Source organism: Rattus rattus, chromosome 1 (genome assembly GCF_011064425.1).
Source record: "Rattus rattus isolate New Zealand chromosome 1, Rrattus_CSIRO_v1, whole genome shotgun sequence".
Lineage (NCBI taxonomy): Eukaryota > Metazoa > Chordata > Mammalia > Rodentia > Muridae > Rattus > Rattus rattus.
In genome coordinates this window covers 165,100,540-165,244,718 of record NC_046154.1, presented here as the reverse complement: position 1 = coordinate 165,244,718, position 144,179 = coordinate 165,100,540, and the positions used below count along the sequence as shown (strand labels likewise).

General features: G+C 47.1%; 2 protein-coding genes across 4 annotated transcripts in view; one reads left to right on the top strand and one right to left on the bottom strand.

Moving 5' to 3' along the window:
* Chst11 (carbohydrate sulfotransferase 11) overlaps positions 1-196 on the top strand; it is a 213,968-nt gene extending 213,772 nt beyond the window's left edge. Inside the window, exon 3 of the mRNA XM_032910597.1 lies at positions 1-196. This exon is cut by the window's left edge and continues 2,360 nt beyond it. The gene's annotated coding sequence lies outside the window, so the exon portion shown is untranslated.
* Positions 197-38,972: 38,776 nt separating this feature from the next.
* Slc41a2 (solute carrier family 41 member 2) lies at positions 38,973-143,749 on the bottom strand. 3 transcript variants are annotated; one of them, XM_032910571.1, is made up of 11 exons: positions 143,580-143,749; positions 119,992-120,705; positions 116,378-116,485; positions 107,969-108,040; positions 106,140-106,284; positions 101,856-102,002; positions 86,917-87,064; positions 84,823-84,902; positions 65,102-65,233; positions 63,827-63,975; positions 38,973-39,380 (listed from the first exon to the last, which is right to left on the bottom strand). In XM_032910571.1, the coding sequence occupies exons 2-11, from the start codon at positions 120,541-120,543 to the stop codon at positions 39,195-39,197; spliced, it is 1,719 nt and encodes a 572-aa protein (XP_032766462.1). In that variant the 5' UTR covers positions 120,544-120,705; positions 143,580-143,749; the 3' UTR covers positions 38,973-39,194. The 3 variants fall into 3 exon arrangements, with proteins under 3 accessions (XP_032766462.1, XP_032766468.1, XP_032766476.1); XM_032910577.1 differs by lacking the exon at positions 143,580-143,749 and adding an exon at positions 143,035-143,216; XM_032910585.1 differs by lacking the exon at positions 143,580-143,749 and adding an exon at positions 120,789-120,936.
* Between the last annotated feature and the right edge of the window lie 430 nt (positions 143,750-144,179).

Here is a 144,179-nt window from a genome sequence, read left to right as displayed (position 1 = left end):
GCATTCCCATTACAGCCAGTGTCTGGGTACGTAGCAGGTGCTGTACATAATAGTTCTAATGATGGGGAGGGAGTAGGGTGTAAATTTTGCTTTTTTGTGTTTTTTGTGGGTTTTTGTTTGTTTTGATGCAGTACAGAGTGAAGGGGTAAGAATATGCTGAAAAACATAAAACTGAATAATTTATTCACAGAAACTATTAAAATGGTATTGTTGGGCTCACAGCAAGCCTGACAGCAGCTGTAGCTGCTACTTGTTCTCACTGAGGAAATTATTTTATTTAATGTGAGGGAGATGTGAGGCAGGGTGGCTGGCTGCGGCTTCTTATAAAACGCAGGTACCTTCCCCAATGTCTCTCCCCTCGCCTTTGATAGATGGGTTTATGTCATGTGCTTGGCTGTCCCTGAAATAGAGGGGGGGCTATTGTCCTCAGAACCCGGGCTTCCGCCCATGCGACAGTCTGTGATGTTGCTGATGCATGTCCCACAGAGTCCAACCTCTCCAGGAAGTCAGTTTGGAGGAGTTTGTGGTCACATATCCTTAGAAAACAAAACTGAGTCAGGTTCCTCTCTGCAGGAATTTTTCAGAGCCTTGAATACGTACGTGGTCTGCCTTGTGAATCTGGGAGAACGTAGCATTTCCGGGCTGCGTGACCTGGGTGTCCTGCATGGCAGACCATGTCTTACCTGGTTTTTCACACAGTAGCCTTTGGTGAGGGTGATCTAGCCTGTCAGAGGTCTGCAAAGATTGACAACTGCTTCCTAGATCCTTCCACAAATAAGCAGAAACAGCATCTGCATGGGAACTTTATCAGAATTGCGCTTTACCTAACTGGGGTGGCTCCATCCAGACACTGCCCCCAGACAGTGTTCCGGCCCCTCCAAGCACAGCGGAGGGAAGTCTAGGGTGTCGTGGAGTGGGGCAGGTGGCGTAAGGATGCAAAACTATCTCCCACTCTGTGGCCTTAAAGGCCGCTTGGTGGTGACGATGGCCTCATGGAAAATACTTCTCGCTTCCACCCACAGTTTGGAACTGTTCCCCGTGTGCTTCTGGAGTTTTTAAATGGAAATTCGTGTTGACTTCCATGTTTCTCATTTCTGTTTGTCTGTCGTCTGTGGTACAGTGCTGTGTGCAGATGGTACTCACTCCATTCCTCTCTAATGTGAGAAAGATTGCCCTTCTGGGGACAGCGTGTCAGTACGCTTCCAGAGTGAGGGGCTCTTCCTCCTGTCTTGTGTTCACACTTCCTAGTGACAATTTTTTAAAAAATGTGTACCAGCTCGACTGTTTATTGTAGAATGTAGAAAGGATTCTGTGTCCCTCGCTAAAGACATCCATTGGTGAAGTGTGTTTGGAAACCCAAGTGTTTTTCTACTGGAAAAAAAGATGTTGAAAAAGCTTCCTCTCGCATGCCTCTCATGCTTAGCTAGAAAGGGGGAACTGTCCCAGCTCTGAGCCACTGTTCAAAGGTGCAGCTGTGTTTTTAGGACCAGATACAGGCAGAATGGTAAGCACATGCCTGCTTAGCTTACCCATTTATCAGAAAAGTTTAGAATACGAGCCACAGGGGTCCCTGCCTACAGTCCCTACAGCCTCCCCCTGCCCCAGTACCTTTCTCAGCTGGTCTGGGAATAATCAGGGCAGCCCATTTGATGGGGTTTCTCTCGGTCAGGCCTTTCCTCCTGGTCCTGAGAGCAAGCCTTTCTCTGCTGCGTGTTCAGCCACAAGGAGAATTATGGGAACCAGAAACTTCTCTCCGGCCAGCCCTTCTGAGGACACAGGTCCTGCCCATGCTCCAAGAGTGCTCCTGGACATTGTGTAAGGCCCTAGGACTCTTAGCTCAAATGATAATGATTGCATTGCTATCCTGCTTTAACTGACAAAACCACAAAGATTTTGCTTGCTTCCCTACTCTCTTCCTCTGCCCAGACCTCCATACATATACAGGCACACATGGGTATGCATACACACATTGCACAGTAGACATACACACACACACATGCACATATGGGTATGCACACACATGTACATGTGGGTGTGCACACACACATGCACAGTAGACATGCCCACACACATGCATACATGAATGTGCGCACACACATGCACAGTAGACATGCTCACACACACATGCACACATGAATGTGCACACACACATGCACACATGGGTATGCACACACACACATGCACACATGAATGTGCACACACACATACACAGATTGCCCGAGCCTGTGCACTCCTGGTGCCCAACTCCCATCCTGGTCCACCTCTCTGTCAGCAGGACTGACTCCATCACTCCCTCAGGTTTTGCCCACCAGCATCCACCAGCTTTTCCCCCAGCACAGCCCCTTTGAATAGACAACAGGACCTTCTAGAGCCAGCTGAGCCCTTGGACAGCAGCAGGCAAGTTTTGATCTGCTCTCATCGGGTACAAAGGGTGGTATCCGTATTCTCTTCTGAGCATGCTCAGTAAGGCATATGGACATAGAATCTAACATCCCTGAGGAGTGTGTGTTTTTTACATATTTGTATGCAGTTGAGGAGGGCCTGTTGTAGAATTCTCTCCCTGTATCTTACTATACTGTTAAAGAAGCTGAATTCCATGTTGCCAACAGATGCGTGAAATGTTCCCGAAACTTCCTCCAGGAAAAGCCATTCAAGCCTGATTATTTTTCTAAGTAACTTCAATTAAATTGAAGAAAAAAAAAACAACCAGAAGCTGTTTTCTGTGTGTGGACTATTTTGGGCTCATTAATGAAAGACTTGCAGTGGGGTGGGGTGCGCGTGCTCTGCCATGTGTGTGTGAGTGTGGAGATGAGACCTCTGCTCGTCACTCAGCCAGGGTGAGGCTCTCCTCCCCCTCCCAGGGACCAGGTCCTCTGATAAATGGATGGATGGAAGCTTCACTTCATTCTGCTTTTCTCAAGAAGTCTCTATGCACACTGGAAGATCCTCTGGTTAGTGTGGTCCTGCCACCCAGTCGAGAGCAAGGCAGTAAAGCCCCCCATGGGTGGTGGCAGAGCCAGTCCTCACACCCTACGCCCTGGCACTGAGCAAATGTCTCCCTCTGAGCAAATGTCCATTCCTACAGCTAGGACTGTACAGACTCAACCTCTGTTCCCTCCTGATGCGCCACATCACTTCCTGTGACTTCAGGGATAGTGTCTAATTAGTGTGACTGAAACAGCTTAAGGAAAGAAGGGCCTGTTTTGGCGCTCAGTATGAAGGATGCACAGTCGTGGTAAGGAGGGTGTGGTCACATCGCATCCACAGCCAGGAGGCTTTCAAATATGAATGCTGGTCAGGCTCAGCTCACTTTCTCCTTTTTATTCAATTCAGAATCCCAGCCTAGGGCACGATGCCACCCGCAGTGGCCTTATCATCTTAATTAACTGAGTCTGAAAACACCTCTCACATGCCTAGAGGTTGGTTCCCATGGTGATTCTAAGTCTCCATCGAGTTGATAACCAAGATTAGCACCACAGTTGGGCATTGTCTTGGTCTGCTTTCTGTTGTAACAAAATACTTGAGGTGGTTAAGTGGTAAGCACGCTTATTTGGTTCGTGATTTGGGTGATAGAATTGTGTAGGTGTCCTAGAAAGAAAAGAAAGCCTTTGTGTCCATCATGATATAACAGAAACGGGAAGAGAATGGCCACCTGCAGGGGGATCCAGCAGGAAAGAGGGACTCGGGAGCCACCTTGGGATTCTCCAAGTAATAGATCTTGAAGTACACACTCATTTGCTATCCAAATCCCGGAATCTTTTAGCTTTGTCTTTTAGCCCAAATCACTTTCCTATGTTTTACACACACACACACACACACACACACACACACACACACAAATCCCACTTGAAAGCTGTTTCTAAAACCCAAATCTCAGAAAAGCCACGAAGAACAACTGTCAGTAAAACCAAAGGAAGAGACACTTGGTGGACTGGCTAGCTTGGAATCCCAGCATTCACTGGGGCAGGAGGATTGCCCTGAACTGGACATAAGCCCGAACAAAATGGCATTATAGTCTTTCAAAAAACAATGTGTGAGTGTATGTGAATGTGTATGTGTGTGAGAGTGTGTGTGAGTGTGTATGTATGAGTGTATGTGAGTGTGTATGTGTGTGGTGTGTGTGTTTGTGTGAATGTGTGAGAGTGTGTGAATGTGTGAGAATGTGTGAGAATGTGACTGTGTGTGTGTGTGTGTGTGAATGTGTGTGTGTGTGTGTGTGGAGTGTGTGTGGAGTGTGTGTGTTTGTGAGGTGTGTGGCGTGTGTGTGTGGTGTGTGTGTGTGTGTGTGTGTGAGTGTGTGTGTGTGTGTGTGTGACTGTGTGTGTATGTGTGACTGTGTGAGTGTGAGCATGTTTGTGTGTGAGCATGTATGTGTATATGTGTGTGTGAGTATGTGTGTTTGTGTGAGTGTGTGTGAATGTGTATGTGTGTGAGAGTGTATGAGTGTGAGTGTGTGTGTGTATGTTTGTATGAGTGTATGTGAGCGTGTATGTGTGTGGTGAGTGTGTGTGAATGTGTATGTGTGTGAGTGTGTGTGTGTGAATGTGTGTGTGTATGTGTGACTGTGTGAGTGTGAGCATGTTTGTGTGTGAGCATGTATGTGTATATGTGTGTGTGAGTATGTGTGTTTGTGTGTGTGTGTGTGTGTGAGTGTGTGCGTGTGAGTGTGTGTGCGGGTGTGTGTGCATGTATTTGTTTTTGTGTGTGTGTGTGTGTGTGTGTGTATGTGTGTGTAATGTGTATGTGTGTGTGTGTGTGTAGTATGTGCGCGTGTGACTGTGTGAGTGTGAGCATGTTTGTGTGTGAGCATGTATGTGTATATGTGTGTGTGAGTATGTGTGCTTGTGTGAGTGTGTCTATGTGTATGAATGTGTATATGTATGTGTAAGTGTGTGTGTGTGTGTGTCAGAGTGTCATTCCTCAGATTCTATCCACCGTGTATTTTGTGACAGAGTCACTGGGGCTCACTGGTTTCAGCTAGGCTGGCAGGAGAGCCAGCCCCAGTGTTGGGATTACACGTGTACATTTCTGCGCCCAGCCCTTTTCTCACATGAGTGTTAAGCTATCCAACTCACAGCCTCTTGCCTGTGTAGCAAGTACTTGACTGAGTCCTCCTACTCGGCCCTTGATTGTTTTCAGCCACACCGTGTACGGCTCCTGCTGCGTCCACTCGCCTGCTGTCTTCCTCACCAGCAGAGGAGCTCGCAGCCATTTCTCCTGTCACTGTTACTCTTGGGGTTGAGAAAGGCCCAGACCTCAGGGCTTAGTCACCTCCAAGGAGTAGGAAGCCAGTCAATCAGACCGAATGTGATTTTGCCAGCTAACCCAGCCCTGACCCTTCAAGGCCACTGCGCAGGAGCATGGAAAGCAGAGCAATGAAGCCTGGCTGCATCTACTTCCTTGAGCGATGACTGAATGGCTTGTCTGCTGCCAGCCTTTCAGTAGGAAATTCCTATGGTGTCACGGGCGCCCTCTGTTGGACACTGCAGGAAATGAGACTGCGGCTTGCGTGGACGAAGCCCTTTCCTGGCCACGCCCCCAAGAGACAGCGCCAGGTCTTTAGGGGAAGGGACAAAGTGCCCCGTTTTGAGAACAGGTAGATTTTCCCCAACGTATGACTTTTCAACAGTCTTTTAATAAGAACATTTCAAATAGACGCACACATAAATAAGACAAAAGGGTTTTTGAAAGAGAGAGAGAATTAGTTATACCCAAATTCCAGTCAGAAATCAAAGTACGTACTCCTTGTATGGTCTGCCAGGGAGACAAGGAGGCTCTTCATTCAAAATATGGAAATAAAAAATACCTTCTTCATTAATGAGCTGCTGCTGTTTCTCCTCCTCTTCCTTCTCCTCTCCCTCCTCTTCCTCCTTCTCATCTTCCTCCTCCTTTTCCTCCTCTCCCCCCTCCTTCTCCCCCTCCCCCCCCCCCCTCCCCCTCCCCTCCCCCCCTCCTCCTCCTCCTCCTCCTCCTCCTTTCGTTTGTTTGTCCCTGGAGCCCAGGGCTTGAACCTGATGTGTAACAAAAGATAATCCTTATATTCCTGGTCCTTCTGCCTCTGCTTGCCAGTTCCTGGAACCACCAGGCATACAGTTCACACCCAGTTTTAGAATCGAACCCAGGGACTAGGCGCGTGCTAGGCAAGCGCCATGCCGCTGAGACACCTCCTCGGTTATTTTCAAGATGATAGAACAGCTTGGTGTAGAAACCGCAAAGGCTTTGGGATCTTCCCCACTGGTATGAAGGAGCCTGGCCTAGTCAGACCCTTTACCTATTGGGTCAAGTCAGAACCAGCCGCTGCCTGAAACCAAGCTGAGGACAGGAAGAAGAACGAACTGCCCGGTGCCAGAGTGAGCTCTGGGTTTGCTTTCAACGTGGCCTTTTCCAAATTCTGTCTTTCTGTCTGCCTGTCTGCCTGTCTGCCTGTCTCTCTCCCTCTCTCCCTCTCCCCCTGTGTGTGTGTGTGTGTGTGTGCTTGAATATGATGTGTGTGTGTGTGCGTGTGCGTGTGTGTGTGTGTGTGTACACTTTTATCACAGAGCACATGTGGAGGTCAGAGGACTGCCTTGAGTCACCCTCGCCATCCTTGTCTTAGAGTCTCTCATTGTTTACCGGGCACACACTCTGCTCGCTGCCACATTTGCATCCGTAGTCTCCTGTCTCTGCCTGCCATCTTACCATGGCTACACGGGAATTCCAGACTCATGAGCGACTTTGTGAGCCTCTTCCAGCATTTTAGTGGATTCTGGCGACACAAGCATAGGAGAGAGTTTAGCTTAGAATCCCATTCGACTTGGGGTCACGTGTGCGCGTGCGCACACACACACACACACACACACACACACACACACGCACACACACCTTCTTGTAACAATACACTCTGCAACCTAGTTCACTTGCATATGCTATGTATATAAACCCCTCCAAAAAGCAACCTCAAAGCCTTCCCCCACCCCGGCATCAGGCTGCAGGTCCTCACAACCTTGAACAGTAGCACCCATTTTTGCCACTCCAGGTAACAGTCAAATTTAGTCACCTTCTATTCAAGTGTATTCCCAATGTATCTATACATGAAGAACAGAAGGGACAATCTGGTCTGAACTGGTTTGGGCTACATGCACAGTAAAGCAGAAATGTATCCTCCAGTAAGCTTTTAGGGAGAAGGCCCTACTTAGCATCTTGTGCTTGTGCATAATTGGGTGTGCATAGCATTAAAATCAGGTGCATTGTGGGAAGGGACTTGTGTAACAGGGAATATGAATTATGACCTAACCTGTCAATCAAAATAGAGAACCACCCTTAGTAACCGGCCCCTCCTCCTTAGCCCCAAAGAGTAACAGGGTTTGAGTACTGTCACTCAGGTGGCCTTCTGTCAACCTTAACAGGACATCCCTCTGTATGCTACACTCTCGCTTCACTCTGAACAAAGCTACCTTGCTTCTCTGCAAGTCCATGTGAATCCATTCCTTATTTTCAATTCTTTGCCTCAGAGACCAAGAATCTGGAAACCCTTAGACAAGACCCCAGCCACCAGAGCCATGGGGATCCAGACTCAGGCTGTTAGACTCGTCGCCTGGCTAGTACTTTCCTCACTGAGATCCCACCCCCCCCCAAATTATGAATTCTCTCCTCTGTTATTACATGTCCTGTATTTACGTGTGTGGCGGTTTGTGTGTGGATGTCAGAGTACAGTTGGAAGACGCGGAGCTCGAACTCACTAGGATTGGCCGCAAGTCCCTTGGCCCACTGAACCATCCTGCCAGGCAGTAAGCTACAGGTTTTCATAAGAAAAGCTGGCCGTGAGGGAAGCAACCTTTATGCCTTAATGCATAATTTAGTATAAACCATGCAGGGCAATCCGTGCTTTTCATAGAAATGAGCAAGGCAGAGGCATGGGTGCTCTCCAGATGAGAATTCAGATTAGGATAATTAACAACTGCTACAACCCACTCATCCCAACAGCAACAGAGGGGGGACTGACCCAGGCCTGGTGACCCCACAGTTCAAGTGTCTTTAGTGAGCCAAGCTTAAGAAGAAGAAGGGGGGAAGAAGAGAAAGAGGAGGGGAGGAGGAAGAGAAAGAGGAGGGGATGAGGAGGAGGAAGAGGAGAAGGAAGAGGAGAAAGAAAAGGAAGAGAAGAAAAGGCGGAGGAAGAGGAGAAAGGAGGAAAAGGAAGAGGAGGAGGAGGAGGAAGAGGAGAAGGAGGAGGAAGAGGAGGAGAAAAAAAGCTGGTGTCGGGGAGGAAACAGAGATAGAGTCGAACCTGAACCAGGGGGACAGAAGCTAGCCAGCAAGTGGACAGATGTCATTTAACATGGGATAAAATAAGAGAATCTGCAGAGGGTTGGGATTTAGCTCAGTGGTAGAGCGCTTGCCTAGCAAGCGCAAGGCCCTGGGTTCGGTCCCCAGTTCCAGAAAAAAAAAAAAAAAAAGAGAGAGAGAATCTGCAGAAAAGAGGACAATATTCAGGCTCAAACAGACACAGAAAACTGGGTCATCTTCCAAACAAAGGCCCTGCCTTCATGACCTATTACACAGCCTTCAAAAACTACTGGACTGGTAATTACCAAACGTGGACCAACTCTTCAGAAGGGCTGTTCTTATAGAAAAGCCAATGGCAAAGTGGAAGTCCTGGGGACAGGGAAGGGAGAGTTTCTCAAAGATGGCTGAATGGCAGGGTGAGCTGTAAGTACCTGGGGCTGTTGACCAGCAGCGTCAGCCAAATCTTCAGGGCAGCAGCCCAGCAGGGAGGCACCATGTTCAAGTCACCGGTCCCACAGCCATCACTGTGGGGATGAAGGCATTTAGCTAGGACGAGTAACCTTCCAGACAAAACCAAGGTGAGAAAAAGGCCACTTAGCCTTAGTTGCCCGTGGTCTCCATGTACAGAGCTCACCCTGAGTGGAGCTCCCTGTGCAGGGCCCAAGCCATTACACACCCCAGTACTGAGGCAGATCTGTGAGCAGCAGAGAGCCTGGGACGTCTCTAGCTTCCCTTCACGCCATTTCCAGGGGCCAGCATCTGGGCAGAGAGAATTGTTCATTCATTCACCCAAAGGCAGGGCATCCACCAAGGTCAGAACCATTGCCAGGGGCAGAGAACATGAAATACTTAAGACTCTTCCTCAAGGGAGAATGTAGACATCTTCCCAGGTACTAATACACACCCCCAACCCAACCTTTTGACATTCAGAAATAATGTTCTCATCTACAGAGTTCACAGTGAGCCACACTATCAAGTCACATGCACACACACGCACGCACGCGCGCATACACACACACACACACAGAAAGAGAGAGAGAGAGAGAGAGAGAGAGAGAGAGAGAGAGAGAGAGAGAGAGAGAAAGTTTCTGATTCTGCCTTAAGTTGCATCCAGAGCAGTCCTGGCCCATGTGGGCCTATATTAAAGAAAAACTCCAAATTCTGCTTGGGAAAGTGGGAAAGACTGGCCCAAGGGGTGGAAGGAAGGTGAGGTGATTGGAGGAATGCTCCCCAACCAAAGGGGATCTGGGACCCCTGCAGACCAATCCACACAGCAAGTAATTGCCTGGTACTCAGGGTCAGGAACATCCAGGCTGGGAAGTCTGAGTTCGTGCATATCAAGAACACAAGTGGATGGAACTCACGACCCTCGGGAACTGTGAGGAATGGAGGAGGGGCAGGGAGCGCTGCCGCGTGACCACTTGGGAAGGCAGTAGGTGTGGGTGGGAATCAGGCGGAAACCAGTTGAGGGATATGGGCTATGGAACTTGATGAGTGAAGACCAGCACTAGGAGGCATAAAGGAGAGGCTCTCGGACCTCACAAAGGGTGTTCTGTGGGCCATGGGTGCTAGTCGCTAACATTTACTGTTTCAGACACAATCCAGCCCCGCTGTGCTTTAAGAAGTTCCATGGGATGATATGGGCGTGTCCCCATTTGCTGGCTGAGAGCATGGGTCAGAGGAAAAGCAATGGCTTTAAGGGAGGACACCTCACACCGTTGCCTAGGCTTCAGAAGCCTGGAGATGTGCAGGGTCGGGAGCAATGGGTCTGACTGCACTGCATAAAACCCCAGCTGAGGGTAGGGCTGACGTTTACCCTGAAAAGCAGGGTCCCCTTTTCTTACTCTGCTTGCCAAGCAATGGGCCCAAATTGCGGAGCTTCTAAAGAATGCACTGATTCGGTTTGCACAGAGCCCCAGGCGTCACCCGAGCTCCTCAACAGAGTAACTCCTTACTCCTCATCTGCAGCTTTGAAACTCATAAAACCCTTGACTATTAAGGGGGGAAAATCCTTAAAAGATTTTTTTTTAAAGACAGATTTGAGGTAAGCTCGCTTGGCAGCAAATCCTGACCTTAGCTAACATGAGGCTAATTATAGTCTGTGCTTGTCCCACTTTCTGTGAAAATTTGAGCATTTCTTGCTGAAATATTCACATGTTTAACCAGGGGAGAGCACCCTCGCTCTCTGCCAGGAAGCAGGAGGTGGGGGGTGGACGCACGTGCAGTTTACACTGTGTTTGAAAATGCGTTCCTTCTAGATCGCATCTGTGCCTAACGTATCACCCTGACTGTATAGATGGAGAGACTGCGACCCGCAAAGGCCCGGTCACAGCTCATTCCTTCATCTGCCCCTTACCACAGGAGATCCAAGAAGCTCATGAAGCATGACACAGCTCTAGGAAGAGCCCCAGCCTTGGGTCACAGCAAGGAGGAAGTTTTCAGCCCAATGCACACAGGCGAGGGGCAGAGAAGTACAGGGCCCTGTCACTTCCGGTAAGGAGGATGGGCACCGGAAGGTCAGCCCTGTACCATAGCCTCACAGGGGTCTGGGGTATCCAGTCCAAAACCACAGGGGTCCTCAGCCTCTGCCCGATGACCAGGCACGGTAGATGCCAGCGATAAGGCGAAGGAATGAAAGCCAGGAGATTTGGGGAAGATCTGTGGGTGAGCCCTGGATGACTGAAACAAGCCAGAGAATCATATGCCAACAATGAACGCGTTGCCAGGTCCTGCTCCTCAGGCCCTGCTGCGTCCAGAACAAGCCAGGCTCCCACCTCTGTACCAGCCAGGACAGAGAGTTCCTCTGCTCAATGAAACACAGCCAGTCCCCCAAAGGCATCAGCAGAGACGGCCCCCAGCACCCTCCGCCTAGAGACAATGTAAATCCAAAAAGGAGGCTCCCGGGATACAGTGTGTCTGCCCTCTCTTCTTGCCAGGAGAGGATTGAAAATCCAGGATCGTGTCACCAAAGTTATCCATCACCCACCCAAAAACCCAAATCAATTTAAGATCCCTAAAAATATGTCTCCTTAACTCCATTTTAAAGTATTCCAGTGAATATGGAACTCAGAATCGTTTTGTGATTCATCTCTGAACCTCGCTATGTATATCCGAATCACACATTTAGACAGTTTGCATTGCCCTATGCTAAATACATACATAGTTCTACATCTCCTTCAAAGAAGGAGCTATTAGCTATTACCAGTTTTTGCCCGTTTCCGTGTTTAAGGGCTCACCCCTTTGCTGTCGTGGTTGGTTGGTTTGGTTGTGTGGTTTTCGTTTTCAGACAGGGTCTCTCTATGTGGTCCAGATTAGCCTTAAACTCAGTATGTAGCTGTTAAATTGACACAAACCTGTCACCCGGGAAGAAAGGACCTCAACTGAAGAACTGCCTGGATCAGCCTGGTCTGTGTCCACGTTTGTCAGGCATTTTGTTAATTGGTAACTGATGCAGGAGGGTCCTGCCCACTATGGGCGGTGTCGTCCCTAGGCAATGGGCCTGGGATGTATAAGAAAGGTAGCCTAGCAACACAGAGGAGACAAGCCAATAAACCAGGATCTCAGCTTCAGTTCCTGCTTCTAGGTTCTTGCTTGAGTTCTTGCTGCAGCATCTTCCCCAATGATGGAGCACATAAGCTCTTTCCTTTCCCACAATGCAGTGGGCCATGGTGTTTATTGCAGCAAAAGAAAGCAAACGTCTTTCATTTGAATGAAACTGAATTACTCCACTTCTGTTTTAGTTGGGGTTGTGTCCCCCAGAAGCCACTGTGCCAAAGGTGTGGTCCCCAGGCCATTATGCTACTGGACAGTGTTGGAACCTTCGAGAGGCTCAGCTCTTAAATACATTCTTAGCCGGACTTTGGGATTTTACTCTGCATGCACATTCATTCTTCCATGACTCTCTGTACCAGATCTGCTCTAGCCTGCTTGGCCTTCCAGAACTTGGTCCTTAATTATTAACGGGACTGCAGGATCCCCCTCTGTGATCACAGGCTGAGTATTAATTCCCTCCAGACAGAAAGTCTTCACAACGGGGCTGGGAATGTTGGTAGAGTATGCATCAAGTCTTGGATTCCACCCCCAGCAACTCATAAAGCAGGTGTGGTAGCACATACCTATTTATCCTGGTACTCAGGAGGTAATGGCAGGAGAATCAGAAGTTCAAGGGCATCCTCAGCTAGGGTAAGTTCAAGGCCAGCCTGGATGCAAGAGATTCCATCTATGGAAAAATGAAGTCTCAGCAATATTGGACCCGACACCTGCTTTGCTCCCTTTCCTTGGGGATCCAGTGGATCTTGGGGTCCAAGTGCCTGAAAATAGCTGTCTGTTGCATTTTTTCTCTTTTCCTAGGTTTTGTATGTGTACCCATATTTACATGTAAGTGCATATGTGCATGCACATATGTGAGTATATACATTATGTGCATGTGTGTGCATGTGTGCATACATATTCATATGTGCATGCATGTATGTGAATATGTATGTATGCATATGTGCATGCATGCACATACAAGCATACATGTGCATGTGTGCACGCATGTATGTGAACATGTGTGTATGCATATGTGCATGAATGTACATGCATGCATCTATGTGCACATGTGCACACATGTGCATATGTGCGTGCATGTATGTGCATGTGCACATGCATGTATATGCATATGAACATGCATACATATGCAGAGGCCAGAGGCCCACCATGAATCTTTCTCAACTGCTCTTTGCCTTACTTTTTGTGCATGTACTTGGAGCTCACTGACTGGCTGGACTGGCTGGAAAATGAGCCCCAGGATTCTCCTTTTTGCCTCCATAGCACGGAAATGACAAGTGTGCAGCTTTTTATGTGGCGCTGAGGATCCAAACTCGAGTCTTCACACTTGCCCAGCAAGTGCTTTGCTGAGCCATCTCCTCAGCCCCTGCTTTGACTCTAATTGTGTCGGGTTGATTCTGGCCCTGATTCACTGTCATTGTCAGTCACAGAAATCTGACTGTTGTGGTGGAGTCCGCATCACATGTGGGATGATGTCATCAGTCCCGCGTGCAATGGATGTGTAACTCATTGTGACACTGCAAAATGTAGTGACACTTCTCTAACTTAAAAGAAAATGGAGAGGGAGATTCTGCAAGATGGCTCAGAGAGTAAGGTGCCAGCCACCAAGCCTCAGGACCTAAGTTTGATCCCCAGGACCCACATGGTGGAAGGCAATGTCTTCTCACCTCCTGCACATGCGCTGTAGTGTGTGTGTGTGTGTGTGTGTGTGTGTGTGTGTGTGTGTGTATGTGTGTGTGTGTGTATACACTAAAACAACATTTTTAAATGTACACAAAAATTTTAAACTTATAACCAATTTTCTATTGTTTTTGTCTAGTGATTTCCCTCATTTAGGAAATATATGCCAATGTGAACGTTACTATTAAAAACAAAAAACAACCTCCTTTTATTTTCATTTGAGGTCAATCTCCTTAAGACCCAGTTGCCAGGACAAAGGAGGAGAGGGAGCCATTTCATGTTCCTGTTACCATGTTTCCTTATTGTCTCAGAAAGCTACACGTGTTCCTGTTGCCCTGGGAACAGGAATATAGATCTCTGGCGATGGCTGGCTCTGGGCTCATCTGCTCTAATTTCTTCAGCTGGAACTGTGGGTAATGGCACCTAGAAAATGGTTCAGTTTATGTTTCCTTCTATTAGTAGGAAAATTGTGCGTCTTCACATTGGATAATTGGATGTCTGAATCTCCTTGTGTATAAAGTATTCCCGAGTTTTGATGACAGATCAAGTGGAATTACCCTGTTATACTGTGTAACCTTGTGGCATTTTGGAGGACTGTTAAGATACTCCCTCTGGTAGGTCTTTTTTTTAACCCCTTAATTCTCTTCTAGTTTTTGGATAACTTTCATTTATGATTGTGTTTCTTTGAGCCGTAATGACTAGATTTTGTTCTTGGGTAGGTGTTGTATGCAGGGAGCTGACCAATTCGGAAGGCTAACTGGAGCTGAGAGTGAGCCTCCTGGCTCTGTCTCCCCAGCTGGGAGATGATAGGCACCCCATTGCCACAACATCTAGCCCTTTCCTTAAGTGCTGGGACTGGAGCTCAGATCTTCCTGCTTGCGGCAAGCACTTCGTCCACCAGACCACGACGCCAGCTCCAGATTTTGTTCCCGATGTCTTTCTCCAGAGGATTCCGTCCTGCCCTCCCACCTGGTCTGGCACTGATGAATCTGTTTATCACTCTCTCAACTCAGTTTTTATCACTGCTGTGGCTTCCTCTCTGTAGCATGTGTGCTATAGGAAATAACCAGGTCTCAGTTTCTCCCTTTCAACACAGGTAGACCATGACTACTCGTTACCAAGTAGTCCTAGTCCTAGTATTGTCCCCGGGGTACTGATGTATGAAATTGTCAGAGGCTGGAATGTAGCTCAGCTGGTGAAGTGTTTACTTAGCATGCTGGAAGCTCTAGGCTTTATCCCAGCAACGCATCAACTAGACCCGCTGACGCACGCCTGCGATCCCAGCATCGCAGAGTTGGGAGCAAGAAGAAGATCAGAAGCTCAAGGCCCTCTTCAGCCACCTAGTGACGTTGAGGCATCCTGGGTTACATGAGACATCATGTTTCCAGAAAAAGTGATTATCGAACGCCTGCTAGGAGCTCTACAGAGGACAGGCGTGTGGAGTGACCCAGGAATTCCAACTCTAGAGAATTTACATTGTGGCCTTTCGTGTGTCGTAGTCTGATTTGTAAACGTTTACAGTCCCTTGCTGACCACGCCTCTGGGAATGTTCTAGAAAGCTTCCATTTCAGAAGAACGTCCATCCAAATGAAGCTGGTTCTCCTGCCCTTCCCCAAAAGGCCCTGCAGCTGTGGAACCTAGGGCCAGTGAATTATTGCAGTACCTTTTTATTCCAAAAGAAAGGTCAGCCTGGTCTGGGTTAAAGGTCAAGAGGAAGGTCAACCCCAGCCTTCATAGGTCAACCTGGCCAGCCCTAGGGAATACTAGATGGCCTCTCTTACTCCACTTCGTTCTCCGTAATTGAAATCCGTTTCATTCTTATATCTCAATGCTTCTTTTCCTCTCAGATTCTTCCAGCTTTGACTAGAGTCGTCTTTCGATTGCTGCTCCTGTGTGTACACGTATCATTCTCTGCACTGTCTGGATACAGCTTACCATGCAGGTCAGAACGCCGATCTTCTGTGACTTCGGATAGCCCTGGGCTTCCCATGAGAAGGGCCGAAGCAGTTTATTCTACTCAGTCCATCGAGTTCCTAACAGGACTAGCAAGGCCAGTCCGTTTTTCTTGCTTGAGGGCGGCTGCTGCTGTAGCTTGCGCTAAGCACAGGCCGGTGTTCCACCCCGTGGAGTGGCTCCTTGTGTGGACGTGGTAACCTTCCTGTGAGCTTCGCAGAGACTAAAAACACGGGCTCACGCAGCGTCCTTTGTAGACGTGATGTTTGCCAAAGGAGACATGCCAGGGTCTGCTCTGGTGTTGTGGTGGAAGGGAACTGAGGAGTGTGCTACCCTCTCATCCCTGCCGCCTAGCGCAACACAAGACCCAAAGAGCATGCTGGGAGTCCCAGAGCTCGCGGATCGCTTTGGCTCCAGCTCCTCAGGTGGAAGCTGCCTTCTCACTTCAGGGACCTGCCTCCCCCAGACCCCCATATTTGTGCACCCGAGTTGAGCTCCATCTTTTCTAGGCACTCTTCTTGTTTTGAAAAGAGCTCTCACCTCTTAATCTTTTGTGCGATTCCAAACCTTATCCTGACCCTTTCTTTCTTTCTTTTTTTTTCTTTTTCTTTTTTTCAGAGCTGGGGACCGAACCCAGGGCCTTGCGCTTGCTAGGCAAGCGCTCTACCACTGAGTTAAATCCCCAACCCCATCCTGACCCTTTCTTAAGGATTGTTGTAAATCTAGGCTGAACTGGTTGACTTTTAAAAAAAAAAAATCTATTTACACTAAAGGAGTGGGAAGAAGCCAGAAATGAAGAACTTTGGGTTTCAAGACTACACATATGGGCTTCTTTTTTATTTATTAACAGCTTTTTTGTATTTTCAATATTATCCCTGAAAGCAGCTGTCTCTCCGAGTCCCATTTCACACCTGCCTGTCACTTCGGATTTCCATGTGTTAATTTACAGATCTGAGCTGCAAATGATAAGAACGGAGCCCAAGGTGATTTTCCCTGGGTTTAGAAGTTTGCTTCCATGCCCAGGGACTGCTTAGAGCCTCCGCACATGCAGCGAGGCTCCCAGACAGCCACCGGCTTACTCCTCACCCCTGAGTACTATTTTTGTGGTGTTAATACGAACACAGCATTCGCCGAACTGATAGTAGTTATGTTTATGTGGTTTTTCTCTACGACATTGTAAGGCTGAAGAGAACGCTTCGTAAAATCCATTAGTATATAGCTTTGCATTATGCAAATAAATAAGGCATAGATAATTGGGGAAAGCTTGATTATTTCTATTCCCCTCAAAGTCTTTTTTTTTTTTTTTTTTTTGGTTTTTTTTTTCGGAGCTGGGGGCCGAACCCCGGGCCTTGCGCTTCCTAGGTAAGCGCTCTACCGCTGAGCTAAATCCCCAGCCCCAGTCTTTTTTTTTTTTTTTAAGATTTCTTTATTTATTATATATATAACTACACTGTAGCTGTCTTCAGACACACCAGAAGAGGGCATCAGATCTCATTACAGATGGTTGTGAGCCACCATGTGGTTGCTGGGAATTGAACTCAGGACCTCTGGAAGAGCAGTCAGTGCTCTTAACCACTGAGCCATCTCTCCAGTTCCCCTTAAAGTCTTAAGGAACTATGAAAAGGTCTTACTGGGCTAGGTGTGGAGCGTTTGCCTAGCACACAGGAAGCCCTAGGTTGACTCCCCATCAGGACACAAACCATGTGACACGCACCGGTATTCTCAGCCCTCGGAAGGTGGAGGCAGGAGGCTGACAGCAGAGGTTATACTCCAATATATTGAGTTTGACACCAATCTGGACCTTGACAAATTAAATAAGCAAAGAAAAGAAGGTTTTATCATCCCGGCACTGGAGACAAAGCCGTGGGCTCTGATTTACGGGGGGAACGAGAGAAGCAGCAGTAACGGGAGAGTGTGACATTCTCTGCAGGGTCTCAGAAGACAGGGGGCTCTTCAAGCTATCGAGGGGGAAAATGAGTCATTAATACACAAGCGCTAGTACCTGAATAGGGAAGTTTCCAGAACAGTAAATAGTCTCAAGTGGTTCGTGCTCACCGCGCTGCAAGCCGTTACTGTCCCTGTTGTGGAGTTAGGATACACCAGTGGTGACAGTCTGGCTGTAGGGAGGAGCAAAGCATAACCCAGCAGGGTGGCTTCCTAATGGCTGGCCTTCGTGGGGCCTTCTGTTTGGTGATTGGCTGGCACTGTTAGATTATGGATCTAGTAGATGTGAACGCCCTAGATGGGGGTGTTCTAAGCAAATGGTTGCTAGGCAGGCTTATCCACAGCGCTTGGGAGGCAGAGGCAGGAGGATCCCTGAGTTCGAGGCTAGCCTGGTCTACAGTCAGAGCTACATAGAGAAATCATGTCTTAATAAACCAAAAACAAAAACAAAAACAAAAAACCCAAAAAACAAAAAAACGAAACAAAACAAAACAAACAAACAAACAAAAAACCCACTGGGGACCAACAAGAGGAACCAGTAACAACACTCTGGTCCAGTCAGCCCTGAAGGCTGTAAGGGCAAGATGTGGTACCTTAGTCCGTCTTCTGTTGCTACAACAGAATGCCAGAGAGTGGGTAAATTACAAACAATAGATGTCATTTGGTTCCTGGTTTTGGAGGCTGGGAAGCCAACAGCATGGTACCGCCTCCTGGGAATGGTTTTGCTGTGTCCTAACGTGGGGGAGGGGAAGCAGACGCATGTGAGAGACAAGCCCATATTCACCCTCTTACCGGAAACCCACACGGTCGTGAATGTACTTCCGTGACAAAGACATCAACCCACCGGTGAGAGCGGAGGACCTAAGTGTCTCCCCCAGGCCCTGCCCACCACCCTGTCTCAATGGCAATCAAATTTCGACAAGAGCTTGGCAGGGTGGAGGGCACATTCACACCACGCACGGCCCTCTGGAAGGACATAGTGAAGGGTCACGTTTAGACAGGACCATCTCTCTGCTGACACTGTCAGCCCGGGTGGGAGCAGGCCTCGTAATAAATACACCTGCCAGGCAGGCCCAGAGAAGGTTCCCTCTAGGAACACCCAACTGTCATAATAATTTAATTCTTCACTACTGACGAGCGAAGGCCATACGTGACTCTTGAACATAAGCACACAGCCGGGAGCACCCAGATATTCAGGAAGCCATCTGCAGCAGAAGAAAACACGTGGAGCTAAGAGGGAAAAAAAAAAAAACCTAGAGGAAATAGCAGGAAAACAAAGCAGCCAAGAGGCGAGAGAGGAAACGGTTTATATAGAGGTGCCAGGAACGAGAGAATGGAATAGGCTCTAGAAAATTAAAAATAACTTAGCCAAAACAAATGTAGCTGGAGGATGGGGAGGTAAAATTGAAGAAAACGCACAGAAAGAACATTTAAAATTACAGAGAGAGGAAAGCGAGAGAGAGGGCGGTGGTTAATCTCCCCGGGAGGTGCAGTTCCCAGCTAATTGGGGCCCTGAGAACAGAAAATAGCGAGCAGGAAATGATCAGAAAGAACCAGATGCTTTCCCAGAAGTAAAGGGCAGAGCCTATGTTCAACACGATGAACTAAACCCACCCACAGGAGGTTCATCATCGTAAAGCTCCGCAGCGGTAGGAAGATGCTCCCTGCAGAAGGACGCAAAGTGAGGAAAGCTATCGATCACTGCGGTGAGCTGAAAACTGCAACCGTAATGAGGGGTGTTGGGGCCTCTGTGCCCACCACGGAGCTTAACCTCTCCTCTGCCTGGAAACACAGCAGCAGCAAAGGGGGATGAGGAAGATGCCGATATCGGGGAGAGGCTGGAAAGGGAGCCTGTCTCTGTGGGTTTAGGGCTTGACTACCAGAGGGTGGAGAAAGGCCGGGGTGACCCCAGTGAGCAGGGAGGTTCCCGTCTCTGGGTACACGGTACTGGTTCTCTCTCAAAGGACCCTCCTGGCCTCAGTAAAGGTTGGGTGTGGGCCACAGAGCTTTTGTCAGTGGGTGTCAGGGAAAGTCTCAGACACTAGCTTCCCTCACATCTAACCTGGATGGAGCACTTCTCTCCAAGCAGGAACAATCCCTACAATCCAACTGGGCCTGACAAATAGCGCGATCAGTAAAGTATTTGCTCAGTCTGCATCAGGCCCTGGGTCCAGTTCCCAGCCGAGCATAAAAGCAGGTGAGGAGGTCCATGCCTGTAGTCTCAGATCCCAAGAAGGGAGCCAAGAGGATCAGGAGTTCGAGACCATCCGTGCCTGCATAGCAAGTTCTGAGCCAGCCTAAGGTACTAGGGTCCGTGAGACCCTGAAAAAAAAAATAAAGCAAATAGCAAAGTCAAAAGGAATAAAAGTAAGATTTAGGGTAACTCTGGGGGTGACATAAAGTCAGTCTACTGCCTGTTTCCAGCCCAGACAGGCTTTAGTGAGAGCTCTCAGCGATGCCTCTCTTCAATGCTCCAGCCGCTGCCACCCCACACAAGAGAGGAGAGCAAAGAGAAAAAAGGACGTACCGTAGGCTGCCATTCAAGGGAAAGACCAATAAAAACAGAAAACACACCGATCACCTAAGTGAATGGGCCCAGCACTTCAGCAATGAATAGGAACAGGTCACGTGACGGTGTCACCCAAGGAAACACGCATGCCCAAAGGAGAGAGAGCTAGGGCTAAGGAAACAGTGAATACTATGTATCAGTCCTGCTTCCAGATGCAGAGCTCAGCGTCTCACCTAACTGCAATTAGACAGTTTTCCAATTACTTCTGAAATACCTGTGGGAGCTGAGGTGCTCCCGTGGGAGCTGAGGTGCTGTAGACAGGGTAACGAGCCAAACAGACAAGGCTCCTCCCACCAGGAAAGCACGCAGGGAGAGCAGCAGGTCCAAAGGCCCTGGGGTTGGAGTCGGTTCCGGACACAATAGATGTTGCAGGGCCCAGTGCCATTGGGAAAGAGAGTGGAAAGCTGTAGTGGACACGTTCACGTTTCCTATAACCTTTCATTTCCTCATGAAGGTCTGTCACTTCTGGAAGGGAGAGGGACAGCTACAGGAGGACTTTGGGCTAAAATGACCTGTCACTAAACAGGTCTTTTGGGTGCTGATTTGAAAAGACAAGGCAGCCACGAGACTGAGAGTGAGGAGAGCTTTGCAGTGGTCCATGGACAAGAGGGCAGTGTTTGCCCCGTGGTGGTGTGGGAAGACAAGGGCGGACTTCAGGAATACCTTGCAGCTACGTCTGATGGGCCTCGTAGATGACCTCAGAATCTGCCCCGAGGAAAGAAGCCAGGGATGTCCCCAGCACCTGGAAAAGCAGGGTTGTCATCTATGGAGATAAGTTAATAGGACTTTCAGAGAGGACGGGCTTGCAGGAAGCAGAATGGAAAGGTGGGGGGTTGGTTCGAGACAAGTTTTTTTTTGTTTTGTTGTTGTTTCTTTTTTTTTTCTTTTTTTTTTCGGAGCTGGGGACCAAACCCAGGGCCTTGCGCTTGCTAGGCAAGTGCTCTACCACTGAGCTAAATCCCCAACCCGGTTGAGACAAGTTAAATGGATGGTGCGATGCCTGTATATTATCAGCTGTCAGAGAAGGAGATTCTCTGTAGCCGAGAAGCATCCTTGAGTCCCCTGGGTTCTGTCAGAATCAAGTGCCATCTAGCCAGGCAGATCATCCTCAGTGTCCGTCATCAAATAGCCTAGCGCTGGGCTGCGATCTCATCTGAAAGGCTGGCTGACAGAGAGCAAGGGGTTCCCAGCTCGCTCACAGAGCTGTGACACCTCTGCCCTCGTGCCAGCCACGGAGGCAGTCCAGAGGGCCATCTGATGGTGTGGGAATCAGCTTTCTCCAGGGGGAGGGAGGGCCAAGAGACAGCTAGAGAATGTCTAAAAATGAAGGTACAGCAGTGTACCTGTGTGTGTGTGTGTGTGTGTGTGTGTGTGTGTGTGTGTGTGTGTGTGGCTGGCTGGCTGGCTGGCTGGCTGTGTGTGTTAATAGAGAGCCTTGGGTGTGAGTCCTTCCATCTTGGTTTGAGATGGGGCCTCACATGGTCCATGGGCTTCCAGGGACCCACGGGCCTCGGTCTCCCGTATTACCAGAGCTTGTAACCACACCCCCCATATCCATCTTTCTACCTGGCTTCGGAGGATCAAAGCTCAGGTCCTCATCTCATACTTGTGAGGCAAGGTCTTCATGGCGGAGCCATCTCCCTAGCCCCCAGGCAGTCTTCTATCCCCTAACTGAAGTAACAATGTTTAACATTTCTTCCCTCAGTTAGAAGTGAGTCAATATGCCCAGCCTACCCACACTCTGTGAGGGAGGACTCCACGTGAGCTGGAATACGCCGTGTTGTGTCTCCTTGAACATCCTGTGGTAAGGTTATAGGGGCACTTGGGAAAATAGCTGTAATTTGGGGGAACTTCACTGCCAGGAGTATATACTTAGTCAATCTTCTTATTTTAGCACTTTATGCATACGTGTGCTTTGTCTTCACATGTGTCTGGATCCCCTGGAACTGGAGTAACCACAGGTTATGGGTACCACTTGAGTGATGGAGAGTGAATCTGGGCCTTCTGAGAGCAACTGCTTTTAGCCTCTGAGCCAATCTTTAAAGGAACAGGAGGAATCACCTCTAGGCTGAGTCTCCAGTGATGGTCAGGAAGGAAAACCAAAGTGGTCCTTGCAGCAACTAACACCAGAGGTGCTATGCCTCTGTCTCCCTGACCTCCTGTATCAGCCAAACAGTACCAGGTGGTCCTAGTGGTTTCCTCTTGAAACTATGGAATCAAAGTTTTCTAAGGAATGTATGTTGATTGTGACTGTTAGCTTTAACTGTCAACTTGGCGCAACTTTGTATAACCTAGGAACACAGTATGAGGGATTGTCTACACCAGTCTAGTCTATGGGCTTATCTATGGAGACTGAGGCAACTGTTTTCATTGACCTGGGAAGAACCCACTGTGGGCGGCACCATTCCCTATGCAGGGGTCCTGCACTGTATAAGTGTGGAGAAGGTGGGCTGAGTGCAGATGTGGTTAGCTGCTTCAAGTAGCTGCTATCTGACTGCCCTGAGGTGACAGGCTGCTCCTGGAAGTGTGAGTTAAATGAACACTTTCTTTTTACGGTTGCCTTTATCAGGGAGTCTTAGCACAGCAGCAGAAATAAAAGATGTTGATGGGAAAACCGACATCTACATCCTAGTTACAGGGAGCTCGGAATGCAATTTTAAAAACGTTGGTTATAAGAAGGGGGAATTGATATTGTGAAGAACAGTCTGATGGAGACAACATTCAAGGCGGGTGCTGAGGATTTGTAAATGACAGCTGTTAGTCATGGTGTGGACGCAAGAGAAGTTACAGAGCAGAAGCAGAGGCCATGAAATAAATTCCATTGAAAAATCACAAAGACATATGGGTAGACATTGTGGTCATTAAAAACTTCAAAGCACCATCATCAACAGCAAAGGAGAGCAGAGATCTGGCAAGATTTGAAAAGTAAAGATACTGGGGTTGGGGATTTAGCTCAGTGGTAGAGCGCTTGCCTAGGGAAGCGCAAGGCCCTGGGTTCGGTCCCCAGCTCCAAAAAAAAAAAAAAAAAAAAAAAAAAAAAAAAAGAAAAAGTAAAGATACAAAGGCATAAATTAATAATTTCTAGGTAAGAAAAATGGATGAAAAAAATCTCTCAAAACATAAAACGAGGAGCTGGAGAGATGGCTCAGTGGTTAAGAGCACTGACCGCTCCTCCAAAGGACTCAGGTTCGATTCCCAGCACCACATGGCAGCTTACAACTGTTTGTGACTCCAATGCCAAGGGACCCGACGATCTCACACCAGTGCACATAAGATAAATAAATTATTTAAAAGAATATAAAGTGAAAAGGCAAAGGGTGAAGAATCTGAAGGGGAAAAGAAAGACAAGAAGTATATAGGAACGAGTCTCATGAAGGCCAGCTATTGTTTTTTTAGTCAGCTCCTCAGCCTCTATCCTGAGGGTTCTGAAATGTCATAATTTGAAAGCTCTCTGAGCCATTTCATGGTCATCAGACTTGGGACTTAGGAGGCCATTAAAACATCATTCTTTAGATCTGAAAAGGATTTTTTTTTTTTTTAATATTAAAGGCCGGTCTATTGGGAAGCTGGTCTCAGGTGAGTTCACTGGCCCCAAGGATTGAGGCCGGGGGGGGGGGGGTTTGCCATGGGGAGGAGTTGGGGAGAGGAGAAAGAGAGAAAGGAGAGGGAGCAATGGGAAAATTTTAAATTAAAAATAATTCCATACCACCCTTCATTCTTATTCTAGGATAGCTCAGTTAAAGTTCATTTTTATCACCCTGGCCTTAGGTGGCATTTGCAGGCCACTCAGGTAATTATTGGTGCAGTAAAGCCTACGCTGATGTCCTTGGCTTGTGCTACCACCAAAGGTCACATGGATGTCTATGGTGTATGCTCCTGCCTGAAGTCATGTTGATGTCCATGACCCCAGCTGCACCGGAGGGCCTTGTCTGGGTCCTGGCCCTACTGCAACTGGGAACTCTGTTCGTAGTCTGTGCTGACCCCGGAATCCATGGGAAGCCCATGATTCACACTCTCAGTCCGTAAAAAGCAAATAAACTACTTTGACAGTGACTTCAATGACAGTTGAGAGAAAGGGCCATGGGAGACTTCTGTGATAACCCCTTCCTCTGCCCTCCCCACCCCCAAATGGTAACAGCCTAGTTACTCTTAAACACTGTGATGGGATGCTGAAGTGTTACTCTCCACAGTAGATGTCATCCAGCAGGAGTGGGGGAGGGCAGGGACTCAACTCTACTTAAGGGGTGGCCCTTGAGCTTGACCACACTCCAGTGAGTATGCAGATAACACAGATTACAACTGGGGGTGTGTTTATGGGGGAGTTACAAGGAAGGACTGGGAAGCAAATGATACAGTGTATGATGTGAAATCCTCAAGCAATCGGTAAGAATATTATGTTGGAAAAAAACAGAAAAATAAAACAAAGCCTTAGCCTAGGCATCTGCACCTACATGGCACACACACACACACACACACACACACACACACACACACACACACACACACACGTACACACATGCATGCACGCATACACACACACCACACACATACCAAAACACACACACACACCCCATACCACACACATTACATACCACACACCATACACACCACACACATCACACACACCATACACCACAATACACACACACGCCACACACACGCCACACACACGCCACACACACACACTACAAACCACACACCACACACATCACACACATACATATCACACACACACCACATACTACACACCACACCACACATATACATCACACATACACACACATACCACACACCACACGCATAGCACATATATACCACACCACACATACACACACATCACACACACCACACACACCATATAACCACACAGATCATATGCATACACACATACCATACACACCACACAGATCACACGCATACACACACATTCCACACACCACACATACACACACATATACACCATACACACCATACACACCACACACACATACACACCATACACACCATACACACCACACACACACACACACACACACACACCAAATACGAATTTAAAAAATAAGTCTTTAAACCTTAAAACACTCCTAAGAAGGGCTACTTACTATTTGCTGTGGGTTTTTTCCAATTGAAAATGAGGAACTTACCCATGGACACACAGCTGACTAATGGAAGAATGGGGTTCATACCTGAAATCTAACCAATCACTTTAATTCCTTAATCACCACTTCCTTTCAGAAATTGGAAAAGAGCTTCTTCCAAGCTTCTGACCGAATAGAAAGATGTTTAATGCAGAATTGACTTAAATATGAATCAAGTGTTAGGAATCATAACACATTTTCACATGTGCAAAGACTTATTGCGAAAGCTCAGATATGCGAAAACACACTTCCAGATGTGCAAAGCATAATGTATCGGCACATTGAACACGCTCCGGGAATCTGAAGTCATGTAGTTGATGTGTCCAATTGATACCATGGTTAATCTTGATCGTCAATTTGATAGGATCTGGAATCAACTAAGAGAACTGACTGGGGTGGATCGGTGAGGGCATTTCTAGAAAGGACGCACTAAGGTGAGAAAGCCCGCCCTCGGAGTGGGCAGCACCAACTGGCAGGCATGGCCCAGAGATAGAGTTCTGAGGAAGAGGCAGTTAAGAGTAGCCACCTCGGGCTGCTGGCACTGTCCTTCACGGACGTCAGAATCCCACTTCTTTAGCCCTTCAGCTTGGACTGATGACCAGTGACTCTCCAGAAATCTCCCAGGTCTTCAGCACCAGAGTGGGACTGCGCAGGCGTCCAGCTGTTTAGACTGCGCAGGCGCCAGCTTCTCAGCCTCCCCAGTGCGCCGACTGCTGCTGTTGGACTTTCCAGACCATTCTATTACGTAAGCCATTCTAGTAAACCCCTTCGGAATATATAGTCCTTCTATGAGCTCTGTTCCGGTAAAACCATGCGCATCCCAAAAGGACAGATAAGATGTGTTTCTTTGCCAGCTGTGGATTTGGCCCAGGGAGGGCTACATCTGGAACCTGATACAACTTCCAAAGAGACCAAAACTTGACACAGCAGGGACCAAGCCAAGCTGCTTAGAAGACACTGAGGGTGTTGGGCAAGCGGGGTGCGGGGGAGGGAGAGATAGGAGGACTTTGGCTCAGGAACAAAGACTGGCTCAGGCGTCGCAGTGACTCACAACTTTGGGCCCCATGAACATGTGCCTTCAGCCTGGAGATCTGAGCCTTCAGGGTGAGTCTCCGTTCCCGCACACATAACCTCCCTCTCCAAATGGGGCTCCGAGCTCTGCATGGATCCTAGGGGACCCTAGGATCAGAGGGGATCCTAAACAACAGAGCCTAGAGGACCATAGCTGAAGGGAGATGTGATCCCCCAAGTCTTAGAAATAACAGAGAGCCGGTGTCTGTGCTGAGCACATCGGGCATTGAGCATGGCTGTGAAGAGAACTGTCAGCAGGACCTCATTTGTACCCATGCCCGATGAGCTCGGGGAGACCCGATTTTCATTTGTCTGGGTAGAGAGTTCTCATCAGTAAAGCAGCTGCTTTTTGGATGCAACGTCATTCCAGTCTACACGTCCCATGCCACTTCACCGTCCTCACCATTGGCTGATTTCATCTTGGAGGGATGCGCAGACAGCTTTGTCATCATCATCATCGTCGTCGTCGTCATCATCATCATCATCATCACCAGCACCAGCAGCAGCAGCAGATCTGAGAGCTTCTAGGAAGTAGAGACTCCCAGGTCTTGCTCCAGACCTGCAAAACTAGCATCTTCCCTGAGCAAAGGCTCCAAGTGATAGACCTGCACATTAGTTTGAGGCTCATGTGCATGTGTGTGTGCGTGTGTGTCTGTCTGTCTGCCTGTCTGTCTGTCTAGTGTGCCCTTGCAGGGGACTATGGGCCTTCTTCTCGATCTTTTGGAACCCAGCCGTGAGGTAACCAGATTCATTCTGCCACACACACGCTCCAGCCTGACTTGCTGCTTTGCCTTAGGACCAATGGGGCATGGACTGGACCCTTTGAAAACACCAGCCAAAACAAACTGTTTCTCTAGGTACGCGGACTGATTTAGATCCTTGTCGCAGTAATGGAAACCGGTTTGTGCACCGCGACAACCCTCCTGAGAGGTTCAAACCGTTACTTCTTTTCTTTCTCCCTACTGTAGCTTATCGACTTAGGCTACCCCCCCAACCCCCTCAGTAAATAGCACTTTGCCCAGCGTTGACAGGAGCCAGCCACGCAGGAGCTGAGAGATAATACACCAGCTGACTCAAAAGTGAAATGGATAACCGAGCGCTGAGAAGGATCCTGTTGGCTGGGGATCCTGATGTGGTGGGGGAGGACCCTTCAGAGACTGAAGAGAAGTGGGGATCTGAGGGGGGAGCTGGAAGCTTAATTTATTCTGGTAAACTTCATCTCAAAAGCACACCCCAAAATGGCCATCATTGGGTCATTCTTAGAAAGTATTTTCCACGCGAGGCTACCCCGGGAGCCCATGATAAAATCCGATAAGGTCTTGCTAATTACACTCTCTAATGAATTGTGAGGCTGCCTGATCCACACACCAGGGGTGGCAGAGTCAATAGCTGGGTTCAATAGCCTCAATTACTCACGCGGTCTGTCTAATTTTGGTGTTAATTGTGCCCATTAACCCATGCAGAATGGTTTTAAATTCCTGCCTGATGCTTCATATGTTGATTCCTCCGAGGCCAGATCAGCCGGTGTCCAGATTCATAGCCGAGGCTCCACAAAAGAGTCCCCATCTGTAACGAGTCTCTGGAGAAAAGATCACGAAATCTCAAATTCTTCCTCACGTGGGATTAGTCACAACAGCATCGAACTCACGCTCAGCGCCAACCCTCTCCAGCAGAATTTCACGGAGGGGCTGGGCACACGGTTCAGTGGGTAGTGTGTTTACTGTATACACACAAGGACCTGAGTTTGAGTTCCCAGGACCCACAAAATGTGGATGTGCTGTCATTTGTCTGTAACTCTAGTGTTGGGGAGACTGACGAATCCCAGGGGCTTACTGGGCAGCCCCTGTAGCTGAATCGTTAACTCTAGGCTCAGAGACTATGCCACAAGAAGGCTGGTGCGATTACTCAGTGGCTAAGGGTCCTGCTTCTAAGGCTGGAGAACAGAGTTCAGCCCCAGAATCCACATGTAGAAGGAGAGAACCGACTCCAGCTGGTTCTCCAACTCCACACGCATGCGGTGATGAGCACAGTACCCCCACCCCATCCTCCTTATAATGTAACAAAATAAATAAAACGGAGCACAGTAAAGGAAGACATCTGATGTCAGCCTCTGGCCCCCACACCCTCCCAAGACAGGTGGATCTCGCCCGACCTTCCCTCCTCATTGTGGCCTCCCGGTGAGACCCTTTCTTCGTCCTCATCTCCGGGACACCAGCTCTCCTTGCAGTTCCTCTTTCCTCCAGTAGGGGCAGTCGTGAACAGCTGGACCACGGAGGGTGGAGTCATTATTATGCCTTGTCCCAGGCTTCCTTGAGCTCCTGCAGCTGCTCCTGCCTGGGTTGCATGAGTTCCTTTACATTGCACTGGCTTTTTGGTTTCTCCCTGACCCTTGGGTGGTGGGGGGTGGTGAAGGACAAGGTTGGGGCAGGGCGTCAAGGTGCACGCACATAACTTGCTTTTCCCCTTACGCATTATCTGGAGAGAGAGAATTGCACACGACAGCGCGTACTTTACAAATGAAGCGTTGAATGTTTGGTGTGTTTACAATCATCAACCCGTATGGACACATGTACCCTCTCACGTCTAGATCACTGGCCCTCTACATTTATTTGCTAGGAACGCTGAACTCCTCTATGTCGAGAGGAGGAATGGTTTTAGATACGGCGTGTAATAAAGACTTATTAACTTCCATTATGGTCCACAGTGGCTTGCATGGAAGCCCTGTCTCCTTAATACTAAGCCATACGAGTGCATATGAGTGCGCCAGATCCAATTAGCCACCACAAGCCACAAACAGGCATTTCCCATTTGGTTCTATTTGAGTTTTGAATTGCTATTAGCAGAAACCCTTATGTGCCCAGAGAAGCTAAACGCCACTTTCAGATGCTTTGTAATACTTGTCTATAGCCACAGGAGCAGACTCCATATTCAAAGGGTGTCATTACAAAGGGAACTGTGTCTCTAGAGAGATGGCTCAGTAGTTAAGAGCACTGGTTGCTTTCCCAGAGGACCAGGGTTCAATTCCTGCACCTGCATGGAGGTTCCAACCATCTGTAACTCCAGTCCTGGGGAATTCAAGGTCTTCTGGCCTCTGCAGGCACCAGGCACACACAGACAGACGAGCAGACAAGACAAATAAATGAAATTAAGTAAGAGTTTCTCCCTGACACGCCATAGACAGTTCTTAGTTCAAAATCACCTTCTGGAGTTTTCTGTGCTGTACAGGCAGGCATGTCTGACTCGAGGCCCATGGACTCCATGTGGCCAAAGATATCAGTAGATGCTATTTTACACAAAGTTCTAAGGCTTCCCTAGAACACAAGGAGATTTTTTTTTCTCTTTTGTAGCTCGATTGCATGGCTTGCAGATGATGTCATGTTGCAGTAGCAAAAGGTGAATGTGCTTGCATGTATGCAGATCATTTCACAAAGTCTGGATTGGATGACCCCACGTGTGTGTGCACATACATGTGTACAGATCATTCATTTCATCAAGTCTGGATTGGATGATCCCAGATATGTGTGTATATACATATATTCAGATCATTTCACAAAGTCTGGATTGGATGACCCTCACATGTGTGTGCACATACATGACTACATGCGAGGTGTCGATGTCCTGATCGTGGATCCAGGAATCATCTGTCAGTCCACTGGGTGAGAATGCTGGGTGAGTGGAGACCTTTGCCCCAAAGCAGAAGAGGAAGCTTCCAGAAGCTTTTAAAGACCAGTTTCAAATTTCCCCTCATGCAGGCTGAACTAAATGGGGCTCTCCTGAACCCCTGGTTTCTGGTAGATTACAGGTTAACTGCAGTGAAGTTCAGGTGGACCGGACACTTTCCACCCCCCTGGGAAGGGTTGGGCCAGGCTCCAGATTTCTCTGTAGACATTGTCATTTTTATTTGAATAGAAAGGATCTGGAAGGATATCTTATTTGTTAAATAAATGAAAAGAGATTTAACATTTGAAAAGCAGTTTTTGTTTGAGGAAATACTTTCTACATATTTGCTGTGTATAATGTCTTTCCCTCTCTCCCTCCCTCCCTCCCCCCTCTTTCCTTCCCTCTCTCGGGTCATGTGTTCACAGCTACTTTTAGGCTTTAGTGTCTTTCTGTGGTGTATTAGTCAGGGTTCTCTAGAGTCACAGAACTTTTGGAATGTCTCTATACATTAAGGGAATTTATTGTAATGACTTACAGTCTATAGTCCAATTAACTCAACAATGGGTGGTTGGGAACAGGAAGTTCAAGAATCTAGTAGTTGCTCAGTCCCACCAGGCTAGTTGTTTCAGCTGGTCTTCTGTGGAAGTAGGTTCCAACAGATGTGCTGGCACGTAAGAGCAAGCAGGTGACGAAGAGTGAGCCTTCCTTCTTCCAACGTCCTTATGGAGGCCATCAGTAGATGTGGCCCAGATTAAAGGTGTGCACCACCACACCTGGATTTGGAACTTGCTTTGTCCCAGGCTGACCTTGAATTCAGGAATCCGTTTGCTTCAATTTCCTGGAATTAAAGGTGTGTACTACCTTGCTTGAGCCTAAGCTTGTCATAGTCACTATGCCTCAAGATCCGGGTCAGAAGCCTCAAGATCTAGATCAAAGGTGAGTCCTCCATTTCTGGATTATAGTTCATTCCAGATGTAGTCAAGTTGACAACCAGGAATAGTCATCCCATATGTCATGTGACTTAATTTTGCTGCTTTTCCTACTGAAGAAGACACTTAGATGAGAAAAGCGGGAAGTATAAGGCAAAAGCGGTTGCTGGTTTGCTCTGAGCAAGTCATACAATGACAGTCACCTTCTGTTGGCCTGATGGATTGAACAAGAATCGTGTGGTCTTCCCTTTCCCTTCACACGCTCTTATATTTAGGTGTTTTGTCCCTACTTGGTGGAACTGTTTTTAGAAGGACCAGGAGGTGTGGCCTTGTTAGAGGTATGTCATTAGGGGGTGAGTTTTTAGGTTTTAAAAGCCCACACCAAGTTCTCTCTCTCTCTCTCTCTCTCTCTCTCTCTCTCTCTCTCTCTCTCTCTCTCTCCTCTCTCTCTCTCTCCAACTTGTGCATAAGGCACAAGCTCTTAGCTACTGCTCCAGCACCATGCCTGTCTGTCTATCTGCCACCATGATGGTCATGGTCTCACCCTCTGAAATTGTAAGGAAGTCCTCGATTAAATGCTCTCTTTTATACCGTGTCTTGGTCTCTGTGTCACCTCACAGCAATAGAACACTAGCCCATGGCATGCATGCTGGCCTCGTGTGTGGCCCTTTCTTTACATTTTGGCTTGGTGCTGGAAGAGGCAACCAGTTACATATGATCACTGCTATCATGGCCAGGGCTCCAGTGACTCACTCAGATTTTCTACTATGAGGAACTGGGAACAGCGACTCTCGTGTCTATTAGTCATATGGCTTTGAGTTTCCTGACGCCTCAAGTCCTTCTGCCTTCTGGACCACAGTGTCCTTGAACATCAAATGTCTTGAGTGAGGAAAAGTGATTCATGTTAAGTGTAGCCTCCTTTCCTTCTTCTGGGGCAGACAGAAAGACCATACTTCCCAGCATCCCTTGCAGTTAGACTAGACCTTGGATGAAAGTGGCAAGCCACCCCCATGCCTTGTTCCTAGACATCGCAGTTCCTTTCCCTACTCCATTAGGTCACTCCAGCCTCTCCCCTGTCTTCCTGTAACCTCCCACCTCCTCAGTGAGAAACCTGGCCTCCCCCACCAGCCAAACACACAGTTACCTGTTCGACTTCAGTGTGTCAGGAGCCACACTGTCCACCTGTACCTCATGGGACACTTGGCTAATGGTCAATGGTACGCCGCCTCCTGCTGCATAAAAGACTATAGCTTATTTGAAGAGCTTCCTGGGGGAGACAGGTGCTTTCCCTCTGTACTGAGGTGGGAGGTTGAGACAATGTGGCTGTGTAAGAAGGGGAGCCTCCTGACCCACACATGGCTTTCAAGCCTTCTGTGTGGAGTCACAGGGTTTCACCCCATCCTATCTTGAAGAGCGCAAACTTCATCCCACCCGTGGTAAGGACTCCCCGTATTTCTGGAGGCTGCAGAGATGGCTCAGTGAGTAAATGAGAAGCAGGGTCAAAAAAAGAACCCAGAGGCTACCCTGGCCAACCTCCAACCCCACCTGAGGTCATGTTAGTCTCGACACCCACCTTCCTGAATCAGTGTTTTGTTGAACAGTGTCTAGATGACCTTAACAATGTGTAGGAGGCTTTGGGGGTGATCCGACTCCAACAGTCCTTTGGATCTGAAGAAGAGCGCGCGTACAAGTCATCTCTCTCTGTTCCACTTGTACTTTGTTCCTCCCTGCAATTCTTTTCCTTTTTTTTTTTTTTTTTTTTTTTTTTTCTTTTTTGGAGCTGGGGACCGAACCCAGGGCCTTGCGCAAGTAGGCAAGCGCTCTACCACTGAGCTAAATCCCCAACCCCACGATTCTTTTTCCTTTGGCTATTGTTTTTCCTTCTGATAGCTTGCTCAGTCCCACACAATGGAAAACTTTCTATTCTATCTCAAGGGTTTTGTTTTTTTTTTTAAACCCTTAGTATCTTGGTGCACTCAGCACAGCAGTTCGTAAACCCATGTCTCATCTGTTATAAGCCTTGACGTACATTGCTCTCATGTTTGGGAATGTTCGGATTGGTTGTGTGCGAGGGACCTCTAGGACATGGGGGATTCTGGGTAAACATTCTTTGCGGGGACCCTGTCCTCACTTGAAACTGTTTGACAAACTCCTTGAGCTTATGTGGAGTAGGTTATCCCTGAAAAGCTGTCAGGCAATGGGGAGAAAGGAGGTGTGAGGGCCCCGTGAACCCCAACGAACTAGACCACTCTGTAGATGGAGGAGGATAAGTTCAATGGGCCAAGGCTAGCTCTCTGGGGTCAGAGAAAAGAGAAATGGTGGGAGAGTCTTGCCAGTTAGGAGGGGTTCTGCTGGGGGCAGGAGGTAGGCAAGTTTTTCTGGGAACTAGTGTGGGGCTTTGATCTATCGGAGGCTGGTTTGAGTTAATAGAGACTACTTTCCGGAGCTAGGGCGGATAAGAAAGTAATGGCTTTTCCTGGCAGACGGAAACCCCCTTTGTAAGGTTTCTGAGAAATGCTAATTTCAAGTAGCAACTCTCTTTGCAGATCTGTCTAGCCTGAGTGGAGCCCAGACTGCAACTCACAACACGGTCAGAGGCACTGCCATTTTGGGGACTGAGGGAGAGCTCACTTTAAACCTAAGAAGAGGTACTTTTGTACTGGAGTATTGTCCAGTGAGTGCAGAGACGATGTGTGTGTGTGTGTGTGTGTGTGTGTGTGTGCACATGTGTGTGCGTGTTCCTCAGTCAAGTGTGTCATTCCTGGCTAACTTCCTAGTTCCACCAAGAGGGAAAGGCCCATCACTGTTGCTCTGTACACTGCCACGGCTCCTCAGAACCTGCTTGGTGAAACTGAATGGATATTTTTGGCCTTGCATTTCCTTAAGACCATCCATTCAAAACTGCTTCTATCCAGCCTCCCTCGCCCTCAAAAACACTGGCTTCCGATAAAAGCCAATTGCATAGACTGGCTGAGAATATGCTCACCCCATGTGGCCGGGGTCATGCCGATTTAAACAACATTTGGACTTTTAGAGTAGACGTGTAGAATGGCGATCCTCTAGTCGTGTCTGGGCCATGAGTCCTGCATTCCTAACCTGTGAGTGCTCACCCTGTGGGCTGCATCTCCACCTTTCACACAGTGACCGGTGGAGGTTGAGATCCTAAGGGGCCCAGAACAGAGCAGAAAATGTGATGTCAGGAACTCATGAAACCCGTTCCTAGCCTGGCTCCATTTTCTTAGGACTGAGTTGGAGAGAGGGCTCAGCAGTGAAGTGTGTGTCCAGGTTTTCCAAGATAACCTGACTTTAGTTCCCAGCCCCGGTATCAGGTGGTCCTCAGCTACCTAACTTCAGGGGACCTGATGTCATCTTCCAGCCCTTGTGGGCACCGGCACACATGTGCCATACACATGAATAAAAACAAAAAACATATAAGAAAAAGACTGGTGAGAGAAAGCATTGTCATAGCCACCAAAGAACACCACTTGTAGGGGCCACCCGGGGCAACAGTGTTTGGATGCCTTCAGGGTTCTGACACTCCACCTCCCACTCAGAGGGCTGCTGACTTGTGGTGTGGCCCAGAACCTCCAGGAGGAATGGAGCCTTTTGTGCCTACACTCTGTAGATGCTCGGGTCCAGACACAGTGCTGCTAGAATCAGGTTGATAAGCCCAAGGGCTATGAGTTCTGAACTTGTCCTGTGTCTGATGTGTGGGTCACCCCCAAACAACACATTCTAGGCAGGGAAAGTGGTCTGGTCAGACTTGCCTTCCTGGGGCTGTTTAGAAGCCCCAAACAAGCCCATAAGCCAATATCTCTGGAATCAGCAGGACCTTATACCAAAGAGCAAGAGGCTAGAGGACTCCTGAGAGACACAGCCAAGTTTGCGAAGCCTCGGGCTATAAAGGGTGACTTACCAAGCTGTGAAAGGGACCAGCCCCAGACTGGGGGCATCTCCCCAGATGGTAACTCTGACATGTGGCCACTGTGAGGGGCTGAGGCAGGGGATGAACACACCACTGAAGGGCCAAGCTAAGCTGTTTCTAGCTGTTCTCTCAGCCCCACGTGGAAAGTAACCACAGATGCATTCCAATAAAACTTTATTGAGAGTAGCAGGCAGCAAGCAGAACACGGGCACAGGATGCAGACAGGAACTCTGTGGTCGCCTGTCCAGAGGTAATGGGGAAACCGGACAACCAGGTGGTAAGTGTATTTGTGATTTTGTTACAGATGGCCAGGGTCCCCTCTGTAGACTGTTACCGTCTGGGTGTACCACATTCAGTCTGTCCACCTCCCTACATCCTTGCCAAGGACATGTTTTACCCAGTTTTGGGCTTTTGCCAGTCTAGTGGTATATACAGTATATGTCAGGGTTACTTCAATTCAGGTTTTGTTTCTGGAGTCAGGGCCTCACGTGTCTCAAACTCAACCTGTTGCTGCGGAATTGCCTGCAGCCCTGATCCTCCTGTCTCTACCTCCCAAGGGCTGGACCACACCACCAGCTCCCCAGCCCTGGCCTTGTTCTGCTCTTAAGGACTGATTATCCACTGTTTGTATCACTGAGCCACCCTTCCACAGGCTGCTTCACGTTGGATCGCTGGTTCCTGACTTACAGAGGTTCTTCACAGGTGAGGGGAGTCAGACTTTAATGTGTACTCTGTAGCTAATGGCTATAGTCGGCTGTAGCTACGCCTGGTGGTGACGGTGTTGTTCAAACAGCTGTCAGTCATTAAGAAGAACCATCCTCTGGTACTGGGAAGAACAGACTGGGAACTCACCCAGTGGGAGAGGCTGGGACTGGGGAGGGAGGTAAACTAGGAATTAACACAGACCCCGTAACGGTGATGTGGGAGGCCTAGGAGATTCAGCAGACTCTGAAGAGGCAGATGAGTGTCCTGACACCGAGAAACTGAGAAAGAACCACCGTGGGAGAGAAGGAAGGGGAGCCTCAGGGAAGAGAACTCGGGCAGATCCCCGGAGCGGAGTTAAGACAGATGCCAAGCAATCAGGTGACAGCCTCCCACCACGCTGTGTCGTGGTTTTAAGGTGACACTCTTTGATGGGAATCAGCCACTAGGCTTGGCACAATACAGACTGCTGGCAACCTGGATGAGTGTACTTTATAGACCTGGTGGAGACAGTAGTCAGCAGTACCCACGGCTGCCTGCCACTGAAGGCGTCTGATGTAAGGGAGGACAGCGTGGGCATATGTACTTCTCAGGCTATACTCCATGGTTCAGGGCCTGGGGAAGTGGGGAGAGGCACACATAGAGAGACTCAGAGACAGAGAGGAACAGGAGACAGAGTGTGAGCTATGTTTTTTTAGAGCCAGGCTCTGCCTGGGAGGGACTGATGGACCCCGGGCTCTCTGTGGGATGACGATGGAGGGAAGGCAGGAACACTCACCGTGGAGCAGAGGGCTGGAGGAGCGGCTGCCATCAGAGCCCAATCACCATGTTTCATGAACACAGCGGGGTAGGCGGTCCCCCTGGACCTTTCTGGGGGATTCCAAACCTGGTCCCTGATCTGTGGCTGGTAGAGCAATTATGAAAGAAACTGCAATGGCACAAGAAAATGCTTCTCAGATTTTATTTTGATTTGGGTTCACAGCAATCCCAAGGTGCCAGAGCCCACTGTCAGTGGGCAAAGTATACTTTAGACACAGGGAAGGTGGGTACACCCCACCACTGACAGACTTTTAGAAGATGCATTTGGCTACAACATGGATGATCTCTGGTGTGACATTTTCTGACGTCTCCATAAGACACGCCCCATGAGTTTCTATTTAATTCGCTTCTAAGAAACTTTGGAAATTTCAAAATAAGTGGATGGTCAAGAATAAAAAAATATGATCTTTTTTAAGCTGTGTGTATAATGTGCCTGGTAAGTTAGAGGAAAATGAGTTTTGGAAAGCAGGGTTTATGTGGTATAAAAATACTGTTCATTTACCTAAGACCGATAATAAATTTTATGGGTGAATAAAACTTACATATGTGCACAGAGACTTTCAAAGATCTGTAATTAACAGTGCATATCCCTTTACAACGCATTTGGTCCGAGCATTCTGGTTTTGCCCGTCACACGTGTCTGAGACATTTTGCTGTTCTGGTAAAGGTTGAGAATCAGCCTCCCACTCTCCGTCCTGGCACAGCGGATCTAGGAGGGGGGTTGGCTCTTCGTGGCTTTAAGAAGCGAGACATTGTTGTTTGGCCTAAAAGATTTCATTATGAAATAAAAATATAAGGTAAATGTTCATTTATGGCCTCTCTGACCTTAGGGACAGGAATAGTTCAGAGTTGGTCCACATTAGGTGGAGGCTTCCCTGCTGACAATCTAAAAGACTAGTAACACTTGACTGGGGCGTTCTCTCAGGTAAGTAGGCGGACACTGTACATTTGGGGGTGGGACACACATGTATGACAAGATGTACTGGTCCAGACGGGTCTGCCCACTGTGTGGCTGTGAAATCTTACAAATGTCACTCCTCTGCATGTCCACGGCCCCGTGACAAAACCCAGACAGGAGTCTCCATTCAACCCACCCACAAGGTGCTGATGCTGTCAGCACGCATCTTCGTGTGCTTAGGAATGTGCAGAACACTGTCAGCCACGCTAACACTGGCTAACACAGGCTAACACTGGCTAACACTGGCTAACACTGGCTAACACTGGGGCTTACTGTGCATATTTTTTTGTGAGTTAAAGAAAATGAATCCCAGGAGGCAAAGACAGGTGGATCCGAAGTTTAAACCTAGCCTGGGCAAGACTCTGTCTCAAAACAAACAAACAAAAAAAGAGCATACAGCCAAATGCAAAACCCAAATTCACAAATGCTTTTATATAAATGAAAGGGAGTATTCATTAACTTTTTTAAAAATAAAATAATCTTTGCAACTATTCACTCATTAACTTAAACTTTATGCTCATTTTGTCAGAATGTCCCCTCTGTGACACTAACTCTCCAAAGGAGAGATCCGCAGTTCATTCAGTTCTATGCCTTAAAAGTTTGATTATAAGGCCGGAGAACGGAACGAAGTTTAAAAACAAGCAAAAATACTCCACTCTAAACCACAGACTCCACGAAGATTTAATAAGAATACTTCTGCAGTCTATTCAAAAGCCACCCGCACAACCTCACCGTGACAACCAACGCCGTGCGGGTCTTATCCCCTCAGCAGTTTAAATTATTAGACATTTAACGGCCTTGAAAGATTGCACGGCAGTTTTAAGTGCTAAGTGATCTAAAAGTGCTTACAACTGAGTAGCCAGGGGTTAAGGTGCTTACAATATTGGCCAAAGTTTCAGGCTATCTGAGGAATACAGCCGCATACGTGAGGCAGTCCCCGTAGATGAAGTCGTGATAAGATGGATGCTGAGGTAATGAGGTAAGTCACCAACTTCTCCTTTGGAGGGACATCCACAGGCAGGGCGCCTTAAAGGGCAACAGGACCGCCTGCTCTTGCCAGATTTTACAGCTGCATTATATTAAATGGTACTTATTTTTGAAAAGTGCTTCCCCCACTCTCTCTGGTCTGTCTCACACATATGTCACACATACACATACACATACACACACACGCATGTACACACATGCATGTATACACACATGCACACACATATACACACGGCACACGCACACGCGCACACACACACACGCACACGCACACCACCTTGTGCCCACAAACACAGCTCAACTGACCTTCTGCTTTCATCACAGTTTCCTAAATTAGATCAACATTTTCAACACAGGATGAGTGAGACTGCTCAGTGCTTTTAGCACCAGGCGGAGGGAACCAAAGCAAGAGGACGGCAAGCTGAAGGCCTGCGGGGACAACACGGCGAGCGAGCCCTGTCTCCACAAAAGAAAAAGAATCTACTCAAAGGGTTGGCTGTTGAGAACTCGCAGAGTTGGCGGGGGCAGTTTGAGACTCGGGTAAAAGCGAGCTGGTTGCCATGTTCGGGGAATGAACCTTAGCTCCCGCGGAGGAAGGCCTAGTTAATTAACACTTAGGGAAGCTCCGATGGTACCGGGTCATGGCACTCTTTGTAGTGTGACACAGCTGTAAGACAGAGAAGGGTAAAGCCCCCTTGCCACTAACCGTGCATTATAACTTAATAATAAAGTATACTTCTGCCGGGTCTGTGATTTCAAAATTAACTCATTGTAAACATCCTATATTCTTTCCTAATTGACTTTAGAGTGTGAGCTTGTATCTATGTCTGTGTCAAATTATTTATTCTACAAAAAAGCAGCACAAATACCTTTCATGTGGTTTCAGATTCACAAATCCCTTAAAAAGTACATTAAGGCCATTTATGGAGTCAGGGTGAACCGCAGACTACCCTGGCGTAAGTCACAGGACAGATGAAGAGCTTTGGAGGGGCAGCAATGGCTGCCTGTGTTCTCCCCCCGGGTGACCCCACGGCAGCTTGTAGGTCTGTTAGTCTCCAACGTCGCCATCTCGGTCTCCGATAAGCCAGAGAAAATGGAAGCTTAAGGCCAGCAGAGCGGTCCCAAGCAGATCGCCTAGCGCCGTCAGGTATGGGATGGAGAAACTGTCCGGGTCCTTTCCTTTCCTCCAGAAGCGATGGACCATCCAGTCAGCGATCCACAGCAGGGTGAACACCTGCAAGAGAGGGCCAGAGATGATGTCTGCATCTACCTGCATCGGTCCACGAGCCCGAGCTGCTTGTTTCCGGAAGGAACAGCATATGTCCAGGTCAAGAGTCACGCTCGAGGAGAGGCTGCTAATTATGGGAACACACGCTTTACCACAAACATCCCAGGGACTCCTGAGATGCCCAACACACCCCACTGTTCACGGGCAGCGCCTCCCCCTCACCTAGCCGCTGGTGGACACATCTAGCACCAACCTCTGAAGAGCTCTCATTCCGGCTCTGACGCCTTTACCGAAAGGGGGGTGGTTGTCCAAAGCAAAGATAAGCTCCAAGGGGCAACCATCAGACGCCTGTGGACTTCTGTCAGAGACATCGCACGCCGGGCCCCGCTGCCCCTGAGGCCGATGCTTCCTTCCTGTTTCCTGGCGTAGGCTGCCTTGCGATCATACAGAACTAACTCGGTCTGTTTCAGGTATGTAGAAGGCAGAGGATATTAGAATCCTCAACTTGTGCGTTGTAGGACTAGGAATTTGGCTTGCGATCCCAGCTTGTGGGACACTGAGGAGGACTGCCGGGAGCTCAAAACCAGCCCGGCCCCTGGAGTGAGTTCAAGGCCTGCTCTCTGGTCTGTGATGAAGTCTGTCTCAGAACCAAAAAGGTTTAGATTTGATTCTTGATTTGTTCTTTGGGAATGTTTCTTATGATTCTGAGTGTCTATCTTTTATTCGAAGAAACAGAACGAAACAAAAAACCACAACAGGGCCATAAAAACTCAAAGTGGCAAAGCCAGCAACCTGGACCAGAGGCCCAGCCACCGTCCTGACCCAGAGCTCCACAAGCTTTAGAGCCAGGCCCTGGAGCTGGCTGGTCGAAAAGCTAAGCCTCTGCTCCACAGAAGGCGCTCACCTTGTACCTCCTCCAAACTCAGGAAACTTACCATAACAGCCACTGATAAACACCGCCCTAGCCGGCAGCCAAACGCCCGCCCACCGGAAGCCTTGGTCAGTATGTGGCTTATTTGGCAGGAGAGTCCCCTTTGGCACCCTGGAGTCTTGGGTCAGAGGCTGTAGTAGTTACCACCCAGAGTCCACGTGTGCTGGCCCAAGGGGAATCAGGAGCGCCTCCTCGGCGTCCACCAACACAGGCAGCCCCACAGCAGGACCCACAGACTTTCTCCTTTGTTTCCAAACCCTTCAAAGCCTGTGCTCATCTGGCCAGGTCTACCTTGTATCCTTGACAGCCAAGCCACCGCCGCAGGCCTCTCCCACAGGGAAGATCTCCTTGTGGAGATCCTGTGGCTACGGGGGTTGTTCCTCCGTCTCACCTGCCCCTGCCCTGAGGGACCTAAACATAATCCTCTCTACATTCCGTGGTCACCAGGACTGCAGCAGCAGCTGCCGCCAAAGTGCCATTGAGCCAGATTGTGGAACCTGAAGAGGCCTCTGACAGTCACCTCCACTGCAAGGTCGTACAGTCCCTCCAGGCTGCAGCGGAAGACATGCAGGAATCAGTGAGCGGGAGAAAATACACAGAGATGTCCTGCTGGGGGGTCTCTGTAACCAAGCCCAAGTACCCAAGCTGGCTGGATACAAACATCCTTTCCTATGGAAGGTCCTTCATGAGGTCAGGATCAACACACACACACGCACGCACGCACACACACACACACACACACACACACCAGCCACCAACATAAGGGGATGAGGAAGGCAGAGGGAACACGAACCCCAAAGAAGAGCTTAATTCTCTAGAAAGGATCAGTTTGAAGGAAACCTATGAGGTGCAGAAAAGAGATAATAGCATTCCTAACAAAACCCAGTAAGATGCCAGAGGCCAGACAGAGAGCAGCAGTATACAGACAGGAGAGAGCAGCAGTATACAGACAGGAGAGAGCAGCAGTATACAGACAGGAGAGAGCAGCAGTATACAGACAGGAGAGAGCAGCAGTATACAGACAGGAGAGAGCAGCAGTATACAGACAGGAGAGAGCAGCAGTATACAGACAGGAGAGAGCAGCAGTATACAGACAGGAGAGAGCAGCAGTATACAGACAGGAGAGAGCAGCAGTATACAGACAGGAGAGAGCAGCAGTATACAGACAGGAGAGAGCAGCAGTATACAGACAGACAGACAGAGAGCAGCAGTGTACAGACAGGAGAGAGCAGCAGTATACAGACAGAGAGCAGCAGTGTACAGACAGGAGAGAGCAGCAGTATACAGACAGACAGAGAGCAGCAGTGTACAGACAGGAGAGAGCAGCAGTATGAAGACAGGAGAAAAACAATTTGGGACTTGAATGATGACTTCAGAAAAGACAGAAAAGAGAACCAAGGGGAACCCCTTAGAGCTGAACAGGAACTCCTTAGAACTGAATGGGAACCCTTAGTAAACCACTCAGTGCTGAATGGGACCCCTTAGAGCTGACGATGTCAATCCATGAAGTAAAAAGTACAAGAGAATACTTCCACAATAGGCCAAAATCAAACAAGGCTTTAGAATTAACCTAATTAGACAGACAGACAGGCTGCCTTTAACATACAGGGAAAACTTTCAGCAAATGCCTGCATCACAGTAATTCAATGGAAAGGAAAGAAAGGAAGCGAGTATTAAATCCCACACAGCAGCCTGGTGAGCTGGCTACGTGGGAACAGTGTTTGCCACCAATGCGGGCCTGACCACCTAAATCTAATCCTTAGAGCCCAGGTAAAGGCGGAAGGGGAAAACCATGACTTCCATACACACACTGTGGCATGTGAGCACCCCCCCCCATCATTATCATCATCATCATCATCACCACCACCACCACCACAACAACAGTTTACTTCACAAAACAATAGCTGGAGTGCCCCAAATCTTTTAAAGATCCTGGATGCTCAAAGATACAAAGTGATGCAGAGACCATCACTAAGTACATCACAGTCACGGGGCTAACAGTACAAAGCAAGGATCCTAAAGAGAGAATGACGTGTCAGTCACGTTATAAACAAAGGTCCATTGGCGCAAAGCGATTCTCACAGCAAAGCTCTTAAGAAAGCTTCCAGGCCAAAGGAGAGTAAGATGATATGGCCAGATACTAAGAGGAAAAGACACCTGCCAACCAAGAATGCTATACCCAGCAAAATTAGCCTTCAAACCCTGAAGAAACGAAGTCAGGTGAGCAGAAACTGAGGAAACGCATCACTAGGCAAGACACCCTTTACTTACAAGAATCTGTCATGAAAATGTGCGTTATAAAATTCACTAGAAGAACAGATAAGTAGAAGAGAGACCTTGGCTTAACAAAGTCACTAAATCAAAAGGAGAAAGTCATATAAAGTGGGCAGCGTACAGTTAGTGAAACAGTAGACAACGGTGCACAATTATTAACAACCTTGAGTCTAAACAGATTAAACTCGGTCAAAATAAACACACGAGCTAAACGGTTAAAAAAGAAAGTCAGATTGCTACATTACTGCCTAGAAGACTCCCTTCGGTGAAGACGTGCATGTCAAAGGCATAAATCACACACAAATGGAACCAACACGAGACTGCAGTAGCTGTCCTCACCAGACACAGCAGACCTAAGACTACGTAACGCGATGAGACAGAGAATGCCATCAGGAAAGGGAGAAAGAGCTGAGTCAACACGGAGACACAGAAGCTGCAAATGCCCAAACCAGACATGTGACCCCCAAATACATAAAGCAAATGTTAGACGTGAGGGAAGGATTCTTTCCAGCAACAGTGGGAACAGTAACATTCTGTCCTCAGTGGACAGGGCAGCCAGGACAAAAACCAACAAAGAAATGCTGGGGTTTAAGCAGAAGCAAATGCTCAACCACACGTATGCACGGTGTCACTCAACAGTGGCAGATCGCATGTTCTGCTCACCAGCACACACATCTCCCAAGACATACACACAGAGTCCACAGATCAAGTTCCAATAAATTTTAAACTATATTGAATACATATATACTGGAACACGTATATATGCACATTCTTAGATGACAATGGTATACAACTATGAGTCAGCAGGTGAGTTCAGAGCACACACACGAAAGTGAGGAACACCTAGATGCCCAGTGGGTGACTGAGAAAATCAGAAGGGAAAGTTTTAGAGCTCCAGCACACGATGGAAAGACTGATCTGCTGGCTGAGTGACAATGTGGACAGAAGCATAAACAAGAGTTTTGAAGAGAATAGGGCTAGCTCCTTCTATGATGCTACTGTGACCCTCTAAGTGTAAGTTTAATAATTCTAAGGCTATGTGTGATACATGTATAATTTACTAATTCCTGGTATGATATACATGGGTGAGGGTCCAGCCTAGAATCGAGCTTCTTCAACTGTGTGTCTCAACCCCATGTGGCTTATATAACTAAATATGGAGATGCCAAAAAACCTGGCAACAGGAAAAGGCTTCTGAATATACAATGACTGAAAGTTAATTCAAATCAAATGCATGAGGACTCTGAGGCATTTTTCTGTTCCATTATGAGTCAGGTGGTGTCACTGTGGCCTTGGTTCTGCATACAAGACATGCTGCTCACTGTATATGACATTCTGCATACAAGTGCACTGTGCACTGTGCAGGCCGTCCATGCCCTACAACACCAGGGAGCGTTGCTTCAAACACTTCAGCTCAAATGTGAGGCTACTGTATATCAGTCATTATGACTGTGTGTGTGTGTGTGTGTGTGTGTGTGTGTGTGTGTGTGTGGTGTGTATGACTGTGTGTGTGGTGTGTGTGTCTGTGTGTGTGGTGTGTGTGTCTATGTGTATGTGTGTGTGTGTGTGTGTGTGTATGTCTGTGTGTGTGGTGTGTGTGTCTATGTGTGCACGTGTGTGTGTTGTGTGTGTGTTTATGTGTGCGTGTGTGTGTGTTGTATGTGTCTCTGTGTGTGTTTATGTGTGCGTGTGTGTGTTGTGTGTCATGTGTGTGTGTCTGTCTGTGTGTGTGGTGTGTGTGTCATGTGTGTGTGTCTGTGTGTGTGGTGTGTGTGTCATGTGTGTGTGTCTGTCTGTGTGTGTGTGTGTGTGTGTGTGTGTGTGTGTGTGTGTGTGTGTGTGTGTGTGTGTGTGTGTGTGTGTGTGATATTTTGGTTTGGGATTAGGACAGGATTTCTGAGATAAGCCTAAGCACACTCCTTCCATTTTGTACTTTGTTTTCAAAGTGGTGTTTTGGCATTGATGTTTACAAAACCAGAGTCAGAATATTGATCGGTCTGGGAAACATTGAAGACGCTCTACATCGTGCAGAACCAAATAGTGAGCCGAGATTTCATCCCTTACACATGACCAAGCATATCCATGTCACTGGTATGAGATGAGAACTGGCTTTTTAATAAGATTTGTTATTGTGTATGCACGTGCATGTTCACGCACGTTATGGGAAGTGGTGCGTGCCACTGTGCATGTGGAGGTCGGACAGCTCTGGAGAGCTAATGGCCTTCTTCCGCCTTTTCGTGGGTCCTGGGGACCAGACCTGGTTGTCTGTTCCTTTACCTGCTGAGGCTCTTGCTGGCCCTGTCACCTACAGTCAATGGTTAAAAAAAAAATTCAGTTTATCAAATAATTGTTTTAAAATAAATTTTGTTATGATCTATTAATCCATAAGTATACTATGTGTACCCTTATTTACAGAGCCGTATACCATGGTCACATAATTTTTTTAGGAGAAAAAGGTCACAAATGGAAAACGTTTATGAAGCCCTGGTCCAAAGCAGGCATTGGTAATGACATCTCATGACATCATCAACCTGTCACTGTATCCGTAAATCAAGTCTCATCAGAACACAACTCTGCTTCGTCCTTATTTCTGGTTGCGTCTACTTCTGGATTCTAGTGTTTTATTACTCCTAAGATTCACTTGGAAAAACTGAATCAGAGAGATTTAAATAGCTACACAGTCGTCCCCGAGAGGCAACCCACAGAGTTTTAAGAATTTATTACCTTGTAATCTGGCAATTTACAGAAGGTGTGGACCTACCCAGGAGAACGTAGGGAAAAAAGAAAATGTCTGCTCTTAGTATTCAGGAGGCTGAGGTAAGAGAACCCTGAGTTCAAGGCCAGCCTGGACTACCTAGAAAGACCCTGTCTCAGATGCTACCACCTCTCAAAAAGAAGGGAGGGGAACAGAAACCGTCAGCCTTACCCTACGCCTCAACAGAAATTATATGCAAAATGTATAGTAAAAACCTCACTAGAGAATATCTGGTCTTGACTTGGGGGAGGAATCTATAAGTGAAACGCATGCTAATGAATAATGTAGGTTGCAGTGAATACCTCCGTAGTTCAAGAAATGAAAATCTTGCCTCAGCTCGTGAAATGAGCTACCGTGCGTTCAGCTGATGAAGTCAGTGTTCAGAACATTCTGAGAGACTACTGAGAACTCCTACAGTTCACAAGAAGAATCCCAACAAGAGAGAAGAGAGACCCAAGAGCCAAGAAACAAGATGCTTGACCTCACTGATAAGGAGACACACAAATCATTTTGGCTTTTCCCATGAGATGAGCATGAAGTGGAAGGGAGTGTTGTGTATTCCATTCCACGCTCATGTCAAGGAAAAAGTAAACTGCAAACTGCAGTAACAGCAAACACTGTCTCTTAAATGGTCTATAATGGGACCCTGTGGCATTCAAAGAGGCCCACTGTGCACGAGCCGATTTACTTCCCAGAGCAGACTTGTAATACAGCATGGGCTAGCATCCCTCATTGGCACAGGAGAAAACTAAACAGAGCGTAAGAAAACGGCTCAGAGCATTAGCGCTGGGAACCGTGGGTCTAGTGTTGACCACACTCAAGGAGGCCCTGGGCCACCCATTGTGGCTGAGTGTAAAAAGTCTACAACACAAAAAAGGATGAGTCTTTATCAAACACAAGGAGAAAGGAGAAAGATAGTCATGGAAGACGCCCTGCGAGCAGGAGGAGAAACCAAGGTAGGAAAACCATTGCCAAGGTGGTTGGGGAGGTCCTTGAAGACAAAGAGGAAACAGTGGAAGAAGAAGAAAATAAAGACTGGGGGTTGGGGGGGGATGAGAAGGCAGGGGAAAATCTAAAGAGGAAGAGAGGAAGAGAGGAAAACCAGAAGAGCAAAGCTGTCCTCAGCAGCAGCGGCACGGGGCACAGTGGCTCCTCTGCTGGAGTGAGTGTCCAGGGGGCTGGGGACACGGCCCTGCTTGAGGAGCACTCGTCTTCTAAGCGGGAAACCCAAGGTCAACCAAGAACCCATGGTAAAGACCAGGTGAGGTACAACACAGCATTGAGGCCATGGGGAGCAAAACAGGAAGAGAGGAAGAGAGGGAGAGAGGGAGAGAGGGAGAGAGGGAGGGAGGGAGAGAGGGAGAGAGGGAGAGTGGGAGAGAGGGAGAGAGAGAGACAGAGAGAGATAGAGAGACAGAGAGACAGAGATAGAGAGACAGAGACAGACAGAGAGAGAGATAGAGACAGACAGACAGAGACAGACAGAGAGACAGAGAGAGAGGCCAAGTCTCGAAACAAAGCGGGGGAAGTAGAGGGAATGACAGAATGACATCCTAGGTGGTTGGTCCTCGGGCCACACGACACACACAGGCATCCACACAAGCATGAATGAAACACATACAAGACAATGTAATAAAATGTTTGTGTGCCCCTGATTTATTAAGGGGGGGTGTGTGTGTGTGTGTGTGTGTGTGTGTGTGTGTGTGTGTGTGTGTGTGTGATGGCACATGAATAGGGCTCAGAGGACAAGTCGGTTCCCAGGATGGCGATGCCAGGTTACCAGGCCTGGGTGTCGAGCACCTTTAGGGCAAAGGTGACGGTAAGACAGACTGTCCTGGTGCCAGCCCTTCGGGGAGTACCTTAGTTTGTTGTATTGGTTCTACTGGGCAGAAGAATGCTTAAAAGGCTTTAATTAATGTACATATTAAGAAAAGTCTTTAAAACTGAGTGTAGCAGAATGAGTGTAACAAAGTAGTTGGACAGTGGTGGCACATGCTGAGGTGGCAGGGGCAGGCAGATCTCTGTAGTGGGCCAGCCTGGTCTACGTAGTGAGTTCCAAGACAGCCAGGGCAATGTAGAGGAACCCCATCTTGAAAATGCAAAAAAAAAAAAAAAAAAAAAAATTGAGGGTATTAACAGTTCTTTTGTGTTTATCAAAGGTTTTTTGTTTTTTTGTCTTTTCGTGTTTTCCTGGTAAGAAACGAACACCCAGCTTACAGGTTGAGTAAGGCTCAGATTCACACAGACTTAAAGCCCAAGTTCCCCCATTCCTGCCTCTTAGCAGAGAGGAACCCTCTACCAGTGTCACAGGAGCAGACACGGGTCACTCTCCTGGAGGACAACAGTCAGCAGGTGTCATATGCAGATCCCATGCAGAGGACAACCGTCTGTATGTGTTACATGCAGATTCCATGGAGAAACAATGTCCTGCTCTCTTCTCATTCCCTGAAGCGCCAAGATAGAAGGAGAAACTTTTTCAGGGCTAAGGAAAGGGGCCTCTCCTGCTCTCCGGTCCCTGGGTATTCCCATAAGATCAAGAGCAAAACCTCAGGGTCCTTATGGAAAGCCAGAGAAACTCCTCGGCGTGTACTGAGAGGGAAGCAAAGAGCTGTTCTGAAAGCCAAGAGCTGGACACGACCTGGCGGAGAAGGCCTGCGCTGTCTCAGGTCAGACCCGTGGCCACAGACAGAGCGTACCATGAACGGCAAAGGACAGGCCTGTGTGACAATGTGTCAAAAGCCTAAGGTTGACGGTAAAGAGCTGCAGCTCTGTAAAGCACAACACTTTAATACAGATCCCAGACATTAAAAATAACACAGTATCCATACATCAGCACAGGCGCAGCGAGCCAGCCACAGGTCAGGCTGCCGACGGTGAGGAGTGGCGTGTGGGTGGCACTTACATGTGGCTGGCTCTGGCACTGTACACAATGCCATCTAAGGCTGCCCCAGTGCCCAGCTCATAGTAAGTGTTCTACATACAGCCTCCACCACTGTCAGTCGGCACCGACAGCTCAGAGTTTAAAGGCGACTGGAACAGAAATGTGAGCACTGGTCCTAACACCGGCGAGTGCTGTGACCTTACCTCCGTGCCTCGGTTCTTTAGAATGAGTGGACTTGCCTTTACAGTGCGTTCTAACTGTAAACTACGGAGGGAAGAGCCTCTGTCACACATGGTCACACATACGTGGTGACCTCTTCTGTGTGCTCTCTCTTCCAGATTCTTACCCCGTGTGCTCTGTTCAATAGGCCCCAGAGTCAAGTCAGCCTCTTATGTGATTTCTCTTAAAAGACGATGTAATGACTTTAAACAGGTTTACATTTTTAAAACTTCTTTTTTTTCAGGTAGGCAAAATATTTTCGTGCTTTCTCGGATCTCTGGGTATAAATTACAAAAATCGCGGTGAATATCAGAGCCTTCTTAATGCAATATGTTTTGCCTCAAAATTAAATCATTCATTAAGGAACAAACGCTTTCACAGCAGACACCAAACCGAGGGGTACACCGTGTTTTAACATCGCCTGCTCTGTATGAAATATTCATGCCTCCTCTGGGTAAATATGCCTTCTAAAAGGCAACTTTGTAGCCCTGGCTAATTATGCAAGTTATAAATGCGCTGCTTAGAATTTAAATAAATATGTGAGCACAAGAATATATATTTGCTTTGGCCGCTATTGCCTTTCTCGCCGGCTCCTCCTTGAGCTCAGATCAACATTCGCATGCATTAGCAATCCTTCGGAGCCGTGGATGCCAACCAGAGGCTGTGCCGTGTGAAGAAGGAGCCTGTACTGTGTGAGGAAGGGTGACTGCTTTGGAGGAGGAAGGCTCAGGAATGTGACCCAGATAAACCTCAGAAACGGCAATGAGGACAGTCCTTCCCAACTCAGACATTTGCAAAGGCTGAATTCATGCCCTCTGAAACACAGGCTGTCTCCAGGCTGAAAACCACCCACTGAATAAACCACTGAGATACTAGAGAGCAGCTAGGATTTAAATGGCAGGGAGTCACTCAGGATTGGCAGTGGGGCAGGAATTCAGTCTCCTCCGATACCTAGATAAAGCGTCTTTCTGATCTGACACGTCTTGATGAGGTTTTGTGTGAGTGCTGCTTAGTTCTGACAGGCGACAGGCTTTGCTCCTGAGGACTATGGTGGGCACTGTTGTCTTCATCTGCAGAGGGGAAACTTGGATGGAGAAAGGCTATGTGACTTGTCTGGTCAGGGAACCACAGAGAATAAGTCCAACTGAGGCTGTTGAACTCCAAAGCCTACACTGCCCCCCCCCCCATCCCAGGCTGGCTGTGAGGAACAGAGACTGAAGGCAGCCAGGAAAGTAAAGGTTTCTGCCTGTAGATAAATACGAGGCACAGCCAGACCCAAGCCTTAGACAGACACCCCTCCCAGATGAGCAACATGAGACGACTTCATTGCAAACAAATCGTTCATTGAGAACTTCGAATGCTTATCGAATTTTGAAAAACAATGTCTTTTTGCTGTTGTTTTATTTTTGAGACAGGGTCTTTTTGTACAGCCTTGGCTGTCCTGGAACTACCTCTGTAGACCAGGCTGGCTTTGAACTCACAGAGATCCTCCTGCCTCTGCCTTTTAAGTGCTGAGATGTCACTGCCACCACCACCTGGCTATAGCACTGTTGTGTAAAAGCATCACTGAGCTGGCAGGAAATCTCAGAGGTCTCTGAGGAGTGGGACACGGGATGTAGAGGCTGCTGGCCCTGAAGGATCTGAAAGACCCAAAGGCTTTAGACAGGCTGCGTCACTGGACACAAACCACGCCCCGCCGTCTGTGCTCTCTGCCCCTCTGGTTTGGACAGAAGCATGGGGCAGAGAGCAGAAGGTAAAAAGAACATCTTCCCCGGGTGGGGCATCTAACAGAAGGTACAAGGACTAGAAAGGAACTACCCTGTGTAAGGTGTAAACGCCATCTGCAGGAGAAGGTGGGAAATGGGTCTGACCACACAGAGAAAAAAAAAAAAAAGACCATCCCTCAGAAAACCCCCTAACTGCAAGTTAGGACCTGAATCCAGCATCAGATGGCCACATGGCCTTGTCTCTGCACTGATGCTCTGGCCCGTGTGGTGGCCAAAAGGTGGAACGTGGGGACCTTGTGACTTCCACACGTGCATCAGGGCACGCATGCATCTGAGTTCACTCGTGACCTCTATGGTAGATGGAGAGGACTCTCGCAAGTAAGTTCTCTGGTCTACACGCATGCACGCACGCATGCACGCACGCATGCACGCACGCATGCACGCACGCATGCACACCATACGATACATAAACAAATGTCATTTTTCAAGGTACAAGCTGGGCTGGGTCATGATTGCTGGCATTCTGCCACCGTTCTCATTCTCACACGCAGCATTCAAATACACCTGGCCTTTGTTCACAGACTTCACAGACGTCTGCCTAAGTCAAACCGCCTAGGAAAACCCTACTTCACTCTTGATTGTTTAGCTTCAACATGAGAGTGCAGAGTCCCCAGTGTAGTCTTCAATAGTCTCCAAGCCAGGCATCCCCCGACCCCCACACTTCTGAGGAGGAAGCAGGAGGATCAGGGGTTCAAGGTCATGATCAGCCAACCTTGGCAGCCTGCAACCACACCTCGAAACAACCACACAGCCTCCACCATTAATGCCTGCACAGAGCCTTTAATGTCAGTATATGTACTAATTGTTATTTTCTTTTTGGTTTTATGTTTATACTTGAAAAGTCATGACTGTTAGACAGCACAAAACGCTGCTAAAATATGCATGTATTTTGGAGAGAGGAAAAAGTGACATTTTCCTTCATAGGGCTACAATTTACTGTGCATTTAAAACTTGATTTGAGGGGTTAGGGGCGTGGCCCAATGGGACGGCGTGACTTACTGCACTGGAGGCCTAAAGTTCAAATCCCTAGCATGAAGAGATTGAAAAGATGTAAAACCTTATTTTGAAGAGTGACCCATAATATTAAAACAATTCTCAGGGAGTCCATGAGGCACAAGTGCCTAAGACTCAGGAAGACCCACAAGAACATACCTCAGACTCGATAGTCACAGGCCAGAAGTCAGAAATCAGGTAAAGGGGGGTGACTAGGGGCTCGAGAGATGGCTCAGTGGTTAAGAGCACTGGATGCTCTTCCAGGGGACCCAGGTTCAAGTCCCAGTACTGACAGGGCAGCTCACAAGTGGCAGTAACTCTAATCCAAGGGTATCTGCTGCCCTCTTCTGGTCCTTGAAGGCACAGCGTGCACACGGTGCACAGACATGTAGGCAAAAAATACATGAAATAATAGAAAAACGAAAAGAAAATTTAAAAAGTGAAGAAATTATCTAATATTCACACAGGAACATGATCTAACAGAGAAACGTATGAGTAAGAGCTAACACAACTCTCGGAAACAATGACTACAGAGAAAAGTCCTAAGAATATACTCAGTGTGGCTCTATCCAGAGCACACCAGAGAGAGAGAGAGCCAGATACAGCCCAGCATGAGGAGACACACAGCCAGGAGCCTATGCAATACGGTAACAAAAGGGGGGCTCACAGTAATAAAGAAAATCCTGTGTTCTGGAGGCCGGGGCAGGAGGATTACAAATTGAGACCCAGCTTGGACTACATGAGCAGCTGCAATCTCAGAAACAACACAATGACAGTAACAACTTTAGGAACATTTTTGACACGAGGCCGGAAAGCTGAAAAGAACCCCGTTTTCTTAGTAGCGTGGGGATTGTACAAAAGGACAGAATGGAAGAAAACCATGAACTGAGAACACTGCTCTTGTATTCACGGACGGCCTCCGCAGTTGGAACACAGCAGAGGCCAGCCAGTTCTCTGGACAAGAGAAGAGACACTAATTAATCCAGTTAGCACTCTGGAAATGGTAATGAGGCAGCGGGACAGCTCTCAGAAGTCAGCAGGTGGGAAGCCTCAGCTTGTATCTCGTGTCCCAGGTCTGTGCTCTAACTGCACGCGTGTCCCAGGCTCTGTGGCTGTAACTGCACACGTGTCCCAGGCTCTGTGGCTCTAACTGCACGCGTGTCCCAGGCTCTGTGGCTGTAACTGCACACGTGTCCCAGGGTCTGTGACTCTAACTGCACACGTGTCCCAGGTCTGTGGCTCTAACTGCACGTGTCCCAGGCTCTGTGGCTGTAACTGCACACGTGTCCCAGGTCTCGTCTCCCAGGTCTGTGGCTCTAACTAACTGCACACGTGTCCCAGGCTCTGTGGCTCTAACTGCTCACGTGTCCCAGGCTCTAACTCTGTGGTCTCTAACTGCGTGTCCCAGGGTCGTGTCCCAGGTCTGTGGCTCTAACTGCTCACGTGTCCCAGGTCTGTGGCTCTAACTGCTCACGTGTCCCAGGTCTGTGGCTCTAACTGCACACGTGTCCCAGGGTCTGTGGCTGTAACTGCACACGTGTCCCAGGCTCTGTGGCTCTAACTGCTCACGTGTCTGAACACCAGGGGCTTGGGCAGGAGCTCTGGTGCTAGATACAACTACATTTGACTTGGCTCCAGGAATATTAAAACATACGAATGCTTCCACACTATTGAACTGTGACCTACCAGGAGCGTGATGGGGACAGACACTGAGTCCCTTCTGAAACTAAGATCAAGATGAACCTTCAAAGGCTCAGGGAGGGGGTGCAGATGATCTGAGCCAAAGGGTGATTAGGGACATCGCTCCACGCACTCTGTCACTCGGCTCAGATGTTAAGCATGCACATGGCTGCGATGCCTCTGTCACTGGTACAAGGCTGTACCTGTCCTTGTGGAGCAGAGCCTGTGACCTCAGGAAACCAGTTCGTTTAAGGTGTGCGATTCTGGTCTTCAACTGCTCTGTCACTGCTCTGTGGGAAGAGCTTTGCCAAAAGTTTCGCCTCTCACCAACACTAGACAGACTCAGTGTATCTTTAACAACTGTGGTTATTTATGACTAACCTGTAAGACACACCAGTGAGATGTCTGGAGAATTCTGAGAATAAGACACGGCTTTCAGGAAAATTAGACCCTCCATGATGAAATACTCACTTTGCAAGGATGTGTCAGCTGAGCTCGCAATGACGAATAAAAGCAGTCTCTGGAGGAGCCTGGCCTGGCTACATCCCCCCATCCTTTACTCCCTTCCTGTCCCCCCCTCCACTCCCCACTCTGTTATCCCCCATCTGTTACCGCCTCTCCATCCCCCTGTCATCCCTCTCCATCCCCCCTATCCCTGCTCCTTCATCCCCCTCTCTCCATCCCCTCTCTCCATCCCCTCTCCATCCCCCCCCCCTCCATCCCCTCTCTCCATCCCCCCCATCCCCCCCCTCTCCATCCCCCTCTCCATCCCCCCCCCTCCATCCCCCTCCATCCCCCTCTCCATCCCCCTCCTCCATCCACCCCTACCCCCCCCTCTATCCACCGTAGAAGTAGAGGAGACCTTTGCGGCCCTGTCAAGACCTACCTCGCAGTGGGTCACAATGGTTTGACCTATTAACTGAAGGTTTTGTGTGACTGCACAAAGCAGACAGTCCCAGGCGAGACCACTGACCCAAAGTTCCATGTCACCTTCCTTTGTGCTCTCATCTCTATAAATCCCAGTTCCTGGTCCTGGTCCCTGCTTCAGAATCAAGGTCTTCAATGCCAGCCAGGACCTAGGGAAACCTTTCTATGGAGCGTTGCACTGCCAACCAAGGCTGTCCTCCCCCAGCTCCCTGACAGACGCGCCTCACCGGGCTGTGGCTGGTGGCTGAGGCGTGAAGGCATGGAGCCCTCGGGAAGAGCTGAGCAGTCTGAAGCCGTCAACAACAAGAAAATTGGCTCCTTACTTTGGCAAACGTTAAATAAAACAGTTCAAGGCCCCGAAGACATGAGTTAATTTCCTTAACCCAAATAATTACAGCTAATAAATAATAATCAAAAGAACTAAAGTGGGGGCTGGGAAGATTGTTCAGCAGTTTAGAGCACCTCTTCCAGAGGACCCGGGGTTCAATGCCCAGGACCCACAGGTCAGATCACGCCTGTCTAATGCCAGTCCCACGGTTTCTGACACCCTCACCCAGACATGCATGTGGGCAAAAAAACCAATGAACATAAAATAAAAATAAACAAAGATAGTAAAGTGTCTTTGAACTTTCTTTTGACCACCCAAAAGCACTGCTAACATTTCAGGCTGAACAGAATTTCTAAACTACAGGGAAGCAATCTGGCTGCCTGTGGAACCGCAGAGACCGACCAGGGAAGAGCCTTCCTATACCCCCTAAAATATATCTGATTATTAATTTTTTTGTCTCACAGCCATTTAATGTTTACTGCTCAGTGTCTCAAATGCTTTTGTCTGGATACTGTCCCAGCAGATGTTTCTACAAATGATTCAACAACAAGGAAAGAAAACACAGAAGAAAGGGTGTTATCTAACACACTGGAAGCTTTTCACAAACCCCAAGTCAAGGAGGAGCAAAGGGGGTGGGCTTGTGGGGAGGGGTGTCTGCAGGACTCTCCGTGATGAGGACCACAGGCGGGAAGTGAGACAAACCGTCCCCACACTCCTACAAGACTGGCCTGTTCTCAGCCACAGTAAGAGTAGGTGTTAGATGGTTTTAAGCTCCTTTCATCAACAAACGGCTGGCCCCACTGAGCAAGTTCTGGGACCTACCAACCAACGGAAGTCCTAGTTTCTAAAGTAGCCAGCCAGGAACTAATTCGTTCCAGGAATCACACAGCGAGAGACAACTAGACAGTGATGTCCACCATCAGACTTCCGTGGTGAAATCCAGCCACCCAGGCTGGTCTCTGAAGCCGAGATTCCCTAGTGCTCTAGCTAAGCTGCCCAGACAACTCTATCAACCCGTCACCACATGGTAAAAGCTGTCTTTTATCTCCAATACCGAGTGACCGCTCCATCGTCCTCTGACACTGTTGCTTTAGGAGACAAGGCCTCTCTGTAGCCCAGATGGCCCGGAACTTGTGGAACTCCTCCTGCCTTAGATTCCCAATGCAGGGGTTACGGGTGAGCACGCTGTACCCAGCTGTTCTCTGCTTTATCACACTGTACTCTGGCACAGCTGAGGTGTGTGTGTGTGTGTGTGTGTGTGTGCGCGCGCGTGCGTGTGCGTGCATTCCCCTAAGTTAAATGTGAGATTCTGGTTGCATTCAGAGTACAGACAGTGAGACCCTAAGCAGAACATGTGGAGAAAGCTCTGATGCTGCTTCATTTTTAGGGCGGGGCCTGACAAGACTGAGAGGGACCCTTCCCCAGTGCCCCCCCACCCTGGGATCCACAGCGCTGCTTCCAAGATGTAGTCGTTGACTTTCTGTGGGAACCTAGGCATGCTCACCTAAAGCTTTACTGAGAAACATGATCTGAGGAAAGTACCTGGATATGAAGATCTTTCCTCTCAGCTACCAGAACAGCAGCATAACATCACTACATACCAACATCCATAAGACCGCACATCCCATATACCAGCAGCCATAAGACCACATGTCCACATGCCAACAGCCATAAGACATGTCCCACATACCAACAGCCCACATGCCAATAGTCATAAGACCACACATCCCACATACCAACAGCCATAAGACCACAGTATTTCAGATAGGCAACTGAAGACTCCTAATGGGAAATCTCAACAATCCACCTGCTTCCTACCAATCGAGTCTCAAAGTAGACATTGTTACAGATAGAAGAAAAGTTAGGAACTACATGCTTCCTCCTGCCATGGCATCTCCCTTTTCTTCACAGGACCCCTTTAACCAAAGCTGACAACCAAAACCAACCAAGAGGCAAAGGGAGACCAGTCACATGGAAAGAATAAAGCAACCAGGTGTGGAGCACACACCTGTGATACCAGCAACCAGAAGATGGCGGCAAGAGGGTCAAGAGTTCGAGGCCAACCTCAGCTACATATCAAGTTCCAGGACAACCTGGTCTACAAAAGATTCTATCTCTAAAAAACAACTAAGAAGGAGTAAAGAACGTCCTTCTAATTGAAATCTGATGGATTTAAATCCTGAAGACCAAGCAGCAATGAAGACTGACCCTGGGTGAGAATAAGGCCAATTTGCCCTGTGGAGAGTTGAATAGGAATGGCCCCATAGACTCGTGTGTGAACGTCTGGTCCACAGGGAGTGGCACAATTAGTAGGTGTGTTCTTGTTGGAGGAAGTGTGTCACTTTGGGGGTGGGCTTTGAGGTCTTAAAACTCAAGTCTGGCTGCAGATCATGATGCAGAACTCTCAGGTCCTCTGCAGCACCATGTCTGCTACACGCTGCCGTGTTTCCAGCCGCGACCGTGCACTAAACCGTCAAAGCTGTAAGCAGCCCCAGTCAAATGTTTTCCTTTATACGAGCTGCTGCGGTCGTGGTGTGTCTTCCTGGCAATAAAACCCAAATGAAGGCACAGCCCCTGGCTGCTTGGCTCTTTCTTTGGGAGGGCCATGTTGGAGTGTGAGCTGTGGCCCCACCATTAAGAGAACCAATAAGAGACCATGTCTCAGCTACGCAACTATTACAGCTCCCATGCACTCTGAGCACAGACAGCAAGACACAGAACTAATACCTTCCCGAGACAAAGCTAATTAACCTGCTTTGTGGGTGGCTGTCCTGAGGTTCCCAGTGAGGCCATGCTGTCACCATGGGGCTCTAAGCTTCATTATTTAAAGGACTGACTCCAAAGAATGAAGCGGAGTTTCAGAACGGTGGTGGGGAGGCAGGGCTGGTCCCACCGCCACGTACTCCAATACTCTACAGCTACCGAGCTGATGTGAGACCTGAGCGCTATGATGCAGCCCGCGTTCCTAAGGGAAGTGAGGAGGCCACTGTCTGGACTACCAGCCTAAGCATATCCTACCACGGTTCCCATCAGCCTTGTGGGCATGCTCATATCGAAACTATACCTGTGGACAGTCACAAGCTGTTCTCTCTTATGAAAAGGCAACTGTTACTAGCCAACATCCTGATGCCAAGTCTTATTGTGAAGGGTATCATCTGCTTGTTGAAAGTGGGTATGGGGTTTGCTGAGAATACTCATTTAGAATACGAATCTGTCATATTCTAATGGCATACATTAGATGTCATAATTTGTATGTAAGTTTAAATTTCAAATCTGAGATGTAGTAAGAACAGAAACCCGTCTTTTAAGTCATGTTACTGGGAAGCACACACATGTTGCTAAGACCATGCAGATAGTAACTGACCAGCCACAGCATATGCCCTTTGATTCTTCCCTTCAGAATATCCATGTGCTTTCCAAGAGTGACAGGCAGGAAGTTTGACTGTAGAGTTCAGAAGACTACACTATTAATAAGAAGGCAAGACCTCCTCTTCTCTAACTGCCTCTTAACCTTCTTAATTCTCTTATACCCTGCAGCTTAGAGAAGGTGCACAGGGACAAAAACAGTGCCATCGATTTCTTTGATGGTAACGAGCGCACTACCTGATCAACTCCTGGTATTTCTCATTTCCAACTTTACATACTGAGAATCTGTTGTCACTTCGCATTAAGGGAGACTTAGTTAAGATTTTTATCTTAATTCAGTGTACACATGAGTGCAGTTCCCGCAGAGGCCAGAAGAGGGCGTCAGGTCCCCAGGAGCTGGAATGACAGGCAATTGTGAGCCTCAGGATGAGAAATGACCTTAGGTCCTCTGAAGAGCGGCGCATACTGTAACCCACTGAACCCTCTCGCCAGCTACAAGGGAAACGGTTTTCTCTGTCTCGGGGGCAAAGGTTTATATAACGGAACTTTAATGATAAATTTACCTCGGATTTTTGTTTGAAGGTATTCATAGCATTCTTAGTGATCTTAGTGATTTTCTCACGTAACAATCAGTACCTAAAATAATTAAAAGTTTCACTGACAAGCGACTCCAAGTCATTGCTTATGGGTTGCGTGAATAAACGCTTCCTTGGAATTCGATGGGGATTAAGGGCTAGAAACGTCCCCTTTTCTTTCTCCGCTGAGATGCGTTTTAGCATCAAACATTAAGATGTCCCGCACACATCTAAAATCACCACGATGAAAGGGAAGAAGAAGACAAGATGGTAAAACATAAGGGATTTTGCTTCATGTTTAGTCACAGCGAGAGGATTGTAAAACACTGGGGCCTCTCACATCTGGCAGCACTCGGTGACAGTGTCTACCATATCTGTCCTTGCTCGGTCATCCGGGGGCATCTTCTAGGTATGCCGTCCAGACACGTGCCTCCGTGTCACCGTGTCACCCACAGGAGACACGCACTTAGGATGTAAACGCAGGAGAATGGGTGGGAAACGAAGCACGCAGCACTGCCACGGCTTCTCGGCTGCAGAGCCCAGCGCGCTGACCCAGCTGGGGGTGTCTTTGCTCCTTGTCAGGTCTGTTATGCTGTCCCGGCTCTAAGCTCGTGAGAAAGACCGGGAGTAAAACGAACCAAAAACAACCAAAGAAACAAACGAACAAAAACCCTTCGCAAACAGACAGATTCCTTACGACTTAAAAGGCAGGAGCAGGAGCGCGCTCCATCGAGGAGTGGAATGCTAAACCACACTTCTGTCTCCTAGCGGCTGCGAGCAGTCAGGGCACAGCAGCAGAAGCTGATGCTTCTGGAGAAGAGCCCACGTCTTCTTGTGGAAGGAAACACGCGAGGTACGCAAGATTCAGACTTGAGAGTAACAGGGCAACCTAAAACCAACGCTTGTACTATCCACAGCTAGTTGGCTCTGAGTATTATGGGATGGCTGGCGATACCAACCTACTCTACTGTTGAAGAAAGAACATCTCGGGGACGTCACTCCGGCCCAGTGAAGGGAGGGGCTGGGGAGATGGCTCAGTGATGGCTCAGTCAGTAGGCGCTTGGTGTGCATACAAGAGGACCTGGGTTCTGATTCTCAGACCCAAATCCTCACAAGGGTTATCAAAAGCTGAGCACAGCAGTGTGTGCCTGCAACCCTACACTGGGACGTGAAGACAGGGGGATCCATGGTGCGTGCTGGCTGGCTAGTCTAGTCTAACCAGCAAAGTCCCCGGTCACTTAGACGCCCTGTCTCAAAAACTGAAGTAAAGACGGATAGGAGGAACACACCAAACATCAACCTCTGGCTACCACATGCATGCACATACATGTACACGCACTACACACACAGGCGCACATGTGTACACACACATGTACATACCATATACACAGATGCACATGCACGTACATACATGTACACACCATGCAGACATGTACACATGTACACCCATCGCATACACATGCATACCCCACATACACAGGTACACGTGCATACACACCACGAAAAGCAAAATAAAGTCTGTAAAGTCGAAAGTGCCGTTTTTAAAGAGGCTCGGCAGCTGTCACTCTGAGGCACACCGTTTCTATCCTTTATTAATAATGGTAACAATCTGCGTGGGGGCAGCAAACTGCCCCGTAACTCATTCACTCTTCAAAACAAGGGGACCGCCGCTACCCTTTCCACTTCTCAGAGGGGAAGTGTTTTTGCGACACAGTGAGTGAGCGAGCACTGGCTCAACCCCAACCTTGCAGCCTCCACCGGTGGGGACAGTAGCCAAAGGCACGTGTGGGGACAGCCAGCTTTAATTCCTGCACTCGGGAGACAGAGGCGGGTGAATCTGAGGCCATCCAGGACAGCAGGGCTACTTAACAGACCCTGTCTCAGAAAGGGGAAGGGCACGTGAGCGTACTCTGTGAGTGAGACCTGGGCCTATTTCTCTTTCAGAAGGTCCTGAGTTCAAGGCTCAGCACCCACATCAGGCAGCTCACAACTGCCTGCAACTAGAGCTCCAAGGGATCCACCGACCACCTCAGGCCTCTGCAGCTACACACCACACACGCACACATGCACACAAACACACACATACACACATACACCACACATGCACACACCCACAAACACACACACACAAATGCACACACGCACACATGCACACATGCACACAAACAAACACACACACCACACATGCTCACCAACACACACACACACACCACATGCACACAAACACACACGAATGCACACACGCACACATCCCATGCCATGCATGCATGCACGATTTAAATGAAATCTTTTTTTAAAAAATGAAATGTTTTATAACCTTGGAAAAATTACTTCTATTTCTTTCAACTTACAGGAAGAACACAGGGCAGCCGGGCATATAGACATGGAGGAGCTACATGGCGAGCACACACAGGAACCTACTCTAGAAATGGCTGTTCAGAGCATACCTGTCTGCGTGCTTCCCTCAGGGCAGAGGAGAGCAGCGAACACCGGTGACAGTAACAATCATCTCTTCCAGTCCTTGGGCAGTGCAAGCTCACAGCAAGAAAAGCATTGGGACTGAGTGCCCTGTTTACAGCAGGGAGGAAGACGGCTCCCTGGGCAAGCCGCGTTGTATCATCCCTGAAAACCTCACGTTTACACTATGGTGCACTGGTGTGGTCAGGGAGCGTCAGACCAAAGGCCCTTCAACTGTGCTTGAATTCACTGCTCTGGGGGCTTAAAGGCCACCTCTGCAGCAAACCAAAGGGGAGATTTGTTGAATAAATAAAACGTTAAAAAATTAACAGTGGCTTAATAAAATCAGAAGATTAGAAAGCATTACAGAGTAAGAGTCTCGATCAAGCTGCCAGGACTGGGTTATTTTAGAATCGACTCTACCCTCCCTGACTTGGCACCTAAGGCCTGTGTGCATCAGGCTCAACCTGCCTTAAGGTCTCCTCTTCTCCCCCTCCCCCTCCTCCCACCCCCGAATCTGGGTCTACCCTGCTTTCCCAGCACAGTTCTGTGCTTTCTCTGTGAATTAAATCAGGGATCTAGAGTCCCCCACGATGCCAGCCTCCTGTAGAAAGTATCTGAGCATACTTACTAAGTACTGTGCCAATGTGTTTGTTATTAAGCAACCGTGAAGATAATAAAACACACTCTAAGCACATCAGGCAGACAGAGGATTGAGTCTTTCTTTCTATACATACTACACTGTTCTGTGCTTTTGAAACTCACTGCCTCTTATCAAAGAATACATCTCCCGGGGGCTGAGAACGCAGTGGCGTGTGGGCACGGTGTGGGCATGGTGTGGTGCTTTGCTTTATCGACCAGGCACCGTCTTAATCTGTCTCTGAAAGCGCCAGTGCTCCTCACTGTGGGGGCACCCAGTCCCTGAGGTTAAACATGAAGTCGGTCCTGAGGAGCAGGGGCAGTTGAAGCACTAAGGCTTATGGGAAGAGACCCAAGTGGAAAAGGAAAGGATTACTGATGCCACAGAAAATGATACACAAAAAAATACAGGCAGAGCAAAGCCGTCTGCCTTGATGAACAAAATAAAGTAGGCTTAATTACACTGACAATCCATCCATCCGTCTATTTAATTAATTATTTATTAATTTACTTATTTATTTGAGACAGGGTTTCTCTGTGTGTCCTGGAACTTGCTCTGTAGACCAGGCTGGACTTGAACTCAGAGATCCCTCTGCCTCCCGGGGGCTGGGATGAAAGGCCTGTGCCACCACCACCCAGCTTCAACCATTTTTTTTTTTAAGTTGTGGTATAAGTCTGTGAGAAATATGGGACCTTGTAACAACCCTAAAGCATCTTGATTTTTTTTAAGCCAAAGTCAAAATGGAATTAATCATGAACTCTAGGTTTAGGTCTATTACTTTAAAACTTACCAATAATGGCAGAAAAAATAGCTAAGGTATTTCAAACCGATGGTCTCTGAGAAACAGTTCTAAGGACTTCAAACCTTTTGGTACTATTTAATATTTAAAATGTGTACATTTGGGGTTGGGGATTTAGCTCAGTGGTAGAGCGCTTGCCTAGCAAGCAGAAGGCCCTGGGTTCGGTCCCCAGCTCCGAAAAAAAGAAAAAAAAATGTGTACATTTACTATAGCAGCACACTTTTAAATATTTTGCTGGCATATATTAATTGTATATAATAAGGCTTACATTATGGTATTTGCACACATGGACATGATGTACTTTGATATTCTCACAGACATCCCATTTATCACCCTCTCCAAACTCCTCTTCCAAACCAGGACCCCTTTTCTGCTTTCATCTTTTGAAACAGTGTGTGTGTGTGTGTGTGTGTGTGTGTGTGTGTGTGTGTGTGTGTGTGTCTGTGTATGTCTGTGTGTGTCTGTGTATGTCTGTGTGTATGTGTGTCTATCTGTCTATGCCTGTGTCTGTCTATGAGTCCCAATGAGTTTCATTAGAGTTGTTTACCAGAGCATAGGTAAGGGTTTGCTTACATAAAAGAAAATTTCTAAAGTTTAGGCAGTAAAGGCGTTCTACACAACACAGAGGAATAGACATCTTAAAAGAAAACAAATAGGGGCTGGGGATTTAGCTCAGTGGTAGAGCGCTTACCTAGGAAGCGCAAGGCCCTGGGTTCGGTCCCCAGCTCGAAAAAAAAAAAAAAAAAAAAAAAAAAAAAAAAAAAAAAAAAGAAAACAAATAATGAAGCAGAGAAGGTTTAAGTAAGTCTGATGCTAATCTAATGGTGAACACCACTGTAACCCAGTACTCACAGGCAAAGGCCAGCGGATTACTAGTTTGAGGCCAGCCTGGGTTACATTTGAGTTTTGAATCCAGCTTGGGTTACATGTCAAGAGAAAAAATTCACCAAAAAATAGCATTTAAAGACGTCTTCCCCAGAACTGAAGAACGTGAGCTCCTGAACTGATAAGAATCAAACAAGAGATAATTTATACCCATGCCAGAGTTTATCAGCACAGAGTTTAAAAGCTGCCAACATGGCAACAAGAAAAAGAGAAGAGGCACAGCTCTTACAGCTGCTAGGACCTCAAAGCACACGTCACATGTGTGGGAGGAACAGCTGTGAGGGAAAAGCGCTTGTCCCACAAGTGTGAGGGGCCCGGGTTCGCACCTCCAGGACCCTCCGAAAGCCGGGTGCAGAGGGGCACATCTGGATCCCAGCACATCCCCCCCCAGGGTGGGGGGCAGAGCCTGGAGACTTGCTAGAGTCTCCTGGAACGGCTAATCCGATAAAACAGGGTGGAAGGCAGACCTCAACATTCCAGGTTACCGTCTGACCTCACCACACATGCCTGCACCTGCACTCGTTCACAGAGACACTGGTGAACATAAAGGTAAACAAACAAACAAACAAACAAACCAAGTTCTTGCAAGAGATTCAGGAGCCACATGGCTCCCAATCTCACTGGCAACTCGAGCAGCTTGTAGGCAACAAGGCAGGCTGCCTTCAGAGTCCCCAAAGAAAAGTATCAGTCCACCTATTAATGTGGAAGGTGGGGTAAAACACCAGGCACCACCCCAAAATGTATTTCCTTTCCCTGCTTCAAGAAGCTATTGGAAGGTGTGTCATACAGGACAGGGTAACCAACAAAGGATGCTGTGAAACCCAGGCAGCCCACGGGTTCTGTGTACTGCACTGTCCCGTCTACTGAGACGTTAACTCTGCTGTGTACGTAGACGGCCGTCAGTTTCTCAGCGGTCTGGGCGAGCGCAGGAGAGCTTCAGACGCTGTCGTCTTACCTGGAGCACAGCAGCAAGCAGGTACACAACAACGAAGACTACGGTCAGAGAGGTGTGGCCGCTCTTCATCAGATGGATTGTGTAGAGGAAGATCAGGTGGCCGGGAATCACGAAGAGCAGGAGAACCTGGGCAGACTTATTGTTCACTCCTGTAACATGAAATGCCGGCAGCATTGAAAATTGCATGTGAGGGCTGCGGCTGGTGGTGCAGCTCAGTGAAAGGCTGCTCCCCTGTCAGGCAGTCACAGGGTTCGAGCCCCAGTACCGGTAGAAAAATAAAGTGAGCCTGTAAACTGGGCACTGTGATCCGGGTTACCACCTCAGAAGACAGCCTTGGTCGCCTAGCAAAATGCAGGCAGAGGCAGGAGCTCCTTGAGTTCAAGGCCAGCCCTAGCCCAACAGTGAGTCCCAATCTCAGAAACACAAAAGAACAAACTGAAGGTGACTTTCTCCTCTCGATACCACAGCTCACAGCGTCCGTCAGTTCAACTGCCAAGAGTAAACCTCAGTCATCTACAATCCACTTAACTCTTGAAAATTCCCCCATTAGGTGTAATTATAAAGTCAAGTAAAAGATGGTTGATTAAAAACTTATTTTGGAGAACTTTAGTATCTACCATAGAAACAGAAGGAGAATGCAAAAACTGGAATGTTAATTTTATGTCTTCGTTAATAGCTCCATCACTGATATCACAGGAGGGGCTCAGTGCCAAGAGCACGGACTGCTCTTCCAGAGGACCAGGGTTCGATTCCCAGGACCCACGTGGCAGCGCACAATCTACTATCACTCCAGTTCCAGGGGTCTGATGCCCTTCCAGCCTGCACCAGGCACACAAATGGTGCCCAGACACACTTATAGGTGAACAGCCGTACGTATAATAAAATGATTACCACTGTAATGGCTGCCACAGCTGTTCACGTGTGTGACGTACTGTTTCCTGTCGTCGGCTTGTCTCCTAACATCCTGGTTCGGAGTAAATAAATAGCCACACTTTAAAGCCAACAGCAGTAATACGGAAGAAAGGCCATCTGTCTCTCAGTCAAGGGAGACGCCTGGGTTTGTACGTGTGGCTCCTCTCTTAGCCAACAAGATGCCCCTGAGACAGGAAGAGAAAGCCTAAATGCCACATGACCCACACGGACACGGAAGGCCTTTGTTCCCTGACATTAGCTCAGCACAGCATTCGTAAAACATGTTTGACAAATTATGCATGCCTCAGGTCTCGGCGGGCAGCAGTTCCTCACAAAATACACGCAACCCCACACAACACTTACCTGAACCAAAAAACGTCCTAAATGGGTAGGAGCAGCCTTTGGGCTCCTCAGGTAGTTCTCCGGGGAGGCTGTGTAAATGGAGGTAGGTAGAAATCCTGCTAGCCTGAATGGCCACCAAATTGCCACCGATCCCTAAAACAGTGGGAAAAAACAAGTGGACAGGTTACCCTTTCGCTTAAACAACTTCTAAATTCTACCCGAGCAAGCTTCTTCCTGCCCCACGCTAGGCCAAGGAAACGCATCTTTCCCTGGAACATCGGTTTCTTTAACGTTGAGAGGGGAAATAACCCATAATATCATTAACTGTAAAAAAAACAAAAACAAAAACAAAAAAACCCCACCACCATTATATTCAAATCTGATTGGCTGTCTAATGTAAAAGTAGGCCGGAATAATAGTTTAAAAAAATCACTCCTGCAATCAATTCACAAAACTAGGAAACAAGATATTCATGTTTGCCGCCTTCACGAGAGAAAATATAAGCTGGATTTGTTCACACTGCCAGGCTAGGAACCTTCTCATCTCACTGAAGAACACGAATTAGGAGTTGAATAAAATTACTCAGGAAAGTCCCACTTTCTGCCTAGAAACAGCCTCTCCCTGACTCAGGTGCAGAAGAGTCGATGCTGAGGTCTGAAATGAGCTCCAAGGTGAGAGAGGGCATCCGAACTCTTTCTCCACTTGCAGAGTCAGTGAGGGAGAGAGAACAATCACAGAAGCAAACGGGAAGCAGCAGACTCAGCTTCCAAGTTCTTACACAGGGCACACGGGCCAGCATAACCCATCAGGAGGCTGACCCGGGATACAGGCCATGTTTCCCAGACAGTGAGCGAACCTCCAAACGTTTCCAATAGGTACTTCCGACACAGACTGAGGGAGGGTCAGAGACTCGAGTCAAGCTCCCAGGATACCATCTTAACCACTTTCAGACCTGGCGCCACGCAAATCATCTCACATCAAGCCAAGCCACCTGGGAGGTGGAGGAAATGCTTTATCTGCAGGACCCTGGGGTTTGCAGATGCCACAGGATGAAGGAAAGTCAGCCAGTGAGGGGAAAGAGAAACTCTTGGTACACCCCACCCTGCCTCTCAGGACCAGGCTCAGGAAGTGTGGAGATAAGGTAAGGTAAGAGAAGCCTAGCCCACATCATGTAGGAGGGGAAAGCGTCAGAAGAACAAGACCACCAGGAGCCACGTCACATCACGCACACTCGGTCACACTGAGAACCGGCAGTGGGAGCCCGAGATGGAGAGACGTCGTATAGCCAGAACACTGAAGGAACCGCCGTCCACAGACTGCCCCAAACCTACACTAACAAAAGGAGAGACATGCTCATTGCTAGGCACAAATAATATTTATCCGAGTCTCCAGTGGTCTTTTCTATACAATGTCAAACTTTTAATAAAACTACAAGACAGGGCTAAAAGGAAACAAAGGCAACAGTGCCCTGAAATCAGAGGTGTTCCTCCCATTTTCATACAGGACAAGGTTGCACATCCATGATGCTCACATCCTTAAAACTTCAAAAAGATGTGCAAAACAGAGAGGAAGGGTGGAATAGTACACAGAAGAGCACAAGTCAGCAGCGGAGGAAACACAGCGAAGAAATAAACCAGAAGCCTTTGACCAAGTGAACGAAAGGGAGGAGATTCAGGTAACACCTTGGAGGAGGCAGGGCAAGTTCAGCATCTGTAACAGAGGGAGAGGGAGAGGGGAGGGGCAGGGAGAGGAGAGGGGGAGGGGCAGGGAGAGGAGAGGGAGAGGGGCAGGGAGAGGAGAGGGGGAGGGGAGGAAGAGGAGGGACTGTTGTGAGTCTGGAGCCACCTTGGCATGCACAGCGAGATCTATGCTAACCTTACTTACGTGGCTACAGAGGAAGGCTATCCCAGAAATAAACAAGTAAATGAGGTGGACAAGTGTGAGAGCAGTGTCCTTGCAGGGGACCCACTCAGGCTTCCAACACCTTCTAACTCCAGCTCCAGGGGGTCAAGGCCGACACTGCACACCTGTGAACAAACTGCCCCCTCCACGCACGGAACTATACGTTTTTAAAAAGCAGCCCAATATTAAAAACAGAGAATCAAACAGAATTCACCACCCTTCCAGTAAACACACATTTAAAAAAGGTATTATAGGGATATCATGAAATAACTTCCATTCGAAACTACTAGCAAATCAAATTCAGCAAAATGTTCCATGTACGACAGACAGGTCACAGCCAAACTGGGCTTATCCGAGGGATGAAAGACCAAGTTAACAGTGGAGGTAAATGAACATAATTCATTAACCAGTGAATGGACGGGAGTGTAACGTGATTCTAAGAATATGTGGGGGGAAACCTGGTACAACTCAACAGTCGTGATTAAAGGCAAAAAACTCACCAATATACACGCGCGCCGGGACAGACGGGGCACAGCAGTCTCAGTAAGCCGTGTGAGCCAGCCAGCTATTAATGTGTAAAACCACCAAGAAATCTGGTCCTGACTCTCATGCTAAACCAGAACCCAATCCCAGGTAAGTTAAAAACATAATCCAAAAGGTAAAATTGCTAAGCTGTAGAAAGATGACAGAAAGACAGCTGATGTTAAAAATCAGCTCAACGGGGAGGAGGACGTGTGGGTGAGTGGAGAAAGACCATTGCTGGGTGTGGATGGAGGGTGCTTCTCGAGGAGATGAGCATGTGAGTTGGAGGGAGAAGAGCTGTCCTTAGGGGGCGGGGGTGGAATCCATTGTGTGGACAGAAGGAAAAGGACCTTTTTCCTGAAGCTGGGCACCCCGCTGTACAACAGGGTTCTGAGGCTGGGGATGAGGTTCACTACAACTGGCCCCTGGAGAGGCTTCTTGGCCTCCATAACTGCATGACCAAATGACCAATCTCTCTAGTATATCAATTAACATATTCTCTCTCTCTCCCTCTCTTTCTCTCCCTCCGCCCCTCCCTCCCTTTTCCTCTCCTTCTTTCTCTCTCTCCCTCTCTCTTTCCCTCTCCCTGTTTGTCTGTCTGTCTCCCTCTCTCCTCCTGTCTCTGTCTCTCTCTTGTCTGTCTGTCTGTCTCTCTCTCCTCCTGTCTCCTTCTTTCTCTCTCCCTCTCTCTTGTCTGTCTCCCTCTGTCTGTCTCCCTCCCTCTCTCCTCCTTCTCTGTCTCCCTCTCCTCTCCCCTTCTCCCCCCCTCCTCTCCTCCCTTCCTCCCTCTCCCTCTCTTCCTCTCTCTCTTCTCCTCCCTTTTCCCCCCCCCCCTCCCTCTCCCTGTTTGTCTGTCTGTCTCCCTCCCTCACCCTGTCTCTGTCTCTCTGTCTCTCTCTCCCTCTCCCTTTCTCTCTCCCCCCTCCCTTCCTCCTCCCCTCCCTCCCTCCCCATCTCTCCTTTTCCCTCCCTCCCCATGCCTCCTTTCCACTGTCACTCTCTGGAGAATCCTGACTAATACATGTGGAAAGAAGTCTTTTTTAACAAAACTGTAAAGCATGAGGGAAAGTTTATAAAATTTAAAACTTTGGCTGGCCAGAAAACACTTTAGTCAAAGAGGGCAAACAAACAACAGAGTGGAGAAAACCTGCAAACACATGTAACTATCAACAGAAAAAGGACAAGGGATTAGCAGATTAGCAGATTAACCAAAGAGGTTAATCGAGGAGCTGGAGAGAGGAGCTGGTGGGTGAGACAGTTTGCCACACAAACTTGAGGGCCTGAATCCTAAACCCAGCATCCATGTAAACGCTGGGCCTATGCCTAGCCTATAACCTGCATCCTGTCAGAACTCGATGGGGCTTATTGGCCATGCATTAGGGCCAGGCTTAGCGAGGAACACCATCTCAAGGGAAAAAGGTAGAGAGTGGTAGAGCAGAATGCCTGACATCCTGCCATGGTCTCTGCGCACATATGTGGACATCACCACATGGATATAACACATGCTTTCACACACATGGGAGAAGTTAACTGAAATCACTAGTAAACCAGAGAGACTCAATCCCGCTGGGCATTGAAGAAATACAGCAGATGCAAAAGGAAGTCTTCGCACCTACCAGGACAAGCAGAAAAAACTAATTCTGGACACATAAACTGTTGATAATAACATGGAGCTCAACACACACACACACACACACACACACACACACACACACACACACACACACACGAGTGCACGTGCATGTACGCGTACCAACACCCTCCCTGGCTTCTACGCCATTGTACGGTGAGAGCCTACGAAGTTAACTTTTTCAGGTTCATCTGACTGACATCCTACAGCACTTGTCTCTCTGTGTTTGGCTTGTTTCAGTGAACATAACCACATTTCATCCATGTTGACACAGTGGCCAGACTTCATTCTCTTTTATCCCTGAACAGTATCCCTCTGTCTGTTTGGAACACATTTCCTTTATCCATTCATCTGGTGACATATTAAATTGCTTCCATCCCATAGCCATTGTGAACAGTGCTTCAGTAAACAGGGAAGTGTAAAAGCCTCTGACATATCAATTTTATTTCCTTTGGCTATGTCCCCAGCAGTGGGATTGTTGAACTGTGTAGTCATATTGATTCTTTTCCTTAGTGACTACATAGCAGGATGCAAGGGTTCCTTTCTTCACACTGCTTCACCAGTATTTTCCTTTTGTCTTCTGAAGCACAGACACTCTTACCAGAAAGACAGCCTGGAACACTGTGGTTTTGATTTGTGTATACCAGACTGGGGCTGAGGGCCATTTGTGCATCTGTAGAGAGCTGTCTATTTAGTTCCAGTGCTGGAACTGGACTGATAACACGGATTCACCAGGATTCCGCCTGAGCTGGACAGACAGTCCCACGTTGTTTAATGACGGAGGCACGCTCTGTTGAACTCACTGGTGTATTTCTTCTTACATAACAGACTAGACAGCTGCACAGACGAAGCCTGCTGTACAAACTAATACCGTCATCATATAGGAAGTCATTGCCCAAAATGTCACTCTGCTGTACATGGCTCCCAGAGAGGGAGAGTTTTGGATACAAATGATAAAAACCATTCAAGAGGATGTCGGAACCAGGCGCCAAGAACCAGCAGCTTTGACAAGTCTCTGCTGTAGACTGTCACTGCGGTGGTGTGAATGAGAATGGCACCCAGGGGATCAGTGTTTAAATGTTTGGTTCCCAGCTGGGGCTGGTGGAACTGTTTGGGAAGGATTAGGAGGCGTGGCCTCTGGTTGGGGGAGGTGTGTCACTAGGGGTGGACTTGGAGTTTTCAAAAGCCCAGGCCATTCCATGCCGTGATGGAGAATGTCTCTCTGTGTTTCTGGCATGCACGCTGCCTCCTAGTTCTCATGCCAACCTGTAAGCTCTCAGCCATTGCTCCATCACCATGCCTATCTACTCCATGCTCCCTGGAAGAGACTCGCCCTCTGAAACTGTAAGTCCCCAGTTAAGTGCTTTCTTTTATGAGCTGCCTTGGTCATGGTGCTTTATCAGGGAAGTATAGAAGTAACTAAGACATGTATCTCCTATGAATCCCAGTGCTCCAGACCAGAGGCTTCCAGACCAGTGAGAGTCCTGACCAGAGAGACCCCACACCAGTGAGACTCACCCCACCCCAGTGAGACTGCCTCACTAACAGGGTCCTGGGGCTGCTCCCGGAAGATGGGGTCTTTCCTGCACAGCTTAGGAGATGGCTTAAAGGAACTGAGGCAGGACAGAGCTGGTGTCAGGAGCTTCAGAGGCTGGGCAGCGGGCTGGGCACACATGCAGTTACATTCAGAACGACAGCTTTGGAACTAGGTATGGTGGGGCACACCTTTGACCTAAGAACTCAGGAGACAGAGGCAGGCGGCTCCCTGTGAATTCCAGGCCAGCCAGGGCTAGGAATAGGAAGACGCTGTCTCAAAGAATAAAAATAAATACAAGTTCAGTGACTGCTTATCTGTCATCTGGAGAAATTTTGGTGTTCGGACACATCCTAATGAAGTTAGCTTACTATGGGAGTGAGAACTGAATTACTGTAGTCCCAGGAAAGATGTGATAGAAAACAGTCACAAGCAAGCATGGGCTTACCATTGCCCAACAGAGAAGATCATGTGCTGCTGTCAGTGAGCTGAAGCTATAACGACTCTGTTATATTTTTAAAGGCAAAACCGAAATTCAGCCACACGATTTCATTGTCACGTGTCTCCAGCAAGCAACAAACGTCACTGAGAGCGAATGCTGGGTGTGGCTGTGCGCGCCTGTAATTCCAGCACTGGGGGCTAAGCGGGAGAATGAGGAGTTCAGCTACATAACAAGGTCCTGTCTCAGACTCAAACAATAGACAGGATGATTTCGAACTGAGCTCGGAGGAGCTGGAGAGGCGGCTCTGTGGTTACAGGTTGTACTGTCCTTGGAGGGGACCTGAGTCCAGTTCCCAGCACTATGTCACACTCCAAGAGATCTGACACCTCTGGTGTCTGTGGGCATCTACACTTACATGCAAATACTACCCCGTACACATATAAATAACACATTTTTTAAAAAGATAATAAAGATAATCACTTAGAAGTAGAGGGACAGTTCAGCTCACAAAACCTGACAACCTCAAGTTTGATTCCCCAGACCCCACTGTGAAAAGGCAAGAACCAACTGCAGAGGCTGTCCTCGGTCCTCCCCTCCCCACCACCACCACCCACCAACCACACTAACCAGAGGCTCTCCTCAATGTGTGTGTGTGCGCGCACACACATACACACACCACACACACTACCACCACCACCACCAACAACAACAACAATACTACCCAGAGGCTGTCTTCAGACCCCTCCTCCCTCACAACAACAATAATACTAACCAGAGTCTGTCTGAGCCCCCACCACACACACACACACACACACACACACACACACACACACACACACCAACAACACTACCCAGAGGCTGTCTAACCTCCCCCACACCACACACAATCACAACATCACTAAGCAGAGGCCGTCTTCAGCCCCACCCCACTCACATACACCCCCAACACTAAATGCTGGGGATGGCTCTGTGTACTGTGAATCAGGTGCTTATTTCTGTGCCCAGAGATCTCACTGCAGTTGAGATGTTGGCATTGTCAAGCATCTCCTGTCTCACTGTTACAGGGTCTCTGCTGGGAACCAGGAGAGAGAAATCACTGGAGAGAGTTCTCATGAGCGACAGTCACTAAGGGAGGAGGGCTGGAGGAGGAGCAGGCAGAGCAAGACTAAGATGGCAGCTAACAGGATGCACGGCTGGGTGGCAGCACAGTCGGATTACGACAGATGGGGACTCTGCCGCTATAGTGCAAGGAGTTCACTAAACATACCAGGTCTCTGTCACTATTCGGGAACAAAGGGGCGTGGAAAACCTGCTACTTCTGCAACTGAACTCAAGATAAGGTAACTGGAGAGAGCTAACTCCTAAGACTGTCTTCTGGCTTAGACACACACACACACACTCACACACACACACACACACAGACACACAGACACACACACACACAGACACACACACACACACACTCACACACACTCACACAGACACACACACATACACACACACACTCACACACACACACACACACACACACTCTCACACACACACACCCACACACACACACACACACACACACACACACACACACACACACACACACACACACACACACACACACACACACACACACACACACACACACACACACACACACACACACACACACACACACACACACACACACACACACACACACACAGACACATACACACAGACACACACACACACACACACACAGACACACACACAGACACACACATACACACAGACACCACCCCACACACACACACACACACACACACACAGACAACAAAACACACACACACACACAGACACACACACAAACACACACACACAGACACACACACACACAGACACACACACAGACACACATATACACACACAACATACACACACACACACACACACACACACAGAGAGACAGACACAGAGAGAGAACAATACTGAACTTAAAAAAAAATTAATTAATTCAGTTTATCATAAAAATATTTTTTAAAAAACTACACCCTACAATGTTCTGGGCACTCTTCTAGTGGAAACAAATTTCTTTAAAATTATGTTTGAAAATCACACGGTCGGGCAGCGTCACTGAGGCACATCAATGCAGAGGTCTGTCCCCTGCAGATCCCAGCACCAGCACCAGGCCCGGAACCCTGCCCCAGTCACACAGAAAGAACTCCTGCAGCAACAGGCACCTCTTAGACACCTCCTTTTCTAGTGTGAATGTACAACAATCCTTGTAAGGATGTTGACGTAATTGTTATTCATTCATTCATTCATTCATTCATTCAAGGATGTGTGTTCATTGCCAGCATCATCAACAACAAGCAATCTGCACGAGGAGTCTGTCCTGCCTCACTGTTTCCTACTGTAAGCCCTTCCTTTGCTTAGCATGATGTCAAATTCATCAGTCAGTCAGAAGCTACCATGGTACTGTTCTGCTTTTCAATTTATTTAGAGTCATCTGAGAGGAAGGAACCTCAATTAAGAAAACGCCTCCATAAAATTGGGGTGCAGGCTTGCGGTAGAGCATTTTCTTAATCAATAAGGGATGGCCCCGCCACTGGTGGTCCTGGGCTGGGTTCCATAAGAAAGCAGGCTGAGCAAGCCAGGGGGAGCAAGCCAGCAAGCAGCACCCTCTGTGGGCCCTGCTGAGCTCCTGACTCCAGGTTCCTGCCCTGTACAAGTTGTGCCTCGATCTCTTTCAGTAACAGACTGTCGCCTGGAAATATACACTGGAACAAACCATTTCCTCCACGTTCTTTGGTATTATGGTGTTTCTCCACAGCAATAAAACCTGAACTAAGACAGGCACATCTTACTGTGCACTCCTGGCTGACCTGGAAGTGCTTCCACGAGGCTGGCCTCAAACTCACAGAGATCCACCTGCATCTGCCTTCTGAGTACTAGGATTAACAGTGTGCACCACCATGACCAGTATCCGTACCAACTTAAAATGACTTCTGCTTCCTTGTTGAATTTCTTGTGTGTGTGTGTGTGTGTGTGTGTGTGTGTGTGTGTGTGTGTGTATACTGGCGCCATAACACACATGTGTAGGAGCCCCAGGTGTTCGTGTGTGATAAAGGTCTCTTCCTCACCATCGTCTTGTCGCTGTGTACTCTAGGCCAGGTGGCTGCAAGCTTCCAGGAAGTCTCGTCTCCACACTGTAGGTGAACTTACGGTGCTCAGCTTGTATGTGGGTTTGGGACAAATTAAATTCAGGTCTTCAGTGTGACACCCACTAAGCCATTGCCCCAGCCCCTGATTAATGACTTTTCTGTTGGATGCTTATGACAATGTAGTTTTTAAATCTGGAGTTTTCTAATCAGAGCTCACCTCTGAAAGTTAATAATGAGACCAGAGAACCCCACAGCTAGCATGAACCGTCCATCTGCTGACAGTACAACACAAGGCCAGTGACTCATTCTGCTGATAGTGAATCAATGTATCCCAGCGACCGAAAGAAACGAGAGCATTTGTCCTAAGAACTGAAGCACTGTCACAGAGATTCTGGGGACACAGAGAGGAAGATGGGACCTTGGATCCATCCATGGACATCCATGGCTCACAGCCTTTCAAAATGCAGAAGAATCCAACAGTAAGAAAGCAAGATATCGCAGATAACATTTTTCAACACCAGCCACAGGAATGCAGGGACCTCCGTGTGTTTCTTGTCTTCTTCACTCTGGGGACTCTCTGGGAGCAACGCTCCATCTGGTGTCTCACCAGACATGGGATGCCTCAGTGCACATACAGGCAGCATGTGCGTAAGGCTTGAGCTGACCTACCATAGCTGCCATTTTGCAGAGACTAAGCTATTAATGATCCCTTGTGGCTCTCACGGAAGGCGCAGATGCCTACAGAAGCAGCATTTGTCACTTCCATGCTACCATATGCTAGGGGCTAACATGGGATAAGTCATCCCAAAGGCTTCCTCAGTCAACTTCACAAACACACTAGGGCTTCCTCCAGACGAAGTGAATTCCATGTAAAGAAAACAGTAACCAGTGAGCGACTAGTGAGCGACAGACTTTCATGGTCTTGTCAGGATCGCTGACAAGTAATTTTTAATTACTGCAAAATTATTACCGTAGCACAGCTTCTTTGATGTCAGCACGCTTTCTTGGTACTGTTTTATACACTGTCGCATTTAAGAACTTGTTATTAATAAAGCTTTTGAATTATTTAAATTCTACAGACACTAACTGCGTGATTAAAGGTAGCAGGAGGCATCTAAAGATAGTCTCGTATAAATTAAAAACATCAGAAGAGACAGCCTGTCAATATTAGCAAGACTCCCCAGTATCCACAGGACCTAATTTTAGGTCTATTATGCTGGAATAAGCTCATTAATCGTGTAAATACCTGATGCTAAGAAGAAATTAGCAGCAGGTTCATCTCGGGACTTCTTTAAGCCCTGTTTCCAGTAAATGTCTCACACTCCCGGCATAGATCATAGTGCAGATTCTATCAAGAATTCTCTTTGTACGTTCTCAATGGAACCTAACACAAAAGTGTGTTTCCTTAAAAACTGTATTTACAAGTGATGTGGCCCCTTCCGTGGGTGCATTTCAAACACCTCCACTTGCCTCTGAAGATCATCCTCCAGGCACGGCTCCCCGCCAGAGCTCAGTGATTACAGTAATTACTCTTCAGGTTTAAAACATGCACGGGGATGCAGAGACATGGCCTCCATTCGCCGGTTTCTCAGTTGCGGGCGGAAGACTTTTCACCTAGGTATGGGCAGGCACACTTAATTCCCGTCCTCCACACACTGTCTTTATTATCGATGATAATGTGCATAAACTGGCTCATGTCTGACCTCTGCATTTTCCACCCTAGCTCATTCATTTCTTTCTTTTCTTTTCTTTTCTTTTCTTTTCTTTTTTTCGGAGCTGGGGACTGAATCCAGGGCCTTGCGCTTGCTAGGCAAGCACTCTACCACTGAGCTAAATCCCCAACCCCAGCTCATTCACTTCTAATGAGGGAAAAAACACTGTATTCCTTTCATGTATAGTGTGTGTGTGTGTGTGTGTGTGTGTGTGTGTGTGTGTAACATTCTTTAGTGTATAAAGTATATTCTCTGTACATATTTGTAATATAACCATGTGATAAGTATGTATATGTGTAACTTTGCAGTATTATATAATGGATTTAAATAGATATACAGGGAATCTGCAATGTTAATATTACTGTAGCCATCTTTGGGGGAAATTATTTTAAATAGCTCCTTCAGAAAGTGGTAATGGGGAAAAAACCAGCTTAAAAATGACTGCCCTAGATTAGAACTCCCCACCTGGGATGTCTACCCAGGGAAACTGGTCATGCTGTCTTTGTACATGAAGAATAGAAGCAGTGAAGGCCTTTAAATAAAAAAGCCCATGCTTAAGCGAATGTAGACTATGAAGCATCTCGCCTGGGCCTGCTGTGTTCACAAGGAGAGTCCCTCTCCCCTGCAGTGCCCTGTGGTCCTCCCTCCCACCCCTCCTCCCCTCCCACAGGTGACTTAGTCTTCCATTCTTCTGCATCTTTGTGTTTTCCTCAAATTGTGTATTCCTAAACAACGCGCCACTTAGTTTCCATGCTTGTAGGATTTATACAAAGGGCATCACACAGTATACAGCATTCCCAGGATTCACCACTCTCTCGTTCACGCTCACCATCAATAATACTCCATCCACCAAGAGACTACACCTTCACTTACTTAGCCCACTACTAACTAAGCTTTACTCCTACATTGCCAAATAAATGGTGCTCTCTTTCTGCTGAGGATGGACACCCAGGCCAACTCTTCCTTCCTTCTTGATATTTGTTTGTTTACTTCTGTGGGGTAGAGGTCAGGAGACAGCTTGCAGGAGTCCTTTCTCTTCGTCCACTATGTGGGTTCTAGGCACTGACCTCAGGTTGTCTCCCCTGGTGACAAACCCAAACCCCTTTCTCCACTAAGCCTGTATCACAGGCCTCAACTTCCTTCTGCCTGCAAATAATTCTCTTCTGGTGTTTAATTCTCACTTAATATCTGAAGACGCCTCGCCTAAATATTGCTATCTAAAGGTTTGGGGAGCTGAACACGCAGAAGGGATGAGAGAACAATATTAAGTCGGTTTCTCTAGTTATCGCCAGGAGAGATGATTAAGGGAAGAATTAATGTTGCTAACACTGCTAAAAGTTTTATATAAACAGAAAGAGCCGCTTTTTTCCATTTTTGCCTCCTTACGTGTTCCTTAACAGTTCCCCTAAAGTCTGTGCATTTGTTTTATGCTCTAAGTTGTGTTATTTAACATGATAATTCCCTCTGATTAACTGACATGTAGTTTGCAGCAAAATGAAATTTACTCCTTAACTCATACACTTATTCATACAGCGATTGCCAAACCCTAACGCCGTGGGCATTATTCAGAATCACAGAAAATAGAAGTTATCATTCAAAATAAACACCCGCATGGGACAGCTGCTCAGGGTGAAGCAGGGAGGCCCAGAGCAGGGAGACAACGGCTCTGCAGACACCGTCCTGGGGATGGGTGCTGCTGTGCCTGCGCCCTGGACATGGGAAGGAGAGTATGAGTAAGCACAGCAGCGTGATGTAAAGGGGATGCTCCTGGCACAAGCCACTCAACAAGGGGGGTCCTTCATGTGTGGGGAGGAGGTGAGACTGGGCCCAGAGAGTTAGGCTACATAACTGATGCTTTACTCCCCAGGAAGAGAAAGGGAAGTCATCTTCAAGCAAGGGCACAATCTGGTTTGCTAGAAATAAGTTGATTTTTTTTTTATTATTATTATTATTATTATTATTATTATTATTATTATTATTTATTGTTTGCATGTATCAGGTGCCCATTAAAGTCAGAGGACAACCTGCACCTTGTGAATCCTGGGGGATGCAACTCAGTCCTGGTGGCAAGGGCCTTCACCACACTGAGCCATCTCGCCAACCCAGAAGATAATTTTTACGACAGATGACTAGCAGGATAACTGAATGGGAGAAGGGCCAGAGAAGTAATTAGTGGGGATCTACTCTGGAAAAATAATGACCAAATATAAGAATAAAAAAAGTCAAGTATGCTTCCCCTACGGCCGTCCTTCCTTACCCCATCCCTCTGTCTTACCTGACAGAGGGAGAGCAGGTGGGCGATCCTCACTCTCCTTCCTGTCTTCCAGGTCCAACCCCCAGTCTCATCCCCAGCCCTGAAGCAGAGGTCCTGCCCGTCTTCCCTCTCTTCCTCTATTCCCTGTGGACTCCACAGGTCCTTACGGCAGACCCAGTTTTCTTCGCTCCTATGGACCCTCAGTCCTGTGCCTTTCTAGTCCATTGCTATACCTTCAGTCAGCTCCTCAAAACCAAGAAACAAATTCTACCAAGTCCCCAGCAGCCACATCTGACAGGGACTCAGAAGCACCCCTACCAGGAAACCCACAGCCACCACAGGGTCCTAAGATCTGAAAAGGACAACAGAAGTCAATGAACCAAAAACCCATCCCTAAAAACCAAGGTATCAACACCAAGAATTACAAGCATACAGCTAGCTGAAGCACAATGTAAGGACTTCAAAATAACTATCAGGAATATGCTCACGGACCTGAAAAAGGACAGGAATAAGTCCATTAGTGAAGTCTCCTTATAATAATCAAAATACCAAACGTACAGAATAAAGAAAGAATACTCAAAGCTGTGAGGGAAAAAGACCAAGTTACATAAAGGTAGACCTGTCAGAATGAAACCTGAGTTTTCAATGGAGACCAATAGCCAGAAAGGCCTGGAGAGATGTCCTGCAGACTCTGTGAGACCACAGATGCCAGCCCAGAGCACTATACCCAGCACAACTCACCATAGATGGAAAAAACATTCCATAATAAAACAAAATTTAAATAATATCTATCTAAAAATCAAGTTCTACAGAAGGCACTAGAGGGAAAAGTTCAACCTAAAGAGGTTAACCACACCCCACAAAACACAGGAACAAATGATCTTAGGCTGACAAGCCAAGCTGGGGGAGGGGTAGACATACTACAACAACAAAATAACAGGCATCAACACATACTGCTCAATGATAACTCTAAAAATCAGATGGTTTTAGTTTAGAATTCTATCAGATGTTCAAAGAGGAATTAATGCCAATACTCCTCAAATTATTCTATAAAATAGAAACAATGAGCATTGCACAACTTTTTTAATGAGGCCAAGTTATACTAATTCACATAAAACCCAATAAAGAGGACCAATTACCCTTATGAGCATAGATGAAAACTTTTTAATAAAAATATTTGCAAACCAAATACAAGAACATATTAAAAAAAGACCATTCATCATGATCAAGTATGCTTCATCTCAGAGATGCAGAGATGATTCAATGTATATAAACTGATAAATTAATTACTGTATAAACAGGCTGAAACACAAAAACTGCATGATCATCTCAGTAGATGTACAAAAAGCCCTTAGCAAACTCAAACACCCTTTCATAATAAAAGTCTTGAGGAGATGAGGGATATAATGGGCATACCTCAACATAATAAATACAATTTACAGCAATCTGATAGCCAACATCAACCTAAATAGAGAGAAACTCGAAGCAATTCCAGTAAAATCAGGAACAAGACAAGGTTGCCCACTCTCTCCATACCTATTCAGTACAGTACTCGAAGTCTTAGCTAGAGCAGTGAGAAAACGGGAGGCAATCAATAGAATGCAAACGGGAAAGAAGTATGTTTATTTGCAGATGATATGACAGTATACATAAGTGACCCTAAAAATTCACTGAGAAACTCTTCCAGCTGATAAATACCTCCAGCAAACAAACAGGATACAAAATTAACCCCCCAAACTCAGTCGGCTTCCTAGACGCAAAAGACAAAAGGACTGAGAGAGAAACCAGGGAAACAACACCCTTCGAAATAGCTGCAAAGAATAGAAAATATGTTGGGGGAACCTAACCAAGCTGTGAAAGACGTGGATGATACAAATGTTAAGATATTAAAGAAAGAGATTAAAGAGTCATCAGAAGATGGAAAGATCCCAATGCTGACAGATCCGAAGGATTAACATTGTAAAAGTGTCTACCTGACCAAGAGCAACAGAGATTCTAATGTGACTCTCCACAGACCGTGAAAGGACAACTTTCAGACACACACCGACAGGATGGCTAAACCAACCCTAAATAGTAGACGACTGCTGGCCGTGTCACCATCCCCGACCTTGAACTCTTCTACAGAGCTACGGTTGTTAATGAAAGCATGGCACTGGAATAAAGACAGGCACGTTGGTCAGTGGAACCAAGCTGGAGGCCCAGACATGAGCTTCTGTGTCCACGGAAATCCTGTTTTTTATAAAGAAGCCAGAAGTACACACTGGCAAAAAAGACAGCATCTTCAACAAATGGCACTGGCCAATCTGGACGGCGACACAAAGAACACAAAGAAATCCACACTTACTGCCCTGCACAATACTCAACTCCAGATGGACCGAACCTCAACATAAGGCCAAATACACTGAATATGGTCAAGAGGACTCGGGGATAGCCTTGAACACACCGGCACGGGAAGAGACTTTCTGAGCAGGGCACTGAGAGCACAGGCACTAAGAACAATGAAAAATGGGACCTCAGGAAACTGAAAAGCTTCTGCACAGCAAAGTCACCATCATTCAGACATGGCTATAGAGTAGGAAAAAGATTTTTACCACTATACATTCAATAGAGGGAAATATCTAGAATATATAAAGAACTCAAAAAAAAAAAAAAAAAGACCTCAAGAAACAGCACATTTAAAATGAGGTACAGATATTCTTAAATATACAGCACACAGAGAGAGAGAGAGAGAGAGAGAGAGAGAGAGAGAGAGAGAGAGAGAGAGAGAGTGCGCTGAAAAAGAAACAAGGGGAATGTAAATAAAAATTACTTTGAGATCTCTTTTTACATCAGTCACAGTGACCAAGATCAATAAAACAAGTGACAGCTCACGCTGGTGGGAATGTAGAGTAAGGGGAACACTCATGCGTTGCTGGTGGGACTGCAAACCTGTACAGCCACCGTGGAAGTCAGTCTGCCGGTTCCTCAGGAAGCTGGGAACAGATCTATTCCAAGATCCAGCAATATCACTGAAGATACCATATGCACTAGTTACAGAACTTGGAGAGATCAGGTTGGTCCTGACCCAGAAAGCTTTCTCCCTGGTGGCTAGTTTCATAATACTGGAAGATGCTATGTGGGTTGCTTAATTGGGGGGAGTCATCAACAACCTTACCCGGCTGTGAACTTTGTAAACTCAATAAAAACTAGCGTAAGCAAGATAGGCCTACAGGTGCTGGTGCTCTGGGGGAACCAACCACTCTCTGACTGGATTTAATTCCACTAACACATGCCTGGTGTAAAACCATAGCAAGAATCCATGCCTGAACTGAACCACTACTCTATTCTGCTAAATGGACCTGGTTCAGAGCTGCCCTCTCTCTAGAGACACGGTCAGTTGTTAATGAGAAACTCCCAACGAGTCAACGTACAGAGAGAAGATGTCAGTGGAATACTCAGCCACAGATGGACAGTACACATCGCACCCTTCCCCAAAGCTTAGGAACCACTTTGGAAGAGTGGTCAGGAAGACTGCAAGACCAAAACAATGTCTTCTGCACATGACAGATTGCCACGCTCACGAACTCGCAGTAGCCGTGGTTGCCTGCATAAGATCTACCCAGCTCAGTCCACATTCTTGCCTGGAGTGTGTATATGTGTGTGGGAGGGGGATTGGGGGGCGTCATGAGCCTCTAACCCTAACTGACAAGTCATAGACAGTAAGTAACAGTGATGGGTTCTGGAGGATGGAAAGTCCGTTTTCTTTAAGATGCTGTTCCTGGTAGACTACACTCCAGTGGATGCCTCAAACCCGGACACAAATTAGAGATGATAGGTTGTTTAAAAGAGAGAAAGGAAACGTGAAGTTTGGAGAGTAGGAGTGTGGGAGGATCTGGGGGTAGTCAAAAGGAGGAGTAGGGCTGGAGATGATCAAAACTGGGTGATATTCTCAAAGAATTAATAAAATATTTAAAAAGAAAATAGACTGTGGGTTGAGGATAAATCTCAGCGATGAGTGCTTTCCTACAGCATGTGAGAGGCTGTCAGTTCTCTCCCAAGTTCCACTAATAAGTAAATAAACAATATATAAGCCCAAGTTCAGTGGGCTTTGTCAACACATCTAGCAGACGTACCCAAAAGAGACTCACAGAATGGCTTACGAGATCCTGTAGTCAAGGACTCTGTAAACTTAATGTGTAGCTGATCACAGAACTCACTTCTCACACTGTACTTACAGAGCAAGTGTGGCCAATGCATTGTAGAAAATGCTGTTAGTTCTGAGGCATGCAAACATTTAATGATATTTTACTCAGATTGGCACAGATAAGCTTTACTTTAAACACATGCATCTGTGTATCGAATAAATTAGATAAATTAGCAGTTCTATGCTTTGAGGGAAAAAAAACTTATGGGTTTGGGAATTAAGCTGCCTTTAAAGTGTGACTTACTATCATTCACTAGATATTTAATCTTGGACTAATTACTTAAATGAGTATTAAATTATGCATAATATGCTTAAAACACTTGTAGTCATTTGATGCTTATGTAGATGCATAATAAATATTAGATATGAGGAGAAGGGGAAAGAGAACAGCACGCCCCTATATACTTCAGAATTACTCAGTGGTTAACAGCACTCATTGCAGAGGACCGGGTTCCTCTTCCAGAACACACGGGGTGACTCCAGGAGATTCCGAGCCTGCTTCTGGCCTCTGTGGGCACCAAGCAGGCACATGGTGCATGGACATACATGCAGGCAAATACTCACATATGGAAGATGAATAAATCTAATGAGCTTGTTTTAAGAGCACTTCAGCTCTAAACGCTGTACCTCTCTGAGAATACAACTTCTCTACCACTGTTTCCAAGGGCGGATTAGTGGAGTCCAGCTAAGAGGTTTACTGTTGACATAACAAGAAGGACTTAGCCATGTGATGGCACTCAATGATATTGAATAATACTGGTTAATATTCACTGAAGAGAGGAGGAATGGGTGAGAGAACGGCATGCCTGTCCCTGCAGTGAAAACTAGGACAGTCTTAGGACGGCACAAAACCTACCAAGTTTGCCGCCCCTAACTGGCAAGCGTGGTGCTAGTTTGGTGTACCTTACTAGCAACCAATGGTGTAGTTTGGTGCCTCTTACTAGTTAGCAACTGTGTGAATAGTTTGGTGCATCTTATGGGATCACAGAGCCCAACAGTGTATCAAGGACTTTGGAAGACAGTGGAGTTCAGATTTGATGTGGCACCCGGGAAAACCCACAAGAAATTCATCTTCTGACTGACAGGCACAAGCAATGTTTATGGAAGACTAGCATGTTAGCAACAATGTGCGTTGAGCAGGCAGTAACTGGGGAAGGATGTTCCCAGTGCAGTGGAGAGACACGCCACTGTATACACAAATGAACAAGCAAGCCCTGTGAGGGGCAACGACCAGGACTGGTAATGTTCAAGTCACGGAGAAGGACCAGGTAGAAGCTGACAGTTCCATGGCTTGAAGAATGGGTGACAACAGACAGCTGGGAGGGAGATCATAAGGAAACTTGCCCTCGACAGTCTAAAGGTAGACAAAAATTACAATGTTCAGTAGAAATTTTAGATCAAATATGAGACTTCTGCAGAAAATGTCATTGTATAACTCTTTATGTGAATATAGAAAGTTAAATCTTTAGGAAAGAAAAATAATATACGGCAAATGTATGGTATGCCAAGGTAGAAATACTTTTTAAATCATGTCAACCTAGGCTTTACTGAAGTCCATCTTAATACCCACCACGTCCAAAAACAGCCGAGATGGACTGAATTATCTTGTTCAGCATATTTCATGGGAAATCCCTGAGACTATTCCACATGATTCTTTAATGTACATATTATAAGTATTTAATATAAGGATTATAATTTTCGTTATAGGCGAGGAAAGTATGAGGCACAGTTCTCAGGCATCAGCAGAGCAGCGGATCTTAGTGACTGGAATGAACTCGGGCAATGATCAAACCTGGCTGACTCTGCTTCTTCCAAGAAAACCAACAGAAGCAAATGCGAGAACAGCAGGCAGGGTGGGGGAGGTGGAGAGGTGGCCCAGCGGTTAAGAGCATGCAGCACTCTTGCAGAGGCTTGGTTCCCATGGCCCATGTCAGGCAGGTAATTGACACATACGTAACTCCAGCTCCAGGGAAAGAAATCCCATGCCTACGGCCTCTGCTGGCAGCTGCACTCACATGCATACACCACATACATCTACTCATAATTAAAATGATTTAAAAAACAAGCTAGGTGGATTAGCACACACCCAGCACTGAGGGGGGTGGGGGGCAGAGGCTGGATCTCTGAGTTTGAAACCAGCCTGGTCTACAGGACATCCAGGGAAGAAGAAAAACCCACCAGGTAAGCCGAAATACTGTATTTTGTCACATTAGCCTTAAAAAGTCAAGATGTGGCTGTCAGACCAAGATGTAACAAAAACTGAGAAACAGCTCTTTCCCAAAGTGTTCTATTCAGTTAGAACAGGGAAGGTAATTCCCACTCTGAGTTACACCTCGAGTTTGAAGGAACAAATGGAAGGCGCAGGAGGCCACGCCTGTGACTCTCTAAGAGTGAGGTCATCAAGAGACGGCACCTTCAAGTCTTACCGTTGATAACTGGCGTGTAAACAACAATCCCAACCAAGTTTGGGTCAGATACGGTCGTGTCCAGAATAAGGCCCCCGATGCTGAAAGGGAGAAAACCACAATCAGGGAAGAGAAGTGGAAAACGATCTCAGCGGGTTTGGGCAATGTCAAAATCAGGCAAAAAAACAAAGGACTATCCAAAGTAGGAAGCAATGTTAACAGGAAAAGTTGGGAATCGAGCACGGCCATTGGGACAGGGGAGGTGTTCAGCAGGTGACGAACTGGCTACACAAGCACAGAGCCAGGAGCTTAGAGCCCAGCACCCACATAAAACTCCAGGGGTGAAAAGGGGGACCTGCAGTGTGGAGGACGCGGAAGGATCTCAGGGGCTCCCTAGCCAATCAGTGATCTCCAGGCTCAGGGAGAGCCCATCTCAAACACTAAGTTAGAAGAAATAAAGATGAGGCACAACAGAAGAGAGTACTTGGTGTTGACCTCTGACCTCCACAGGTGCATTCCTGGGCACATAGGAGCATACGCACAGAAAATACACAATAAATAAATAAATAAATAAATAAATAAATAAATAAATAAATAAATAAATAAGGAAAGCTGTAACCATCAGTTATGTGTGCAGGTATCATAGTTTTTGTTTATTGTGTGGGTTTGTTTATTTCCTTCCTTTTTCCCCCTTTGGGGAAGAGGGTCTTATTATACAGCCTAATATGGCCTGGACTTACAGCAATCCTCCTGCCTCAGCCTCCCAAGCGCTGGGATTATAGGTATGTGTCACAATTCCCAGATTATACATATGTTAATGACACTAAACTATCTAGAAGAACCTTCAAGGCACCCTTACCTATTTCTGGGGCTTAGAACAATGGGACTAATGAGCCCTTCATAGCCTTCTACACAGTGTTCTTTCGTTTTGTTTTGTTTGAGACAGGGTCTCACTATATAGCCTTGGCTGGCCTGGAGCTTGCTAGTAGACCAGGTTATCCCAAACCTCCTAGAGATTCACCGTCTCAGCCTTGCAGGGGCTCTCGCTGTCATCCATGACTCTTCAACTCTAAAGCCAACTGCATTTTCATTTTTGAACTCACCAGGCATTAAAGGGCAGATTCTACTGTACTAAAACTAGACTGATTATAACCATTTATCACAGAGAGCTGAGCTAGCGGAATCTGGCAAACACGAGGGTTGTTTTACTATAACGCGGAGGCAAGCCGTTCACTTTCAGTATGACAATGGAACTTGGAGGCTTGGTTACGATTCTGAAGGTTGTATTCACTGGTTACCTTCAGTCTGTGGCTTATTCACTGTAAGGCAGTGCCATAGGAACCGGCTGCCCAAATATCCCAAAAAAAAAAAAAAAAATGCATCTACTTACAAGCAAAATGAGCCGGATGCTGGCCCGGAATGGACTAGACAGTCAAAAGAGCGGAAGCTCTGATGTAATCAGACAGTAGCCCCGCCCCATTCCCAGACCCTCGTGCACTGTAGCTTCTGTGTCTAAGTAGCATGCCTACATGTTATTTCTTAATGCTAGTGCTGGACCTCTATCTAGTGACTTCCTCACGGCAGATGAGGATGCTCTTCACAGCTTCCACAAGTCCCTTCTCTTTGTATCCTGTCCATCATGGTGAAGCCTTCTTGATACACCAAACCCACAAGTAATCATTGATCAACTCAATTTCCACGGTTTGTTTTAAATTCTTAGAGATGCTGTTTCTTCTGCTCTCTGTCCCCTACACTCTGTGTGTCTGGCCTTGAGAACAGAGGCCCAGCCGTCACCCCCTCTCCTCTTCACGCTGGACTTTGGCCTTTGTATTACCCAAATCAAATCCTGCCTCAGACTCTTAGCTTACCACACCTAACAAGACATGCCTCTCTTTCCCAGACTGTGCTTCCATCAAGTGTGGACTGAACATGTTTCCATAGAAACAGGAGCACAACGGTGTCATTCTGGGAAGCTAATATTCCATTTTGCAACTGTATTAGGCATCATCTAACTGATGCTTTATTTCCAGTCCAAGAAGCTTGTTTAGTAAGTACGTACATAACGTAGACATGGTCGCTCTCCCGACCTCTCCCTCCCCCTCCCCCAACACTCACCTGCTTATCACCATGGCTGTTATGACTGGCTCCCAGCCCGAGTGGAGCACTGTCCTGGTAGCTGGGTGCTTGGCAGCTATGATAATCCAGATAGGAGTCAGGGCCAAGAAAAAGGCACACACTAATGGAGAAATGTAATAATATGTCTCTAGAAGAAAGAAAGAGAAACATTTCAACCCCTCCTTTCCAACGGCAAATCTAAATAATCAAAAGAAACACTTTAGCGGATTTATTATCAAACACAGTAAGTGTCTTACCTCTTTTACATACTTAAAATTTAGATCTATAATGAAACTCAATGCAGGATACAGTGGTCCATTCCCTTAACCCAGCCCTCGGGAGGATGGAGTTGGGAAACACAAGGCCAGCCTGCACTACAGCATACTCTAGGCTAGCCTGTGCTTCATAGTAAGATGTTCTTTTAAAATATTAAATAATGGAACTGAAAGAGAAATACATTAATCCCACAAATATGGGATAACAATGCACCCTACGCAAGAGTAAACAAAGGCCATCAGAATGGACAGGAGGAGAGCGGCCACCCTGGCAGTGGCTGAGACCTTGCTGTGCTTCTCTGTGCACATGTCTGGGTCATTCTCCCCACCCCCACCCCACCCTCACCCCACGACTCTGTTTCCACTTCTGACAACAGGCTTGGCTGCAGGACACGTCACAGAAAAGATTTGTGATACCATTTCTCTCTCTCTCTCTCTCTCTCTCTCTCTCTCTCTCTCTCTCTCTCTCTCTCTCTCTCTCTCTCTCTCTCTTTGATTTTGAGACAGGGTTTTTCTATGTAGCCCTGGCTGTCCTAGAACTCACTGTCCTCCACTCAGAGAGATCCCCCTGTCTCTGTCTCCCAAGTGCTGGGATTAAAGGCAAGCATCACCACCGCCCAGCTGCATCCATTCCATTTCTAAACAAACTTTTACATGAGCTCTCAGAAACGCTGTGTGTGTGTGTGTGTGTAGTGTCTGTGTGTGTGTGTGTGTGTGTGTGTGTGTGTGTGTGTGTAAACTATCTTCTAACACCAGACAGAAGACACTACAAGATCAAAGACAAGGGGAGAAACGAACCCTCAGGTTGTCCTGCTTCTTACTCAGAAGAATGAGGCTCAGAGAGTGAGGCTGGGGTAACACACAGGGCAGGAGAGGAAACCAGCAGAGGAGCACGGGGAGCAAATGACAATGACCTGTGCATAGGGTGAACTTCACAGAAACAGAAGGAAGGGGAAAGCCCAACAGCCCTCCAGAGCCTGCAGACACCGGGATCATTAAGAAACCAACATGCAGAGGAGAAGCCCCTTTGACCTCTGAGAGCAGTCAGCGGAAACCTGAGAAAGGTTAGTCCAAGGAGGAGAAATGCTCTGGCTTTGGAACAAGGTCTAGCCTAGACTTCCCCAACATAACCTTGAACCAGGCCTCACTGAGCTCAAGCTAAGCCACAACCAACATGGCACAGGAATGAAGTCCAATGCTGGGCGTGGAAACAGAACTGGACATTGCACTGCACTGTGCCCTCGGTGCCTGGCAGCCAACCAAACTTTAAGCTTGGAATCCTTGCCTGCAAGATCATCTCTGAGACATTTTACTTTAGCTCACTTTTCTCACAATTTTTTTCAAGCACCTAACGTAATTTTTACATGGCTAGCAATTTAAATGTATAAACAAGGTGACTTGCTTGGGCAAGTGGTACACACATGATCACAAGTTCAAGGCCGGTCTAGGGCACAAAAAGACAGCATACACACAAAACAAAACAAAACAAAACAAAACAAAACAAAACAAAACAAAACAAAACCCTGTAAGGTAGGGCTGTCGGGAAGGTTCAGCATGGAGAACTTCTGGGCAAGCCTGACCCTGGTATTTGATCCCCTGAACCAACCTGGTGGGAGAAAATGGACTCCTGAAAGCCACTGGCTTCCACATGAACACTGTAGTGCACACTCACACACACACACACACACACACACACACACACACACACACACACACACTCCTTCCCACAGACACATAGCTACACACACATGCTCCTGCCCCCACAGACACACACACAGATACAGACAGATGGACAGATACACACGCACATACACAAAGTGTGATTTTTTTCACAAAGAAAAACAAAAGGGCTGGAGAGATGGCCCAGTGGTTAAGAGCACCGGCTGCTCCTCCGGAGGACCCAGGTTTGATCCCGGGAGCTGCCATCAGATCACAACCGTCTAAAACTCCAGTTCTAGAGGGCTGGGCTCCATCTTCTGGCACTCCACACAGGGGGTTCCCAGACATACACACAGGCCGAACGCCTACTATATAATAACATTTCTTAAAATATGAAAGATGAGGAATTTTAAAATAAGCATGTGATATATACAACTTCAGTTGTTACTCCATTACTCCTTGGGTTTCTTGTTTGTTCAGATGGTTGTGAGCCACCATGTAGTTGCCGGGAATTCAACTCTGGAAAGACCTCTGGCAGTCAGTTCTCTCCTCCCACTCTAGGATCAACTCCAAGTCACTGGCTGAGCAGCAGGGCCTTGCCTGCTGAGCCACCTGACTGGTCCTCTCCATTGCTTTTTTAAAGATGAGAAACATGAATTTACTGTAAACTGATTGGAAACATTCCAACCTCCCAAAGCACCTAAAGCTGCCAACAATTCCACAGCACCAGGGAGAGGCTGAAGGAGAGGCTGAAGGAGAGGCTGAAGGAGAGGCTGAAGGAGGGGCTGAAGGAGAGGCTGATGGAGAGGCTGAAGGAGGGGCTGAGGGAGAGGCTGAAGGAGAGGCTGAAGGAGAGGCTGATGGAGAGAGGCTGAAGGAGAGAGGCTGAAGGAGGGGCTGAAGGAGGGGCTGAAGGAGAGAGGCTGAAGGAGGGGCTGAAGGAGAGGCTGAAGGAGAGGCTGAAGGAGAGGCTGAAGGAGGGGCTGAAGGAGAGGCTGATGGAGGGGCTGAAGGAGGGGCTGAGGGAGAGGCTGAAGGAGGGGCTGAAGGAGGGGCTGAAGGGGCTGAAGGAGGGGCTGAAGGAGGGGCTGAAGGAGAGGCTGAAGGAGGGGCTGAAGGGGGCTGAAGGAGAGGCTGAAGGAGAGGCTGAAGGAGAGGCTGAAGGAGGAGGCTGAAGGAGGGAGACTGAAGGAGGGCTGATGGAGAGGCTGAAGGAGGCTGAGGAGAGGCTGAAGGAGGGGCTGAAGGAGAGGCTGAAGGAGAGGCTGAAGGAGAGGCTGAAGGAGAGGCTGAAGGAGAGGCTGAAGGGAGAGGCTGAAGGAGAGGCTGAAGGAGGGGCTGAAGGAGGGGCTGAAGGAGAAGCTGAAGGAGAGGCTGAAGGAGGGGCTGAAGGAGGGGCTGAAGGAGAGGCTGAAGGAGAGGCTGAGAGCCTCCACTGAGCACAGAAGAAAGGAGCACTCCTGAGGGGAGTGTGCCTCAGCATGGTCAGGTCCAGACAGAAGCTCTGCTGCAGGCTTCAACCTAAATATCAGGAGGGATCAGGGAGCTGAGACCTTTTCCCCCCAACACTCACTGCTGCCCTGTTGTCAAAGAGGAGGAAAAAATTAAAAATAATGAGTACCCATGTGGATCCGCAAAACATTAAACCAAGTTACCACATAAGCCAAAATGCTGCGTCTACAAGTCTCCCAAGAGAGCTGAAAACAGGCATTTTTCCATAAAAGCTCGTGACTGTTCACCGAAGTGGTAAAGCACAAGTGCAGACATGGGACGACCTAAGCATTTGCCGAGTGGTTAGTGAAGAAAGGGCAGTATACCCATCCAATAGACTGCCACTCCGACATGTCCTCTCTACCCTGGGATATTCTTCAGCAATGAACACCATGCTAAGTGGAAGCCACCAGGCATCAAAGGCCTCATATTATGATCCCATTTGCATGAAGTGTCCAAAAGAAGCAAATCCAATCAGACAGAGATTAGCCGTTGCCGGGAGCCAGGGAAGGGCAGCATGCGGACCGTGGGCGCGTACATCAGGTTCCTCTGGCGGTGGTGAGACTTCCTGGAATTGGAACTCATGAAGACTGAGCTGTCCACACAGGACATGTACATAGCGGGTGCTACCTGACTTTTATGGACTTAGTAGTAAAGGAAGGAAGGCGGAAACGGAGAAATACGGGATGCAGTGTCAATGCTGGGTGGGGCTGAGGGCCCTTTCTGTTTGTAGCTCTTCTGAGAGTGCACAGGTATCACCAAGTCAGTTTCTTAAGCATTAAAAAAAGTGGGAAACTCACTGTGAAATCAAAACTTCCAAATGACTTACTAGAGCTGTGATCTATTTCAATCTGGTGTTTAATGGAGATCATAAAATGAAAGAATTACTTTTAGAAAACCATTAATGGCACAATTAGCAGAGGAAAATGGTCAATTAAAAGCCAAACACGAACATATGCATCATATTAAAGTGTAAGATAATGCCCCTTTTCTAAATGAAACACGTTTAGTGAATCCTGGCTAGAATAGCATTTGGTATGAAAACATCAACACATCTTGAGTACTGTGGTAAGTTGTATATTGACTCGCAGAGATCCCCTCAAACCGTTAATGTCAGCAGATATGATAAAGTCAAGGTTTTGTCCTGAGAAGGTTGTGGGGGTGATCTGTGTGATCGCTGGCATCCTTGTAAGAGAGCGCCAGGGCCAGACGCAGCTACAGAGGAAAGAGTGGTGTGGACGGAAGGCGGCTCTATAAGCAATGAGAACCAGCGGCTGCCAGGCGGGAAGAAAGGTCATGAAACGGGTTCTCCCTGGGCTTCTGGGGGCACCGGCACTTCCAACACCTTGGCATCTGTCCTGCCTGACTCCTTTTGGATGCCCGACCTCTAAAACTAAGAAAAGACACTTTCTCAAGCCACCAAGTTTTTGCCAATGTGACAAATTGTTCCTCACCTGAAAACCAGAACGCACGGGACATTGGGGTTTTCGTACCCACCAGAGCTCACATGTCCAGCTTTTATCCTGTGCTGAAATAAACTACAGGGGAGTAGAGACTCACAGACCCAAAGTCGTGCAAACCACTGGCTCCACTAAACTGCCAAACACAGCCACGCCTGTGAGGTCCCGGCTTCCACACTTCGTGAATGGCATTCACCATCGTCTAAAGTCCTCTAACCGTGGAGTAACACATTTCACATCCCACTGTTTCTGTGTGACCAACACAGTAGCACACACTGTACACTTTCCCCCCAAAACCCAGTAATAACCACCACACTTTCTTGAGAACTGATGTTCTAAAAATCACTCCCAGGCGACACGCTGCTTTAAAGAAATCACTCGAGGACATTGGCAGTCAGGTAAGTGTGGATTCTTCATGCCAACATTAGTCATTAGTCAACATCCAGTCAAGTCAGTGAGACTCTGGAGCACACATGACAGCCAGGGGGCGCCTCGCCATTCTTGAGAGACTGAACTAACTGGAGTCAATGCTGTAACAGAACTTTAGCCGGTCACCTTCCCGAGGTAACCTGGAGAATGAAGACTAACCCGACTTTGCTCCTGAGATCTTGCCTAAAAAGAGAAACGCTGGCAGGTTTTCTCAAGACAATACGTATTCGCTCTATTTCAATAAGAAGACTTTGTTTTCTGTCTTGGTTAACCCCCTTTCAAATAAACTTCTGCAGTAACCAGGGATGTCTTAAAGATAAAGGATCTGTTACTGTCAACCGAAGCCTCGAAAATCAGTCTGTACACAGCTCAATAATAAAGCCTGGCACTGGAAATCCTTACCTAAAATAGGGGACATTCCCAACCCTCCATTTTCTTCTATATCTATATCATGTAGCGTATATACCATATAACGTATGTACCACGTGGATGGCCAAGGTGTGTAAAAGCCACAACAGCTAGAGCAATGCTGGTAGGTGACATTACAGAAATGGCTTAATAACTATGTCTCAGAATTCAACCTAAGCCCATCGTACACAGAAGCAAGAGATAAATGGGCCACACAGCAAGGACATGGGTGACTAAAAATGACTGGTGCCCTCAAAGAGCGCATAGGTACTGTGATCCCCAGCAGATCAGCAGAACAAGTTCTCACTCCTGTCTCAGCTCACCCAGGGACAAGAACACCAACTGCTCTGCTCACCTTTCGGTAAACAGGACTATGAAGTCCGCACACCCAAATGGTGGCAGCCTGCGTGTTCTGCATCTAGAACAACCCAGGAGGCAGAGCCATCCCACCGCCCTGACATAACCCACTATTAAAAAAAGATATGGGCCCTGTGAGAAACCGGAAATTAAATCTTTGGTTTTTGTTTTGTTCTGTTTTGAAGACAGGGTTTCCCCGTGTATTTCCGTCTGGCCTAGAATTCACTCTATAGACCAGGCTGGCCTTGAACTCACAGAGATCCACCTGCCTCTGCTTCAGTGCTGGAGTTAGACACGCACCGCCACGCCCAGAATGACATCAGACCGTCTTCAGATGATCTGGGGCTTGCTTAGCGTAGGATGTCTACTCCACCCAGAACTGAAAATGCTGTCATGGCCTAAACCTCTGGAATAAAACCTTTTCCTGAGTCTTTCAGCCCCAAGAGCGTCCTGAAGACAAAGTTGTTTACACCAGGGAACTGAGGGAAGACACAAACATTCTCTTCAGATGAGAGAAACACAACCTCTCACTCAGGAAGGCACGCTCCACTTAGGGATCTGTTGACAGCCGGATCCAGCTCCATTGATTGCAGCGCTGTCTTTCCCTTGCTGTTGGTTTAACGCCCACTCAGTCACTATGACCGACTGTTTCCACTGGACCCATTCCACCACTGGATCCCCTCTGGGGCGGCTCTCTCATATTCTACTGGGCTATTTGATATCATTTCTGGTAAAGTCTTTTTTTACAGCCCAAGAGGTCTTACTCTTAAGCCTAGAAGGTGTGGCAATGCAATATTATCAAAATAACTTAATGTTCTGAGAGACTGGATTTTTTGCTGGATCTTACAGCCAGAGTTAATAATACACTCTGAGGTCACTTGAGACTTAAGGGTGCTGCCCTACTGTGTGCTCAGTCTGTTTAACCTGCCTTTCTCAGAAACAATGCATCAACTTTACTTGCCTTGGATTTTCTATGTAGTCAACCAAGCTAAAGCATAACTGTAACGTTAAATTATGCATTCTTCCATGCCTGACTAAAAACTAGTGCATTGTGTTATGATAATTGTCTGCTGAAAACAATATGGTTATTGTTATCTGGATCAGGTGAACTCAGTTTCTTCCATCCCTTGTAAAGCCTATGACAGATTCCTATAAAGTGCCCTTCATTCCTTTCCCATTGAACAACTTTCTGTGCACAGTCCCTTTTTGCCGTGGCCTTATGTCATCTTGGCACACAGACTAGACCCATCTGGAAGGAGAGAACCTCGATTGAGGGACTGCCTCTGTAAGGCTGAGTTGTAGGCAAGCCTGTAAGGCATTTTCTTAATGATTGATGGGGAAGGACCCCGCCCATTGTGGGCGGTGGGTGGTCCTGGGTTCTGTAAGAAAGCAGGCTGAGCAAGCCATGAGGAGCAAGCCAGTAAGCAGTATCCCTCCATGGCCTCTGCATCAGCTCCTGCCTCCAGGTTCCTGCCCTGTGTGAGTTCCTGTCCTGACTTTTCCTTTGGTGATGAACAGTGATGTGAAAGTGTAAGCCAAATAAACCCTTTCCTCCCCAACTTGCTTTTTGATCATGGTGTTTTGTCACAGCAATGGAAATCCTAAGACAGGGCACATACAGGGACAGACATACTCAGAAACAGACAGATTCCTAAGACAGACTTCCAGTAGGAACATCCCCGGACTCCTACAACAAGGACAGAAGAGACAGGGAGAGTGAAGTAGAGAATTTAATCCAGCCAATCTTCCTTCCTTCCTTCCTTCCTTCCTTCCTTCCTTCCTTCCTTCCTTCCTTCCTTCCTTCCTTTTTTTCTTTCGTTTTTTTGAGACAAGGTTTCTCCGTGTAGTCCTGGCTGTCCTGGAACTCACTCTGTAGAGCAGACTGGCCTCAAACTCAGAGATCCACCTGCCTCTACCTCCTGAGTGCTGGGATTAAGGCATGTGCCAACAGTGCCCATCTGATTTTTCCTTAATGAGACACAGATGCATTGCTGGCGTCTTAGAGTTTATGATTTGTGTGTTTGAACCAATCACAAGAAACTAACTGAGTCATCTTACAGAAAAACTGAACACCACCATCCTGAAATATACCTGCCCTGTCCCTGAAACCCACCTGCCCTGTCCCTGAAATCCACCCACCCTGCCCCTGATAGGCCTTCACAGTAGGAGGGAGAACTTCTGCTAATGTTAAAGAGGAGCTGGTAAGCTGGCGTGATGGTTCATGGGTAAGCTCACCAAAGCATAATGACCCGAGTTCACCCCGAGTGTCCACAGGATAGAAGAGCTGAGGCCCACAGCTGTGCACTGGCCCCCAAAAGCATTGCCATGGAACACAGCACCCACTCCCCCCACACCACCCACAAACAGAAGGAAGGAGCAGAGTTCCCTAAACACATCTGAGGCTGGGGCAATGATGCCCTCAGTCCTATTTAACTCGATGTCGAAATTTGCCTAAAGTTTTAACAACTTACCATCAGAGTTCTCGGGTGCGAGATAATTTTTTAAAGTCCTATTTTGGTGATGATTTTAGGGTCAGACAAACAATTCCATGGTTACTGTTTCTGTGGGGTAAGATTCTAGGTCTTTACATCCTAGAGTCCCTTCTAGGTGAGGCTCCTCTCATCCCCATGCTGGGACCACCTCGGGCCTCCCTTAGACCAGACATATTACAACGTTCAGCCCCTGGTTCTCCATCCTTTAGATGTGCAGAGGTTACAAAAACAGAGTTCAGCCTCAGAAACACTTAAGATTAAGAAACTAGGGTCCCGGGGTTGGGGATTTAGCTCAGTGGTAGAGCGCTTGCCTAGCAAGCTCAAGGCTCTGGGTTCAGTCCCCAGCTCCGGAAAAAAAAAAAAAAAAAAAACTAGGATCCCAGAAGGAGAAAATGAGGCAGAATAGCAGAGTAGAGAAAATCATGAGGGAGTGGAAGGGAAAGGAAGCTCTTACCCCTGAGTCTGGTCATGATTTGTCCAGCTCAGAGTCAGGAATTCCAGCACAATAAACACTTTGCTATGAAGACTGTCTGCACAGAGACAGTATTCCCTTCTTACAGGGATGTTGCAAACACGAATGACGAAATAGCAGTGAGCCATGCTAAGGCCAACGTGTCTGTTACGTACGACCTGGGGCTTGAAGCCCACTCCTTTCCCAGATGTAGACTGAGAACCTCACACACACCATCATCGATGTCCTTCATTAGAACTTACCCATCCACTCCCATGCACCTCAGGAATGCACCTCACTGTGGGGTGCTAGACTGAAAGAAATGGAGTTCCTCAGAAACTCTAGAAGTCAAACTCCCACATGAGACCACTGCTAAAGACACATGAGTACAACTCTTGGAGCAGCCCACACCCGCATCTTAGGTAGACTGTCCTGGTCCTCCATGCTTTCTCTCCCTATGCCAGAGCATTAATCTCTGTGGAAACGTTCCCTTGATAAACTCCCACTCTGCGCTGGAGAGAAATCCGGAAACGAGAAAATGAAACCAGCAGTACCCACTTGTTATCCCAGTTGCTCACTGGGTGATGGACTCTACTAGCTTCCAAGATTATGGTGTATGTACCGAGTGTGTACAGAGTGCCTTATGAACGGATACAAACAAGCCTTTGCACTTCCCCAGCAAGCCACACGGAAGCACCCCAGAGCTCACACTACTGACGACGCTCCTCTCTCTCTCTCTCTCTCTCTCTCTCTCTCTCTCTCTCTCTCTCTCTCTCTCTCCCTCCCTCCCTCCCCCCCCCTCTCTCCACCCGAACTAGACCTTGAATCCGGTTCTGGCCATTTCTACTTTTCTGGAATGATCCTACTCTACAGAGCTCTTTCCTGAGGCAAGACGCCGGACACAATTCCTCTAATCCCGAGTCTTCCTGCAAAGGGTGTTTTGCTACGACCAATCATATTGCTGGACAGTCACCCTGCCAATAAGGAATAAGGGCCACTGGAATAAGTCCTAATCCTATGAACTAAATCGTTTTCAAGAGGAACAGTGTACTTTGCAAAAACGGTGCTTATTCAACATCTAATATGTACATGGCGCCAAAGAGGCTACAAAGAAATTAAAATGAAAAAGTTTAAAAGCCCGCAGTATTGTCAAGAGGTTTGTGCTCTCAAACACAGAGATGCAGCCGTAGGCAGTACTCTAGCTACTGTCCAGCCCACTGACTTCCTGCAGTGAGCTAAATCGGTTTAAAAAGGAGGGGGAGAGTACTGTATTTAGACAAAATAATCACTATAATCCCTGACCAAACCCACAGAAAATCATGACTGGAGCCTCAGTAGAGTGCCGTAGCAACTCGGACATGCTCCGATGGACACCTAAGTCCATGGCAGACTCTCCCTGTGAAACAAGGGTGGCCTGCAGCCTGGATGGGAACTCAAGAGCTCTTGCCTCAGCTTTCTCAAGGTTAGGACTACAGGTGCACAACGCCATCTCAGCTCAGGCACTGTCTTTATTGGTATAAAGAAATGAATTGAGTTTTATGTTCTGGTTCACGTTCTGAACTCTTCCCCCTTTTGTCATTTCTAAAACTAACTGGTGAAATCTTGAGGGTTTTTGTTGTTTTTTTAACAGACACAGGAGCATGTCACTGCAGACAGTGATAACTAACTCTTCTCCCTGTTCGGATGCCTTTCATACCGTTTTCCTGACTGTTCTTGTTCGTACTCCCAGCATGACGCTGAGCGGAAGCGGAGGGAGCGGGCGCTATCCCTCAGCTCCGTCTCCCAGGCGCTGCTCCGGCAGATGCTGGTTTAATTCTGCTCGCTCTTACTCTACTGAGAGTGCATCATCTCTGCCCACCAGTGCTTCTGGCCGACAGCTTCCTTGGGGTCCCTGGCTAGGACACCAGGCTGAGAGGCCGGCCTCATGAAACATGCTTGGGCGCCTTCTCTCGGAATGCTTCATGGAAGCTTCTGTTGTCTGGGGTTTTTAACACATTTATGTGTGTGCTTATCTGCGTTGTTGAGGCAGGGTCTCACGTTGTAGTCCAGGCTGGCTTCACATGCCCAGTAATCCTCTTTTCTCTGTAATTACTACTCCAGTGCACTTGCTGCATGTCTAATCAGGTCTCGATGGGTGCATGCTTACAGAAACGTACCCCCTCCCGGAGGCGGAGATTTTGGCGTGTAATCCTTCATAGCGCCCTGGGACCCTCTCCGTTCTTCGGCACCCATTATGATGCCTTTGCTTTCTCTTCTGCTCCTACTCAGGGCCTTTTCTCTTCTTGGTCTAGCTTGGTCTTGTCAACGTTCTTCCCTTTAAGAAAAACCAAGCCATCATTTCTTGATTTGTTCTGCAGTTTTCTCACTTGGTTCCTTACTTCACTGCTCCTCTTAACCCTGGGCTGTTTGCTCTGTCAGCTCCCTGCTGTGTGGTACTCAGCTGCCGGCCATCTTCCTTTGTTATTACAGGCATTTATAGTCATGAGTGTCCTCCTCCCTAGGCCTGTCTGTGCTCCATACGGTAGGTTATGGAGCCTGTCTCCAGGCTCCTCTGGCTTAAGATGTTTAGTTCCCATTTTGAATTCTCTGAATTTGCATATAGTCATCTATCCTCCAATCTCACACCATCACGGTGACACAAGGCAGGACATGATGTCTGCTTCCTAAATGTGGTAGCATTTATCTCGTGGCTTGACATGGGGTCTATTATAGAAAGTGCTCTACACCCACAAGAAGAATACACGTCGTGTGGCTGTCGACTGGAACACTTTGTAGACTGTCAGGCTCCTGTGGACCAGTGTGCACGTCCATTCCAGCGTTTCTTCACTGGACTTCCATCTGGATGACCTACCTACCACCCACTGTGGAAAGGGAGGTGCTGGAACCCCCACTGTTCTTGTGTCATTCCTTCTCTTCCCGTTAATAGTTTTTACATATTTCCCAGCACTGACATCGGGCACATACAGATTTACAACTGCTGCGTCCTCTTCATGAATTGATCCCGTGAAACTTTTCCTGTGTCCAGTTGGTCGAGCAGTGTGGTTGGAGCCTCTGAGCTATGTAGTCTCTATAGCCAAAACTTACAGCTTCCAAAAGGAGCCTCCTTCCCCCTCTAAACACTGCTCAGTGTATCCAGAGTAGTTCAGAAATTAAACTTTGCTTCCAAGGACCAGGCTTCTCCAAGATGAATGGGATCTTAAAAATTAAATGTGCCTCCTTCTAATCTTTGTATTCAGAATGAAAACACTGAGCTTCTGAGGCCCCTAGTGCTCAGAGGGCAGCGATTTGACAACCCAAAGCACAAAGGGCGGTGCAGAACACCTTAAACTGCTCATTAATTGTGGGATTAACCCGTGGCCCATTTAAAAAGGAAATCCCTGGGGCCGTCAATTACACAGATGAAATGAAAGGAATCTGGAACCCTGCAAACTCAATGAAGCTAAGCCAACTTTCAGAGAGGCAAACAAAGGCTTGGAATATCCTCCCTCAACAACATTTGATAGTTACTTAGTTGTCTAAGATTACGGAACACTGAACTTGCTCTCACTCCTCACTCAACATGGCTGTGCAAGGCCTTGGGTTCAGTCCTCAACTCTGCAAAACGAACGGAGTGGTGTCGGGTGTGCTGGTTCACAGCCATGATCCCAGCACTCAGAAAGCTGAGGAGGGACGAGACTGAGAGGCAGCCTCAGATACGCCATGAGACCCGACCCAGGCCTGATCTCAATGTGGCACCACATAGCACTCAAAATATGGAAGCTTGAATTTAAACGAGACATTACAGTTTGGGTTTTGGACTCCAGGACAAGGGACTGAGGTGCATATTTTCCATATCAAAGCAGACCTGGCCTCCAGCTCTCCCAGCATCTACCACCCCTACCTAAGGTACCCCTGTCCCCAACACTAAACTTTCCAGCCCAGGGGCTAGGCTGCCCTTCCCCCAAGGCTCTTTCCAACATTTTGGGCTCCTCCTTACCCTCTTCCTCCTCCTCTTCCTCTTCCTCTTCCTCCTCTTCTTCTTCCCCCTCCTCCTCCTCCCCCTCCTCTCCTCTCTGCATGGTTGGTGCCTTTTCTCTCTGTCCCCCAACCCATGGTGACTTGGTCCTTAGGGACAGAGAGAAAAGCGCAGCTTCCCAACACACCTGCATTTAATAGAATCTGATTTAGCTTGAAATTGGCTCTTTTCACTGGCAGAGAACTAACCTATCCATTAGGATCGTGGCATTGATTTAATCTGTACGGGTGTTTGATCTGCAAGTCTCTGTTCCACGTGCGTGCCTAGTGCACCAGGAGGCCAGAAGAGGCCAGATCATCTATGATGGAATTGCGGTGTTTGTGGGCTGCCATGTGGGTGCTGGGATTACGGGCTTGTAGTGATGCCCAGTTAATCTGTGGCAGGCAAGTATGTCCTCTTAGTAGGGCTGGGAGAAACTCTTCATCCTCTTGTATATTCCTTTCCACTTAAATCAGAAGAAACTTCTCTAGCTTCAAAGTTAGTCAAAGGGGCACCGAACACCCAGTTTTGGCTCCTACAGCTTCCTTCTGATGACAGAGTCTCACATCCTGGTCCCAAACTCACAGTTCTCCTGCCTCAGCTACCCGAGTGCTAGCCACCATGCCTGCCTAGACAACCTCCCTTCTCTAGTAGAAAAAAATAACCACTGGTAAATTAAAACACACAATCTCTCTCTCTCTCTCTCTCTCTCTCTCTCTCTCTCTCTCTCTCTCTCACACACACACACACACACACACACACACACACACACACACACGCACACACACACATTCAAAATCTGTAACAAAACAATGGATGGTAACTCCTAACTGGCTAGCCAACTAGAAGAAAGCACAGAAATTATGGAATATTAATAACTGCAACCCCCGTAATGAATAAAGCTGGGTAGCGTATATAACGCCTGTGATCCTCTATTTTCTCAACTGAACTTACAAAGGATACCTAGGTGTTGTAACCAAACACTTGGGAGGGGGATCTGAAGGTGAGCCTTGTCCACACAGCCAGTTTGGGGATAGCCCAGGGCTACAAGAAGAGGCTTCCTCAAGAAAGAGAAGCAGGGGGTGGGGCAGAAAGAAAAAAGATTACAGAAGATAAACATTACCTCAGAGTTCTGGACTCAGTAAGGGGAAAAATATACATGAGAACCAGGCACAGAATAAACATACAAGCTACACTGTTCCAGTCAATGTATGAAAACCACAGCGCGTAAATGTTGTGGTTTGCCCTGGAGTTATCTGTATTTTGATGCTAATTCCACTGCCCCAAGGACAGCTGCCTACTCAGGACTCAGGTGACTTCACCAGAACCTTCTCCCCCTTGAATCTGTAAAGTACAGGTGAGGGGCAGGTACAGGATAGAAGGAGGCCTGTCATTGGAGGAGAAGGAAGGATGGGCAGGAGAGAAGTTTGAAGGAAGAAGAGGAGACTGGAACGGAAAGGAAGAGACAGGAGGAGGAGAGGGTGAGAAGCCATGGCAGGTGATGTTAAGATTCTGCTCTGTGTATTTACAGGTTGTTATTAATGTTCCTAAGGGATGGATGGTACCGGGTTTTGTATGTTTAAGTGGGCGATTATATCTTATCAATTGGATCTAAGACTATTGTGTTGTGTGTTCTTTTATGTGAGGGTTTGAGTGTAGGAAAGTGTGCGGCTGGGATGTGTTTCTGCCAACATATCTAGTAGATATCTTGGGGCACTGAGGTACCAGACCTAGAGGGGTAAAAGACAATTATACATGTTTTATTTTTTATATTATTACAACACATAATTAACATACAAGTTACAGTGTTCCAGTCAATTTTACCCCTAGTTCTAACAGATGAAGGTCACCATGGATTCGTGACATTTTACATTTCTCTTAGAGACTCTGAAAAATGGATTGTTTAGTTTCAAGTTAACTTACCAAGACAGGAGTACAAACCCTGACTTATCCAAGCTAATATGGCCAGAGTTATCAGATCACCAAAACTAGCAGCAATGGGTGTGGCCACGTTGTCGGGGTTTATGCCTGTCTTCTTGGAGCCAACGATAACTCCAACCATTATTATTCCTAGGAGAAAGAACACTGGTTACTTTTGATGCTGACTTGGAAAGTCCATTCCCCAAATACTGAAATACACAGCATGGATGAACAACACACCAGTCTCAGTTACAATGCTCAAAAAACTGACTGAGCAAACAAAACATTTCACTATAACCACTCTGGCAAAATGCCCTTCTGCAAACTGTAAGAGATCACAAAACGTATTGGTTCAGTGTGGCATTGACTAAAACTAAAATTTCTAGTTAAATGAAGTATATGATATATATATATCACCAAAGATTTTAATTTTAACCCTTGAAGTGTGAAAATGTTGAAAAGAGAAGTCCTATTTCTCTGCATAGTAAAGTAAAAAAAAAAAATATGCCAAATATGGTAACTAAAAATGCTTCTTATTGTCCAAAGCGAAGTATAAGGAAGCAGGATATAATTACAATGTGAATTCTAGGGTTTAGAACAGAGGATACAAGATACTCTTGGGAGATGATTTGTTCAGTGGTTAAGAGCACTTGTTCTTGCAGGGGACCCGAGTTCAATTCTCTGCATCCACCTGACACTCTGGTGCATAGACACACATACCAGCAAAATATACACTCACATACAGCAAATAAGATAAAATAAAAACCGAGAGAGAGAGAGAGAAAAGAAGGGGAAGTAGTGGGGACTGGAGAGGTGGCTCAGCGGTTAAGAGCACTGACTGCTCTTCCAGAGGACCTGGGTTCAATTCCCACCAACCACGTGGTGATCTGCAGTGGGATCTGATGCCCTCTTCTGGTGGGTCTAAAGACAGCAACAGTGTCATACACATAAATCTTTAAAAAAAAAAAAAAAAGAAAGAAAGAAAGAAAGAAAGGAAACTGGCAAGAATTGTTTCAAAAAAAAAAAAAAAACAAAACAGTAAAGTCTTTGGGGCTGGAGAGATGGTTCGGTCACTAAGTGCACTGGCTACTCTTGCCGAAGACCTGAGTTTGGTGACTTACAACCATATGTAACTCAAGTTTCTGAGGATACACCTTCTTTTGGTTTCCAAGGGCACCAGGCATGGACATATTTCACATACATGTAGGCAAAACATCCATACACATAAAATAAAAATAACTAAATCTTTTTAAAAGATTAAAAAAGAAGGGTGTGCTGGTATATGTCTTCGATCCAAGAATTTGGAAGGGAAAGGTAGAAGCCAGTGGTTATCTATGAGTTCAAGGCCAGCCTCGTCTACTCGGTAAGTTCTGGGCTAGCTGAGGACATCTGACAAGACCCTATAACAAAAACAAACAAACAAAATGTTTTGAGACAGGGTCTGACTGTCACTTCTGCATGTCCTGGGACTTGCTATGTGGACCAGGCTGGCCTTGAACTCACAAAGAACTACATATACCTCTGCCTCTCTGTGCTGGGACTGAAGGTGTCAAATACCATATCCAGCTTACAAGAGACTCTGGCTCAAGTCCCCGTCTCTAAGCCAGCGACAGGAAATGTGACTGAGTGCTTACACTGTCAGATCCTTATTTTCTTGACTCATACAAGTGGGAGAAGGGTAACACTTACGTCCATAACCAAGAGTATAAGAAAAGAGGAAAAGGAAAGAGTGTTATACAAAGAAATGGGAAGTGTGCAGCTCGCACATGGTACGTGTACGTCAGTCTGAAACATAAGCAGTTGTGGGAAGGAATAAACAGCATCTCACCACACCTTTGGAGTACCCGTGGAGACAAACGCTTTACTGTGGTATGCCGGCTTCACAGACGATAAGCCCGGGTTCTAGGGAATAGTGCTTAGACTCTTGCCAGAGGCCACACCGTGTATGATGCTGGGTGAGTACCCAACACTGGAGCTCAGAAGCCAAACCTGCAAGCAGCAGAGTTTGTGTCTGCACCAAGCGATGCTCGAGTCTTATACTCCAGGAGGCTTTGCTCGGCAGAGCTACTCTTTTCACAGTGCATTGGAAAGGGAGAGGAAATGTCTTCACAGCCACAGGAGATGCGACCCTACAGAAGCCTTCCCTAGATCACACCTTTAGATCCCTACATGGAGACCTTTCTCAGGCCTGCCCCCCTGGCACTGCACACACAGCCCAGCGGACAGCTGCCATTTGACCGTACTGCTGAAGGAGGTGAAGCTTCCTCGCCTGTGAAGTGTAGTTTCCAGTACCTGCTTTACATGTATTAAAATGGCTAAAATACCAAGCCGCCATATAAAGTGATTGTCAAGCCAGATAAAGCGAGAAGCGTAGAAAGCCACTTAAAAATCTGAGCTTTGAAATTTGTAGATAGGGGCTGGAGAGATGGCTTAGTGGTTAAGAGCACTGACTGCTCCTCCAGAGGTCCTGAGTTCAAATCCCAGCAACCACATGGTGGCTCACAACCATCTGTGATGGGATCCGATGCCCTCTTCTGGTGTGTACAGTGTGTGTGTGTGTGTGTGGTTGTGTGTGTGTGTAATACAAATAAATCTTTAAAAAAAGAAAATTGTAGATATTTCACACTTGATATATTGAAATTTTTTAAGTAGCACTTTCTAAACAGTCAGAAAGAGGCATTATTATTATTATTATTATTATTATTTATTATTATTATTATTATTATTATTATTATTTTAATTCAGCAAGATCTATCTAGGCACAATGGGTCATGCCTTTGATCACAAACAACTTGGAGGCAGAGGTAGGGGGCATCGTGAGTTTGAAACCATCCTGGCCTACATAGAGAGTTCCAGGATAACCAGGGCTACATAGAGAGATACTGTCTCAAAACAAAACAAAACAAAAAAACTTAAAAACATGTAGTGAAGACAAAGCCTCAATGACTCTATTCTGTTACATCCACAGTGCCTAATATAGCGCTCACATCAACAAATACAAAGAAGACGGTCCTGTAAATTCTGATGCTGTTAACATTTAGTTGGAGGTGTGGTGTTTGAGACAGGGTTCTCTGTGTAGCCCTGGCTGTAATGGAACTCGATTTGTAGATCAGGCTGGCCCTGAACTCTGAGATCCACCTCTCTCTGACTGCCAAGTGCTAGCATCAAAGGCTTGTGCCACCACTGCCCAGCTCAGTTATTTTTTTTTTACTTCTGTTTTTTAAACATATAGTCAGAAAATGCTACCTCAGGCATAAGTACGAGGCTATATTTATATTATCACAGGAACGTGCAGTCTGGGGTTTTTAGTTTGTTTTTTTACATGTACACTTGTGCATCTGAGTGATGGAGTACTCATAGGCGTGCGGACACCCTCAGAAGCTCTTGGTGCTGGATTCATCCTTCACCCTGGGCTGTAGTCACGGGCAGTGGTGAGCTGCCTCATGTAGGTTCTGGGAACTGAACTCAGGTCCTCTAGGGGTCCAGGAAGTGCCCTCAACTAAAATTTTAAATGAGGGATTGCTTTTGGAACTAAGAGGCCCTGGAATGCTTGTGACAAGCCAGGAAGTCCCCTGTGAGATTTCCAGGAAAGCATTTCTTAACTCTTAGGTAAAGCAGTGTCTTGGACATTGAAGAATTCTTATTGAAAACAGGGCCATAACATCTACCTATGGCCAAGGGGACAACCTTGAAAAGCCTGCTCTCCACTGTGTTTATAAACAATGAAACAAAATAAACCAGATAGTGGTGCATGCCTTTAATCCCAGTACTCGGGAATCAGAAGTCGGCAGACCTCTGTGAATCTGAGGTCAGCCTGGTCTACAGAGCTAGTTCCAGGATAGCCAAGGCTACACGCAAAGAAATCCTGTCTCAAAAAAACAGATAAGTGGATGGATGGATGGATGGATGGATGGATGATAGATGATAGATGATAAAAGAGATAGAAATAGATCTGATGGGGCTGGAGAGATTGCTCAGTAGTTAGGAGCACTGACTGCTCTCCCAGAGATCCTGAGTTCAATTCCTAGCAACCACATGGTGGCTCACAACCATCTGTAATGGGATCTGACGCCATCTTCTGTGTGTCTGAAGACAGCGACAGTGTAATCATATAAAGAAATAAATAAATCTTTAAAAATAAAAGAAATACATCTGAACTAAGTTTATGTGGAAATTTTCTGCCATTTTTATCATGAGCAAATATTTTTTAAAGTCCCCATCCTGGGAAAACAATCCTTTTAGTGAAACGTCAAAAACCGCCGAGCCGGCCTTTACCAATCCACTTACCCTGCAGGAGAGACGCAATGAAGGCGGTTGCCACACTGCTGGAGCACAGGAGTATGGAATGGCTGAGGTAATATTTCCCTTCCGGAATCCAGCCCAGTATGATCGCTGCCACAGCTGCCAGAAAACCAACCACTGTGGCCTGCACCTAAGAGCCATTTTTATAAAAGCCAGATTAGTAATTCTTAAAGCACTAAATTAACATTAGCTAATCATTACAAACAAGGCCATCGGTGGCGCTGTGTGTGGTAACTGAGCTTCATTTTGAAGAGGCTTTTTCCCTTCCTCAGTGGTAACCGCTTCTGCCAACCACTGTTCCCTGTTCATCACATGTCCTTGGGGGAGAGAGCCAAACGTGTGGGCAACCAGGGTCAGCAAATTCCTAGCCAACTCTGGCAACCATCCTAGCCAAGTTACAGGAAAGAGTAGCAAGGGAGTGACTGCCAGAGGCTGGCTTGGAGACTGCTGCAATGACCTGTGTGGATCACCCAGGAGAGGGCTGTGTTCACAGCTGAAGGGTGCTTACTGCTTACATCCACACATTCTCAAATGTCTGATTTATTTATTCTATATGAGTACACTGTCGCTGACTTCAGACACACCAGAAGGGTGCACCAGATCCTATTATAGATGGCTGTGAGCCACCATGTGGTTGCTGGGAATTGAACTCAGGACCTCTGGGAGAGCAGCCAGTGCTTGTAACTGCTGAGCCATCTCTCCAGCCCCTCTCAACTTTTTAATTTGTTATAGTGCTCTATTGATGTATAAATGTTTGGACGATCTTGGTTTTGTGCTGTTGTTACAGGGAACATGTCACGTGTTAAGCAAGTACTCTCCCACTGACGAACATCCCTACATGTTTTTACCGCCCTGCTTAGATTGCTACAAGGTCAAGCTGAAAGGTTCTCAGAGTTTTCTAAAAAAAAATACAATGACTGAAAACACAAAAAAGAGAAGCCCAGGAAGTTCTATGAAGTAAGAAAGGCTCTACAGCTGGGTGACATTAGAGCTGAGATTGCAGCTCAGCTCCATCCCCAGGAGCCCTTATGTCCCTGAGACGCATCACAAAATTATACTCCACAACCATCTTCTCAACCTGTGGCCTCGCTGAGTAACACTGACGTTAGTGAATATTCTTAGTGCTCATACTCACCAAAGAGTGGCTCAGGACAGGTGAGACCTCTGACGTAAGAGTTATGGAAGAGTAGGTAAAGAGGCAGAAGAGACACCTTAGACTAGAAGAAAGCTGTAACTGATACATGATTCCTGGCTCAGTACATACGTAGTTGGTATTTGAGTGGATTTATTAATAATAATATTAACGGTAGCAGTAAGAAAGGAAAATCAGCATAAACCAACAGGTGAGCACACTACCAGAAAAGAGCTCAGCTTAATTATGCAACTAATGCCAATTTAGAATTTATAATTTCATTTCTTAGAGAAATTAATGCTAGTTTTTTATTTCTAATACTAATTTAGAAAAATTAAAGTAAGAAGTCTTGGTATTGGTTCCTGCAGACCCAGGAAGATTAATTTAAACACAGGAGTTTGAGGTCAGACCAAGAAACACAGATATCATCTCAAAAACCTAAAACTAAAACAAATATAAACAAAACACAAAAAGCAGGGCCTCACGAGTGAACCCGAGAGGCTGAGGCAGGGGGATTCTGTCTCAGGGTAAGGCCATCCTGAGCAACACTGGAAGTCTGCTTCAGAACCCATAAGGATGGGGCAAGCGATGGGATCAGCTGGGATGGGGGTCCTAAGTTATTGTTTGGATTCTTGAATGGTAAACCACATCCACGCTCTATAAATAAGCACACGCCGCTCACCTGCTTCAAAGCCAAGTTGCCGATGATTAGATTCCACTTCTCGATGGGTGAGTCCATCTTCCCGACATTCACCTGTGAGGAGGAGGACACTCTTAGGCTCCACTCTGCTGTCTGCTTTATTTACACAGAACCCCAAGTCTTAAAGTACAAAATGCACCTTTAGTAATAACTGCCGTGTGTAGCCAGTGCTCAGAACAATGCCCAACTTACAACCGGCCTGCTACGTGACACCCAGCTCGCCAGGATGGGAAAACAGGATCTTAGGTGACAAGTTACAGTCATCCATCTGCTGGGAGACACTATAACCACATCACTGTCATCCTCACGACAAGTTTGTTATGCTGAGTGTCGAGAGAGAGAGTGGTAGAATTCTGAGCTGTTAGCACGTGAGTCCACGGCATGAAATGACTATAACCATAGAGGTACTGGCCAAAGAGTAGGACATAAACAAATCGTCTACATCGGAGTCATGAATGCAGCTGTCAGCAGTAAGAGCTCAGTATGTTCACAGCATATGTCCGATTATCAAAATTATATACATTTTGATACAGCTTTCTGGTAAATGGAGGGACGCTTCCCCAAATAAGGTTAGACTTCACATACTCTTCTGCTCCGCAATCCAGGTAACTTTCTTAACCACTTGGGATTAAAAAAATATCACCCAAATTTGCCAAGTTTTTCTATCGTCGTACTTTGGGAAGCAATGGACGATCATTCGCAATACACACGCACGCAAAATTTATAAATATATTACATTGAGCTAGACTTTAATTATTCTTCATCTACTCATGGGAGACCTTCAAGTGTTATAAAAACATCTGCGGCCTGCAATATGGCTCAGAGGTGAAGGCAGTCACTGCTCAAGTCTGGCGACCTGAGTTTGATGCCTGGAAGTCACACAGTGGAAGGAGGGAACAACTCCAGCAGGCTGTCCTGACCTCACACCCATCACGGTACATATACATGGTGTATGTGTGCTCACACATACATATACACGGTGTGTGTGTGCTCACACATACACACACAGTAATATTTAAAGCATTTAAGCCTTTCTTTCACAAGGGTGAATAAGGGAGATAGGCCAGGCCCTGGCCCAATATCCAGCTCCTCGGAAGCATGTGAAGTTGTTGTCTACGGGTAGATTTAACCATGGATCAACCGCAGCTGTTTCAGGAGCAACGGAGCAGCAGGTTAAGTGTGACATCAAGAAGTCTATTCAACTGAGAAAACATAGTCTCCTCTGCACTCTCCCTCTGGCCTTCAGGCTCTAAGTGTGCAGCTACTGCGAACACTGAGGTTTCTCGGTGCTCTGGAACAATTACTCACGCTGTCTTTACGGACGGATTTACTAAACCGGACAGTAACTATCGATTCCTTCATGTTTGCAGCTCTAGTGGTCTGGAGCTCCGCTCGAGAGAGCAACGATTAAAGAGTGAATCTCCCTCAGACTTAGAGCTCCTGAGGCAGGCAAAGATTAGTGTTGCAATTCCGGTAACTATTAGAAAGATGTCAATAGCCGTAGTTAACGATCTACAGTGACTCCAGAAGAAGCCTGAGACGTAGAGCCACCAGTCACTTTGTTTTTTTTTTTAAAGATTTATTTATTATATAAGTACACTGTAGCTGTCTTCAGACACAGCAGAAGAGGACATTAGATCCCATTACAGATGGTTGTGAGCCACCATGTGGTTGCTGGGATTTGAACTCAGGACCTCTGGAAGAGCAGTCAATGCTCTTAACCACTGAGCAATCTCTCCAGCCCCTGACAGTCACTTTGTTACTAGCAGCAGAGGCGCACACACTCCAGGCTCTACAGAGACCACGGCTGGCAGAGTGCAGAGTCAGAGAACTGACGTAGGCATCTTAGCCAGATTCACTTGGTATGGTCACTGCCGGCGTCTTCTGAGAGAGAGAGAGCTACATTCCACAAAGTTCTGTCCATACAAACGTTCAGGCTATTGTGTGATGGGACGTAATGTTAGGAAGGCACTAGTGAAGTGTGTGTTGTGGGGAGGGGCATGATTTCTGGAAGACAGAAACAGCAGGCGTGGAGACATTCCCTTGCCAAGGTTACACAGCTTTCTTCCCTGACCCAGTGCTTACGCTGTTTCTCCAATCATCCTGCCACGCCCCTTCACTTTCCCCCCTCACATAACCATAAGCCCACAGACAACACACAAGGTTGACGAGGTCACAGATCTTAGAGACGAACCTGCTGCTGGCACTTTCCTAAACCAGTATAATTCCCAACTGCACTCTAAAACACGCAGCCTTCTGGCCACAGGTAAGTGTAGGTAGACCTCAGCCCTCATCAAAGAAGAATCTTTTATCCTGGGACGGAGAGATGGCTCAATGGTTAAGAGCACTGTTACTCTTCCAGAGGACAGGGGTTCAGTTCCCAGCACCTACATGGCAGCTCACAACTGTCTATATTTGCAGTGCCAGGGAATTCAATGCCCTCTCTAGTCTCTTCTGCCTTACCAGGCACCTTCATGCACATAAATAAAAGGAAGATAATTTGGCAGCAGAGATCATTATAGAAAACTGCCACTGTTCAGAATGCAGAGAACAGCTGACCACAGATACCCAGCCCCAGTCAATCTGGCTACAATACAACTCCTACCCCAGTTGATCCATCTACAACATAACTCCTATGCTAAGGGCTCAGGGATCGTCTAAGAGGAGGAGGTGAAAAAGGTTACAAGAACCAAGGGATCAGGGTGTGGGACTGTGTTTCTAGCCATGACAGAGAAGCTACACCCCTGAGATCTCAACAATCGGGTGGCCTGAACAGGACCAGCCGCCACCCCAGTGTGGACGCAGCCTCATTCCTAGTGCAAAGTTACAGGCAGGTAACTACTGAGAAGGGAAAATGCGTCCTTCCCAGGGATGAGTCTCGGGATTGGTCCTGCAGCACCAAGTGGTCAGCCCTAGAAACACACACATCCAGGCAGCACTGAAGGGCTTCAGTACGTTGTGTTTCTGTATCTGTTTATATGGATATGTAAGGACCAGGGTTAGGGGAAAGGAGGCCATGAATCTGAGAGAAGGCATGGATGGGGGCAGACGTGGGAGGGGGAAGGAAGGAAAAGGAAGGGGAAACGTGTAATTATAGATTGGTTATGTATTTTTAAACCCTCTAATTATGAAAAAGAGCAAAGAAGGAGACATGAAAGCAAGTAGAGAAAAACAACAATGTCTGTGAGCGAGTGGACAAGTGGAGGGCGTGGTGGGGTGTCTAGAAAAGGTGACACTAAGAAACCACTACCTTGGAGATACATTACCGCCAGTGACCTAAGGATGCACTCAGCCCCATGCACTTGAGGTCTGCACGTCTGGGTACTGACCATGCACCGCAGCTCAGGGCCACAAGCTACTACTTTCCCACCTACGAACCTGTCTGTTGTTTTACCCTTTCCCAGTAACGAGCATTTACCTCCAGTCTCAGAGGAGGCCACTCTCCCATCTCTGTGACTCCCTCACCCAATTCTGTCATCCTCTGGGAACTCGTTCTAGGTCCCAACAGCTTCACCACACCCACTAGTAGTCCAAGTCAGAACCATCTTTATCCCAGATCACAGCGGCAGACTGGTCTCTGCCCCAACAACATGATAATCTGTTAAAGATGTGTATAAGTCCACATCGCTCCTCTGCTCAAATCCTTCCAACGGCCCCTAACTCACAAGCAGCCAAAGTCCTTACAACAGTCTGCACGGCCTTCTGTCAGCTGGCCCCTGCTAGCTCTCCCCCACCCCACCCCACCCCCGGTCTTCTGGGTTTTACCGCTCTCACCTGACTCCACCCCTAGGACCTCTCGAACCTCCGTGAACACTGTACAAACCTTTGGAGGGCTTATTTGATTTTGGTAGGTTAACCTTATTTCATCCAAGTGTCACTGCACGTACATGTGTGCTCCACAAGGATGCAGTACTCAGAGAAGTCAGAAGAGGGTGGCAGAGTCCCCGACCCTGCAGTTACAGACAGTTGTGAACCACCACGTGGACACTGGGAACTTAACTCAGGTCCTTTGCAAGAGCAGCAAGTAGTCAAAACTGCTAGCCGTCTCTCCGGTCTCTAGAGGGTTTATTGTGGAACAGATTACTGGTTGTGAGCTGGTTCAGCGGTTTTGGAATGGTGCCAAACATTTACACTTCTAACAGGCTGCTGGTGCTGACATTAAAAGACCACACTTTTAAGAAGAAACCGTCTCAGCCCAACAGGCGGTAGCGGTGCACGATTATATTCCCAGCACTTAGGAGGCAGAGGCAGGGGGATCTCCGAGTTAAGGGTTGCCTGTTTTACAGAGAGTTGCAGGACAGCCAGAACTACAAAGAGAAACCTGTTTCAAAATCCAAACCAGAACCAGAGTTCAGTCCCCACACCCACATCAGGTGAATGAGGCACGCTCTCTGAGGCACGCTCTCTGGCTGGCAAGGGCACCTGTACACCCGCGTGCCTCCCTCCACACACGCACACAGCTCTGAGGAAGAAGCGTCCACCTAGCATAGGAACACACACACTCTGGCCTCCACCCTTCTCACTGTCTGGAATGTCCCTATCTCGGCCTCAGTTCCTCGCTCTATCTCATTCACCAGTTTATCAGCAGCAACACAATTCATTCTCATTCCCTCTGCTGCCCCTCCCCTACTCCTTCTTTCCAGGGTCTCACTATGTTAGGAATTCTCTTTGTAGACCAGGATGGCCTTGAATTCCCAGGGATCTCCCTGCCCCTGCCTCTGCCCCCACCTCCAAAAGCCCCACCTATTTGACAATTCTCAGTCCACAGAAGAGAGAAACCCCAGCCCTACCTCCCACAGAGATGCTCTGGTAGATCCCCCAACCAGGACCCCCCCCCCCGTGACAGGTTTCCTCCTAGTGCTGGGCTTCTACACCATTTTGAAACTCTCCTCTCTAAAATATGAACAGGAAACAAGATATATACAGACCCATGAGTAAAATACTACACACGAAACAGATACTAGAGCGGAGTTTAAAAAAAAAATTATTGGGGTTGGGGATTTAGCTCAGTGGTAGAGCGCTTGCCTAGCAAGCACAAGGCCCTGGGTTCGGTCCCCAGCTCTGAAAAAAAAGAATAGAAAAAAAATTATTGAGGCCAAGTTGGGTGTGAATTCTCACACTACAATCCCTGCATGCAGGAGGCAGGAGGCAGGAGACAGTAACGAGTACCAAGCTAGCCTGGTCTACAGAGTGAGTTCCAAGTTAGTCATGGCTATACCCAGGGATGATACCATCCACAGTGGGCTGGGCCCTCCCCACCAATCACTAATCACTTTTCTTAAAAAACTGCCCCTATGGCTGAGTCTTAGGGAGGCATTTTCTCAGCTGATAACTCCTTTCAGCTAATTCTAGATTGGACTGAGCTAACATAAAACTGGCCAGCACGTCGTCTCAACGGACTTGCCCCACAAGATCAATTCACCTTTTTGAGACTTAATGTCAACATGTGGATTAAGGATGACAAGTCTTATTTAAAACATACTCTTCTTTAACTGGATTTCCTACAGCGTGACCTATTTCAAAACAGAGTGACATAATCTATTACGAGTCTAGGACGGGGCTCAAGAATGACACGTGTGTTTAGAGCAATGTTCTTTGAGGCAATCGAACGGAAACTTCACTCTTCCTGGCAAAGTTATCGTGTTGCTTAAATGCTTGCACGCTTAGCTGCATTTATCAGAACAAAGTCCAATTTGCAACAAGTGCTGCGAAAGCCACCTTTCCATTCCCGTCCAGGAGTGTCATAAAAAGTTTCCACTGCCTTAGTTTCTCCTGGAGACGCCTCCTGGGCTCAGGGGAGGGTGATAGTCGCGTCCGTCCACTAATTCTCAAAACTACAGGAAAGCCAAACATGCTTTCGTTTTCCCTTCTTCAAGGCTGGGGGCATACCCAAATAATCAAGAACTAAAACCCAGGGGTTGGGGATTTAGCTCAGCGGTAGAGCGCTTGCCTAGGAAGCGCAAGGCCCTGGGTTCGGTCCCCAGCTCCGAAAAAAAAGAAAAAAAAAAAAAAAAAAAAAAAAAAAAAGAACTAAAACCCAAATTCAGCATATCAGTAAATGTCACCAATAAGAAGGTGCCGGAATGATAGATAAGCATAAAATTTAAATTTTAAACATTTATCAAGATTTGACTATTAGATTTTTTTCAAGAAAATGTGTGTGTGTGTGTGTGTGTGTGTGTGTGTGTGTTATGCATGAAGTTAGTGTGTTTGTAGGGGAACATGTACATTGTGTGCACATGCATTTAGAGGCCAGGGCACAACTTAAGATGTCATTCCCCAGGTGTCATCCACTCTGTCTTTCAGACAAGGTGTCTCACTGGTCTGTGACTGACCGAGTAGGTTAGACTGGCTGGCCAGCGAGACTCAGAGGGACTCTCCTGCCTCTCCTTTTCCAGGACTGGGATTACATGCATGCCCGACTTGGATCCCACATGGGTGTTCTGCCCACTGAGCTATCTTCCCAGCCCCATCACTCATCTAAGAGTTTGACATGTGTTTATCACACCACACTATCACTTGGGAAAAAGGTATCCTTACGCTTTGGGTTTGAATCTGTAATACAGGAAGCTGCTTTTGGGGAGGGAGGGGTTCCCCGAGACAGAGTTTCTCGGTGTAATGGCCCTAACTGTCCTGGAACTCACTCTGTAGACCAAGGTGGCCTTGAACTCAGAGACCTACCTGCCTGTGCCTCCCATGTACTGGAATTAAACACACGTGGCACCACTGCCTGCTTGGGCTTTCAGATCGTAAGATAATTGCTTAAAGTCTCTAAGTCTGGATAATCTCATGCTATGTAAATGTATGCCCTGAGTCTCCACTGTAGTCTCACCCCTCGCCCAACTGTTACGGAAAACCTGTCTAAGCACGGTGCCTCATAGCCAGGGCTCATAGACGCAAACAGGGCAATCGGCAGGTCGTTCCTGACAGTGTGACCCAGCCCAGCTAGTTCTCCAGGTCATTTCTGTTTCAGGTGAGGTCATGCTTGGCAGACAGGCTCTAAGTAAACCACTGGACAGAGCAGTAAGTCAGTATCTAATGGTTGGTCTGCTCTGCCTCACTGTCATTTCGCAGTTGTGTCTGTTTTATGCCTGTGCCGTCATTCACTTATCCTAACTGTCAAGTCAGGCATGGTGGTGCACACCTCCAACCCCAGCACTCAGGAGGCAGAGACAGGGGATCTCTGTGAGCTTGAGACCAACTCAGGCTACACAGTGAGTTCCAGGCCAACCAGGGCTACAGAGTGACACCTTATCACAATTGTTATATAAATGTATATATGTGGGGTTGGGGATTTAGCTCAGTGGTAGGGCACTTGCCTAGCAAGCGCAAGGCCCTGGGTTCGGTCCCCAGCTCCGAAAAAAAGAAAAGAAAAAAAATGTATATATGTATATGTATAATATCTATTATCCATTATAGTATATATTGTATATTATATAAATATGTGTATTTATAACATATGATATATATTTATATGTATATAATAGTATGTGTTTATAATATGTATAATTTATAATATCTGTAATATGTATTATATATGTTATATATCTTTTAACATATTAAGTATGATAAATATGACATATAAATATTTATATATTATATATTCAACACTACTTATTTATTTATAAGTGTTTGCCTACATGCATGCATACACACGCTTGGTGCCTGGCGGACAGAAGAGGACCTCTGATTTCCTGGAACTGGAGTTACGGATGTTGTGAACCGCCATGTGGTGGGATCCTATGCAAGTGAGTGCTCCTAACCTCTGAGCCGCATCTCTCCTGTCCTAACGCTCTCTGTAAGGATGGACCGTTAGAGCGTGGTTAAGTATCCAGTTATCGGTCATAAGTGAAACTACGGGTTTCTATAGTATAAAAGGAGATAGCAATGGGCAGGGTGGTGCATGCCTTTAATCCCAGAATGCTCAAGAGGCAGGAGGATCCGTGTTCTGAGCCAGTCTTGTCTACACAGCAAATCTGAAACCCTGTCTGATGAAAGAAAAGCAAGAGCTGATAGTGTAAATGTGGATCCCCTGATATGAACGGATGAGCAGTATGTAACAGGTCGCATTATAAAGGAATACCAAGGATTCTAGCTCTATTTTCAACTCAGCCGACCACAGAGCACACAGACTCTCAGTATCTGCCTGCCCCATGTACTGCACAGCAATGATACCTGATAGTGTGGCCTGGCATCGAACGAGGCAAGCATTCTGGTGAGAAGGGAAAGCAGGACCACATCCTCAGGTGAGAGAACGCCGAGATCTTTCAGGGCGCCTAACTCTGAGGCCGGGAAACTTACCAGACAGGAAAAACAACCTCCTTGTCACACAGACTCTAAGTAGAAAGAAATAAGTAACATGCGTAATAGGAAATAGGAAAAAAAACTTACTGCAGTGGATAACCGAGACGCCAATGTCATTTCCAAGTTCCCTTTCAGACCAAGAAGCGCGGGCACCAAAATGAAGACTTCTGTCACGTTTTTGAACACCTCCCAGTGCTGAAACACAAAGCAGCAGCTTCTCTTAGGACACTGGCCTGAATACCACTGTGTAGACCAGGCTAGCCTCAGACTCAGGGACCTGCCTGCATCGGCCTCCTGGGTGCCTGGGATTAAAGCCTTGGGACAGCATCCTGGCTGCTTCCCTGTTTTAAGGGACAGCACAGGTTGTCTCATCAGTGAACTTGTTGGTGAATCACCACACCCTCCTGAGATCAGGATCTGAGGACTTTAGACAGTTCCATTGGCGTTGGTTCCACATCTGGCATCACGACGCCTACTCTATAGCTGACACCAATAACCACAACTAAGCCTGGCGCTCTGAGATTTACTCTCACACTCTCTTTGGCAGTCCTGCAGATGAAGTCCACAGCCTATTACACTCTACCACTGAGCTGCACACCAGCCCGTGAGTTTTTGAGACCGTTCAGGCTAGCCATTAACTCACTACAGTAGCCTAGGCCAGCCTTAAACTCGTCAGCCTTGTGCCTCTGCATCCCAAATGCTAGATGCCAGGCGTGCACCGCAATGCCCAGTTACTTTACCGCATCACTGACTGCAGAATCCATGCCTCTAAAGGTTAAGAACCGGTGGGACTTCATCATCTGGACTGGAGTCTGGGTTCCAGTCTCACGAGAAAGTCACACTGTTGTTACGACAGTTACAGATGAGGAGAGAGATCTGAAGAGGCACAACCACATTCCCAAGGCCGGGAGGGAGGGAGGGAGGGAGGGAGGGAGGGAGGGAGGAATTGAGAGTTGACATCGGAAGTAGTTAGTAGCCCTATGTTTGCCCCTCATCTTAGGTATGAAACTAAGCAGTGGCCTAACACAGGCTCATAAGACCAGCACCAAACTGAAAATAACCCTATTTAAGACAGGGTGCTGAGGGGCTGGAGAGATGGCTCAGAGGTTAAGAGCACTGACTGCTCTTCCAGAGGTCCTGAGTTCAAATCCTAGCACCCACATGGTGGCTCACAACCATCTGTAATGGGATCTGATGCCCTCTTCTGGTGTACATGAAGACTGTGATAGTGTATTTACAAACATAAAATAAGACAGGGTGCTACTGTGTAGCTCAGGCTATCCTAAATTCCCTGTGTAGTAGGACAGGTGGATCGCAAACTCATGATGTTCCTGCCTCAGCTTCCCCAGGTTACAGGCATGTGCCACCATGCCCTGATGAAATGACATGCCTGCCCCTCAGGATGGACCTGTCACGGTCAGCTCTGTAATCCTGGAGGAGACCTCTCTGGGCTCTATGAAGGGAAGAGAGTGATAAAGGCCCTCAGACAACACCATAAAGCGGATGATACGAAACTGCTTTCTGAACTGAAAGCAATGTAAACAGCTCACAACACAGAGAGATATTTTACAAATGCAATTAAAAAGTGGGATTGTCCCAGTAGGAGACTTCAGGAACTGACATAGCATGGGAAATTTTTTTTTTTTTAAAAAGTGAAGTGAAGGGGTTGGGGATTTAGCTCAGTGGTAGAGCGCTTGCCTAGGAAGTGCAAAGGCCCTGGGTTCGGGTCCCCAGCTCCGAAAAAAAAAAAAGAATCAAAAAAAAAAAAAAAAAAAAGTGAAGTGAAGCCAGAAGAGGGCTCATAAGTAGAGTGATCCTGGCTCTCGGTGGTCTAGGGCAGGAAAGACCGAAAGGTCAAAGCCAGGCAAAGCCAGTCAAAGCGAGACAGTGAGACCCTACTGAAGCCGGGGAGGAGTGAGGAAGGAGAAAAGGAAAAGAGAAAGAGGGAAGGGGGAAAGAGAAGCCAAAGGGAAGAGAAGAGAAGGGGAGAAAGAGGAAGAGGATGGTGTGAGGGTTAGTGAAGCCTCGGTAATCTACATTCAATCCTCAGAATCCATGTTTTTTTGGTTTTTTGTTTGTTTTTTTTAAACCGAAAATTGTTCTTTAATTAAATAATGCCATTCTCAGGTGATATAGAACAGTCATCTTGACAGAATCACTTTTTTGTATAAATACTCATAAATTAAAAATGTCTCTAGATATATGCTAAAGAGCTGCGAATCAGACCTTACAGCAGCAGCTTAACGCCTACTTTTTAAAAAGCACTAAAATCCTCTTCCATCAAAGGCTGTTTATTTCTCTGGTGTAAGGTCAGGGAGGCGCTTGCCTCGTGTATCTTCGAACAACGTAAATAACAACTATGCATATACAACTTAAACTGGGGAGGCCATAAAATTTAGGACATAACCATCTTCTGATGCAATAAGAAAATAAATAAAAATTAAATACTGCAATCTGATGTTTGGTATTGACAAATCAGTAGGTGTCAACTTCACATATGGAGGACAGTGGATTCTGATTTTTTTTTTTAATGCTCAAAATGTCATGGTATTTGGGCTAAAGGCCTTTAGAATATCAAGCGTTTCCTTTTTGCTTAAAGGAATATGATAAAATCACATCAAGCGGCTATGGTAATTAGTTTTAAGCTGGGGTGAAGTGACCTTTGGGTCCATGGCACAAGTTACATCTATATCACATTTCTGTCAAATAAAACTGGCAAGATTTCATGTTTATATACTACAATACACATTGACCAAGCTGTCAGTCCCTCACAGCTTTTTTAGAAAAATATATACATTTGTCCTTATGGATGTCAAAATGTTACACCATCATTTGTTTTAAAAAAAAAAAAAAAAAACAGATGCACATTCTTTTTTTTTTTTTTTTTTTTTTTTTCGAGCTGGGGACCAAACCCAGGGCCTTGCGCTTGCTAGGCAAGTGCTCTACCACTGAGCTAAATCCCAACCCCTCAGATGCACATTCATACTGTGAAGTTATTAGGAAAATACTCTTGCAAGTAAACTATAGAAAGATAAAACACACTTCAAAAGTATGTGGGTTGTTCGTTTACAATGTTCTATAAAGTGCAGAGAATCCTAAAGAGAGGGAAGCTACCCTAGAACGAGTTTAATTCCATGTTTAAAGAAGAAAGCAAGCGTTTGGGAGTGGTGACACACCCCTTCAATCCGGCACTTGGGAGGCTGAGTTAGAGGCAGGCAGATCTCTGTAAGTTCAAGGCCAGTCTGGACCACACATAGTTCCAGGATAGTGAGGACCATGTGGAAAGAGCCTGTCTCTAATTAATTAACAAACAAACAGACAGAAGGCCAAGCATGGTGACACACACATCCTGGAGCTGAGAAGGCAGAGGCAGTCCAGGCCCTTAGAGCTTCAATGGTAGACAGCCGAGTCAGCGAGTTTCAGCGGGAAGAGAGACCCTGCCTCATAAACACGATGAAAGCTACTAAGGAAGAGACCCAAGGTTGGCAGGCATATGCACATGTGTACACACACAAGCACACACACCCAAGCACGTGCACACATGCACACACATGCACATGTGCTCACACATACATGTGCACACACACAAGCACATGCACACATGTGCACACATGCACACATGTGCACATGCACACATGCACACATGCACACACATGCACATGTGCGCACACACACAGTGAAAACTAAACATAAAATCTCACCTGCACTATGTCCAAAACCATGCCAGCGGAAACAGTTCCAAACCCAGCCAGCAAGAATGGCACAAGTATCTGCAGAGCCATGACCCCACTGGATTCCTTTGGGAGCCTCTGGCTTGTTTCCACAATAACGTCATCGCCCTGACTGGACGGATCTTCGTCCTGTAACATGGCGGTGGTTTCCGAGGCCTCCCTTCCGTCACAGTAGTTATAGCCGGCATAGTCGTCGTACCTGGGGCTGCAGCTGGCTGGGGTATGGCCACTGCCACTGTGGAAGGCCTGCTCGGAGAACTCATGGTAGTCCAGATGTGGCTCCGATCTCTTGCTGAAAGTTTGTGCCGCACCGGACAGCCCGTCCTGCCAAATGCCGTTGACTTTTTTATGCCTGTCTTCCTGGTTTTTCTGGTAAATGACTGGCACCATGCTTAACAGTAAGTTTAGAAACTTGTCAGATTGAATTGTATTTAAATTTAAAGTCCAATCTACAAAACCCCCTCCGCTCTCCGGACTGGCACTTGTCTTGTAAGCGGCAGGTCTTCCTTTACTGTGGGTCATATTGTCATCACAAAAAGCCCTGTATCTGGCAGACTCGAGCTTCCTGAAGAACAGTGAAAGCAAGTCACAGCCGACACTTGCTCGAATTAAGCCATTGACTGCTCTGTAGAAAACGTTTCCACGAGTGAAAACACATCCAGAAATTTAAGAGAGGAATTCAATCTGCAAAGAAAAGGATGAAATTTGAAACTCAGATAAATTAAGCTCATACTGATTTTCATACAAGTGCAAGAATGATACTATACTCTAGGAGTTGGATGCAGATCTGTTCTGAGACATAAAAGTGATGGTGTTTTGTTCTGTTTTATAAAAATGCAGGGCCGAAGCCAGGTGTGGAGGCGCACTCCTTTAATCTCAGCTATTGGGAGGCAGAGGAAGGTAGATCTCTGTGAGTCTGAAGCCAGCCTGCTCTACGTAGTGAGTTCCAAGCCAGGTAGGACTACCCAGATCCTGCATCAAAAACAAAACAAGCAAACAAAATTAGGAATGTTTTATAATCTATGTTGAATGCAGATGCTTTTATTTTTGTATAATTCATGTAACTGAAGCCCATATGAGGTCTTTGCCTCTGAAGGCAACGGAATTTGCTAGACATGGCAGTACTCTCCTCATTAAGGATGCTGAGGTAAGAGGATTGCCCAAAGATAGAGGGCCAGACTGGGCTACAGAGTGAGACCCTCTTTCAAATAAAACTACAAAGAGGAGAAGGAGGAGGAAGAGGAGGAGGAAGAAGAGGAGGAGGAAGAGGAAGAAGAAGAGGAGGGGGGAGGAAGAGGAAGAGGAGGAGGAAGAGGAGGAAGAAAAAGAGGAAGAGGGGGAGGGGGAGGAGAGACGTGATGGCTCCTATCACTATGGAGAGGACTGAAAATTACATTGTGCTTGTTCCAGAGTTTCAGCACCAAAAAATTTAAGTTGTCAATATAAAAGTCACGATAAAATACTGTGTGAATGTTAAGTAATAACATTCCTTTATTTATAAGCTACTCCATATTAATTTCATCAGAATACGAAGAGACAAAGATGGCATTTATGATAAAGGCATTTCATTGGTATCCTGAATACAGTACGGCACCTTATTTTACAAATAAAGTTAGCTTAGAGCCATCTAACCTCACATTCATTAAAAAAAAATCATTAAATCGACTTAAAAATATATCCCTTTGATTATTTAGGAAATAACTCAAAGGAATGATTCTAAATACTCAGTCCTCCATTTTGTAAGCCAACCAGAATGGGGTTTGGAATGCCCTTGCCTGCTCCTCAAGCCTGCTGTGGTCTACAGCCTCCACATAGGTCTCTGACTAGATGGCCCGTGACTGGGGTCTCACAGGCCAGAAAGGAGACACTGATAGATACTGGTGCTAGTCACCAAGTGACACTGAGCTGCACAGCCACAGACACCTGGCTGGACAGCAGTGTCTTCACGGCCACATCTATCCCCAAGGGGCCAGAGCCTCAGAGACCTCTCAGGACATCTAAGCCTGCCGTGCACTTCCAAGGGAATCAAGGCAGCAACGATTTGAGGGGGGACACTTGGCCCCACTGCACACTGTACTGCTGACTGTAATGAAGACATGCTGAGTCTTCAATCCTGAGACAGGAAGGCTGACCATAAGAAACGACCAGAGGAGAGAGAGATGAGGGTCGGTCGGAAGGGCAAACAGGTACTAAGGCCTCTCTACTTCTGGGAGAAACCTGGTAACTCCCGAGACAGAACATTCTTACAGCATTGGGCCTCCTGATTCAGAACATGACGTACATATGGGTCCCTATACCCTTCACCACAGGATTATGGTATGACTTCCTATGGACTCGCTCCAGGAATCTGACTAGATTAAGTACGGCGGTTGGACCTCCATGTTCCAGGGTTGTTACGCTGCAAATTCAGTCGATCACAGATGGTAAACATCTGGGGGGAAATGTTACCCACGGACTGGTGAGGTGGCTCAGTGTCACAGTTCTTGCCTAAACACGCACTGTGGCCTAGGTCTGAGGCTCAACACCACATAAACGGGACGCGGTGGTGCACGATGCAGTCCCAGCACTAAGGAGGTAGAAGCAGGAAAATCGAAAGTTCAGACTCATCCTCGGATGTACGGAGTTTGAGGTCAGCCTGGGCTACGTGAGTTCCTGTGTCTTGGTGGTGGGAGAACACCTGTCTGTACTGATTCTGTACTACCGTGCTCTCGCCCTCAGTTCCTGAACGATTGATACAGCAGACACATGGTTTATGTGCTCTGCTGGTTTGAATGAGATGGGCCCCAATCTGGGGACGCTTAGTCCCCGGTTGATGAGCTGCCAGGGAAGGACTAGGATTGCCTTTGTTGGCAGAGGTGTGTCACTGGAGGTCGGCTCTGATATTTCCAAAGGCCACATCAGGGCCAGTGTCTCTCTCTGCTTGTGTCTGCTGACCAGCTATGTCTCCAGCACCGTGCCTGCCTGCATGGTTCCATGCTTCCTGCCCTGGGGATGAGGGCTCACCCTCTGACACTGTAAGCAAGCCCGCCATTCAATGCTTCTTTGGTAAGAGCTGCCGTGGCCATGGTGTCTGTCGGCAACAACAGAATGGCGATTAAGACATGCCATTCATATTATTTCAAGTATTCTTGGGGCTTTTGCTGTATTTTCTGTGGCACTGAACATCTGTGGCATTAGGACTGAACACAGTGTTCCGTGTATGTTGTGGGAGCGTTCCACCTCTGAGGACTGAACACAAGGTCTCACGTATGTTGTGTGAGTGTTCCCCCTCGGAGATGTCGCCCCAACTGTTTTCCCTTTTTATATTTTGAGACAGAGTCTTACTAAGTTACCAAGACAGATCTTAAATCTGTAATCCTCCTGCCTCACTGTCCGGAGTAGTTAGGATCATAGGCCTGAGCAACCAGGCACAGACTTAAAGTAGAGAGAGAAGCCAAGTTGTAGTGGTGTATACCTTAATCCCAACACTCTCAGGGCAGAGACCATCGGATCTCCTTGACTGACTTCAAGGCCAGCCTGGTCTACATAGAGACAGCCAGGGCGACATAGTGAAACCCTGTGTCAATAAAGGAGAGGTGTAAATCAGAAGCTGCACTTTCCCCTAACATCCCTGGTGATTTGCAAACACAATCAGGTGCGAGAAGCACTTTCTAATGCGTTCAATAATCTGGACTGTCCTCCTGAGACCGAGCGTGAATGTGAATTTGTACATAGACAGTGTGAATACACACAACGCACTCCTAGTCAAAGTAGGTACAGTGGGGGACAGCCTGGAACAATCTGCTAACACAGAAGCAGCACACACCCTACGGCCTTACAAGTTAAAAACTGCACCTTAAGAACACACCCAGAAGAAACCCTTGGGCTTTTACGTGTGTGTGTGTGTGTGTGTGTGTGTGTGTGTGTGAGAGAGAGAGAGAGAGAGAGAGAGAGAGAGAGAGAGAGAGAGAGAGAGAGAGAGAGAGAGAGAGAGAGAGAGAATAGAATACATTGGGATGGTTCCATTAGAGGATTCAACACAAGTTGCAATTATATATCAAGTAGATTGGTTTGAGCGATGGTATAAAAGCATGGGGTCCTTCACGGGTACTGTTCATGTTTCTTACGCTTCATGGCCTGTGCAAGGACATACGGCTGGTCTTTGAAGTGTGCGGACATCTTACAAAAGTGCGCGGGGCTAGAAACTTGGCCCATTAGTTAACAGCCCTTGTCGCTCCTGCAGAGAACCCAGGTTCAACTCCCAGCTCCAACATGGCTACTCACAACCACCTATAACTCCAGATCCATGAGGATCCAACACCCTCTTCTGATCCTCGAGCACAAGACCCACGTACCTTGTACATGTATGTATACACATGTAGATAAAGCACTCATGCTCCTAACTCTGAGGTTTTGTTTTTTTTTTTTTTTTTTTTTTTTTCGGAGTTGGGGACCAAACATGTAGATAAAGCCTACCACTGAGCTAACTCTGAGGTTTTTAAAGGGTTTCAGTCTGAGTGGTGCTGGCTTCTTATCTATTGTTAGTCCTGACCCCCTTCCCTTCCCATGAGAGGACGATGATACTGGCCTGTGCCAGTTTCCTGGACACTAAGGAGGATGACACATCTTCATGTCTGCTGGCATCCGGTCTAGCCATGATTCATTCTGGCTGATGAAAAGTCAGCTGCCACACGAGGAGTAAGGCAGCTGACCTACCCCAAACATATACTGTCTTTCCTCTAGGACAGTCTCTTTGACATACTGAGCAACTACAGGTTACAATCGACGATCAAGGGCTTTAAAACAACAGTTTCCAAAGATCTCAATCTCAAAAAGCAGAACAATTTCTTCTGAAGCTTTACCAAGTTGAAAGCACTTCCTGGGGTCAGTCAGATGACTCAGCAGATAAAGGCCAGTCAGATGACTCAGCAGATAAAGGCGATTTGTGGCCTGGCCTGGGGAGTCCTGAAGACTCTAAGTTCAATCTGTGAAACCCACAGAAATGTTAAAAGAGAAAATCAACTCCGTGAAACTGTCCTCTGATCTACACTCATACCGATGATGATGATGACGGTGATGATGATGATTTTGATGATGATGATGATGAAGAAGCAGCAGCAGCAGCAGCAGCAGCAGCAACAGAAGAAGAAGAAGAAGAAGAAGAAGAAGAAGAAGAAGAAGAAGAAGAAGAAGAAGAAGAAGAATGAATGAATGAATGAATGAATGAATGAATCAAAGGTTTGAAAAGTTAGAAATACTACACTTAGGTTCATGGAAAATTTTTTCCATGTTCCCCGAAAGACTCGCTACAGCTTACAATGAAAGAGTTGTGTCAGAGTAACAGTCTTATCAGAAATAAACTGACACCAGGCACCCTGTAGTGAAAGCAATCTGAATCAAGAGAATTTAGCATTGATGCTAAACTCTATTCTTTATAAAAGGTTAAAGAAGTGTGTGGGGTCTGGCCTGACTTCCTGAACTCTGGGCCCTGACGCTTGAGGCCTGTGCTCTTCTCCTTCCCCTCTCTCTGTATCCAGTTAGCCTTCGGGAGAGGTATGCCAAGGTAAACCTGCCCGATCACATACAGATCACTTCCTCCCCTCATTCTATTTGAAAGATCTTAGCTCCTAACGCTGTCCACTAAGTGCTTCACTGTGCAGTGGGTTCTGAGGACAGGGATCAGCTCTGTTTGATTTGCTTTATGCAGGGACCAATCAGCAGAGACTGCCATGGCTGCCCAATTCTCCTTTAGAGACCCAAGCCAGATTAAATTTAAGTCCTCCCCATCTCTCTCTCTCTCTCTCCCTCCCTCCCTCTCTCTTTCTCCCTCCCTCCAGCCAGCCATCCCTACTTCTCTCTGTACCTCCCTCGTTCTTCCTCTCCCCTCTCCCCCAAGACAAAAAGTCTCACTGTATATTCCAGGTTGGCCAGAAACTATGTAGACCAGGCTATCCTAATATAGCCATCTGTCTGGAAATCATGTTGGGATTAAAGCTGTGCACCACCAGGTCCAGCCCATTTCTTGTTTTTGACTTCATCATTCTAATCCACTGGACTCCCTACACTGCTTCTCTGGGTTATGTAAAGGAACTAAATTCTGCACGCGTGGTTTTCTCCTGAATTGAACATAGGTGCCTGTCCATGATAAGTGAGCAGTCTATCAACTAAGCTGTATACCCAGACTCCTGAAACCCAATCCAACCTCCTTTAAAATCTCCCCATTTCTATGGCCTCTTGCAAAAGACCCAACAAAAATATACCAAGCCAAGAAAACAGAGAGAACGGTAAGCACCAAAATGCCCAAACCGCAGTTGTTTCCCGCTCTGGGTCAGCCTTTCTCAATGCGTGACAGGGAAGAAGGGCTTATCTGGCTCCCAGCTGAGAAGATAGTGCAGAAGCATGAGGTCATGCTGGACCCGAAGTCAGGAAGCAGACAGAGAGCAGCGCTGGTGCCCAACCTGATTTCCTTTCTAATCAATTTCACTGATCCATGGAACTTTGCCCTCGGGTGTCAGGCTTATCTTCCCTCTTCAGTTAAACATTTCTAGAAATACCTGGCACACCCAGAGATGTGTTTCCATGGTGATTATAAATCAACCAAACTGACAGTGAAAACTCATTATGCAGACCTAGAACTCTTCACTTAGACCAGGTTGGCCTCAAACTTACAGCAATCTTCCTGCCTATCTCACGTAGACCAGGCTGGCCTCAAACTTACAGCAATCTTCCTGCCTGTCTCATGTAGACCAGGCTGGCCTCAAACTTACAGCAATCTTCCTGCCTGTCTCATGTAGACCAGGCTGGCCTCAAACTTATAGCAATCTTCCTGCCTGTCTCGGAAGTGCTGGGATTACAGGTGCAGTGCACACAGACACATACAGCTCACACTCACAAGTTACTTAAATAACTTGTAAGAGGTAAAAATATCCATTTAGTCTCCCACCGCTAATTCCTATGTGAAGGAAGCCACCTTGTACCTCCTGTGCTACGTAAGTAGTTCTTGGTTCCCAGGGGTTAACATCCAAGGTGGCGCGGGGATGGTGACACACACCTGTCATTGAGGCACTAGAGGGGTGAGATTGGAGTACCGATGGTTCAAGGCCAGGCTGTGCTACTTATCGGGACCTCTAAAAACACAGGCTGGGGGTACAGCTTGTCTAGCATGTACTGGGTCTCTGGTTTGATGCCCAGAACGTTAAGCAAGCAAGCAATGCAGCCATGTGGAGATGCTATCTCTGTTGGGCGGGGGGAGGAAGGGGGGGACGAGGCGGGGGAAGGGGTGGGGGCGGACGGGCACCCAGTTGGAAATGGGCAGAGGTGAGGGTAGACATATGACCTTCTATTGCTGTTACATCTCAAGGTAAAACCCTATTCCCAGGTAAAGGTGTAAAAAGGAGGGGCTGAGAGAGCAACTGCTCTGGCTGTGGGTGAGAACACTACAGCAATGTGCACACTTTACCCTCACATCCTTTTAGCCATCAGATTTAAAAGCACTCGGAAATGTCAGAGTTACTATTCCCCCAAACACTTCCCCTGCCTGATTATACGTTTACCTCTAAAGTGCAATAAAAAAAAAAGTACTGTTCCACCAGAAACCTCAAGTGGGGTTCCCGGCGCCCACCTCAGGCAACTCCCACTGCCCACAATACCAGTTCCAGGGGAACGCAACGCCTCCAGCCTCCAGCCCCCATGGGCAGGCAGCTAGCTGCACTTACACGCACACATACAGTGTGTCCTCGTGTCCGCACACACACTTAAAAAGAACAAAATATAAATGCCTTTCTTTTTTAGTAAAAGAACAGTGTCTCCTTTGGAGACGGGGCTAAAATACACAGAGTCAGCATCTAGGAAAACTGCTGTCGTTGGTAGCTTCGGCTGCAAACCCACTAAACTGATTCATGAGCTCACGAGGCTGACTTAGGTAATCGAGAGCAATGTCAACTTTCTGGATGACTTGGGGAAGATTCAAGAAGAGGGAAAGGATGACCAGAGACACCTTACACCACTCCAGACGCTACCCAAACTTGACAAGGTCCGGCCATGAGCCAGCCGCCACTCAACAGGCAGCCGATGCCGTCAGACAGTCATTGCAGGGCTGCCATGCCATAAAATGGCATCAAAGTCGGCAGCCCTAAAACTCTGCATGGCTAGAAGGAAGGCTAAACATTTGTAAAACTGTGTTGAGCCTCCCTGTCCCTCCAAAAAGGAAATGAGGACAAGTCGTTCCTGTGTCAAGTCCTTACTACATCTCAGAAATCTCAGTTGGCAGGAGACTCAGAGGAGCGGACTGCACTCTTGGGACTATAATCTCCAGTATTCTCGCAAAAAGAGAGTGGGAAGACGGAGAATTGGGGACACAGCTGCACCAGGAACACGCTACAAGCTGAGAGTGTGCACCTGCAGGCTGTTACTCTGCTGCCCGAGGGAGGAGGACTGGGGGGAGGAGAGCTCAAGGCTACTATGGGCAAAATAGCAAAATCCCCTCCTTAAAGGGCAGGAAGGGAGAATGCCCGAAATCCCAGTACTGGGTGGAGGGAGTGGTAAAACTTCAAGTCTAAACTGAGCTACCTAAATGATCCTATCTCAAAATAAATAAATAAACAAATCAACCAAAAACGGTTAGACCAACTCAAATTTACTAAGAAAAGGTTGAGAGAATAAACACAGATGTGTCCACAGAAGGAGGGCACAAACGGGATTCCACAGAGCACCCTCTGCTAGACTATGTCTAGTCTATCAAAACAACGCGTGGAGATGCGAGATGCAATCTAAACGTGACCGTGCATAAGCAGGTTTTACATGTGAGAAGCAGAGCTCGATGTGGTGTCAAAAGCTTTCAATCCCAGGACTGGGGAGGCAGAGGCAAGCAGGTATCTGTGAGTTCAAAGCCAGCATGGTCTACACAGGTCAGTTCCAGGACAGCCAGGATCACACAGAGAAACCCTGTCTCAAAAGCCAAAAGATGGGGTGTGGGGGGCAAGCAATGGTGAGGATTTATACAGCTTCTGAAACAAGGCTTGTGACAGAAAACAAGTTGACTGTAGAACTGTTTTGAAGTTGAAAAACTGCTTTTAGGCAACCAAAGGACATACTTCCTTTAAGCTGTCTTAAATATTTCCTATAAGTATTCTGTGAAACCGCCAGAAAACCTTACTATCTTACAACAGAAATGGAAAGCTCATCAATTTCTTGCAGTTTTAGAGAATATTATACCATTTAGCACCTGACAGAAAGGCACAGTAAACGTTATTTAGAAACTATACCCAAGATATTGCTACTGAAGACTTGGGGTGGGCAGATGCTGATTTGAATTTTGGGTTTTTTTTTTTTTAATTCTTTCTTTCTTTTTTTCAAATGTGTGTTTCTGTGTGAGTGTATGTTTTGGGTGTGTGGGGCCACAGAGACCAGAAGAGGACATGAGGACCCCTGGAGCTGGAGTTACAGGTGGTTGTGAGCTGTACATGAGGATTCTAGAAACCAAACTCCGGTCCTCTGGGAGAAAACAGTCACTCTTAACTTCTGAAGTGTCTCGCCAGCCTGATGTTTCGGTTTTTGGAGTAGATCTCACTATCTAGCCCTGGCTGACCTTGAACTCAAAGATCTGCCTTGCAACTGCTAGGGTTAAGAATACGCAACAGTAAACCTGGGCCCATCTTTTGAGGTAAGATCTCGTGTGGCCTTCAAATCTCCAAGGTTGCCCTTGAACGTCTCAAGCCCCTGTCTCCACTCCCTAAGTGTAGAATCACGCATTGCTGAAAACTGCACTGTTTTGCTTTTCTTTAATGAAAGTCAAAACATCTGATTTCACTTCAGTAGAAAGGAAGCTTCCAGCAGAACTTGAAGCTCAAATACCAGGGTCAACTTACTCATCCAATACATTCCTTTTTTTCTTGCTTGCTTGCTTGCTTGCTTTTTCTTATATAACTGATTTTATACTTCTCTCTTCTTCATTTACACTTCTATTTTTGTTGTTGTTTGTCTGTGGTTTCTTGAGCCACAGTTTCACTATACAGTCCTGGCTGGCCTGGAACTCAGAGATCCTCCTGCCTGCCTCTGCCTCTGTTTCCCGTAGCCACCTGCACTTCTTTAAAGTAACTTAGCAGGGGTGGTGCTGTAATCCCAGCACTCAAGCAGGACTACCGGAAGTTCGAGGCCAGTGTGAGGTTCAGAGAATGCCATAAATAAATAAATAAATAAATAAATAAATAAATAAATAAATAAATAAATAAATAAATAAGGTTCTCTATTGTATACACATGTGAAACTGCCTAAAAAGAAACTTAAAGTAAAATCAATAGTTCTTATGAGGTGTTTCTATAAGCTGACAAGATGTCATGATAAGATTAACAAGAATCGCTTTTCCTCGCCATTTCTCCAGCTCTTAGAGCCCTGAACGGCCACACGTAGAAACTAAGAGACAGCCGTCCACTCACCGGGGTTCCGGTAAGGAGCCGCTGTCACTCAGAACCCATACCAACGTATGCTTTTATATTCTGCCCTTTCCACATACCCCCCAACTCTTTTTTTTTTTTTTTTTTTTTTGGTTCTTTTTTTTCGAGCTGGGGACCGAACCCGGGGCCTTAAGCTTTCCTAGGCAAGCGCTCTACCGCTGAGCTAAATCCCCAACCCCCACATACCCCCAACTCTTAAGGTTCACTATTTTTTTCAATGCAAACCCACTTCTAAAACCTGCACTTGACTAAATGTGTAATTAAAATGAGAGGTAAAAGAGAAGCTTCTGGAATGGTCAGGTACAAAGATGCCAACGGGTCAAAGTTCAAAATGGAGCACAGAGAAAGGATGAAGCCAACATAGAAAAGTTTAAAAGAGAAGCAAAGCTGTCCCTTTACAAAGAAGAATTCCTTGCTCCGTTAGAGTTGTCATTTTTATTCTCTAAGTTCAAAGACGTCCCACAAAAAGTCATGAGCATACATATGTATATTAGTGTCATGAATTCCATTATTCTGTAGGCTGGCAAACGGTAAGGACAATAACGACAGCTCGCTTTCACAGGCCAAATGTCTACTCAGCACTTCCAGTCAGCTGAGAGCCAGTTCTCGTTTCTGTCCTGAATGAGCAGAGCTCCTACCTGACCAGACCCCATCGCAGTACCTCACATCCTCAGGGGGCGAAATGAGGGCAGACGGCTCCCACACTGAGGCAGGTCTAACTCAGACAACCGCCTACCAGTCTCACCTTCCCAAGCCGGGCCAGCTTCACAGCGGCGAGATCCTTCGGGGACATGAATGAAGCCCGATCTCCCACCAGAGTGGCTCTGCTGTCCTTCCGTCAGCTTGGGTGCTCAGACTCACCAGAAAAGTCTACAAGCTGATTAGGCCAATTTCAGGAACCTGGCACCAGGTTACTCAATTATGTTGGCATCGAACTGAAATAATGACCTGGCTTTTCCTAACTTTACTCTGGCAATCGAATCCCTCCTCTACCTTTGGTCAAGGCTGAGTACTTCTTAGTTGGCTATCAGTTGAAACCAAACCAAACCAAACCAAACCCAACCAAACCAAACCAAACCAAAGCAAACAAAGCAAAATTAAGAAAGGCACCCTGGATCAACGGGTTGCCAGCTCAACTTAAAGTTGAGGGTAAAACTATTCCTTTCCACTGGGTCTGCACAGGGCAGGCTCCCAACAGTCAATCAAGGATAGGGGCGGGGCTTGTGGATCCTACCCCTTACTGGTGAACTAATGCTGACTGACAGACTCTGGAAGGAGGAGCCACTGTCTCCACAGACTAAACCCATCCCCAGGCTCCAATGGCTGTTTCCAATCCGAGGACCCCGCTGTACTGGTCAAACCCTGTGCTCCTGGAAAAGGCCAAGTGCACAGGGAACGGAAGGGTCGGGAGAGAGGCTGAGAGCAATCGCCATGCGTTATACACATGTATGGCTCTGTCAAAGAACATATTTAAAAGAACCATTCCCTACAGCTCAGCTGTCTTCATTTTTCTTGTTTGCTACACAGATTTTCTGCAATGTAAGTAACGATTTACAGAAAAAGAAAAGCTATTTATTGTAGGGGTGAACGCTCCAGAGACAGTCATCCTCGGCACTCTGTTCTCAGGTCCAGAGATGGCGGACAGGAGCCCGGAAACTAGGGGAAATAGGCCAGGCTTTATCAGAACATTGTTGCTCCGTGGGAGGTGCCTGGGAGCAGGTCCAGCTGAGCCTGGACTCCCGGTACTCAGAAGCTTGAGCCAAGAGGATAGTGAATTTGAGAGCAGCCCAGGCTTTGCAGGAGTTCTGGACACTTTGTGATACATGATCAGAAGTGACTCAAAAAACCAAAAGGGTGGTGTAGTACTTGCCTAGCGTGTCCTGGGTTCAAATCCTTGTCTCAAAAAAAAAAAAGAAAAAAAGAAAAAAGAAAAGGTACACACTTCTACTGAACAATGTTGGGCATTAAGGAACTACAGCGTTCTTTCCCTGGTTTGCCTATTTGGGGGGATGTGGGGTTGAACCCTGGAGTATAAGCACGTTAAGCTCATGCTGTACCAAGTTACACTGTGCTCTGTGCTCTAAAAGGAAATATCACTAACCTAGGAAGGTTAGCATAGAGATCTCTAATGGATGCTTTGAAATGGTTTTTTTTTTTTTTTAATTACTATAAAATGTTTTCAAGGTCCTGCTAAGTAGTTCAGGCTATCCTGGGATTTGCCCAGGCCAGCCTCAAAATCCTACGTAATCATAATTCACACTTGGAAAACCGAGTCGCAAGCAGCTGAAGTAATATTCCCATATTTATCAAGTTAGTATGAGTAAGGACCCTGGACTTGAACTCAGGGCTTTCTGGGTGGCCACCTGGTGACACAGAAGCCACTGCAGGTGTTCCAGATTATCCCGCGGCCAGCATGTATGGGCATGTGTGGCTAAGGCTACGCTACAAAGAGGCCGTCCGCTCTGATTCACAGGTGAACTCACCTTGCCTTATCTTCTGTGAGGTAACAAGTGGACAAATACCTTCGGACGGCTCCACATGATACATACAAACCGGCTATGGCATGCAGAGCCGGGCAGACTAGAGCACCGGCTCTCCCCACTCTTACACAAAGCTCTGTAGTCTATGAGATTTTGATACAGAAGTCCACATAGTCCCCAGGGCCTGACAAAATGTGCCCACGAGAAAGACCAAAATAGTAAGCTTTAAAGGACAAGTAAGATCCAAAGAAACTGGGGTGTGGAGAGAGGACAGACAGGAGGGGGGGGCAATACAATGAAGTAAAGGCAGCCAGACAGGAAACCACACAGAGAGAAAGGAGAGGTCTAAGTCACAGTTCACGTGACCAAACATCCAGTGGCTATCCAGAGAAGACCTGGAATTCCTAGCCAGGGGGAAAGCACAGGGGCGGCACCTAAGTGCTCAGAAGCATTTACCCATGGGGGCAGAGTAAGGGAGCAGGCTGGATTTCTTCAAAGGGCTGACACATCTTAATGAGTCATTTCCCAAGAGCTGACTCTCTTGACTCAATTACACTGCAATGAAAATGAGCAAGTTTGTGCATAATACTTTCCAACATCTGCAATTACTTTAGGGTAATTACAGAGGGCCAGTGAGATGGCTCAGTGGATAAGGGCACTTGCCACCAGGCCGAAAGGACTGAGTTGATGGCCAAGACCCCTATGGTGTTAAGGTGAAAGCTGACTCCTGCAAGTTGTCCTCAGTGCTCCAGTGCCCACGGCACAAGCGTGTGCACCTGTGCATACACAACACACACACACACACACACACACACACACACACACACGCATGCATGCACACACACACATGGAAGTACATTTGAAAGATCTATACATGTTAGCAGTTTCCATTAAGTTCATCGGTTATTTCAAAGCCATTTCTCTATCAACAAAGTTTGATTCTGACAATCTAGTCTAAAATAGACCTCTATAAACTTACTTACAAAACTAGCCAAGTTTCAACACCTCAAAAATCTACAGATGGGCAAGTCTGAACTGAAATCTCTCTACTTCTCACGAAAAATTTCGAAGCTGCTTCCCAGTTATCAGAACCATAGGCCAACAGAATTCTTCCTTTGTTTCTCGGTGTAGTTTTGTGACATCACAGTGCTGTGTCAGCGGAGACACTCTCTGGAAACAAGCTGACATCATTAAACCCATCTCCGTAAGTTCTCCTGGCCGCACGGATGCTCTGATCTAAGATCAAAACCTCTCTCTCCTGTTGACTCTGGGGACTTTAAGCCTTTTACCCGCTTTGCCTCCTATACCTGTAAAAAGCTGGCTTTGTCAAAAGCTCAGAACGCCTGCATACTCAATTCACAATTTCTGTTCCTGTGGGCAAGCTGTCCCATTGGTCTCTACTCCTAAGAAAAACTCAAGACGGATTACTCTTACCTACTGTTTTGAGACAGGGTTTGGGGTATACCGGGCGAGCCTGGAACTCGCTAGGGAGCTGATGTGATCTCAAACTCCTGATCTTCCAGAAGCTGGGGCTGCAGGAGAGCTCACCATACCCAGGGCCTTCCTCCGACATCTCCAGCACTATGTGACCGTAAGAGAGCACTTTGCGTTGCATATCTTTTAAATAAGTGAACCCTACCGTTTCAAGTGGGGGGAAAAAATCCAATAAAACCTTCTTATCCAAGTATAACTAAAAGCAAAACGGTCCTGCCGTTTTGTCTTTTTTGTTGCTGTTCTACATGTGTTTGTTTGTTTGTTTGTTTGTTTGTTTGTTTGAGACAGGGTTTCAATAGGTGGTTCTGGCTGTCCCGGCACTTCCTGTGAAGACAAGGCTAACGTCAAGCTCGGAGCAATTCTCCTTCCTCGGCCATCTGTGCCAGAATTACAGGTGTGGGACACCACGTTTCGGTTGTACTGTTTTTCTTTGCACATTTATTTGTGAGTGTGTTCTCCTCGAGTTCATGCCTGCATGCATGCACATGTGTGTGTGAATGTGCATGTGTCATATCATGAACATGGGGGCTGGATGTGTGTGGAGGTCGGGGAACTACTTTCAAGGGGTCCCGGGAATCAAACTCAGGTTGTCAGGCTTGGTGACCAGAACCTTCGCCTGCTGAGCTGCCTCCTGCCCTGTTTTCTTTCGTTCTATTCTTTTGAGATCGGTCTCTCTCTTTAGCCCACGCTGCCCTCAAACTCTTGACCTTCCTCCTGACTCAATCTCTCCCAGTGCTGGAGATACAGAAGGAAGCCACCGTACTCTGCTCACTGGGTCATAATGTCATGAGATTCAACAAACACATGCTTGGTCCCTACTGTGTGCCAGGCGCTAACTGGTTACAAACGTCTTTAGTCCCTACTATGCACCAGGTATTATACCAGTTACCGGGCGCAACGTGAAAAGGCAGAAGCAAGATCTTAGACCTTTCTATCTCGGAGCAGAAAAGGGAAGACAAACAGGGACTCTATGAAATGGGACAAAAAACAATGGGGAGATTCTTCAGATCACACTGGAAGCAGATTTTGGAATACTTGTATCAGCAGGTCAAGAGAGCTAAAGTTTCTGACTGACTTGGAAAAGACAAAGGGCCTAAAGAGATCTCCGGGAGATAGCAATCTGACCAGTTCTGACTAGATCTTACTTCCTCTATGAGAAACTCAGGTTCCTAAAGAAGGCTAACTAAATCCTATTTTGGTAAATATTTTTAAAATGGTGGAACCTTTTATTTCACGCTAGTGCTGGCACTGTCGGGCCACATGGCATTTCGGGGTACTTTTATCTCAGCAGCTCTAGGCTGTCCCCAAGGACTCTCTGACCCAGGCAGTCTGAGAGCCGTTCCAGTGTGGCACCTAGAGTTAGTTCCGGCACCCTTGGGGCCATATGGAACTAACCATAATTTAGCTCTGGTTAGTATCTCTCCCAGTGGCTCTCTGCTAGCCTCGAACTCTCTGGTCCCAGCTACCCGGCAAAATCAAGACTCAAAAAACTAACTTAACAATTAGATTTATATGTTAAATTCTCAATCCACAACACATCCACACAATAAACTCACAACCACATGATAAAGCTATAAACTGCCCACCTAGATGAGGTCAATTGACCTATAGAAATCCATCCCTTAAGAAATATACATAACTACCTAGGGCCCTTTAAACCACCCGGATCTGGGTCATCGTCCTCCGTCTCCATTTTGATTCTCTCACTTTTCCTCCTCTCTCGCCTTACCAAAACTTTGTCCCCGCCTCACATTTTTACTGTCCAATCATGGCCTTGACCTAACTTGTGCCAGCCCTCACCTGCACACAGACATCAACCTGCAAATCCCGACAACAAGCCCTTAACCCTGTGATCCGGCAATGTCTATGTTCAACCTATTCTTGTTTTCTACTTTATTAACCTACTGAGACAGTCTCAACGTAGCCCCGGCTGGCCTGGAACTTGCTATAGAGAACTGGCCTCAGACTCACAGAGACCTGCCACCTGCCTCTCCCTACCGAGGTCTAAAGGCCCATCTCGCCATGCCTGGTCTACTTTGATTTCTCAAGACATGTTGATCACACAGCTCTACACTGTTTGACCACCCACCATTAGGCGCTTAGAGTTGGAAAGATGACCTTGTGTACTGAGTTCTCCTCAGCCTGGGGGTCTTTGTTGTCTTGTTGTGTTTCGTTGAGAACAGGTCTCATGTAGCCCAGGCTTTCCCATCCTTTATAGCCAAGGAATGAGCTCAGTGAGGAAGAGGACTCACTTCTTGTACAGGCGTGAGGACCTGGCTTTGAATCCTCCAGGACCCCAACCAAAAAGCCAGATGTGGCCACACCTCCATGCAGAACCCCAACACTGTGGAGAATGGAGGCAGAGGCTGGGGTTTGCTACCTGTCGGCAGATACCCAGGTTCACCAAGAGACCCTCAAGGGAGTAACACGGCGAGGCACCTTCGTGTAGCCACCCAGACATCTGCTCCTACCATATGCACACAGACGCCAAAAATAAAATAAAAAAGGGAAGAAGAAACGAAGTGTGGGTTTAATCTTAGTTCTCCAGCTGGCTTCTACCAGAAATGAATTCTAGAGTATCTTACCGGAATTTTAAGTCTTGTTTGATTGCTTGAGTCCAATCTCAGTTTTTTTTTCTCTCTCTCTTTTTTTTTTTTAAAGATTTATTTATTATGTATACAGCGTTCCACCTGCATGTGCACATGCAGGCCAGAAGAGGGCACCAGATCTCATTACAGATGGTTGTGAGCCACCACGTGGTTGCTGGGAATTGAACTCAGGACCTCTGGAAGAGCAGACAGGGCTCTTAACCTCTGAGCCATCTCTCCAGCCCCAGTTTTTTTTCTCTTGATGTGATGTTGAACTCGGGACCCTTACACCTCAGCCTCCAGAGCGACTGACGCTATGGGCATCCTACCACACCTTGCTTGGTCTCAACTGTTGCTGCTGCTGAAGGCCTGGTGTCAAGCCCAGGGCCTGACACTATCTCTGCTAAGCTGTGACCGAGCTTTACCCTCAGGCCTGATCTCAATTTTACTAGGCTCTGGAGAGAGAAGGAGTAAATTAGCATATTGAAAAAAAAAAAACAGTCAACAGGATCAACTAGACCTACTTCTGGGTCTTAAGAGAGGCCATCATGGGGGCTGGAAAGATGGCTCAGTGGTTAAGAGCACTGACTGCTCTTCCAGAGGTCCTGAGTTCAATTCCCAGCAACCACATGGTGGCTCACAACCATCTGCAATGAGATCTGATGCCCTCTTCTGGTATGTCTGAAGAAAGTGACAGTGTACTTATATATAATAAATAAGTAAATAAATCTTAAAAAAAAAAAAAAAAAAGAGGTCATCATGAAGCAAGGTGAGACAAAGGAAAGACGGAATGGGCCAGGCACACAGCAGCACCGACCTTCCTGGCACTAGGAAGGCAGAAGCAAGTGGATTCCTGGCAGTGTGAGGTCAGCATGGTTTCAGGCCGGCCAGGGTTACAGTGAGACCCTGTCTCAAAAAGAAGCCTTTCTGTCTCTGTCTGTGTCTCCCTCCCTCTCTCTGTCCTCTGTCAACCCCCGCTCCCTTGTGTTACCTCCTAGGCAGTCAGCCATATATAGAAGGAGCTGAATGTCTCCTTCTCAGCCACAGGCTGTCAGAAACATGGGCCATGAAACTCAAACGCTGTACATTTTGTGAGAGAAGTGCATGGCTGCCGAAGTAGCTGCTCGTGCTCTGGGTGAGGAGCGGAAGGGTTGTGTGGTCCAAATCAGTGGTGGGAATGACAAACGAGGTTTGCCCACCATGGCAGTGTGCCTGCCGTTCAGTCATGGCAGTCCTGTAACAGACCAAGAGGTGGAGAGAGGAAGCGCTAATGTGTTTGAGGGTGCAGGGCAGACGAGTTGGTTACTGCAAAAAGAATTCTTATTGCAAGAAGAGAGCAGTTTCCCTGGGCTGCAGCTTGGTGGTTGGGGCTCAAAAGGGCTAGGAGGATCCGAAAGTCTTTCGGTGTGCTGCCATAAAGCCCTTACACCAAGAAGGAAAGAAGCCTTTGGGACCAAGGCACCCAAAATTCAGCATTCTCACTGCACGCATCCTGCAGCACAAACAAACGTATCGCTCTGAAGAAACGACACTCGAAGGCAAACAAGGAGATGCAAGCGATGCAAGCTCTGCTCAATGAGAGCTTCCACTTCTCATACATGTGTCAAGAATACACACACATGTAGATATATACATATATGTTTACATGTCTACATGTATGTTTTTTTTTCTTTTTTTCGGAGCTTGGGACCGAACCCAGGGCCTTGTGCTTGCTAGGCAAGCGCTCTACCACTGAGCTAAATCCCCAACCCGTTACATGTATGGGTTTTTTTGTTGTTGTTTTTTGTTTTTTGTTTTTTGTTTTTTAATTCTTTTTTTTTTCCAGAGCTGAGGACCGAACCCAGGGCCTTGCGCTTGCTAGGCAAGCACTCTACCACTGAGCTAAATCCCCAACCTACATGTATGTTTTTTAAAAAGAGCAAATACTGATCCAATCTTGGGGGTAAGAAGAAGGAACTGAATGAAGGAAGGCTTTTCCCATTTTTCCCACTCAGATTTTTCTTTGGAGAAAAATCTCTGGACCTTCTACAATATTACCTTCAATTATTTCTTACTCATGCTTTCTCTCCATCTTCTGACCCACGCTTTCTTACATATAGCAAGTTTTGCTCAAATCTAGAACATTCCTTTTTTAATTTTACTTATTTTATTTCATTTTTTGAGGCAGGGTCTCCACATAGCTCTGGCTGTAGACCAGGCTGACCCCAAATTCAGAGAGGTTAGCAAGCCTCTGTTCCCACCAAGCCTGGCTAAAACATTCTTCAATACCATGCTTACCCGTCCTGTCCCTTAACTCAAAACTCCCATTTCCTTAGTAGCTGATCAGGAAGAAAGGAAAATGACTAAATCCACCAGCATCAAAGTTAAACTAGATGGGGCTGCTCTTCCTGGGGACTCACATGGAGCTCCCATGACTCTCTATGCTCATTTCTATGTAGTTCAAGGGTAAATAAACGTCACTGCCGTTTATTTCACAGAGATAAGAGGTCCCTAGAAAAATCCACTGCATAAATCAGACCATAATTTCCCAAGGATGAGGTGTGAAGGATGGCATATACCTTTAATCCCAGCACTAGCGAGGCAAAAGCAGGTGAATCTCTGGGAGTTCAAAGCCGGCCTGGTCTACTTAGTGAATCCCAGGACAGCCAGGGCTACATAGGAGAGACACTGTCTCAGAAAACGAACCCCTAAAGCAACCAGAAATCAACTCCCCCAAACCTATCAGTTTTCATTACCACCTATTTGTAGAAAATTTTGGGTTTGGGGTGATTTTCTTATTTGTAAGAGTTTCACTAGGTAGCCCTGGCTGGCCTTAAATCCACAGAGATTCAGTGCTAGAAGCACAGACATGTACCACTATGCCCAGTTTCAGACAGCCTTCCTCAAGGAGAAGTACCAAAGCTGCAGGGAAGGAAAGCTTCCTCAAGGAAAGCTGCAGGGAGCAGAGCGTACGTGAGGAACAGCCAATAACAGATGGAGGTTTATACCTTCACTGCTTATCAAGCTCCTCAGGTAAATCAAAGCAAGAACACACTGAGGTTCCAATGATATTGTCAGCTGAACTCTGAGGGAGGCCACGGGGAGACACAGAATGGTTAGCTTATGTGCTTTCTAGTGTCCAGGTTGGAGGACAAGACCGAGCTGTCCCTCATCCACTTGACATCGGTTGTCTCCCCGCTATTTCTCCTTGGAAATCTTTAACCTTCCTCTTTCCTATAAAGTTCCTGAAACTTGATAGCCTATGTTTAAACAGTAACAGATTTCCTTGCATGACCAAACGACTCAGCCTCCTCCTCTTAGGACCACCCACACCTGTTACAAATTGCATCTTCCGCACAGAACCTTGCCCAGCCAGTTTGGTTGGAACCCTCTCCCCCAGTATGTGATGAACTGGGTCTGGATCCTTCCTCTCGGTGTCCCACGGCCAGGCCCGTCTTCAGGAGGAACCATTTTAAGATGATTTCCCCAGAATCCTCCTCTCTAGGGATGCCAACCTTTAGCACTTTTCTACCCACGGCCCCACCCCTGCCCTTCACCTGTGCATTTCTGCTCCTCCACACCACAGTCAGGGTTAAGTCCCATCTCCTTCCCCAGTGCCAAACCCATTGTCATAGCCCTTATACTGCTACAGTGGCCTTAAAAGTTCTTCACCGTACAAGCTTCATTAAATACTTTTTTCTTTAGTAGCAATTAGAGCCATGGAGAAAAGAACTCGAGTTCAGAGAAATGCCATCTCTCCTAGTAACTTTGGAAAGAAAGACCTTAGGCTGCATTTGTACATACACAGAAATCACCCATGTAGAAAGCACCTTGACATTCAGTCCCAGGTGACTCTTAATCTCAGCTCCAGTAAAATGTTTTTCACTTGGGGTGCCAGTGCATGCCCACAATCCCAGTACTTGGGAGGCAGAGGCAGGAGGATTGCTGCAAGCTCAAGGCCAGCCTGATCTATATAGTGAGTTCCCCCAGCCGGGGCCACACACACCACACACACACACACACACACACACACACACACACACACACACACAGGGGGGGAGGTGGATTGAAGGGGAGGGGGGGGGAGGGAGGGAAAGGGGGGGAGGGGAGGGGAGGGGGAGGGGGAGGGGAAGAGTAAGGAGAGGGAAGGGGGAGGGGAAGAGTAAGGAGAGGGAAGGGAGGGGGGAGGGGAAGGGAAGAGTAGGGAGAGGGAGGAGGAGAGACTGACTCCCAAAAAAGGCAAACACATTATCTACCATCCACATATAATTGCAATAGAAACTACCTGGACTGAAAGAGGAAAAGACCTTCTTACTGGGAAGCACATGGGATTCTGTTTCAGTGATTTGTTTAACACCCAACATAGGTTATTTGTAGCTAACGATAAGTGAAACTTTTCAAACATAAACTCTACAAAAACAACTAAAGTCCCAGCAGGAACCCCAGGACCATACCTCCTGTGGCTTTTCTCAAGAAAGCCAAATAAATAGTAAAAATAATCACAACAAAATGCCAAGAATGACCAGGTAAAAGGGTAAAGCATTATTACAGATTCAAATGCCACTTAATTATATTTTTATGCAAATTTGCCAGTACCAGTAAGAAATCTAGAACTTTTCCTAAAACGAATAAGACAACTCAATAACAATAACAAAAAGTCAAATAAAACATCAAAAAATAGGGTTGGAGGATCTAAACATATTTTCCCAAAACAGATATACGCATGGCCAATAAGCATAGAAAGGCTTTTTAATCTCTGGTCTGAAATGCAAAATAAAACCAGGAAAAGATATCAAGTCATGGGCTGGAGAGATGGCTCAGTGGTTAAGAGTCCTGACTGCTCTTCCAGAGGTCCTGAGTTGCATTCCCAGCAACCACATGGTGGGTCACAACCATCTGTAAAGAGATCCGATACCCACTTCTGGTGTGTCTGAAGACAGCTACAGTGTACTTCTATATAATAAATGAATAAATAAATCTTTTTAAAAAAAGATATCAAGTCACACCCACTAAGATAGCTTTAAAAAAAAAAAAAACAGTAGAAAATAACCTGTTGGCAGTTTAAGGAAAATGCAGACCGCATAAACTGTTTGGTGGAGTATTAAATGTAGCAACAACTTTGATTAAAGTCTAAAAGTTTCCCCAAAATGTTAAGCACCAAGCAACTCCACACCTATGTTCGGGGACTTTAAAACGCACATCTACAGACGGTCTAGCAGCATCATATCCAATGGCTAAAAAGTAAAAAGCGATGCAATTTCATTAATGGGTGAACCGGTGTGGTAGTGACACACCACATATCAGCCATTCAGCTCTAAGAAAGTACAGAACAGATACACACTAATTACAACTAATTACAACATGAATGAGCTTTAAAAAACATTAAGCTACGTGAAGGAAGCCAGACAAAAAGCCACAGACACATTGGTGGGGTGTGGCACAAGTCTGTGTGAGATCACTACTTGGGAAGTTGAGGCAAGAGGACCGAAAATTCAGATTAGCCTGAACTATAAGGGGAGAGTCAAAGTCTTGTCTTTAAACGGAGGTGGGGAACCACAAATACTGTATGATTTCATTATTGTCTCTAAAGAGCAAATGCATAGGAACAGAAAAATTAGTGGTTTCCAGTGGGTTGGGGCAGTGGGGAGGAATGGGTAACAAGCAACTAAAAGGTATAGGATTCCTTTGGAGATAAAAAAAAAAATTTACCTGAACAGTGGTGACAGTTACAAAACTAGATGAATACATGAAAAGCCACCTTTTAGAAGGAAAAGTAGCACGTATGCTACATGACGCATCGGTCAATAAACGTCCATTTACAAAAAGATGACAGCCGGGCACTATACCAGAGAATGTAATATATAAGTAACACACAAACATGCCAGCTCTCGCCATAAATGGGCACCGAGGCTTCTTAAATTTGAGGCATACTGTGCATCCATCCATAAAGCCATAAAGGCAAGGGTGGCGACGCTGCTGAGCCCCAAAGCAGGCTCCAGGGGTGAGCGCAACCCGGCTCGCAGCATCTGCATCCGAGCTCACCTTCCTCCATCCCTCGGCGCGCGCCCTGAGTCACCGCCGCCAGAACCGGACGCGGAGCCCGAGGCTAGCGGCAGGCAGGGCTAGATAGAGTCCGGCGGCCTCGGGTCCTGCCGGCCCAGGTTCCAGCGTCCGGCCGCAACGCCGCCCTCCCACAACCAGCCGCGCCGCAGCCTCCGCTCCCTCCGTGGCCGCCTACGCCGAGCCCGAGCGCGGCGACGCCCCCCGGAGTCCGTGAGCCCGGCCCAGCCCCGCGGGCCCGCCGCGCCTCCTCGCCGCCTCTGACAGTCGCCCCACGCCCGCGGCCACTCGCGCGCCCCTGCCCCGCCCGGCGCACGCGCGCAGCCCGCCGGGCCCCGCCGGGCGCCGCTGATGTGGCCGCCCGGAGGCTACCCGGATCCGTGGCCGCGCCCTGGCAGCCGCCCGCTCGCCCGCTTGCCGGCTTGCCTGCTCGCCCCCCTGCCAGCTCTGACTCTGGCTGGCTGGTTAGCTCAGGCTGCCCCGCGCATCCTCCCAGCCGCATCCCAGCCCGCGCATCCTCCGCTCACCGCTCCGTCAGCCCCGGGCCTCGGCGGGGGTCCAGCTCGCGTTCCTTGCGGACCGGAATGAAACCGAGGACGGGAGTCGTTCGTTGAGCGCTTCTGGGAGGCCAAAGGACGGGGAGGAGACGTGCGGGCAGCGCGTCACGCCCTCCTAGCGACTGGCAGGGTCAGAGCCAAGTGCACGACGCTGCCTAGCTGAGCTTTGCAGTTTGCCCACGCTCGAGTTTGGGAGCCAAGGTAGACTTGAGCCAGAATTTGCCCAGGAAAACCGGGCAAATAGCTTCAATAACAATTTGTTAAGTACCTATTAAGTGCGGTTCAGCTAGTGGGACTCCACTCTCCCACTACGCAAAGGTGTGAGGTGCAGGGCACTGACTCCTGGGGAAAGCTGATCATTTTGATCCTGAAGCTATTTTAGGGGTCAGACCAAAGTTTTCACAGCGGTGATTTAGCACCTTTTCAGATGGGAAAAGGGAGGACACACACACACACACACACACACACACACACACACAGAGAGAGAGAGAGAGAGAGAGAGAGAGAGAGAGAGAGAGAGAGAGAGAGAGAGAGACTTCCATGGTGGCACCCACTTAGCAAGTTCCAGGA

Bases quoted from the DNA above. Each gene is read 5' to 3' on its own strand.
- Slc41a2 (XM_032910571.1), bottom strand. From the start codon at position 120,543: ATGACCCACAGTAAAGGAAGACCTGCCGCTTACAAGACAAGTGCCAGT. The intron at 116,486-119,991 runs GTGAGATTTTAT...TTTGTGTTTCAG, and splicing joins TGGTTTTGGACATAGTGCAG to CACTGGGAGGTGTTCAAAAA. The intron at 87,065-101,855 runs GTAAGTTAACTT...TCTTTCTTCTAG, and splicing joins GGGTTTGTACTCCTGTCTTG to AGACATATTATTACATTTCT.